This window comes from Uloborus diversus, chromosome 1, assembly GCF_026930045.1.
Source record: "Uloborus diversus isolate 005 chromosome 1, Udiv.v.3.1, whole genome shotgun sequence".
Lineage (NCBI taxonomy): Eukaryota > Metazoa > Arthropoda > Arachnida > Araneae > Uloboridae > Uloborus > Uloborus diversus.
Window position 1 is genome coordinate 125,729,699 of NC_072731.1, and position 123,577 is coordinate 125,853,275.

Below are 123,577 nucleotides of genomic sequence, written 5' to 3' on the forward strand. Positions count from 1 at the left end.
TCAGCCAAAAATAATCGTAAAAGTCGCCAGCAGCAACCCTACTTACGGTCAGATATAGTCGCAAAAGTCGCCAGTGACAACCTTAAACTTGAAATTCCTACAAAGCCCTAAATGTCTAAGCAAAATTCCAACGTCATTACAGATGGCGCTAAAATTTGTTTTTAGGAATTTCTGAGGGAAGCCTGCGAAGTCCTTTTTGCTAAATGACGAAGAGTCTAAAATGGACATCATTTTCGAGAAAGATTGCAGGCTAAAACCACACTTTGACCTTTTTCTCATAACATTAACGTATTAGATTGCATTTTTAGAATGTCATTTTCAAAAAGATTCCTGGGAAGACGGGGACAGCCATCTGACCTCCTAACGTTTCGAGGACATTTGAGCGCCCCCCTAACTTAATCAAAGATAGCCTAAACTTTTGAAACTTCGGTACAGAAAAAGTTTCTAAGACGGCCTCTAAAAGTTCCCTGTTCTCTAAATGGGGTCAAACTTAACCTAAAAATGATTTAAATTTTGAAAATATTTCTAGAGGAAAGTCCAGTCTTTGTTATTGTTAGGGGAAGCTCTTACAGCTCTGAAAACAACCTACAATTGTTTTTTCCCTGTTTAGTCGATTTCGTGAAGTTTCCTTGAGAAACCCTAACCTCCTACTGTCACCAAAGAAAGCTTAAAATTGACCTCATACCTCTTTTCTATGACAAGAATGTGGAAATATATTAGTTATTTTCTTCTTAAGTTCTTATTTTTACCTTAAACACTTTTGACTCCTTCCCAACCAAAGGGCGGCAAATTGAGGAACCGCCCTGGGCGCCAGAAAATGTAGTTATGCCACTGCAAGCAGCTATAAAATGTCTAGTTCGCAAAATCCAAAAAAAAGTAGACATGAGGATGAAAATTCAAATTTCATTCAATATGGTTGAAATTTTGCATACACACTGTTAAAAGTATACTATTTCATATTTTATTGAAAAAAAATTTCATTTATGTCGTTAACATTCTTATTTTAATTACTAAAGTGGAACTATATCAGAGCGAACTAGACTGCACCAAAACTGCTTATGTTGCATGGTCTATTACAGCTGAACAAATAATTCTAGAAATCTATAAAGTTTCACACATAATCTGACATTCATTAGCAACAGTTTTTTCCTGAAGAGAAATGTCTACTAATCTTCACTACAAAAGGTAAGCATATTTAATTATTCTTAATTATTGTGTCACACCCGCAACAAAAAAATGCATTTATATTTCTACAGAAAAATTTATTTGCCTAAAAGTTTTGAAACTTTGTATTCTAAAATAGTTTACTAAAGTACTTTGAATAACAAACAGAAAAAAAATTAATTAATGTTTTAATTGGAGTTATTAAGCGTTGCGGGTGTGACATGTTCCTGTTGCGGGTGTGACATTTAGTTAAAGTCACACCCGCAACATCTTTTTAAATTAAACACAAATGTAATTCTGGAATGCATGTAGATGACAGCACTAATGTTTTAACCTTTGGCCTTTGACTTATTTGTCTAGACACCAGTTAATTCAAAATTAGTATCTTTAGAGCATGTGCAGTTGATTTATTTAGCTTGGTATTCTATATTATTGGTTCTCCTAAGAAACATTTTTGTATTTCTTGATTTATAATTAAGGCAACTATTCAATACAGTAAGATTTGTTTTTTTTTTTAAATAAAACTTTAAAAAACCAAAACAATATTTTATCTTTTTTAATATGTATAAAAATGTATAATTTTGCTTTCAGCATTTGACTTTTTCCCCCTTTACTTTTTAAAACAAATAATGTAATATTAGGGACAGATTATTTTTTACTTCAAATTCATAATAAATATAAAGAAATAATAAAAATAGTAATGAAACTTTTATTAAAATATTTATTTAAAAAAACTTTGTATAATTCTGTCAGTTAAAAGTTTTAAATGAATCAAAGCTTAATGTTTTTAATTTCAATTGGGGTTAAAAAATTCAAAGAACTTCAAAAAAAAAAAAAAAAAAAAAACATGTTCAACAATATATTTTGGGACTTGTAGTGCTATATTTATTCACTTTACACATTTTTTTTTTGCAGAGGAATGAACAGCACTGAAAGATTCCGAAATCATCGTAAAAAGATGAAAGAAAACTCGGCTAAATACTCGGAATATTTTCTAAAAGAAAGGGAAAGAAACAAAGCAAGAATAGAAATTAATAAACTACTTTAAAAAATTACATCTGTGGCCATGAAAGAAAAGAAAATGTAGAGGCAAAACCAGAATGAGAGGCAGAGAAAGTGTAGAGAGAGAAAGAAATCTTCGACAAAAGGGGTCACACCATCTCCAGCTGTAGAAGCAGAGTCGATGGCAATTTTTTGAAGAGCTCAAACCTTTGGTAATGCAATCCATAGACAGGTACAATCTTCTGTTAATGTCATACAACCATAAAGACTACAACATTAAAATTGCTTGGTCATACTTTGCAAGGACTCATAGATAAGGAGCTGTGGATGGTGTTGGTTCAGTAACAAATAAAAAATGGTGTCACTTGCCATTACAGCGTAGAGCAACAGTCAATTCTGCATCGGATTTTGCCATTTGAGCAAAAAAGGCTCTTAAAAAAATCAGAGTACTTTATTCTGCGGAGAGCGATATCACAAAAGATGTTGCAAAAATGCTTCACGCACGCTGCTGTCTTGTACAAAGCTATACCAAACTTACAATCGGTACACCATGTTGTACCGATCGATATGGGTACAATTCAAGTGGCAGGTACTAACTGCAGAAAGTGCACTGAAGATAGTTTCATTGCTGCCTCAGTCGGAAACGATCTCCCTTGGTAATATAAATGCTATTGGAGATTTTGTAGAATTAGTTTTGTTTTCTACCTCAAAAAAAAAAAAAAAAAAAAAATTGGTCAAATCAAGCAAATAGATGGAGAAGACATACAAGTAGAATACTTGGAAAAAAAACCTTCAGAACATGTATACATCTGGCCCAATCAGTCAGACATATCATGGAAGAATCAGAACATTGTAATAAGAAAACTAACACCCCTGAAATCATCAATTCTAGATTGGAAATGAGATTTATGTAAAAAAAATTTCCTTAGTTATTTGCAATTTCTCTTATTTATTACTGTGCTAATCATAAAATGTCTGATTGATAACTATTTGTGTATGTTGTTATTTTATTGGCCACACAAGTCACACCCGCAACGGGGTGTCACACCCGCAATGGCAACTTTGAATATTTTTTACAGTGAAACTAATTGAGTGAGTATCTAAATTTTTGTATGGAATAATTAGTTAAGTATTACTGTCTAACATTAAAAAAAACCAGTTTGATCAGTTGATATAATTCACAGAGTTTTGAATGTTTTGATCACAAGGTGAAAATGCATGTCCTTTTTATGTCACACCCGCAACGGGTAGAAATTAATTTTTTAAAAAATAAATAAAATATCAATTCAACTTGCAAATTGGCATCAATGTACCTGCAAGTGATCTTTATTGAAAAATATAAAAATTGAAACCTATACTCTAAAATATTTTTGCTGATGACTAATTTAGTTAGTGTAAATGTCACACCCGCAACTTTGGATTGGGCGAGTTAGATGTTTCAATTGAGAAGTTATTAGTTCTCCCCAGCTATTAATTGCAATTATGCTTGAAAAGTTGATGTGTTTGGCTTAAAAACCAGGAAAACAGGTATAACAGGCTGCTTTCCAACGATGCACACACCATATTTATATAGCATTAAATTCGAACTGCAAGAGCTATGAAAGCTACGGCAGTAGATACCAGTAATGCATATATAATAATTGCATATATTATAACAATTGAACATCAAGAAACGAACCTTTTTGAACCCAATGTCTCCAGCGTATTCCCTAAAACACCTTCTGCACATATTTAGGCCATACTTCCTGATGATACCATGGTGATTTGCACAAACTCGGCTGCAATAAATGTAAACAAAGATACATAAACACACCGTACAATTCAACACATGTTTGGTAGCATCAGAAATAGATTACAATATTAAATTCGATGTTTAGTAAACTTAACTCTTGAAACCTTTAATTTTCCAGCAGCAGTCGATAGAAGGAAAATGGCGAGAAGGGAGATAGATCGATGCGAATACATTGACATCGACGCATAAGAAAGTAGAACGTACAGAATAACATTCGCTCCAGCACAAAAGACAAGGAAATACAATAATAATAAACGAAAGAAAGATTATTTAAGAAAACTTAGTCGTGTAGACTTACCAATAACGTGAACCAGGACCAAATTTTCTAGGATGAGAAAACCAAATATTCTGGTGCCCCATAATGAATCTGCTAGCTTAAAACGGAAATGCAAAACCACAAATGTGAGTTCCAAGTAACAAAATATCAAATACTGTTGAAAACTACAACACGCGTTCGCAAGAGAGAGACACGCGGAAGGAAAATCCAAAATGGAGGAAAAAACTTTAAAGTTACAGTTAATTAACGTGTGTGCTGAATTTTTCACATAAAGTAACCGGTTGACTGCGATTAACCGATGGCTCACCGGTTGTGGTTAGAGTCCCTACTAGTTGTGATATAACGGATATAACACAATTACGGCGGTATACAGTATCAAATCAACCAACACGGGGAAACGGTAACTCTATGCAAAAATTTAGCTTCGTGTATTCCTTAAAATTTAATAGTCTTAACTTCACAGACAAACATAACAAAGATGTGAACCTAGATTCCAAAAATTTGTGAAGTAAAGGAGGAATAATCATAATCATGTTTTTGATATGCGGAAGGACTCCATACCAAAGAGTTCTATAATAGGGTAGAGACTGAATCTGGCAACAGTTCCGTGTTCCAACAGAATACAAAACCATAGAGACTATACGACTATACGCTACAAAACATTGTATTGAGTTCGAGTCGACTAAAAGATTTTAATTCTGCTTTTCGCCTTTGTTTATGTTTTTAAAATGGTGAAATCTTGTTCATCATATGGTTGCACAAACAGAGCAACCGCACTCAATCAAAGTTTAAAAAATTTTATATGAGTAATTAAAAAAAAAACTTTATTCATGCTTGTGTTAGTGTTTACAAAAATGAATAATTTTGCATTTGATAAAAATATATTTCAAACTATTATCGAACTCTATGATAACAGATGCGTTGTGAAATATGTGCAATTAACTTTTTATTGGTAATGTGATTTAGTAAATCTGTCCGATGTTTACTAAAAGCAACACAGTATTCTTGTTGGAGACAACATACAGCAGTAATAAATATTGCAAATAAATTTGTTTCATGTTATTAAAATTAGAGGATTATCTTACAGACTTTTTGTTTTGTTAAAAATAAATGTGACATTGTCAATAAAAAATGATGCAGAAAAGTTTTATTTATTTTTTCTTACGAAGCAGGGTTGAGTGATTTAAATCAGTTGATTAAAAAAAAAATCATTGATTCACAAAAATCATGATTTAAAAACATAAAATTTCCAAAAGTTCAAAAGACTGAGTGATAGACATGAAGTTCAGGATATGGTAGTACCTATTAAGAGTTACGCTTAAAATGGTTCAAAAAAACTCTTTTTAGCTAGACCCCAGGACACACCCTTTTTTCATTTTTTTTATTTAAGACTTACTAATACTATTATGCCGTAAAAGTTTTAGTTTCTTACTCAAATTTTAAGAGGGTGCTCAATTTAACATTAGTCGTAGCATGGAAAATGTCACAAATTTGGAAGGAAACATATAATTTCCCCAGCTGGGTTTTCGTAAATAATTTTTTTTTTGCAATGTATATGCATCTTACTTTTGTATATTATAATATGTAGCATTGTTTTTTCAGTTCAATGTAATTTTTAACGCCCCTCCCCATACTTACGATGTTTGGGGGAGGGAGTTGAGCACTCTCTTTCAGTTGAAACAAGAAGTCAAAATTCTTCCGGTACATTACTATCCACAAGTCTAAAAATACTGAAGGGTGTCCTGTTATTTAGGAGAAACTTTTGTATTTTTGAACCACCCTAGTTAAGCTATTTACTTATTCACTAAAAAACAAACATACAATCCTCCTCAACTTACAGTAAGTCAAAACAGTGGAAAAAAAAATATGTATGCGTTTTATAAAGATAAGAATTCTAAAAAAGTCTTCTTTTCAGTCCTTGATGAGTTTTCTTAAAATATTTAAAATACAAGAAGCATATCCTTTCCTTTTTTTCTTCGTGCATTTTATTTCAGGTGTTACTTTTCCAAAAAAAAGGGGGGGGGGATAATTCAATGTTCTACGCTATTTTTATTCTTTCTCAGTTTATGTAATTCCACATTATTTCCTTTTTTTTTCTTAGAAAAAAGAAAGGTGTTATTTATTTTGATTGTTAAAACATGTCTGGGAAATACACCCATATGGATGTGGGACTTTATATTATAGCAAGATTTTATCAAGCTCAGATGTGTAATTATTTTTTACTGATTTCTGAAATACTCAAACTTTGATTTTATGAATTTTTAGCCATATATAGAAAAAGAATTATCTAATTTAACATCTAACTTGGGCATTTTAACTTGTTAGTATCAAATAGTATATTTAAATAAATTTACATTTCAAGAATTCTATTTAAATAAAAAAAATCCGATTTAAATTAAAAAAATTCGAGCTTTTATATATATTTTTAAAAATCCTGATTTTTATCAACCCTGTTCCGAAGTAAGATCCAACAATTTAAACACTATTTTATAATCTGTTTAATAAAATATGTTGAATTTTTTGTCGTTCTTGAGTACTGATTAAAATTTTCCCGATTTATCTGTTGAAAATCACTGTATTCTGTCAGTGCATTATGTTTTTATACATCATTCATTAAAACTTTTTATATAGTTTAACCTCAAATTATTTGAAAAAAATTCCCAGAAGATTCCATCGTTATTTGCATTTGAAATTGCACTTGAGGAAAAATATCAGCAATTTGACGCAGTAAAAAACATTTATCGCTGCTTGAATTGCATTCGTTTCATAACGAAACTACCGTTCTTGCCACTCTAATCTCTCTCAAACCGGTCTCCGTGCTTGGTCATGGCGGCCAATGGAAGCAGTATACGAGTCGTTCCTCTACCCTATTATAGAACTCTTTAATCCATACCAGTGAGCTGTATTCACCAAATTCCAAGCCACGCTTACTCTTTTGAACACTAGGTGGCAGGGCTGCACGGGGTCACTCAAAACTTCCGGCGGAAGTCTTATTTGTATTGCTTCTTACGACGAATTGCTCTGTTTACGTATCTGTAATTTGATTGAATTTTTTAAATTAATCATGAATTTCAAAGGCGCAAAATTTTCGTAAAAAGAGGGGGTGTTGTTCTGCTTTCGGGTACAGCATGAGGACAGGAGCAAATAAGATGTCAGAAATAAAGATGTTCAAATTTCTAAAGGTCCTGATCGTCGAATCAAAGCCAATTTAAAGCGAAAGGATTGAATCTTAATGAATATTATGTAGTAAACACTTTGTGCGAGGTATTTACGAGCTGGAAACATTCACCTTAATTTCATCAGCTTTGTATTTTTACTGTAATGTGTGAAGATCTATATTGATCTATATTAAATTGATTATTAGAAAAACTCAACCTGAACAATTTTTTATTTGCTTCCTGCAAAGCTGAAAGTTTCCAGTGTTTTGACGGGTTTCAAACAGTTTGATTTGTGTGATTAAAATAAAGAACCACTATTCATTACCTCATGAGAAAAACTTCCCATAGCTCGAACTATCAATAACTCGAACCATTTAGCCCGTCTCTTGGGACTTCGAATTTTTGACGGTACTTTAATATTAGGCGCTCTAATTGTAAACAAATTTAGATATTCGACAATCGGTAAACAAACACATTAATTAAAGTTATAGTATAGTATCATAGTACAGCTATTGGTATATTACATTCAGAGCAATTTTAACGCAGGAGAAAGCACTCGGAGATTAAATTTAAATTTTGTTATCTATCAATTTTTTTTATGCCTATCAATCTTGCTACAGAAGCAAGTTGATTAAACAAAAAAAAAAAAAAGTGATGAATAAATATGTAATAAAATACATTAAATATCAAACCTGAAAATTAGGTAGCAACTGTAATAAGTGTGTGTGAACTGAAAAGCTACAACAGGAGAATTGATTGAATATGACACCAAAACTCCCTGTCATAGCCATTCTGTGTGAACACAGTGCAGAAAAGCTTCCATCTTTGAAAAAATAGCTTCAACTTAAGAATAGGAATTACAATTCGCAACGTACTTGCAATATAGTAGATTTGTGATTCTTGAAAGCAGACTTTGTATCAACTTTATTTCTGTTTAGGAGGTATTTATAAATGCTTATCATTGAAATCGCGGTAATGATCGACAAACGAAGACTCGGTTTTTTTTTCTTTTCTTATTTCTGTATTTAAAGGATCAGGAAAATCAGATCCGTTGATCGACAATTTTTGAGAATAGCAAAGCCTATTATACTCATTTCATGCATTAAAATACGCAAAAGACATGATTCTACCTAGAACTGAAAGAAAACAAAATTGCCTGAACACTGTAAACATCAATCGTTAGCAATAGATTCGCCATCCATCTGCTAAAAGATCGGTAAGGTCACAGCCCTTGAAAGATAATTTTTAACAATAACTAAGTTTGTCTTTCTTATTTAATGCATTGAAATACGGAGAAGACATTATTCTTCTTTTTAAAGAAGCACAACAAAATCGCTTTCACTCTGAACACCTATCTCTAGCAATGGAGATTGGCGCTTAACCGGAAATAAGACTCGCTACTTCCGGTCTACGTCAGTGGTTTGTTTGTTTATTTAGGATATTTGGTGAATAGTAACCCTGCAGAGGACGGATACTAGGGAGGAGCAACAGGAAACATTTCGGTCACAGTTTCAAAAAAGCAATTTTAGACAATCTTCGGTGATTTTAAGAGGAATTTCTCCAAATTTAAATCTTAAAAGCGCAACTGTAGACATCTCAGGTAGTGCTATAGGAAGGAATGGGTTTAATGATTTTCCTCCGGAAATTTTCTGCAACAGAGGTTCCAAAAAGAGTAATTAGACGGGTCTACGATGATGATAGTGGAAAAAGGTTCCAGAAACATTCCTCCGGAATTATTACGAAATTGAATTTCTAAACACAATTTTAGAATACCTCCATCAACGGGAAAAAGAAGGGAATATATTTTCGCGAGGATCGTCTTTGCTAAATTTCTATATTTGAGTTGTTTTATACAAAAATTACATGGCAGCCTCCCGCCTCTTTAAAGCAGGTGTAAATCGGATATGTAGTAAAAGTTAAGGTGAAAAAACAATCGCCCCCTCTTTAAAAAATTTTGGATCTGCCCTTGAAGCTATATTTGGAAAGAAAGGGTTTGGAGCCTCTCTCCTGAAAATTCCATTAACCTGAAAATAAGCCATCTGTTGTTGGCTTTAGGAAAGAAGAATGTTTGAGGGCTCGTTCTGGATATTTTTCAACATTAAAGTCTGAAAAACGCAACCTTTTTGCTGTTATAGTTTTTGCTGAAAGCACTTTGACTTCATTAAAAGTAAAGTCAAGCTCCTCTCCAAAAAATGTTCGAATTTGACCTTTAAAAACTCCATTTTTGACTTCGTTAGATAAAGATAAGAGAAATAAGGAGTTAGGGTTTCGGGCTTTTCACTTGAAATCTTTCTTGAATCTTAAAGGCAATTTGAAATCGTAGGGAAAGAAGAGTTTAGAGGTTCTTCCATAGATTTCTAAAGCTAAATTTTACGCTACCTACCAGTTCTCGCAAGTAACCTGAAATCTTCAGTCAACTCTAGGGATAGATTGGCTATGAAGAAAATAGTTTGATAGTATGAGAGGCCACTTTTGAAGAAAATCCAGTTTGAACCTGTTTTGGATCCAATTGCCACCATAATGGGAAGTGCACAACTAGACTCTAACCTAACAGGGAAATTCCAAGCTTTTACAATCAGGGGCAGGTACAGGGGGAGAGTCTTGGGTGTCAAGACCCCTCCCCCCTAAACTGGCAACAGTATTATCCACCCATCATTATTGTGTGTGATCATAATTTAGTAATTGCATACAAGATGGATGGATATAGAATGTTATGCAAACATATTAATTACATTTCATACATAAAGTATTTAAACACAATGTGTAAATGTTTTCTGTAATCATTTTGATTTATTATTTTTTTGTGTGAGTAAATTATAAAAATAAAGCTTTCTTTCCTTGCTTCTGATATATATATCAAAAACATTTGGGCTATACTAGATGCCTTATTTCTATCCCATTTGGTACTTTTTATCGACACTCAAAAATAGTTTCAGAATTTTTACGTACCAAAAACTCCATATTTTTCAATAAATTTCCCCTAAAATGCCAGTTTGTATCCGCCCCTGTCTACAGTTAACCATTTTTGAGAAATGCAAAATACATACATATACATATGGATGTTTTTCTCACCCGTTGATGGCAAAAAATATTGATTTATATTTTTATGTCAATGATTGTTCTTACTTAACTTATTTCTAATTTATTCAAACTTTCGCTCAGAAAAATATTTGTGAAGGATGATCAACATTATCAGGGGAAATTATTTGAATAAGCAGGCAGCTTTAACATTGAATCTATAGGGAAATATTCGATTCCGAGAGAATTTATTCGTAGTAGCGGAAGGTATAGATTTATCTGGTTACTTGATTAAGCGGAGCTGACAACTACCTCAAAAGCAATAGAAATTGGATCGATAAAATCAAAGTAATATTAATAGAAAAACTGTATGTACAAGTCACCACTTTCATGAAATATTAAATCAAGAACAGATAATGGGTTAACCAGTTTCATCCTCCTTATGTGTTATAAAATGGAAATCATTGGTGTAATGACATAGCAAGAAATAAAACAAGCAACTTTATTAACACAACATAAATTTATTTTGACAAACGCACATTTAGCTATGAATAAAACATACTATTGTGCAAAATAGTATCTAGTTGAGTGAGTGATTAGAAAAGTAAACCTTCCAAAATTGAAATAACAATTTATTTTCTTGAAAACAAGACTTTTAGCAAAAGGAAACGTCTGATTTTCAGGTTTAACTATAAGAATAGGTGGTTTCACTTTGTAATAAATTCAAAATAACTTTGTAAATTGTTTTAAAATTCAACATGCGATTTCATCAATAAATGTTTTCATTTGGAATTTTTTATGCTCCAGGAATCAAGAAGCATTTTAAAATTTCATTTTGGATTCAAGATTATTCTAAATCATTATGCAATTTTTTTCATTTTTTAAAATAACCTTCAACCATGTTCACGAAAACAGTTTGAAAAATGGTGGCAATAGCAGTAAGACACATTGGACAATAAAAAGTCCTTTCCGTAAGTGTTCAAAAGAAGAAGAAAAAAAAAAACCCTCAACTGCAAAAATTTTAATCATTTATAGTCATTCAAGCAGTTACTTCATTTTTAGCTAATTAAGAAGACAGCAGTGCCTGATGTAAGGGAAACCTTTATGATTTGATTATCATCCTCTTCCTTTCAATAAAAAGGGACCACCAATTCATTCTACCCAAAAAGAATTTTCAGACCACCAATTCTTTTTTTCAAAAGTTGGCATTACTCATGGGGCATTTTCACACACGTAACAATTTGCTGTGTGTGTGTTTTTTAACATAACTTTGTATTTAAGAAGTCTCAAATTAGAAAATATTTCCTTTTTCAATCTTTAAGAAATCTTCAACACATTAATCTGTATTTATACATGGAAATTTGGGAATTTTACAAAAGAAAAAAATATATATATATATTTTCACAATGACTACTAAACGTTGCAAACAAATCAATAACAAATATTACTGAGACTCATGTGCAACTTTGATTTTTGTGCAAAAGTAATGAATTAACTTATGAATAATGCTCATAATACACAGGGAAAACTATGAACAAATTGGGGAGTTGAAATGTACTTCATGTTCTTGACTGATGAGCTAGATTTTGTAACATACTTTCTTCAGTATAACAAACTCTAAGAAAAGAGCACTACAGTACAAAATAAAATTAAAAATAAAAAGATTTGTTTTTTCAAACAGATATACATTAACAAGTTTTGATAACAAAGAAAATTAAGTAAAATACTTGAAAAGTATTTAAAATAATTTCAAAGGAAATGAAGAAAAATAAAATATCACATAAGAATCCAAATAAATAGATGAAAACTAGATATATATTATATTATTTACATATATTCATACATAACAATCACAGATAAATATTTATCTATCTTTTAATAATCTAAGTTCAACCATGTAGTTTATAATGAATAAATAAACTAGTTTAAATTTTAAACATTTTTTAAACTATGTATTCACTTATAATGCATACATAAATTATTCTTCAATATTATTTAGACTTAGTAAAAATATACCAAAAATGTTTGCATAACACACAATAACAGTATTAATTTAATGAGCAAAGATAAAGTTTTAAAAAAAAGTTAAAAATGCCTTTATGAAAACAGTGAAAGATTATGTTATTGAACATCAAATATGAGAATGTAAAAAAAAGAACCTTTTAAGCATAAAATGATAAATAAATGAAACTATGGATAAGTAGGAAAGATTGTCCTTCCACTCATGATAAAAAATAATAATAAAAATAAATGATGCTGCATTTATGTCATCAAACAATTCTATATTTCATATTTATAAACGTCAATGTAATAACATTGATAACAATGGAGATGAAATGTTTGTTCACACAAGCTGGTTTGCATCCCCCCCCCTGCCCCGATAAAATAAGTCTACCCAGAAGGAAGTCATGTAGGCATTGATTAAGCAATATAACTCTCTCACATAAGTACACAAGTGTAAGTCTTTTCTTCCCTTTTTTTAATGACTAAAAGGAATAAATTAGAAGTTCTGAAGTGAAACAATAATTTCATATGAATAGTTAAAATAAATAGTTGAAAACAATTTCAATTAATCAAATTACATGGGATAGGGGGGAGGGTAATGATTTTCTGGTTTTGCAATGCAAAACATCCTACCCTTGACCCCTGCATTAATTACTGGGCCCCCTTGCCAATGATCTTGTACTGGCAAGTTGTTGTACATCCTGCTACAACAATTAAATTGTTGTACATCTTGCCACACACCTCCAACCAACCATTTCTATCAAGTTTAGAAAAAAGAGCATAAAAATAAGTTTTAATCCTATTTTTTTCATTCATCACCCATTCTGTTTTCTCTTTCTCTCCCCCCCCCCCCCCGCCTCTTCTCAGACATGGCCCTGTTACTGTGGTACCTCGCAGCTCTTCTCACGTTTGACCATGAGTCTTAATCTAGTTACAGACCTGGGTGCAAATGATTGAAGAAAATGCTGTAAGCAAAGTCTTTAACATTAAAATACAATATGTCACAAAACAAGTGTAAAATTTGAATGAATATATGACATTAATTTTTAAAAACTCCAAGTCTACTAATACATTTCTGTTTGGAAAACATTCTAATTATCACTTAAAGTTAGTAGTTATAAAACAGATTGGAAAATGATAATTATACAGCAGTCTTTAAAAAAAATCACATTTCAACAATAAGATTAAAATGTAATATTCCATTAAAATATAAAAAAATAACAAATTTTATAGTGCCAATGAATCCCTAATCAAACTTAACACAACCAAAAAAAAGAAAGAAAGAACTGAGCAGACAAAACATTTAGCAAACGTGATATTTCAAGGAACAATTTATTTTACATAACAATCAAGCAATATTTATTCAAGAAATGCAATCTGTAGTTTGTTTAATTTTAAGCAAAAAAATGGATACAATAAGCTATTTAAAAATTCAATTTCAATGTGATACAATGAAAATCATTGCATACAATAAGTGAGCACAATTTTTTTTTTTTTTTTCAAGATGGATTCATAAAGATAGTAATGAGTTCATACTTGTTCCCCTTGCACAGAAATTAAGGAAAAATAGAATTTTGAAGGCATGCTAATTACATAGAAGGTATCATTCCCTGAAATGTTTGAGCACTTATTGACAGTTGAAGAAAGGCTCAATTTTTAAATAAAAACTTTGAGCAGAAATAAAGTTCATAATCACTCATTTGAAAATTATATGTGCAACATAATGAACACATGAGTGCATATCTATTAGTATGTTTGCTTAAGCTTAACATGAAATAAAAGAACATCGTATGAGCACATACAGCATTAAAAACAAGTTTGGAACACAGCCATGCTTGATGAGGACCATACAATACACATAAGTGTATTATGCACGTTAACTCATATGCCCTGTACCTGCCTCCAGAAATTGCACCTGGATTTCATGAATTGCAATAGATTGTGTATACAACCCCTCCTCATATGAATTCTGTTCCTTTGATAGAACATTCATAAGCATATCACATTTTTTGAAATTAGAAGACAGTTCAAAAATTGACTAATCCCTTTAGTAGATAAAGTGATTAGGGAATTTAATGTTGTACAGGGGTGGAGCTAAGGGTGCTTGCCTGTGTTCATCACGACTATTGGGGTGTGGAGAATTTGGACGTGAAGAAATATCCACGGCAGCAGGAACTTTTCCGAAGATTTCATTCAGTTTATTCTGCAAGTCAACAGTCTGTAAAATAGACCAAGAAAAAGTTGTGGAATATCGCTAAGTGCAAAATACAAGCTTGAATTCAAGAGTCGCAGTTGACCTTTTCAAAATTTCAGGGGAATTTTAGGAACATTTTGGCAAAATTTTAAGGGAAATTTAAGATTTTGTTGGACTACAAACAGGTAGCCTGTCCCCATAGTTTATTACATAACAATTGCCAAAACAAACTGAAAATACATTTTATGCCTTATAGGATCAATCCAAGTACTTCTACACACAAACACAAAATAAAAAAAGTAAAAGCAAAAAGAAAACTTTTTGACTAATTTATAATAAGTAACCAGAAAGCACTTTAATTTGTAGTTGTCTTTTCAAAATTTGTTCTTTCCACTTTCAAGGATGGGCAATTCTGAATTTTTACAATTGACCAGCTCCTACAGATACTAAATTCTGTGCAACAGTCGTTTTCATAAAGTCTTGCTTACACGCTTGCTTTTTTTGTACCCTCTTTTATTTGACCTAGAGATTTAGTGTTTTTGCTCAAAATTGTGAAACCCTACTTCTCACAGAAAACATAGTTTAGTTTGAAAAAAAAAACATATGTAATGTCCATGGGGATTGGCTAGTTTTGGCAGGCATTACATTTCTCCTCTCCGGGAAAAAAGTGCAAAATGAAGCATCCTAGTGTACACCGACCTGCCTTGATGGCAAGTTAAAAGTATAAAACTCTCTTTTGTTTGTCAATTTGCATTAGACTCCAAACGTTAAACTGCTATAAAATTTCAGTCAATTATTTTCAAAACATTTAGAATCAAAATATTTTTTTGAAAATATATTTGAAGTTTGCTAATTTTCTAAAATTTAAAGAAAAACAAACATCATTTTTGGGGGAAAAAACATTAATGTGGTTTTCATTAAAAAAAAAATAAAAAAATAAAAAAAAAACTGGACATTGTACACAATGTTCTGGAGAAATTTGCAAATTTATCTTTCACACAACTTGGATATATTCACATGATCTTGAAATACACAAAAGTTTAATTTCTATAAAGTTTCCTTCGCCATTTTGATTAGTGAAATCAATATTTTTACTTAACTATTCTGACATAAAACATGTTAGTAACAAAAAGTAATAACTTAAAGTCAATGAAATAATAAGAGTTAATTATAGCAAAAAATCTTTGATAATTTTTTAAGGCTAAATCAATAGAAACCATCATCATTTTTCAATAGATTGGAATCTGGCAATTAGGCTGATATACAAAGGGGAATTAAATTCTCTAACTAAGATTGAACAAAGATATCCATTTTCATTATGTCTCCTATTGAGATCTGAAAAATAGCTTGAAAAATAAATTGCAACTCTTTCATAAAATGTATTAAGGCCAGTAAAAAAGTAAATCATTGCCATATTCACGGCTACATTTATCAACCAGGAATTTGACTTACAAACAAAAGAGCAATATCTCTTAATTTAATAAATTAAAAACCAAAACTGTAAAATGACAGCTATTATAAAAATCTTCATGAGGACTTAAAAATAGTTCAGAATAAAATTTTGTCAAATAAATAAAAAGTTTGTTATTAGAAAGAGCCCATAGAAACAAAACTACTATAAAGAAAACTATTTCTTTTATTGACAAAGCATGCAGGTTTTTAGTTAATGGTTTAATAAAAAAATTGCTGAAGAGGTGACAATTATTTTTTAGTATTTTTGTAATTGTAGGCAATGCTTTTTTTTGCATTGAAAACCTTTTTTATTAATCAACTTCATGCAAAGAATTTATTTAGAGACAAAAACCTAATAGAGATCGGGGAGGGGGAGGGGGAGGACACAGTCACCCCATTCTTATCCAAACACCTGACCTAGGGCAAATATTTATCAGTAGTTAAACACCCTTTCAATATCCTCCTATCTGACAGTCCACTGGTAGGTGAAGTGTTATTTTTACTTTTCTTTTCTTTCTGCGCATAAAGCAATTATTTCTTAGAATTCAAGCGGGTATAGGATGACTCACTCTCCCATGTGACTGTTTCTGCTTCGCTAAGCAGCGTAGTTGTTTTGCATTCTCTAGCTTTCTCTTTGCATTTATATTGCTTTGTGCGCTAAGTAATAGCGTGCAAACATAAACTTACGGATTACAAAAAGATATAAAATGGTGATTTATAGAAAATTTCAGATAAAACTGATTGGGGTGACTCAGTCACTTGGCGCAAACTTTCGCCATTGTTAGGTGCAGGATCTCTCTCTTGGGTTAAACAATAAAATGTTTTTATAATAATTTTAATTGAGTTTTATTTGCAATTGTTGCAACTTGCTAAAATAGCAAAACAACTTTTACTGCTAATAAATATAGGGCAATTTTAAATATTTCTTGCTTATTCATCAAAAAAAAAAAAAAAAAAATACCCTAGATAAGTTTAAAGTGTGCTATTTTATTCAAAAATCATTTCCCCCCTCAGAAACTTATCAACTGTAAGTTGGGCTCAAGTTGATTCATACTATTTAAAGGACAGTACTTACTTGTTTTTCAGCTTTAGCGACAAGGTCTTCAAAAGCTGCAGTTCTAAATTCTTCAATAATACGCAGGCGGCGCACATCTTCCGCTTGGCGCTTAGCTGTAGGTGACTCAGTGAGTATTCTTTTCAGAGATTCAACAGTTATTTCCTCTTCAGGGTGTTTCTAGAAAAGGTATTAAAATTGGTATAAAGATAAACATTTTTTTTTCTGCAGTAGTGTAACAGTTGAATTTAACATGCAAAATTCAAAAAGAAAAGATACTTTTTGAATACTGATAGCTCAATAAAAGCAATGATATTTTAACAACAGTTATTTAAAAAATACTTAAATCAATCTATTATCAAAATCTCTCATACTTCTTTCAAATATTTCATTCAGTGATTTTAACCGGTTTGAGACGAAGGATGCAAGTTTGCGTCAACGGCAGCTGCTCGCACCGTCTGAATCACACTTATTTGCTTGACGGCGTAGCTACTCAAAAATCCAAAAGACGTTTGTGCGCGGCTTGGTCTCGGAATGAAATGTTTACTATCAGATGCCGTTACTTATCTATGTTCTGAAGTCAGAGTGAGGTCCCTCAAGTATCTGTGATTTATTGGATTTTGTCAAGAAAATATAAACATGTGCTAGCAAGTGAAAAGGGAAATGCATGCTCATTTTAAAGCGGCTATTTCTAGTTTCGATTCCATTTATATTTTGATTTCATGGGAGATATTCTAGCAAGGGATTTTACTTTTAGACTCATTTATGTAGCCGTGGTGAACAGGTTATCTTTCCGAGAAGGAAATATCTAAATTGTGATCCACTATGGATCCTTTGGGCAACATTGAAACAACTATAAGTTATTTTTATTGGAGTTCTTCATACAGTAGATACTTCCTAAAATCATGCACTGAAAAAGAAGGCAAGGAACTTAGAGATGTGTAGTTTGCTCAAAACACAATAAAAGACATAATACTACCTATAAGTGTAAATGCGCAATGCGCATTGATCCTTAATTTGAAATTTTTCATGCAGCTTTAAAAAATCAATTGTTACAATATTCTTTAAGCATTTCATAATATTAAGCGCAAATATTTTTCCTGTTTTGTACAAAATATATTGTTTAATTTTGGTACTTTTAGTAAGAAACTATATTTTGTATTTTTATTGTCAAATATCGAATATTTTCATAAATTTTTTTTGTTATGATTGAAATTATGATATATTTTACCACACATTAAAAAATGGCTTCATTTCTACTTTAAGTGTACATTTTGTTCATTATTATGTAATGCGTACTTTTCGTAATTGCGTATTAGGCTTAGCGGGAGAAATTGCTTCGGCCTGTACACAGTAGGGTGGATCGAAAAAAATGAAATTTCGAATCTTAATTTGGAATACCAACCAAAAGCTGTCATGTGTAAGAACAATACACATGTAAAATATTATCAAGTTTGAAGAACTCCTTGAGGGTCCTACCAAGGCTTGAACTTCTCCAAAAGTAGGAAAAAATGTCAATTTACCAAAATTTTTATGAAAATAATAAGGTTTAAAATTTTTGTTATAATACGGTTAAAATGCTTCCTTTGAACACTCTTTTCATGTATCTTCTCAATTATTTAGTCTTTGCACCATTAAGTTCGCACATAAGCCGTCAAGTTTCGCGAAATCACCAAAAAACTGACTTTTTTTTAAGCTTTTTTGCCCATTGCAATAGTTCTTCTTTTAAAGTCCAGTTTTCTTTTTTACAACGCCTGTACAGAATACAGTTTTAAACGGAAGTGAAGTTAAACTTTATTACATTAACTGCCCAGCATCCACTAAAAACAGGTGGCTGCATTTTGAGTTCCATTCTACCTTTTCCATCTGCCGAGCCACATGCATTAAGCATAAATTTATTACTCATTTTACATTAGAAATAAATTATCAAAATCATTTAGTTGTATTAACTAAAAAAAAAAACATGGAAGTGCATTGGTTACAAAGAATGTATATTTACTCACACACAGTCGCTCTGACATATACCCAGTAAGCAAAATATCTTGCCTCAGTATTGCATAAAGGTTGACATGCAAGAAAAATCATCTTGCATTAATACTGCCTCAATGTTGTTATGTTACTCCCTTTATGCTGTCAGCAGGCTGCCACAATATTGACTGACAAGGTGTATGCAGCATAATATCAGGAAAATATCAAGGTAGGCTGCTTTTGTAACATTGCATACGTATTGATATGACAGGATAATATCAAGATGTTGTCATGACAGCATGAAATCAAGGTCTAGGCAAGATGATCTTACTTTTGTAATATTGCATACGTATTGATATGACAGTATAATATCAAGATGTTGTCATGACAGCATGAAATCAAGGTCTAGGCAAGATGATCTTGCTTTTGTAATATTGCATACGTATTGATATGACAGGAAAATGTCAGGATACATTGACATGACAGTATGAAATCAGCACGTTTGCAAGGTGTTTTATCCATTTATTTATTTGTATTATTTTCACTTCAAACTCGAGAATTAAATATCATTCTTTAATTATTTCTCTTATTCTTCAAGATAGTTTTCTAGCCTGAGAATATTTTCTTAAAGCTGACATCTGATCGGAAATTCATATAAAGATATTAATAGTACTCGCAATTTAATTTTATAAATGAAAGTTTCTTCGTTTTGCGTAATACTTGACTTATTTTTTAAATTCATGCTTCTAATTGTATTATAAAGACATAAAATGCCTAGTTAGGAATAATTGCGGAAGTTTTTATGGCACATTTAAGAGTAAAGGTAGCAAAATAATAAATAAATAAATAAATACAATAAAGTACATTTTCAAATGGATGTCAGCATTGAAAATATCCCATGGACAAAACATATGAATTTATCTTAAAGAATAGCATAAATACCATTGAATAAAATTAATCTTACGTGAGATTGAAGTGATAATACGAAATTCTTGGCTTCATGCCCTTTGTTTCAAAGTCTAGGGACGAAAAAAGTTATTTTCGGCCATTTCTAACATTGATCGCACATCGTCTGCGATATGACTTGTTTAGTACTCTATTAATAAACAAATGCAGTTATCAGTCATTCATAAGTTTTTCCTAAAACAATACTATTCCACACTAATAACTAAGCAACCAACTTAACGAAGCCTAAAAGAATACAACGCCACGTGCAGCACCTCTGAACCGATTGAGGTCAAAGCAGGAAGAATGTGCCAGCAATGCGAGGGACGGTGGGTAGAAAGAACTGTGCGCATGCGCAAGTATCAACGAAGGTCCACCTGTTCTATTGTGTACTAATTACCTTGACGGCGACAGCATGAAATCAATATCACCTTGACGGCGACAACATGTATGCAATGTTGTTATTGTAAGGTAATATCAATATTGATTTTTTAAGATGAATGCAATGTTGCATACGTGTTGTTATTGTAATATTGCTTTTTAATCTTTATGCAAGCTTTATGCAGTATGAAACACGTCAATATTGACGCCGTCAGTATAATATCAAGATCTGTCAAGGTTGATGCAAGAAATTTTGCTAGTAGGGTAAGCATCAATATTTAACAAAATGAGGGACTTGAAAAGTATCAGTTAGTTAAAGCCAGAGAAAACAGTAGTTCGTCACATGAATTCATGAAACCTATTTGAAATCATTTTTTGATTCAAACGATGACATGATACTTCGAGATTTGATTTTTGCTCTTATGAAGCCATCTCTTGCCGATTGACTAATCACAAACAAAGAAGCTTCTGTAACCATATTAGCACAGCGTTCCACCACCTGAGTGTGACAGGAGAACTAAACGAACGCAAAATTGGCGTTGGTGTTTTCAATCTATTGTTGAAGACTTTCATTAAATATCCCAGCTAAAATAGGAGAGGGGTGGCAGTTATTGCACATTCCGGTTGATAACATCAGAGTAGTCTGATGCATTAAAGTTAATCCTTGAATTATAGAATACTCTTATTTCTTCATGAACAGATGCCACTTGTCTGGCCTTCAAAATCTTCACAAAGTCAGTTCTCTGATGTACTTCGTTCATCAGTGATCACTGTCAGGAGAATATTTTCCGGGTGGCAAAAATAGGGATTTCGTTGAATGACAGGATCAATATTTTTTTCCGATTTTCACTCACGTAGCGAGATGCTATAATGACACTGATGAGGAACAGCAAAATTTTGTTTCGATTCCAGAAGAAGAAAAATTTGCAACGGCTATACTCCCGCCAACAGAGCCATCAACATTTTTTGGTGTTGATGTCACTTCAAAAGTGGAACAAATGAGGCCTTCTCTGCCAACGCTATCAAGAGTGTGCTACCAATACGGCATTTATGACAGATGTGCGATGTGCTGCAGCATTTGCTTCAGAAACATTACAGGATTTTGGTACTGTGTCAAATAATTATCGCTCTAAAGTCGTTGATAGGAATAAAATTCGAAGACAGCGACAGAAGTGTCACAGGTAACACAGACGAAGTACATGCTTCTCTTCAAAACCTGCTAACTAGAAGTGAAAGAGTTTGAAAAGTACATTTTTCGATAGCCGAAAAGTCAAAACTATGACAAAAAGAAATGGTTGGAGACAGATACCATAGAAGAACCATAAGCGAGGAATCCATGGTTGAAAAATCCAATGCTCTTTATTTGGGTCATGTGACGCCAACTTCTGGAACGGGAAAACATGTTGCGACAGCAATGTGATTTTTGAACTGAAAATTTGTTGAGGCCATAAGGATCTTTCAGCTTTTGGCTGTGATGGCATGGCCACGAATGCCAGAAAAAAGAACGGTGCAATTACGGCCATAGAAAATAAAATTGGACATCCTGTTCCATGGTTAATGTGCGAACTGCATACGAGCAGCCTTTGCGTCACCTGTTCACATTACTTGATGGTGAAACTGCTGGTCCATGTGAATTTTCGCAGGAACAATAAGTAAATTGCTAGAAAGGTGCAGCAATTTACCACTGGTCCAGTTTGAAGCAATTACGCTCTTTGTCGTAGGTGCTGGGCTGTTAATATAATAAAGTATAATTTCTTTTCCACTTAAAACTGCTTTTTGCACAGTCATTTCAAAAAAAAAAAGGACTTTAAAGGAAAAAAATACCGCAATGTGCAAAAAGGCTTAAAAAAGTCAGTTTTTAGAAATTTCACAAAATTTTACAAACTTGTTGCGAACCTAATACTGCAAAGAATAAAAATAATTTTGAAGATACATGAAAAGCGTCTTAAAAGGAAACACTTCAATGGTATTAGAACAAAAATTTTGAACCTTATTATTTTCATAAAAATTTTGGAAAATTGACATTTTTTCCTATTTTTGGAGAAATTCAAGCCTTGGTAGGACCCTAAAGGAGTTCTTCAAACTTGATAATATTTTACATGTGTATTGTTCTTACACATGCACAACTTTTGGTGGGTATTCCAAATTAAGATTCAAAATTTCATTTTTTTCGATCCACCCTAGTACACAGTCTGCATGTAACAGCTACCATCCTGAGGGAACGCTGTATTCTACGGACTGCTGTCCCGAACGGGTTAAAGCACTGAATGTAACCGAAAAAAATTTCAAATAAAATTTGTTTTGCAGCATCATATACCAGAATTAACAATTGTATAACAAAAAATAAATAAATAAATAAATAAATAAATAAAATAAAGCCTTCAAAAAATGAACTTACTTCATTTTTCCCATATTTTTTGAAACAAAATGAATATTCTTGCATGAACAATTAATTATGGTATAAAAAGTCATCATACATTTGTTTCTCACAAAATTAGTTTTGTGTCTTTATTTTAACTGTACAAATTTAAGAGCAAAGTGATCTATTTTAATATTAATCACCTTATTGTTTATAAGTACACAAATATCTTATTTCACATTATTAATTTTAAGAAAAGAGAGATAATAGAGCAATTTTGAAAAAAAAAATTCGATACATTATTCATATTGAAAAAAATATATTTCAAAAGGAAATACTTGCTGCAGAAAACTATACTATTGCAGACAGAATGTAACTCACCCTAGGTATACCAGGAGAAGAATTAACACTGTCCACTTCAACACTAATAGAATTTAAATCGCTAATACTTCTTGTAATAGTAACTTGACCTACAAGAGAAAAAAATGGATCATAAGAATAAAATATCAATTTTTTTCTCTTTTTCTTTCTTGTAAAGAATTTAACAACAAAAGACAATTTAAAACATATTTGTCTCCTGCCTGCTAACCAAACTAACTTATCAACTTTGGCAAATTAAAAAATTAGTTCTTTATGAGCTATGAATGTCCTACTAGATTTTAAAAAAATCACTAAAAATAAATGGTAATAATATTCCTTTTTTAAAAAAACATAAAAGTCAAACAATAGTGTGAAAGCAAAACTCCTTTTCTACAGCTCTTTTTAAAATAAATACGTGTTTTAAAACATGTAATCAGTGTAGAGAAAACAAGCAAGGCTGATAGAGTTAATTATATCAAACCTTACAGTGAGTGACAAATCAGTTTTTAAATCTATTATTTACGTTTAGTAATTTTATTTTTAACGCATTTATAATCAAAGTTTCTTTCACAACGATTAGTGTATATTTTTCTTACACTATATAAAAAAAAAATATATGTCTCTATTTTTCTTTGGAAATAATATTTTTAACATGAATACATATCCTTGATGCAATTCTTTACAACAATTAAATACAATTATTTCAAAATATTATGCATGTTCAAAAGAAATCTTATGCGTTCTGTTAGAATGTATATTTCTTGAGGAAGAATGTTGCACATTCTAGAACATATATATACTGCTGAGATATTTCAATAAAAACATTTGAACTTGACATAGCTCATAGATCTTAGTATGAATTAAGTTAAATTTACATTTAAACAACTAGGCAGTGGGTTTTCCCTTTAAATTGCTAAAATTTAGCTATCACTTATGCATTCCTAACTGGGCAATTCCATGAGTAACTGAAAGACTTTCCCAAAAAAAACTATAAATATTTTGTAATATTCAACCCAAAATATGCATTATTAAAAGGATATTTTAACCAGCCTTACTATATTTTAAAGCTGAATTTCAGTAACTGAGTGACACTAATGAAAGTAGATTGTTATTCAGCTACTTTCTATTTAACATTTAAGAAGAAAAAGAAAAAAGGAAGAAAATTCCAGCCAAAATGCATTTTGGAACTTCAATTGTACCATTAAACTCAGCTTTAAAAATACAATAAGCAAGGGGGGGGGGAATCTTTTGCATTATGTATATTTTGCTTTGAATGTTAAAAAATCCTTAACAGTTTTGCTTTGAGAATGTTCAGTTGCCTGAGGAATTGCTCTACCTGAACACAGTCAATTAGTATTCAATTTTAAAATTTTGTAAATCATGACAGATCCTTACAATTAATGTAAAATAAAATGATATAATTAAATTTCAAAACTAAGTTGAAATGGAAAACATGAGTTGAGATTACAAAGTACACCAACTGTTGTCAATTTCATCACGTTAAAAATTTAACCATTAAAATATAAACATGATTTCAAGAAAGTTGTTAATTCAAAAATAAAGAATAATGGTGAAGAACTTACCAACTCTACGTGGTATGTATGGAGCCAATAAACGAGTAGTGTCATGTCCACTACTCCTTAATGCTTCAGATATGATGGCATTATCAAACAGCAAATCTGCATCTACATTTTCAGGAATGGAATTAAACAAGCCAAAAGTCAAACTATCATCAGGAAGCAGCTGAAGGGCTCGCTCTGAGCGGTTTTTTATGACCTACAGCAAAAAATGGATAGAGGTTAAGAAGTTGAAAATGAACTGTACAAACAAAAACAGATGGGGAAAATTAAAGCACTACAAAAAATATTTTCTTCACACAATGAACTTTCTCAATGGTTCACTGAAAGTGTGGTATTTGGGGAGGTTACTGTTTCACAAAACACAGGCTTTCTTCCTATAAAAATAATGCTAACTTAGAGAAAATCAGTTTCAAACCACCTTTCCTCACATACTAGTGTTATGAGGCATGCATTACAAGCATGAAAAAGAGTGCAAATGCGATTGCAGAGCTCAAAGTGTACAAATCATAAATAACATAATTGGCAATAGCAATAACTTATACCCAAGGAACATAGAGGCAACAAGTAAAAAAAATCAGCTTGATTAGAAAACTTTTGATTTAAATCAAAAACTTGTCTTTACTAATAATAAAGCTGAACGTCTCTCTGTCCGGATCTCCCTCTGTCTGTCAGGATCTCTGTGACGCGCATAGCTCTGGGATTTTAGACCGTTCAGCCAATTTTCATGAAATTTGGCACAAAGTTAGTTTGTAGCATGGGGGTGCGCACCTCGAAGTGATCTTTTGAAAATCCAAAGTGGTTCTTTTTTTATTCTAATTTTAAGAACAAAATTATCATGGACGAGTAAATTACGAAATTATCATAACGTGGAACCATAACATGGGCACAAGTCAATTGGCGATATACGAAATTATCATAACGTGGAACCTTAACATGGGTAAAAGCCAATTGGCGAGAAAATTCACCACACATTATTTGTAAATATACAGGCGAACCAAAAGACCTTTTAATTTTTCTATTATGGGCAAATCCCTGCGGGTACCACTAGTAAATAAATAGTTCAGTGTTTCAACTGATCAACATTATTACGACATTACCTGATCTACATGAGTACAAAAAGTAGGTATAGCAGTGAGTTGTCCTAAGAAGTACAGAAAGCCAGCAACCAATATATGCATAGCACAGTGATGTCCAGACGAAAGTAAAGCTGATTTAGCAGGTAAATCCTGGGGGGAAAAAAGTGAAGTATTAAGTAAAAAAGAAACCTTCATACAATCCTGGATTAATAACTTTCTTTAAAAAAAATTCTTGATGTTAAAACTTATAGTAAAAAAACCTAAAACAAAACAAAAGAATAAAGTCTCAGGAATTATCTTCTAAAAGTCACAATTCTTACAAATATGTAGTTTTAAATAATTTCAAAAAGCTTTGTGCCATAAAGTTACGGTAAAAAACTCTTCTTTTTTGGCATCCTGTAGGAATTGGAGGGAAAATTACCCGCTCAGACTCCTGCAATTTTAGTTCCCAGTACTTTAATCCTACAACAGCCTGACTCTGACCTTGTAGAGCAGTAAACTGGGAGAGAAAATTAACTACTCCGACTCCTGGAGTTCAAGGGCACCATTCACTCTTTTAACCCAAAATCAGTCTGACTCTGACTCTGGAGCACTGGTAGGAACCGCAGGAAATTTTACTTTTCATATACAACTGAAGAAATGTGTCTGTATTTGTTTTGCATAACTGAATAATCTTAATTGCTTGTAACAAACCACAATTCAAGGAATCAACAAAAATTTGTGCACTAAGCATAATATTTCTGAGTCATTTTAAAACTTAGGAAATACCTTTTTAGAATGGTTTTATTTCAAGTTGTATTATGCATGTATACTAGCAACTTTGGGGATGACTGAGAGCATGATTCTATAAAAAGTTTTCTGACAAACATATTTTATCAACAAGTTTGAACCATTTTTTTATTTGTTTATAAATTATTATTAAATATTTTAAATTTTATTTTTCATTTTCTTCTTAAAGTATTAAAATTTCTTAGCCCTCTAAATTTCAATCCTTGGATGTATTCCCTAAGTTGGATTTCCATGTCCTAACAATTAAACGTGACAATTAATCATACAGTTCTACAAAATTGAGAAAAAAAAAAAGATAAAATATTTAACATCTTTTTAAAATTTATTTATTATGGCGGCAGGATTCAGGTGGAAGCGGAAGCTGCAGACAAGCATTTTTTTTTTCAATAATTTCAGTTTAAAAACTTCTTTTTTAATCATATTTTTAATGATGTTTTTTATTTACCTGAATAGCAAAAACCAATCTCAGTAGTTCAATAAGAACATCACTATCTGAGCCAAATTCAACACAAATCAAAGCCAGTGTTGTGTAGATAGCCTCAAAATTTTCAGCAGTGTTGTTAGCAATCTGCACATTTTCATAGATATGAATCAAAATATCAGAACCATTTTTCTTGAAGAACATAGTGTCTTGTCTGGAACATTTCTCAACTTTCAATTCAGGCAGAGGCTCCATAATGCTGTAATAAAAACATATACATGTTGTAAAAATAAGAACTGGAATAAAATTGCTAAAAGTATTTCATTACATTAATATCAAATACTGAAATTGAGTCAGAAAATACTGTTGGCCTCGCTTAATCGAATATTGTTGGTTCCAAGAAATATTATTCGAAGAAGCGGGGAAATTTTATTTACCTTTCTAAATTGACAACATTTGTCTTAAAACGAATTAATAATAAATCAATAGCTATATAATGTAAATAATTAATGTTATAGCTAAAAAGTTTTTGAAATAAGCTAAATAAACAACAAAATAGTTTAATAATTAGTGTTTATCTTACAAGTAGGTATGAAAATTATAAAAATTAAATTACAACTTGAGTTATGAAATCTTTGTTTTAGCACCTTTTTTCAGTACATTATTTTTTGAAAAATTCCATAATAGGGAATTGCTTGATGAAGGTATTTTGGGAACACTTTCCTGACTCGCTTTTTCCCTTCCTCGTCTACTGTATCTTACATTTAACATTTGTCAATTTATCATCATCTAAAATATGTATATTTATTAGTGAATTGCAATTTAATTATTGACTGCACAATTTTTTTTTCTTTGCAATGACAAAGATAAAAGAAATTTCATAGAATAGTGGAAATGTTTTGATGGATCCGTTACCCGATTAAGCGGGGCTGACAGTACGAAACAATGCAAATTGACAGATGCAAAATATTTTATACAATTATAATTTATAAAAACCTTAAAGAACAATTATATTTAGGACAAAGACAGGCCCGGATTACCCAATACGTCATCCTAGGCCTTGGCCTAGGGGCACAAACCGAAAAGAGAGCACGTTGCGGGGAAAAATAATAAGCTTGTTGTTAAAAAGAAAAAAAAATGTGGCGTGCTAGTATGGAGAAGCAAAATTTAACTAGAATAGATTGCAACCAGCCTTTTAGGCAGAAAAAAAGCAATTGGAGGGGAGGGGGCATAGTATTGGAGGGGAGGTTGAGTCGAGGTCCTTTTCCGATCAAAGCAGATAATTTTCAATACCTTTGATTTGAACAACAATTTCTTCAAAACATAGCTTTGCTCAGGGGCAGACTGGGTCCTCCCGGAGAGCTCACAGGTTTGAGGGCGCAAAGAAAAAGAAACGTTACCAAAGGTAGCCTAAAATTGCGTTTCTATAACTTTAATTTCAGAGAACTTCAGAGGAAAGAACCCACTTCCATTATCATCTTCAAAGATTATTTAATACTTGTTTTTAATGAAACATGAACTTCAAAAAGTTTCCGAGTGAAACATAACGAACCAGGAACCACATCCCTTCCCACAACGATTCAATCACATTTAGGACTTAAATATCAGAAAAGTTCTGAGGAGAGTCCCAGACACTATTTCTCTCCCTAACATCATCAAAGATGGTATACAATTTTGTTATAGAACCTCAACTTCTAAACATTTGTGCAGGAGCCCCCCCCCCCCCCCGCTCAACATTTTTTAAGATCTAAAATTAAAAAAAATTCTCCAAAGTCTCCAAATCCCATCCCGTCAGTCAGCAATACCAGATGCATTGGAGGTAGTACAAATGCATATTTAGAGTTTTCATATCAAATTTTTTTCAGGGGAAAGATCTCTAAAGTCTCATTTTCACATCATAACCGATCGTTTAAAATTTTGTTTGGACCTAAAGTTTGAAAATTTTCCTGGGGAGTTACGCTAATTTCAGCTCTCCTCCCAACTCATTGAAAATTGTCTAAGATTTGGTTTTTAGCACCTCAATTTTGAAATTTTTCCCTGAGAGTGCCCCCGATTTCAGCTCTTCTACAACATTTTTAAAATCATCCAAAAAAATTTGTAACGACTTCAATTTCAAAACACCTACAGAAGAGAGTTGCCAAACCCTATCCCTTCTCGCAATGTCATCATAGATGGTTTCCAATAGCGTACAATTTAATTCTTCAATATCAAAACCATTCTGGGGAAGAAGGCTAAACCCCATCCGTTTTCCAGGTGTCATAAAAGATGTCCTACTATTTTTTGGTCTTCAATTTCGAAAAGTATCCTCTCTAGAGTTGCCAATCACCCCGACATCAAAAAAGGAAAAAAGGTTGTTTATAATAGCGCTTTCGAACCTTAATTTCAAAAAAATTCCAGGAGAGCTGTTCCGACTCCCACCGTTGCCCAGCATCATAAGTAAAGATGGTCAAAAATTTAGTTTTTAATACTGTAATTTTGACTGGAGGGGGGAAGGGGGGAGTCCCCAAAGGCATCCCTTTCTCTAACAACATCAAAGAAAACAAACAATTATGTATGCAGCACTTCAGTTTCGTAAACTTTCCGAATGCCATTACTTCTCGTTAAATGACCTTAGATGGCCTAAAATTGCATTTCTAACGCTTCAATTTCAAAAAATTCCCGGGGGAGCACCCCCCTTTTAATGAACGTCATCGAAGGAAAAGAAAGAAAGAAAGCCAAAACTTTCAATTTGTCAACCGGAGGGGGCCGCGAAATCTTTACTTGTTACTGGACATTGCTATGCCTCTGGGAATGGCTGGGGGGGGGGGGGGGGGGGGGGGATCCGATTTCGATAGAGTTTGGCTAGGTGAGGTGGGTTCCAATTTTGGCCTAGGGCATAAATAGATGTTAATCCGGCGCTAGACAAAGATGAATTTGTTTTTTATTTGGGGTGTCTTTAAGAACTCCAAATATTTTCCTGGGAATTAATGTTATTTCTTTCTTGTATAAAGTACAAAAGTATGTAAAAAAACTGAAAATTGCAAAGAAAAACTTATGCCAACTTACACACAGTAGATACACACACAATTATGATATCGGATACACCTGATTTATTTGAAAGTTGTCATGTTGTCCAATTTGCTCATATCGATCTTTTATGCTAGTTCTCTTTTTCCCAATATCTTTAATATAACAACCCTCAGATATAACAAGTCATGCACTATCATCATGATTTTCATAACATTATTAGAGTTCATTTTTTTCCTGTATATAACAATTCATGTATTATCATCATGTTTTTCCTAGCATTATTATAGTTAATTTTTTCTCTATATTATCAAACACCAAAGATTTTTTAAAAATGCTACAGCAATAACATATTACATGAGAAAGAATAAATACGAAACAAAAGAATACAATTTAAACTAGAATGTTCCCCCCCCCCCCCCATCAAAAACTATAATATATTTAAAAACAACATATTTATAAACAGTGCAAGTGTTTATAACTCATGGTTTATATAATACTTCTAAACGATAGGCTTGATAATACAATCCATATAACAACAAATTAACATAAATATAAAGCACTGAAATAAATATTAAACTTACCAAACTTTTGCGAGACATGGTAAGTAATTGTGGCGATCTAACAGAGTGTGGAGAATTTGTTGCACAACCAATCGTACAGCAGGATCAGAAGCTAAAGACATTTGTAACAAAGGTTGTAGGAAAGCTGAAGGAAAAGCTTGTGACATTTGCAAAGTGCGATATTTTGTGCCAACCTATAAAAAACAAACACATTTAAGCATTAACATGAAAATTTTAAACAGTAAAATAGTAACTATTAAGAGCATTTAAATGATTCAAAAAACTATAAACCATAGACAACAAACGTAGCATTTAGAGATGTATACCGATCAAGTATTTACTGCAATAAATCTTCAACAAACCAACCTCAAGCAGCTAATTTTCAGGCATATCAATTGAGGATAAAAAAGTTAAGTATGCAATAATGTCATTAAAAAATAATTCTAGGTTCAAAGCTAATAAGTTCTTAAATACAGTAAAAGAATACACAACAAACAAATTTAATGTATTTACAATTTACCATCCACTGGTAGGCATTTAAAGTCTACAGATGTGTTCAGGGTTGGTAAAAAAACCGTTTTTTTTTTTCAAAAAAACCAAAAAAAAAAAGTTTTTTGATTTAAACCAGGTTTTTTTTTTGGTTTTTTTTTAAACCGGGTTTTTTTTTGGTTTAAATACTATTTGCGAGAAAAACAATTAATTTTCGGAAGGTAATTAAAGTTCCATGTAATTAACAGTTATTCTATAGTCACATTATACCTAATTTCTTGGTTAATTAAAGAGATAAGAACAAAATCTTGTAACTAAATTAAATAATTAAAATAGCTTTCTGCAGGGAAATATTGATTGAAATGTTTGACTTGATTAACATATTAGTATGCATGTATATATAGACCCTTTATGATACGAAATACTTCAAGAAGTGGTTGTGATGCGGGTTAAGATAAAATATAATGAAGATCCAAGAAAAAAAATTTATAAAACCAACATAATATGAATAATTATCGAATAAAGGTAAAAGTTATATTTTTAAGCATAATTTTTTCAAAAGAACAATTTTCATATTTTTTGTTTCTGATCTTACATAATGCTAATTTTTATATACACAATGTCGCAAATATTGAAGTAAAGCAAAATGTACAACAATACATGATTGAACAGTCAAAAAATTGATTGCTGTTGTACTGACAGTTTTTAAAAAAAAGTGCTGCTCTATATTCGACTCCGTTCTTATTTTGGAAATACTTCGAAAAGATATCGCCTATCACTAAAACAAAGAACCAAATCAAAAATACAAAAATTGGTATAACATGGCTTAAATTACAGCTTATTTACTGGCATACATGTTGCATCCAGCATTGAAGTTTAAAAAATATTGAATTCAAACTCTTTAAAACAAATAAATGCGTAGCAAATTCTATTTCAAGAAAGATTTTTTGCCAAAAACATTATATACGTGAAGTATAAACTTTTTTTAAAAGTTTGATTCAAAAAATATTATTTGTGTTCACCTGCAGAACAAATCTTAATTTTTAGGTGCAAACAATTAAGTTAGACTGTTGATTACCTTACAAGTCAAAGTTAAAATTCCAGGAAAGTGCAAATAAATGGGCAAAAATGTTACACCCCTGCAACAGGAGTGAGCAATATAATGAATTGCATCTACAATAAAAGATTCAATCCTTAGTAAATCTTAACTAATCATGCAAATTAGGCATAATGATGGAAGTTGACTGAAATCTGCTTTATGGCACATATATGAAATAAAAAATATATTAATATTTTTTTTTCGATTAAAGCTTGTAATACATTTTGAAGAAGCAACTTTGCAATTTTAGTATTTATCTCTGCAACTTAGCTGTAGGAACTTAGCATAAATGGAATTTTACATTTTTCAATATGTGTGGAGAAATCAATGTAAACCTGTAAAATGGATTTTTTTTGGCTTTTTTTTTAAAAAAAAAACAATTGGTTTAAACCATGGTTTAAACCAACGTGGTTTAAACCAAACAACCCTGGTGACTGAGTGGTGGAAAAGCCAGAAAAAAGAATTTGAAAAATGCAATGCAACCATCTTTAAAAGTCTTCAACATTACTAAAACCAGCTTCAGAAAAGTGCAGTGCATATATTTTCGTCATTTAGATATCATTCATAACTCAAAAATTGATTAGGCTCTGGAAAAGCTTCAAAACTTGCTTTTTGTTCAAAGTACTAAATAACATAAAAATAATATTAATTTATAACGTAAAAGTTGCTATGTATTCATGCATATGTTATTGTGGTGTAAAGTTGATTTTATGTAATTGTAAAAAGATTTATACACATATTTCTGAAATGAGTTGAATACATTATGCATACAGGGTGTCCGAAAAGTCCTCGACACATAACAACAGTATTTTAGGTTAAATGTGTCAAGGACTTTTCGGACACCCTGTATATTTATTTATAAATGTAATTTTACAGTTTTTGTTTGTAACAGATTAAAAATATTTTGCTTTAAACCAAAAGAACCGTTGTTTTCTCCAACAGTCTTTAGAAAAAATTCATTTAGTTGAAAGCCTTAAACAAAAAGATTAGCTTTGAAGCTTTTTCCAATCTTAATTTGTTTCTTATTCAATATGTGTGGGAAAATCAATGTAAACCTGTAAAATGTATTTTTTTTTGGCTTCTTTTTTAAAAAACCATTTTTTAAAAAAACCTCATGGTTTTTTTAAAAAAACCAATTGGTTTAAACCGTGGTTTAAACCATGGCTTAAACCAGCGTAGTTTAACGCTCGTATTAACCAGCGCGAGTTGAGGAAGAGTAACTGCCGAGTAGGTGAACCCAGGGCTAACTCAAACCGCGAGGTTACTCACAGTTGTTATTATCCAACAGCGAGTCACCCAGACCGCTGATTTTTTTCTCCCTAGATGTAAAAGCCCCTCTCATTGGTGGATTTTGGTCATGTGATATTGTTTACAGGAAAGGCAAAGCCGACGGTCGGGGGGCACGGCTAGCACGGCCTCGTTGTTGATTTTGAAGCACGTTGTTAAGCTGATTTTCGAACGAAAGTGTCTTTTTTCCTTCTATTTATCACTAAAAGATGAATTTTGCTTCCACAAAAACAAATTATACTCCTTTCGAAGCTAAAATACTGGCTTCGCTGGATGACAATTACAAAGAATTCAGTGCAAGAACTATTTTTCATTAAATATCTTGGGAAATTCCATGAAAATTATAACTTAAACGATTTTTTTTAAACTAATTTTATTGATATGATTTATGATTTTACAAATTTTTCCCCATTATACATATTCACTAAATTTATATGAGCCAAGTGTGAATTTTTTTTTTTTTTTTGATTGTTTTTTTTTATTTAAAATATTGTTACTTTTATCGTTATTAATAGAATTTAAACATTCTTGTCATGTCGTCACAGCACCTAAACCTCAACTATTTTAATCCGAAGCATAAATCATTATTCAGATTAACAGTTTCTTATTGTTACTTCGGTATCTTAAAAGTACTCTTCACTTAAAAGAATTAATTTATACCGAATTCACATAAATTTTGTTTGGTAATAAGAAGTTCGAAAACTTTGTTGACAAAAATGTCACTATATATACTCATGAAACAAACAATAGCGTAAAAATTGAAAAATAAAACCTATAAAAATACTACATCTTTCTGTTTTTGTTTTAGTACTTTAGTTATGAAAAAAGAAATGGAAAAAGAAAAAATATCAGTTTTAATGAAAATTATTTTACTATATAATACCTCAGACTATTGTTTTTAATCAAAAATGTCATTCAGTCACACATAAGTTTGCACAGCTATTAATGAATAGACTTTGTTATAGATTGTGCTGCATATTCATGGCTGTTTATTATCAATTTTAACCAGTTATGCGCCAATTGCAGGAGAGTCGGGGAGGGTGGGAGGAATGGGACAGCTGTATATACACCGAAAGAAACTGTTTCAGGCTCTTTCCTGATTCTGACTTGTTACGTTTACTTGACAAGAAATAGTTTTTCTTTTATTTCGGTATGATTACAGTTCTCTCATTCTTCCATTTCTTCTCATTTTTTAAATGACAATTAACCTCACGGTTTATGTTTGAGTTATAAGATTTAAATAGTTTTAATTAGGAGAGAGAAATAATGGAGAGTTTTTACCAATCATAGTGTAACAATTCACTTAAGCTAACGCAGAAAAATATTTTAAACAATAAAAAATTGAGACGTCCCTTATACTTAAAAAAAATCTCCAGTTATTTCCTCATCAAACTTTGATTTTTCTGTATGTTTATATCAGAACAAGATCATTTAAGCACTTTTGACCAACACTGCTTTTTAAATAGATCTGACCCTCTTAAAATTTTTTAATACATCAAAAATTTCCTTTACCACTCTTTCATCTTCTACACGATCCATTCTCCTGATAAAGTCAAAACACTGGAACTCGCTAAATTATTTGAGTAAATTTCAACGATTGTTCTCAGTTCGGAGAATTCCGATTTGATAACTGCCATAGAATAAGTCTTCAAACAGGACGTTAAAAATCAAACACTATAATAATAATACAAGCAATGTTTTTAAAAAAATGATACGTATATTGTAATATTTTGTTGTCAGAAAATATTTTTGGTAATATTAAAGGATAAAGTTCTTGTTATTAACGTTTGAAATATTAAATGACACCTACTAATATTCAGTGCAGCATTATTTGCTTAATATTAAGCATATTTGTATAGTAAATGCTTTGTACAATGAAGCATTTCCTGTCCAATCGGAGCAAAGTGGATGGGGCTATGTGAAATAGTTCATATCATTTACTAATTCAGTCTTTTATCAAATCACGTACGTGTTCATTTATTAATTAGTTCAGAGGTTCCCAAATTTCAGACTCCCGTGGACCCCCTCCGGAAAAATTACGAACTTCGCGGAGCCCTCCCCCCCCTTGCCCCCTCGCGCAAAAAAAAATGATACAGTTAAATCTATTCTTTTTTCTAATATATTTTCACGCTTTTTTAACATAAAATTTATTTATTCATTGTTCTGTATATTTTTCAGAGCACTTATCTGGTTTTCATTTCTTTTTCTAAAATTATTTTTCTGAGTTATGGAAGTAAATTCTATTTGAAATTCAATTAGGAATAAAAATGTTATCAACAAATTTCTACAACAAGTTTACAATTAAAAATGAACTTTTGAAGTTGTGAGCAAAACAGTGATGAATTTTGGCGCGTACTCCACTGACTCGCTGAATGCTTACGCTTGCTGTCTACCGCACTTTAAGGTTATGATATTTAAGAAGCGAATTAAATACTGCGGTCTGTGCTAATGGCGTCAGTGAATGCTAGTCAGTTGTGAAGCCTTGTGCAGAAGCGTAAAAAATGAAATCAAATCTGCGCACTGATTAAAATAATTGTTGAAAAATATTAAACTTTGTCAAATTATTTCAAAAATTCTCAAATCCTATGTTTTTAAGCATGCTCTTTGAGAGAAAAAAAAAATACTTTAAAATTTCGGAAACGATCTCATTATTAAAATCGACTGCAAATTATAGCATTTGATCTATTTCAGCCATTGCTTGAAATTTTGAATGTTGGCTATTAAATTCAGTTTTAAAATTTTTGGAGCAAAAGTTTTATTTAAAGTGTAATATCACAGTTGTAAAAATGTTTGCACTTTCCTCAATAGTTTTGTAACAATATGAACTTCGTCACGTACACAAAATTATATAATGTGTAGTGTGTTTACTTCTAATAGTTCCGGTGTGGGGGGGGGGGGGGGGGGGGGGGGATTGCTGCGTCCTGCATGTACCTAAGCAAGAACTTTTTATTCCTCATAAATGGGCTTTCTTTTCGAATTAAAATATCGTTACTCGTCCTTCAATCTCAATTATATTTAACGTTTTAGCTGGTAGCACCGAGAAACCCCTGGCATGGACTCGCGGACCCCGGAGGTCTGCGGACTGATGTTTGGGAAACTCTGAATTAGTTCATTTACATTCCTTTATTTAATAATTCCCTTATTTACTCTTTCCATCATTTATTTTCTTATTAATTTGCTATTTTATTCACTCATTTAAATTATTTTCGTTTATTCTTTCATTTTCTTCTCATTTATTAATTCACTTTTTTATTTACCCATTTATTTGATAAAAAATTCCTTCAATCATGAAATTAAAAACAGTTCATTAGAAAAATATTTCATTTTTCACTTTGCCCCATGAAAAAAAAAAGATGAAAAATTTCCACCTTTTTTGTGAGGCACAAATTTACTGCTAAAAATAAAAAATAATATTCCATTGCGAGTTTTATCGTAAAATATATTGGTCTTCCTTCATGTACCGTAATTTTCAGAAAAAAATTCCAATTTGTTCATTTTGAAAAAAAGTAAGTTACCTTAAATGTTTCACTTTGCCTCCATATACAAAAAAAGACGTGCAAAATATTTAATTAATTCACATATCACCATTATCAAGATAATTTAGTTTGTAATTACTAAAAATCAAGTATATTCGATTGTCATCGCTGATTAGTGTTTAATGTTAAATAATTGCAAATTTCATCACCAGAGTCAGTGGCAGATTAATCATGTCGCAATTGCGAGGAGTCCCCATGACATTAGGGCCCTTTTCTTTTATTTAAGCCGAATTTTTCGAGGCTTACGTTCAATTAATTCCAGCAGTTCCAAATCCTCCAGCATAAACAAGTCGTAGTTGCGTTGTTGTCCGATGTCCGCCATCTTTAGTAGCTCGCTGTCGGAAGTTAACTCGCCGAAACCAAGGGGTTAGATTTGGAGCTGAAAAACCTGTTCACAACACGGCGTTAACTCCAATCCGCATTGGTTAATAACGTCAACCCTTCGATTGGCAGGTAACCCTTGGATCCCAGAGTTACTCCCGTTGGTTGATAAGAGCGTAAACCAAACAACCCTGGATGTGTTGTGACAGTTTGTCGCACCATGTTACAGATTTAAATCATTTCTATTTTAGCGTATCTATATGTAGTTCATCTTAAGTTAAATATGCCTTAAATAATGCATTAAAATTTGATAAAGTCAGAAAACAAATTATAGATTATTCGCGTTTTATAGACAAATTATAACTGTATTATTTCAGCAAAGCTGTAATGTGTTGGTTAAAAAAACTATGAATTAAAAAAAAAAAATTAGAAAGCTTGCTCCAAAATGTAACAAGTATTTACAGTAAACTCCCGATTATCCGCGGAATTGGGTGGCACAAGTGCTGCGGATAATAAAAATCGCGGATAACCGCAAAAAGACTAAAATGGGGGACAAATCAGGTAAAAATTGTCCTATCTCAAATTCTTAACTGTATTGATGCATAACACTTTCTGCAAACAGTGAAAATATATATAGAGTACAGTACAAATGTTTTGTATTTTTGCACAACCGAACTTAACATCAATAACAAACAAGTGTATGTACGATGAAGAACGCACAAAAAAAAAAATAATAATAATAATTATAAAATTAAATCAAATCAATCAATCAAGCAAAAACAACTGAGTGTAAATTTACAATTTTTCAAAAAAAAATCAGCTACTGGTATTCGCTTTTTACTGCGAAAATACATGTTCGTGATTGTTGATTGATTCGCGGATAATCCGCCCCGCGGATAAACCGCTCGTGGATAATCGGGAGTCTACTGTATTCAGTTGGGAGTAGTTTAATACAAAATAACAAAAAAAAAGTACCAATTTGTGCGTATTACTCATTATTCATATTAGCCGAGGAAATAAACAAAATAAAGATATGCTTTAGCTACATTTGAAAAATAACTACGTACTTTGAAAAAATGCAATTTTTTATTTTGCAGAATGATTATTCTTCCAATAAATTATGTTAAATTGCAAAGAAAAACAAGCATGAATAGCTTCTAATGACATTTCAGGAGATTTATTTGGCTAACTTAGAACAACATAAAAATTTTTTTTTGTTATTTTAAGTTCTACTTGTAACAACAAAATCTTATTTGTAATACAGTAAAACCTGTAAAGTTGACCACCTGTCTAAGTTGACTGCTTTTGTCAGGAACGGAATTAGTCCTATCTAATATAATGAATTAAAACCTCTGTAACTTGACCACATCTCTATCTTGACCACTAATATACACGAGCTTTGGCTTGGAGTATTGTAAAAAACCCTTTGTAAGTTGACAACTTGGCAAAGGCATTAAATTGTACTAAATGTTTAATCAGTTATGCATCAAATAAGCAACCAGACATTTTTAAAAACACCAATGAATGTTTCTATCCAAAAACATTGGGCTTATGTTAAGTCCCAGAAAATGCGCCAAACTTCATTAAGGAGTTATTTTGTTGAAAAGTAGTTTACCATTGTTACAAATGTACCATTCACATAGGACTGGAGAAAATTATGTGCGAAAACAACTTCGGTGATCTTTGGATACTTTCTGACAGTAAAAGTTCAATTCAACACCTCAGAAACTGGTCCCTCATAGAAGACAAAACTAGCCTATCAATCCTACGTAAAGTAAAGCTCATAGCCCTTCAGCATAAAGTCCACTTTCAATGGATCCCGTCCCATGTCGATATCTACGGTAACGAGCTGGCCGATACTCTTGCCAAAGAGAGTCTTGCCCATCCAACACCTTTCACCTCGGAGCTCACCTATCTAGAACTGTTCTCCAAGCAAAAAGCCAATAATAAAGAAAAATGGTTAATACGTCCATCTCACAATTGGTACAAAGGCAAAAGGCCAGGACAATGTCTTGCCCTTCCCTGTGACAGGCAGACTAACACCCTTCTGTCTCGCCTCACCAGTGGACATCTGAAAAGTCTCACTTTCTCTGGAGGCGCCAAGAGGTTCCCCATCTGCCCTAAATGCCAAAAAAGACCAGGCATCACAACAGCATATCTTGAGCTGCCTGGGATTGGACTGGAACGACATATTCGACAGTCCACTGCTAGTGTCAGATTTCATAAGAGTCAACGGCTTCATCGATTTGGTCTGACTCCATCAGACCAAAGGGAGATTAAAAACAACAACACAAATGTACAAGGAAAAAAAATCAAAGAATTTAAGTCACTTTTGACTTATTATGAATTTTTAGGAATTGTTAATGTCAAGTAAGTAGTTTTTCATAAGCAATGAGAAATTTTTTTTCCTTCAATCGATTTACAGACATTTTAAATTTGTATGATAATTTACGCGTCATTCTGGTAAATAATCTCTAAAAATATTTTAAACCTTTATACTTATTGTTTTAAAGTAATGTTAAACAATGAAATTGAGTTTAAAGTATTCCAGCTAGTTAAAAAATGAATGCATGGGGCAAGAAATGACAAAAAAAAATTTTCGTTACTACTCTCTATAAGTTGACCACCTGTCTAAGTTGACAACCAAAGTACTGCACCATAAGTGGTCAACTAACACAGGTTTCACTGTACAGGTTTGGTGACCCATGAATGCAAGCAATTTTCATTTGTGGTGCATTATGGGTAGGTTATAGAAGAATTATATTACTCGATAGCTATTGGCAGTGGGTAAACAAAGAGAACTGTGCAGTAAGTTTCCGCCTATAAGCAAGGGCTGAGGCATTGCTCATACCATGCAATATACCGACAGCCTGGTTATTTTTTGGCATTTCATTGAGATGACATCTGCCTCCAGCTTGGTTATTCTCCAGACTGATAAGTTCATAACAAAGACAAAACTGCCGTCTCTGGATGGGGTAACCGGGCTGTTGGTGTTCTGCAAAGTGAACTACACCATTTCTCAATAAAATTATTACTAATCTTATGGCTGTTTTATTATCAAGTTATCTTTAAAAAATTACCTTTAATAAACTTTTCAAAAGAATTTTTTGAAGCAATACATCAGCCTCCTGAGATTCATCCATAGGAAGAGGCACTTTACCCATTATAAACATCATTATTTCTATTTTTTGGAAGTCAGGTAAATTGTTGGCAAATTCACCTATTAACAAACACAAAATATTAATAGAAAATAATTTCTATCATAAAATTCTGTAACACAAACTAGAATAATCTAAAGTACCAAATGATTGCCTAAAAACTGACAGTGAACATTTTTAATTGTGCAAGACTGTTAATTACATAAAAAGAATTCTCTTAAATTTAAAGCCTAGATATTTGCAAATGTCTGATACCTATACACCATTTGTATAATTACTGAATTCAGAATTAAGCCTTAAAAAGAAATCATCAATACAGAGCAGACAGAGAAATTAAGCAGAGCAAACATTACCAATACAACTTTGGAAACACTAAACTACCTTCCACGTAAAAGTATTTACAGCTATTAAGAGCCATTGTCTGTAAGAATCAGGCAGTTTAAAGCATTTGTGATTGTTGACATTTTTAATTTTTTTTTATTTTCACATATGTTGTTCCTTATCGTAAATGTAATGTAAACCCGAAATTTGAGCTTTGTCTGACTCACCATTTTTGAGAAAACAATTTTTTTTTTTAGGGAGCGTGGCACATTTTTGCCGGTTTTTCAAATTTGCAGATTTTAAAGTGTTTGTTGCTTGAAGCGCCCTTATAATGACATGGATTTTTTGATTTCATATTACTATATGGTCTTGTTAGATACTGTTACAACTGTCAAATCGGTGACACTACGAGGGCAACGCCCACAAACTCCGTTTAAAAATGACCGAAAATGAATTTTTTTCTATATTCAAGGACAATTTTCTCAAAGCGCCTTCATGATGACACCAACATTTTTAGATCATTTTCTAGCCACACTTACATACATCAAAACTATGTATCAAAATCGGTGTCACTATAAGGGCGCCAGCAGATATTTGAACTTTTATTCAATAAATTTCACAAAAACACAAATATTTAGAATCTAATTACAACTGTCGCCCTCATAGCAGATATCTGATACTACATTAGGTTGATAACCAACATGTTTGTCTAACATTTGCACACAAAAAATCGGTGTCACTCCTATTATTTTTGGAAATATAATCGCTCCAAGTTAGTAGGTTATGGCGTTTTTTTAATATTTATTTATTTAATATTTTCACACCCAGATTTTTTTTTGTACATATTTATTTTTAATTCAATACAAAGAAGTGTACCTTATAACATAAACAGCTTTGGGCAGCAAGAGAGTCTTTTTCTTGAATAGAAAATGCCCGTTTTGATATAGGTACCAGGTGGATCTATTGTGCATAACGTGTCTAGACTATTATACCAATACTCGTCTTGTTTTTTCCGGCAAAACAAATTTATTTATTCCAATTGTTCTTGACATGCATTTGACATAAACTTGCAAATGGTCAACTTCTACTCTTTTTCTGTGATACAATGTTTCCCCATGCTTTAGTGCTACAAAATTAGCAGTTTTCAATAAGAGATGACCGTCTTTCTGAAATTGGTTTGACTTGATTCTTAATGTTTTCTTCGTTTTGGTCTACGTTATCCTCAAATTCAGTTTCAGATTCTAAATGTTCGCTTTCTTCAATATTCTCATTTGATGTATTGAGAATGCATTCGTTTTTTTGTTTCTTCCATCGAAAAAAAAATGATAGGATTTGTTTCATAGTACAATACTCTGAAGCAACGAACAGTTTTTTCCCAGTTACGAACTGCATTTCTCATCTAGTGTGCAACTTGACAGGGATGTTGTTTTTTCCCAGTATTTTCACCAATCGTAAATTGTTCTTATAAATACTCCTTCTGCTTTGAAGTGAACTTGAACTGAGCTCGTAAAGATAGGGACCATCCAATTTCATTAAATTGAACTTTTGGCAATGCAGGGGTATTTATTAGTTGAAAATTTGAAGCATTTATATAAGATGTTTGTAAGAGCTTCTTTCTCCCCAGATCCGCTTTTGCTCTCGGCGACCCTCTTTTTAACAATTGGAATAAAAGTGACAAAATATTTTTTTCCGTAAAATTATTTAAAAATATGCAATTTTAAAATACCATTGAGGAGCATCCAGTTTTGAAAATTTGCTGGAAGAAAGTACTCGAACCTCTCCCATTTTTTTTAATATTCTTAAAGATGGTCTAAAACTGTGTTTTTAAATTAACAGTATCAAAAATTTTCTGGGAAAGTGCCTCGTCTCCTCCTCTCTCTCGGCATCATTAATGAAGAACGTTTTAAATCTCGTTTTTAGTGCTTCAATTTCGAAAATTTTCCGGGGTGAGCCTCCTGAAAACCCCTTTTCCTAACATCATTGAAGGTCAGCAAAAATTTCGTTTTTGGAACTTAATTTTCAAGTAACTGCCGGTGTCCTAGTCTTTACCAAAAAAGGCTTTTAAGACTTCAATTAGAAAATTTTTTGGTGGATGGCCTTGGAATCTATCTCGACTTAAAATCACCAAGGATCGTCTAAAACTGCGTTTTCAGTGCTAATATATTTTTAAAAAATTCAGAGAGCCCTCGGAACCGCTCGTCGTACCATATACTCGAAGATAATTTAAAATTCTGTTTTTAAATTTCCACACTTCTGAAAAACTGCAGCAGGAGAAACTCTGAACCTACACTCCCCTAACATCACCAAATATTGTCTAAAATTGAGTTTTTAAGACTACAATTTCGAAATAGGGGGGGCCCCCGGACCCCCCTATTTCAGGCTCAATGTTAATCTTTCCATTAAGTTTATATTGCTAATACTTTAATGACTACCAGAAGCCAGAAAACTAAGTACACTCTCTCTCTTTATGTCGGTACATGCATTTGAAAAAATATTAAGGGGTGGCCAAACTCGTACCCGACCCCTTCCACCAGGTTTTTGACCTCGCATCGAGTCTGGGTGTCGTCAGGATATGGCAGTATAAAACAGGGAATGTTTATGACAGGCCCAGTAATTAACAGGGCAATCAAGTTACTTCTGTTATGACTGCAGAAAAGGACATACTATCCAAGCAGCGTTATCATTACGGAAATATTCAATCAAGTTCCGGGCACTATAAAACTACTTAAATGGACAATTACAATCACAATTTTCCCCCAAAAAAAGGTTTAGCTAATACTGTATCAATTTGTTCACCATTAAAGCGCAGAAGTGTTCCTATCTGTTAAATTTTGTTTAAATAAAACATATTTAGTTGTTAAGAATAATTTCCTCATATTTAAGTAATATCCCAATCGTTAGGTAAAATTTATTATCCATAAGAGCTATGAGGCCGCTACACCTCCTAATGCCAGGGCTGATTTTTTCAACCAATCCGCCACTGTATATAAGACTTAAAAATTTAGGTCTGTGTCATTAATGCACTAAAATATTATTTACCACAAAGTTTAATGCCAATCTAAATATGGATTTCAACTTGCTGGTGTGCTTTTTACAGTATTTCACCCCCCTTTTCTGTGCACATTTATGTGTACTTAAAATAACATAAATTAAATATTTTCATTAAAAAAACAATATGAATGCAAATAGTTTCTCAAAGTGAGTCCGATAGGAAACCTTTAAGATTTTTATGAACAACACCTCATTTGCAAGAAAATCTCTTCTATGATTTTTCTTGTACTAGTGAAGCTAACTTCACATTTTGATAAAAGCTATAGTTTTGTAGCATAATATTAGTTTTTTCAAAAGTGGAAATAATCCCATGAAATTGAGGAGACATTTTTTGGGAATGGTAACAGATTGAAAAAGTGGAATAACCATAAGGAGCTAGATAAGGTGCATGATGTAATGAAAATACAGTCAAACCCCTGGTTAAACCCCCCCCCCCCCCTCCGAAAAATCAATACCCTCTTAGTTCACCAAGAAATGTGGTGGCAACAACGTTTAGTATAGGAATGCAATACAAATCCCCTCTTTAAACCACCAACTTGCCGTCTGCCAAACGCCACTGATTTTTGAGGGAAACTGAATACTCGGTGTGATAATATTGTTGTTTAAACCGCTATCTTGAAAGACCATATCAAGCAATTCAAGCTTGGCGATGAGCCATTTAGGAGAGCGAATGTCCATGAGGGGCTGCAGAGGGAAATAATGAACGTTGCACATACTTGCTCACTAATGCCCCATATAAATGCACCTACATTAGCCACAACAAAATTGTCCAGCATTCTTATCTCTTTTTCTGTTTAATCCGCCCCCCTGCCACACTCAGTCGCCAAGGAGCATTGTTCCCACTCAACATCTCCACAAATTTTAACGGGATTTAATATATATATATATATCTTAATATATAAAAATCTTCTGTGCGGACGTTGGTCACAATAAGGTTTTTAAACGGCTGGACCAATTTTGATCAAATTTTTTGTGTGTAATTAAATTGTGGCAAGCATGGTTTCGAAGCGCGATGGAAAGAATCAGAAGCGTTTTTGTTAATTGATTAATTAATTTAAACATTGGACGGTTATATCTCTCAAATGATTAATATTTATTTTAACCTATTGTTGAGCGAGAACTGAAATAAATATTTAACCCATTGCCAAAGGACAATAACAAAGCCAGCTCTGTTTTCTATAATGAAATTTCCTACTGTGATATATCAATTGAGGATAGATAAAACGTAGAGAGAGAGAGAGTGTGTAGCCCTCACTTCTTGAAAGCAACGATTTTAAGTCCCGAGATATATTTTAAAGTAAAGAACTGGAAGGTTCACGCAAAACGTGGCTTCTGTCATTATAGTTGAACCATATGACCGGATCAGTGCTTTAGGTTTGCCTAAGCAAATGATCAGAAAGTACCGTACCTAGCAATATTCGTTTCTCGGCTCAAATCCACCTGAGTTTTCACGCCAATGTCAAGAAGACTTTAAGGATTATCAAACTAATTAGTACATTATTAAAGGAAAAGATGGTGGAATTTAAAGAAGAAGCAAATTTTATTTTCATCCAGATAAATTAACAGAGGGTACACAAAAGAACGGTGCAGAGGAAGATTTTTATCTTTGGTGGAAAGAACAAATTAGGCAAAATATGACGTTTTAAGAGTTTTCGTTCAAAAGATCGGACCGCTAAACCGTCAGAGTTAGCTTCGCTCACTGATCGGCTGGATTACAGTAACGTAGTGGCTTGGTGACACTGGCTATAAACAATAGAGTTGTTTGATCATTTGTTTACATTTTAAAGCTACTGTCAATGAAATTTATTGTATTTTTTGTTTATTTGGCGAAATATTTCAAATTGCAAAGAATTGCTTTTCGTTTTTAAAGAGTATTTAGTCATTTTAGTTGTTGAATGTGTTCATTTTACATCGGGAGGGGGAGGGGGATGAGAACTCTGTTTTTACCGTAATTATTTTTTTAAACAATAAGCTTTCAGATGGGGGATGTTGCAGCGGGATTTCCCGTTTGTTCTAGATGATTTTTCTACTTATTTTTTTCAACAAAACGATTCAAACACTTGATAGTTTATTGAATTTTTTTTATTTTTTCAATTTACAAAATTTGGACAGAACAACGTCTGTCGAGTCCTCTAGTACATACCTATGTCGAGTCCTATACATACATACATATATATATATATATATATTTATATATATGTATTAATATATATCTTTATATATATGTAAGAACCGCCGCTCGGTTCTTATTACGAATCTTGATTTTCGCAAGTTACAGTGTTGTGCCATGATAATCTACCACGTAGAAAGAGGACAAAGCTACATTCACAACATCTTTATTTTTACATAGAATATACCAGCAGGAACTTCTCTACTAACCTGCCCCTTGTTTAGTTGTGCTACAATTTTTATATAGGGAATATCATTAAAAGATTACAGAATTACCCTCGATCATGTGATCTCACGTGATCTATATAGGAGGAGCAGATTGCAATAACGAAATATTATTGAGCTTTGCACCGCAGACAGAGGCTGGCTTAAATCTGGAGTTAAAAAACGTGTCTGGTAGGTACTTTAAGGAAAAACACATCTGAGCCCAGAACACAACCATATATGGCATGAGAAGCATTTAAGTGTGTAATAAATAATGTCTGTGACTCATACGCGCTGACATATAAGTGAACAGAACTTAATATGGAAAAGGTCTAGCAAAGGATTTTTCATATTACATCCCCCCCTCCCCCAAAGAATACGACAGGATTGAATAGGGGGAAAAAATGAAGACAGGAAATTATCTGCAACCTCTTTCCTTTTTTTTTCTTCAATCTGAAATGTTATAACATTATACACATTACATATACAATAACACTACAGTTACTAATAAAAACACAGTACAATTAAAATGACATTGTAGTTTGAGCTAGCTAAAATTATGTAACACTCAATACTTTTTGTAAGTTCTCTACATAATTCAACATATGTACTCCACATTCTTTCTTCTTTAGCTCAAAGATGAACAATAATATTATTTCACTCATGAGATAGCTTGAAGTTGCTCGGTACATTATATTTTCTCAGTTTAGATACATAAACTGTTTGTTTTTTCTTTGGTATGCGCATTTGGTTTGTTAATTTCATAATTAACATCTGAAATTTTTTGAAGAATTCTATATGGTCCACTGAATGGTTGAGACAGTTTTCGAGAATTAGGGCATTTGAATTCTTCATATATGAGTGTCATTTGTATTAAAAGTTTTGTCCACAAATCTTACATCGTAGTATATCTTATTTCTTTCATGGTATTCTTTAGTTCTTTCAACTGCCAATTTCCTTGCTTGTTCGACCGGAGGATATATGTCTTCTTTAATTGGATTTTCAAAAAGGTACAATACCATACATTAAATATGAAGGAGGAAACTTTGCTACGGATTGTGGAGTCAAATTGTATTCTTGAGTCACCTGCTCCAGTAATTTAGGCCAAGGAACTTTTTTAGAAGTTTCATTCACTTTACACTTTAATCGAGTGACAATTGTTCGGTTTAGTCTTTCCACTTTGCCATTACATTCTGGTCTGTGTGCTGTAGTTAACAATTGTTTAATTTTATTGTGCTTTAGAAACTTCTCAAAATGGGAAGATGTAAATGCCGGATTCTTATCACTCAAAATACTTTTAGGCACTTGCACGCTGAAGACTTGCTTAAGAAAGTTAATGTATGTTTCAGAAGTAATTGACTTTGATGCAAAAGACCACATATATCTTGAATGATGGTCAATGATTAATGTCATATCCTTTTTAGCAGTGGTTGGAAGTAGCGCGCTACAAGTAGCGACGCTACTGTAGTAGCTACATTTTTCAGTAGTTTGTAGTGTAGCGCACTACTTTTAAAAAAGAGTAGTGTAGTGAGTAATTCGATACAAAAAAATAGTAGTTAGTAGCGATTTCGGAAAACTACTTTTTAATAAAGATTTTTTTTTTTTTTTTTTTTAAGAAACAATTCGGTTCAACGGATGCAATGAGAAATAAGACTTATAAAAATACGAGATGACCTCTGGCATATCATTTTGACGCCATACGTTCTATCTGTTTGACGCCATTAGTTCGTTTGCAATTGTAATTTTCATAGTTCGCCAAAATTTGTATTGAATATAGAGCTTGACTTAAAAAGAAAAGTATATATGAATTAGTGATAACCGTCAATTTAGTAACTCCTTTGTTTTTTCTGACTGTCGGGAATGTCCCGTGGATGAACGTTTTAAACTTCAAAGAGATCCAACACTGTAAAAACATTTATTTTCGCGAAAATGAAGATATCAATGATTTTGCGAATTGAAAATTTCTTTAATTTTATGTGAACAAACCTAAAGTTGAAAAGAAAAAAAATATATAATACATATATTTTGTGAAGCTTAAATTTTCAAGCTACTGTAAATGTTATAGATGAGGATGATATTGAATTGCCTTTGCCGGCTTACAATGAATACGAGAATTACAGTGTTATATAAGAGAAGAATAACGGACATTTTGGGGGAAAAATAAATAATAGATAATTCTTAGTAATATTCCATGTTCAAATGAGCTAATTTGTCAATCTAAACCTTTTTTCATTCAATCCTCTTACCGTGTGTGTTTGCATTAGGGTGTCCGCCAAAAAGCGAAAATTGATTTTTCAGGTCGCACACCCTTTTATAGTTCCCCGCTTACATCAAAACAATTGTAAAAAAGTTTCATATAATTTGAACAACTGCACCAGTGCCAAATTAAAAAAAAAAAAATAGAAACTCGAAATTTCTGTTGATAAAACGTTGCCCCCCTACACCCCGCATGCACCACAAAAACATTTATTCAAATTAGAAAACATTAAGGTATCCCCTACACTTGGCCTAAAATTATAACTTTCTTCAAAAAATTGTTTTTTTTTTCGATACATATTTTTAAAAATTTTTGGTAAATTTTACGAAATTACCAAGCTGAAAAATATCAACAGTAAAGTAGGTAATTAGCGTTAAACAGAAATTTTTGCTCTCCTGCAATATTGAAGTCTTCCACATAGTACTCAAAGATATGGATTTTTTCAGGGTTAAGTTGATTTTTTCATTTTAAATGTATTATTTTTTTGTTACTCATTTGAAAATGTTAATCTGAAAATGAGCTCGCTAATAATTTTTGAACTTGATTTTTTATTTAAATTCATGTTTAAATTTTTAAAAGATAAATAGGAAAAAAAAATCAATTATTTGAAGAAAATTATAATTTTTAGGCCAAGTGTGGGGTATCCAAATGGTTTTTAATTTAAATAAATATTTTTTGTGGTACATGTGGGGAGTAGGGTTTAGGGGCAACGTTTTATCAACAGGAATTTCGAATTCTTAAAAAGTTTTTTTTTTTGGAGGGGGGGGGGGGGCTAGCATACACTTTCAGACGAAAGTCGGCACGGTTTGCCGTTATTCAACAAATTATATGAAACATTTTTTCAAATTGTTTTGACATAACTGGAAAAATATAAGAGGGTATGACTTGAAAAATCGACTCATTTTTTGTGGGACACACTAAACCCACTTATTTTATTTTATTTCATTTTTTTTATTTTTGTTTATTTATTTATTTTTTGAAAAGTAGCGAAGTAGCGACTACATTTCAAAAGTAGTTTATAGTTGCTACTTTTTTAAAAAAGTAGTTGTAGTTGTAGTTAACTACATTTGTAAGAAAGTAGCTGTAGTTGTAGTTCGCTACCAAAAAAATGTAGTTTTTCCAACCACTGCTTTTTAGTGGAGTTGTAGTAATTGAAACCAGCCACACTATCTACTGCAACAAGATCAAATGCTTTTTCAACCGGAGGCATGGATTGTAGCTGGCCAAATCTTTTTTGCAGAGGTTTTTTTATTTACCTGACACGTATGACAATGCTTGTTAAAATTAGTTATGTTTATTGTTATATTTTGCCAATAGTAAACAGGCGTAAGTAAATTAATTGTTTTTTGAATTCCAGGATGTCCAAATTTTTCATGGACAGTTTTGAGTAGTTTATATCTTAAGGAGAATGGAACAACAATTCTCGTAAAACCTTTTCTACGCAGGCATAAAATATTATTAATTTCAATGAAATTACCCGTTAAATTGTCATTTTTTGAGCCTCTTTAATTTTCTCCAATTGCAGTAGATGTGAAGCTTGGGTTCCAGTAACTGTTACTGCATCTTCCTCTTTTAGATTACTTTTAGGTATGTCTCTTGAGAGCAAATCAGCCTCAAAATTCATGGTACTTTTCGTGTACCTAACATCATAGTCATACATGCTTAATAACAAGGACCATCGGAACAAAAGTCCTTTTAAATTTTTTACATTTTTGAGCCAAACTAACGAGGCGTGATCAGTATGTATGGTAATTTTTCGACCAAAAAGATAGTGATGAAATTTGTTTAAAGAATAGACTACAGCCAGACATTCCAGCTCCGTAATTCCATAATTTTTTTCATAATTCTTTAAAGAGCGGGAATGGAAAGCTATAGGATGTAAGGTACCAGAATCATCAGGCTGTTTCAGTATTGCTCCCACACCAGTTTGACTCGCATCAACACAAATATGACATTCTTTGCTAGGATCAAATATTTTAAAAATAAGTTTACAAATTAATGAATTTTTCAAAACTTCAAACGCTTCCTGGCATTCATCTGTCCATTGCCAAGTTGTGTCTTTTTTCAGCAAACGATTTAATGGATTTCTAATACTCGCATACTTGTTTATAAATTTGTGATACACATTTATTGACCCCAAAAATCTTTCAAGAGATTTGACATTGGTTAGTGGTTGTAATTTTTTAATAGCTTCAATATTACTATTATCTGGGTTAACAATTCCATTACAAATTTCACAACCTAAAAATTCAATTTTTGTCTGTAAAAAAGAGCATTTAGAAGCTTTTAGCTTAATGTTTTCTGTCCTGCACATTTCAAAGATTTGTTTACGGTGATTTAAATGTTCTGTAAGAGTTTCAGAAAAAATAATTATATTATCAAAATAGTTAGTTGCAAATTTAATTTTTTGTTTTGTCAGAATTCAGCGCAGAGTTCTCTGGAAAATACTTCCGGAATTTTTCCAACCAAACGGTAATTTATTCCACTCATACAGGCCACTGATAGTGACAAATGCAAGCTTTTCTGTATCTTGGGGGTGTACGGGTATATGCCAATATCTTGACGCCATGTCTAATTTTGAGAAATATCGACTTTTTCCTAATTTATCTATGAGTGTTTCTATTAAGGGCAATGGTTCTGCATCTGATTTTGTAATTTGGTTCAATTTCCTGTAGTCTATGCATAATTGACTATTTTTATTTTCGTCTTATTTAAAATCTAGGGTAACAGGTGCACTATAAGGACTTGAGCTCTCTTTTATTATTTTTGCTTTTATCAATTCTCGAATTTGATTGTCAATTTCTTTCTGCTGTTTAGGGGGATGTTTTATATGCCCTTAATGTCACCGGTAAGTCTGATGTTAACCTTACCCATTGTGGTTCAATTCTAATAGTTCGAACATCATAATTATTTATCGAAAATATATCGTTATAATTTTGGAGCATTTCCATCAGATCCGCATTTTCTCCATTTTCCGAATTCCCGTAATTGACTGACGTGAGCGTAAGCCTCCACCCCCGCAATCCAACACAGAAACCTTAGAAAAATGAAGAGTATCATTTTTTTCGCTTCTCTAAATTTTCTTTTTTTCTTCTTCTTGATTACTGGTGCTATTAATTGCCTTTTTTATGCTATTTTCAGTTCAATTTTCCTTAAAACATTTTTTCTTTTTAGTTTTGTTAACTTTTTTTCTACACTTACTTTTCTTCAATTTAGTATTTTCATTTCCATCATCATTATTTTCACTGTTCTTAACCTTGATTTCAGGCAAAATGTGCAAAGACAAATCATTTAGCGCGGACTCAGAAAAAGTGATCAGTTTTTTCCGATCCTGCATAACGACCCGTCTCATACAGTCAATGACTAAATGAAATCGAATGCAACTCTTTAAACCTAATATGGCATATGGTAAATCGGTGTCTAGAATAAAAAATTCCACCGGTCTAACGATATTACCAACTTTAAGGTGGAGCGTACATGTTCGGTTAAGTGTCAGAATTACGTGGGTTTGCTTAACATTCACGATTGTTTTTCTTCAATCGAGACATTTAATGTTTTTGCAATCGCACTAGGAATAACGTTTAAGGTTGATCCTGTATCTAAATTTAAACAAATCTTTTGTAATAAACTTGAGTTTCTTTTATTTTTAGTGTACACTTCATTATATAATTTATTTTCATTATATAATTTCTTTTCACTTTTGTAGATTATTTCACCTTCTATATACCCGGGCACTAATAATTGTCATGCTTCATTTGAATTTTCCTCTCCTTCCCTAAATTGTTTATCCTTATTCGGGACTCTAGTAATGGTTCAACCGTCGAGGTATTTGGTTTATTTATGCAGGTTTGTCCTCAATGATATGCGTTAATAATTCCTTGTTGTGCGCAGAATTTACAAGGATTAGGAGGTAGCTGCAGTGTATAATGTGTTGTTTGTTTTTTACGGGCGTTCTTTTCCTCGTTTTGGTTTACAACACGACGTTTGTCCTGTGGTTGACAAAAATTATTTCGTGGAAAATTATTTTTACTTTGGTCAGTGTAATTAGGGTTTTGTCGAAAATTGTTTTGCATTTGGTTTCGCGGTACCCAGTTTTGATAAAATTGAGTAGGTCCCCTATAAGCACTTGGTCGTTGTGTCTTGGTCTTAAATTCATTTTTTGACCTTTCATGTGGTACCTCGTTAATTATCTTAGTGACCACTTGAAGCCACTCTGTGGGAGTTTGTGGGTCTTTAATTAGCAGAAAAGATTTAATTTGTTGCGGCAACCCAACTGAGAGCCCTTCTAGAATATGTTTGTTACTGAGATTTATTCTCCTCCCCAGTTCTACTTTTTCAGTGAAATAAGAGAATAATTCTTTGGCGTTTCCCAAGAATCTTAAGTTCTGGAAATCTGTGAAATAATGTTCCTCAAAAATGTCTATTATCTCGCGAAAAGAAATGCAACACAAACATTGATTAACATAGATTTTTAAGGCGGATCTGCGAATAAATTTCTGAAAATTTTTTAACTTCCAGCTATCGTTTAATTTATTTAAGTTTGTTTGTTGGTTAAAATGAGCTAACCAAGCTGAAAAATTTAGTCCCAACTCTGGCTCAAACAATAAGATTTCTGGATTGCTACCCGTATTTGTTTGTTTTGCTTCATTTTCAGAAGCAGAAATCCCGGCTAAATTTAGTTCTTGTATTCTCTCAGTAACAGTTTGGCATTCCGCATCTGTGTTATTTACATTTAATTCAGGCGGTACCTCAGCTTGAGTTTCAGCATCTTTTCGATTTGACTCTTTGTTTTCCATTTTTGAATTATTTTTATTAGAAGGGCCTATTTCTGGGTCATTTTCTATTTCAAGGTTTTGACTAGTTTAGCCACTACGCAATATCATTATCTCTAATTTCACCAAACTTTAAAGCATTTCTTCTACTTTCCACATTCATATTCAAATTATTTAGTAAAATTTTAACAAGTGCTACAAATTAAAGACATATAAAAATAGTACCACAAAAGAGACTATCTTACTTTAAATCAGAACAGAAAACACATTTACATTACATGAAACATTTTTGGCAACCAAACAAAATACTACCATAACGGCATGAGCCTTTTAAAGAGCCTGGCTGATAAATATTATACATATTAGCCATAATTAATGCAAAGAGATCATGAAAACCTTTCCCTAGAAATCACAATATAAACGAAAATACTTATTTCAAGAAAGTAAAAGCAACATATTCCGAAATCTAAAAAAAATGTAACTCAATCACCAGCCTGATCTCAAGATTTTAGTTGAACAAAAGAAAAAAAACACATAAGAGATCCTGGTAAATCTAACTTTCAATGAGCGAGGCCCCTTTCATCTGATCAGCACAGTAAACCATATGGTGGCACAATTTATCACCAGCAAGTGGATCCTAATGATGCTTTCGCACACTGGATGTGTCACGCACACTCAACAGCTGCAAATTACCAGCACTCGGAAAATTCTTTGCTGGAGTTCCACTGAAATGGTCTCTGGTCTCCATCTTGCACTTAAAACTTTCTTTTTCTTTCTTCGGATATTCTGAAATGTTTTCACTGTTGTTAGCGGTTAACCTCGAAAGACACTGTTTCGATGTCTTGAAGCAAAAAATTCTCTTGCAGATAAAGCATGGTATTATCTTACGCAAACCCCTCAATGATGTAAAAATTTTAAAATGCTACAGCTCTGCCCTCATTTATCATCCTACCGGCTTGTATGAACCGCCGCTCAGTTCTTATTACGAATCTTGATTTTCGCAAGTTGCAGTGTTGTGCCGTGATAATCTACCACGTTGAAAGAGGACAAAGCTACATTCACAACATCTTTATTTTTACATAGAATATACCAGCAGGAACGTCTCTTAACTAACCCCCTTGTTTAGTTGTGCTACGATTTTTATGTAGGGAATATCATTAAAAGATTACAGATAATTATTCCTCGATCATGTGATCTCGCGTGATCTATATAGGAGGAGCAGATTGCAATAACGAAATATTATTGGGCTTTGCACCGCAGGCAGAGGCTGGCTTAAGTCTGGAGGGAAAAAACGTGTCTGGTAGGTACTTTAAGGGGTATCTCATCTGAGCCCAGAACACAACCATATATGGCATGAGAAGCATTTAAGTGTGTAATAAATAATGTCTGTGACTCATACGCGCTGACATAAGTGAACAGAACTTAATATGAAAAAGGTCTAGCAAAGGATTTTTCATATTACACATACATATACAGTTCAGAACCTTTTATCCGGGAACCAAAAAACCGGGAAACCAGAGAACCGGCAATTTTTGCCGATTTTCCGCCATTTTTTAAAAATACGTATTTTTGGCAATTTTTGAAAAACTAAGATTTTTTTTTTTTTAATACCTAAAAGAATATGAACGGTTACTTAATAAATACCATATTACTCACGTATAACTCGGGAAAATGTTTACGAAAACAAACTTCAAAGGGTTATTATCCTTTACAAGGAGCAAAATTTCCGAAATATTTTCTTGAATTAAAAAGTACACTCGTAAGTCTGAAATTTTCGTGTTTAATTCCAACTGAAAACTAAAGAAATGAATATTGTCGTATTCTAATGCAATATTTTATTTAATGGCCTTTAATTAAAACCGTTTAGAGCGTAAGTGACGTCGCAAAAGTGCGGGAAACGCCGGAAACCAGATTCGCGAGTTTTCCGCATAGTGATCGTGGAACTTAGAAATCGTTGAACGCAAGACTGTAATAAGGCTGCAAGAACTCACAAAGCAAATTTCTATTGATATGAACTTAATGCAAAAGCAGTAAGAATCAAAAACTACCATAATTGCAAACAGAAAATCTTTACAAATAATTTAAAAGAAAAAAAAACGCGTTCATAAAAACAAATTCATTTATACACTACAGTAAAAAAAATCACACATTTACGTTCAGACTTTTTTCTTGCCCTTCTCTTCATTTTCTTTCGTTTTGAAACATCGAAAAGTGGTGGGTTTTTTTTTTCTTTTTCAAACTGAATGTGAGGGTCTAAAACTATTGATTACAGTAATTTAAGTTTTATAAACAATCCGCCAATAGCGATTTTTAGCGATCCAGAAAACCGGGAAATTCAGATATCCGGGATAGCGATGGTCCCAAACTTCCCGGATAATTGGTTCTCTACTGTATATAATATATCTGCTCCCCCACTTTTTTCAAACTTTTCACTTTGACATTTCCCTACTCAGCAGACTTCAGCAAACAAGTTTGTATCAACATTTTATAACATGGTGTTCTTTTGCTTCCTTCTGCTAAGATGCCTAAAACAATCCTTAGCACGCACAAAAAAAATTCTAATTTGTGAGTTTAAGAATAAATACCGATTCAAAAGCCATCAATTTATTAATAGATCAATACTTTTTAAGTTCTGGAAAAAGAATAAAATTAAAAATCAAGGTAGCCAAAGAACCATCCGTGAGCTGTGACACACTGCTGGAAATCTAATGGCTGCTTTTTTTTCAAGCTTCATTTGGAAAGGAAAATACATGCCTTTAAAAAAAATTTCATGAAAACATGCATTTATGCTGGCTTGGGTAAAACTCGTTAAACTGCCACCTTCGACTTTCAGCAACTTTCTGCTCATCACTAAGAATGGCGGTTTAATGAGGTTCGACAGTAGTTGGCATTTAAAATGGCTTTGATCTGCTCATTTAGTTTGAAGAAGCACCAGACGCAAATCTATAGTATTGGACTGGTTTTCTTGTGGCTTTCCAGTGTTTCTGTTAGCATATACAGGGTGGCGACAGGAACTGAAAAAAAAAACCCTGACTTTTCCCTGATTTCCCTGATTAAGTTCAACAAATTTCCCTGATTTACGTTATCAATGATAATGGTTTCCTTTCTTTGCCCTACCTGAAAAGCATTGCATATTAAATAAAATGCAGTGTTTTGAACAGTTTTAGTTGTTAATTCAAAATATATTTTGAAAAGATGCTTCTTTTTTTTTTGGTAAAAATAGTGTATTAAATTATCGACAGAGAAATAGTGTAGGAAATCTAAAACAAATACTTTACTTCCAGGAATCACTTAACATAAGAATTCTAAGAAATTATTAAAACCACTCTCAAAGAAATATCTAATCATGATAAAATTAAAACATTTAAATGGAAATAATCTTGAACTGAATTTTTAAGCAGTATAATTGTTGCTGCAAGAATAACAAGCAATAGTTAAAGTATACAAGTAATGTAGTTTTACTTACGTAAATAATACTGCCGCGTGCAGGTAAACGGCAGTATCTGCAGAAATTAGTTTTTGAGATATTTAAAGAAATGTGTGGTGGATTCAATACTAACAATAGGAAAATGTTGGAATTAGAAGTTTTTTCGCGCTCTTTTCAGCAGAAACCAAATAAGCGAGCATGTACAGTAAAGATAACGTACAATAGATGACAAAAATGCAAAAAAAAAAAAAAAAAAGAAAAAAAGAAAAATACGCAGTTACTGCCCTTTACTTTCACACGGCAGAATAGATATATTTATGTAAAAGAAATTGAAATCTTTCAACAACCAGTCATATTGAGCTATTCTTTAATCAAGAACTTAGGTTTTAATGAATGAATACAGCATTTTAACTATTAAAAAATGATAAAAATATTTATTTATGTACACAACTCAATTTCAAATGATTTCATCAGTTGTCGAAAAAACCTTAGATTACTTTTTATTTTAGTAACAAACAACATTGAAATTCAAAAACGATTATTAATTTCAAAATGTATATGGTTTTAAAATAAAAGAGTTTTAAAGTGTGAAAAAAACCCTTTGTGTAATCTGAAGTGACAGCAAATGATATCATGGCTAAAAAAAAAAAAAAAAAAAAAAAAATTGATTTTCAGTCAAAATTTAATTTTAGCCATTGAATTTAAAAACACCAAGTGATAACTTTTAAGCTTTTTTCAGCATTAATTTAAAAAACAAAGATTTTTTTTTGAAGTCGTGATAACAGTATGCTAATTACTTCAAGACAATGAGTAAAGCCAAGGGAGCAAAGTCATTAATGACGGCTTCTCCTTTGCCTGTAGTGTTGTTTATTTTAAATAGCTTGGAATGCTTGGAAGGAAAATTCAAACAAGGTAAAATAAACAACGTTACAGACACAGAAGCAATCTTAGGAAGCTCATCCTAAGATTGAATACTTTGACCTTGAGGAAAAAAGATGCACAAATATGTGGCATTGTATAATCGCACCTCATTAATTTTACTTTTTTTAAACATATAATTGGCGGAAAATTGGTAGGGAATCAAAGTACTTCATTTTCCAAGGAAAATAAAAAAAAATTTTCTTCATTTGATCAATTTTCCCTGAATTTTTGATATTTTTTTAAAATTCCCTGATATTTCCCTGATTTTTCCCTGAGTGATAAAGTTCCCTGACTTTTCCCTGATCTCCCTGATCTGTTGCCACCCTGATATAGTCAAGCTGCTCCCAAAACTGAATTGTGTGGGAGTTCATTGTGGTAAAGTAGAGGATCTTAGCAAAGGAAAAAAGCAAGATAAGACTTTTAGCCAGTACTGGATTGATGGCAATTGCAAACGATGATAATAGAATATTTATGTTTCTTAGGGAAATAATTAAGCCTATACATTTTCGTACAAATTGACTGAAATAGGAAAAAAAAATAATTTGAATTTTGACATTTGGAATTCAAATTATGGTTTTTGCAATCACGAGTGTATGTGTGTGTATGTAGGCGTGTGTTTTTGTGTCTGTGTGCAGGCATGAGTGTGTAGGATATGGACGCAACCTGGAGACAGTTTGCGCTAGAGGAGCAGCATCGTGAGGCTGATCAACAGTGTTGCTGCAGATGGAAGCGGGGAGGAAAATAAAATTATAGGAATTCAAAACAGTCAAAGAGAACAAAAAGCAGCGTGATTGATCAATAAAATACTCATTGAAGGTACTTACCTAAAGTATTAATAACACAATCTTGGAAATGCTTTTCATTCATTACATCACGTTCATTTGTTGTTCGAATTTCAATTGAATGCCGCAAGTGATTCAACAACGAATTAAAAATTTCCAGAACTGAGGGGCCTGAAACAAAAGTATTACTTTTAAAGTATGATTGAAACAATGTTTAAGCATTTCAAAATGGTGAAAATATGGGACAATGTTCTAAGGGAGACTGAAACCTTAATCCTACATGGATTTTACTTATGTTCTTCTGGGAGGTTTGGAATAAAAGTCTCTTATCTAATCATGTAATGAAAATTAGAACTTTATACCAAAATTGCTTTAAGTACAAAATAATTAGGAACCCACTAGGTATGAAAATTAGGGATTCTTAACGGCTTTTCCAATGAAGTACATTTAATTTTTATTGGAAAAAATTCGGCAATACACTAACAATAAGACAAATGCAAAAGAGTTTTACTTGGTTCACTAACTGATGTATTTATAATCTATTTTAAGAAAACAATATAGGACACTAGGAAATTTATTTTACATTTGACAACACGGCATTGTGGCAAAGATAAGTTGTAACTTAACCATATGTACACATTGAGTAAGTAACTATAAAAATTAGATTTTTAAAAATGTGAATTGATATTGGTGCTCTTGTACTTCAATACTTTTAAAGATTAACATAACTGTTCTGAAAGCTGGTTGAACTATTCAAAGTTCTCTGCTTTAAAGTTTGCAGCAAAAAAATGATAACCTAAAAAAACATACAACGTATACTTGTCAACTTTCTTTTCCTCATGATTTAAGTTATTGTTACATTTGTAATTTATTAGGCATACCATTGTCAATAACACCGATAAGATATACAGTAGGCACCGCTTAATGTGACAAACCAAGTTTGATAACAATAACCAAAAAGAATCCAGGGCAGAGAAAATGATGATTTTTTTTCAATTAAGAAGCATTTATTCTTACAACTGCAAATTAAAATTACAATAACTGAACTAAACAAGTTTCTAAATTATAAATTGCTAGGTTAGCAGAATGGAACAGATCTTTTTTCCTTCAATTTAACCATCCGGCTGATGCTACAAAGTCTTTTTTGCCCTTTTAAAAGCAAGATCTGTTTTTTTATCGCATTAACGAACGCTTCCTTTTCACTGACACCTGTAATCCACAATTTCAAAGCAGATTCAACTTCACCATCTTCTCCAGCACTCATTTGTTGTTCAAATTTTCATTTAGCTTCATTTTGTTTTCAACCTCGTCACGATTTTTTAGTAACTTACAAAGTAATGGCTGGGAAATGTTTAGTTGTTCTTCAGCATTTATTTGACTCATCACGGTTAAATTGTCAAAGCGTTTTAAAATGTCAATTTTTTTCACGACAGTTAAATTATTGCACTTTTTCTCCATGGCCAAAATGTTTGACCGTTTAGAGTGAAGTTTTTAGTGTAATTGAGCAGGTAGAAAAATTCTGCTTTACTGATAAAAAGGGAACTTGTTTTTCTGGAAACTACTTGTCAGGGTTTGCTTTTGTATTTCTTTTAATTGAGGAACAAAAAAGGGGAAAAAATTTAAAGTTTATAAAAAAGTGATAACAATAAACGAAGACACTGATTACAATATCCAACTTCTTTAACACGTGTTAATATACGAATGTTCTGGGACTTCGTGATTCTGATAACATTAACCATGATCACATTAAGCGGCACCTACTGTAATTGATGAACTGAAATAATAAAATTGGAAAATAAGTTAATTCACTTATTTTGCATTCATTATTTTCTTTATGTGTCTTCAATCTTAAATTATCAGCTCCAGTAAAAAATCACCATCAAATTTAACTATGTCGAAATTACAAATAAGGAGGGATAGAAATAATAAATAAACGAGCTGATGTGTGCATCCCACGACTTCAAGATACGCCAATTTAATGATAATAGTAGTGAAATGGAGTAAGCAAAGAAACACTTTAAACATTTTTGCCCCAAGTTTGTTGCGAACTGATGCAAAAAAATGTTTTATACAGGTTAATTTTCCCAATATTAGACATTTTAATGAGATTCAATGGTTAACTCTCTAAATATTGCCAATAGTGGCCAGAATGAAACCAATTTAAAAAAAAACGCAAAAGTTTTGTCGCCAAGCGTTTGCCAAATTATAACACCAATTGAGTTTGCATTGATATTAACAATGATTTCCCCCCAAAAAGGTGTAAAAGACCCCTTTAGGCATCTGAATGCAACCAAAAGGGGAAAGTGCTCAACTAGACCCCACTAGGAGTCTACGTACCAAATTTCAACTTTCTAGGACATACCATTTTTGTGTTATGCGAGATACATAAGCACATACAAACATATGTACATACGCACATATAGACATACATACAGACGTCATGAGAAAACTTGTTGTAATCAATTTGTGGATCGTCAAAATAGATATTTCGGGTGTCTATCTATACATTCTTAGACATATATCCACGTGTGGTTGGGGTGAAAAAAATTCAACATTCATTCAGGGGCGAACAAAATGGAAATTTTGGTCTATTTTTGGGTCAAAAATTTTTCGTGAATACAATACTTCTTTTACTTCATAAAAGGAAGAAAAAAGCATAATATTATGTTGAGAAAAACTGAAATAGAAAAGTATTATAGTTTATTTGAAGCTTTGTGACAATCAAATTATAGAGGAAAAAGTTTTTATCAGGAAAAAAAACTGATAAAAACTGAAATCAGCAAAATTTAGAAGCATAGAAAAAATGGTTTGAAGTCATGCTTTGTTGCTGAATTGACAAATGCTTTTCAAGCAATTTTTCGTGCAATTAAAAGTCAGGCAACACTTCCAAGAAAAAAATGAAAAACAAGTGAAAATAAGGGAAAGATTGGAAGGTTTAGCTTTCAATCCGAAGAGCTTCTTGCAAGAATTTACAGATTTGGACTGGAATGACAAAGCTTTATGATTACAGTAGAACCTAGATCCACCTTTCCTTTCCATGCATCTGCCATTTTGTCTGCAAGTATCATTCTTAGTTAATGCTCTTTTTATATCTGCATGTGTTAATTTCCTTATTTATCATTTAAAACAAATGGCACCATTTATGATGACGGTTATTTTTGATCATGGATGCAAGTATATAAACATGGCAAATGCTCATGATCAAAGTTTCAGTTTGTGCAGGATATTCATTCTGCAGGCAAACATATGAAAATATCTAAATTGATTGCTTTTTTTCGATTCATTTAGGAGGACCTTTAGGTGTTTTGGTACTATTTTCCTCAGACATTGAATAATATGATCTCTGTTTTGATTAATTCAGTGTAAACAAAATAGCCTTACCTCATCTTCAAGAGGTTTCACTACTTTGTAAAACAACTTTCTTAACCATTTAAAATCATTTTAACCCACTCCATACTTCTCTTATTTTCTTGAAATCAAAAAACAGACCTGGAACTAAGAATAGTTACTCGCCAATCTATTCCTCCAGCAGTGAACACCATTGCTAACACAGTGCTAACACCAGAAAGATAACTATAAGAACGATGAGAAGACCAAAAACAAATTACTTGTCAACAGGTCTGGATTTAAGTACAAGCTAAGCAAGCTATAGCTTAGGGCCCCCGCTTTTGTTAGGGGCCCCCAACTCCTGGAAATTAACATGATTCATTCCAAAAAAAAGAAAAGTACTTGAAAATATAAATTTCATTTTCTAGTGCTTGAAAACCTTGAAAATTTGGAAAAGTGTGGCTACAAACCACAAACGGGAGGGAGTAGGGAGAAAGAATGCCAATATATGTCAAATTGAGCTCCTTGCTACATCCTGCACCAAAAATGTAAAAACCATGGTTCTCACCTTTCTGAAACATATTACAAATTTTTTTCCTCACATGCTTCATATCTTGCCATTTATATAGTTCCGAATGCAGTATTTGGAAATTCTTTTGTTATTGCTTGCTTTTATCTTACTTCGACAGCATATTGTCCATCTGTTTAGCATGGAAAAAAACAGACCAACTCTATTCCTTTTCGTTTCCTGATCCACTTGCAACTGAAGAAAAGTTGTTGAAGAAATCTATAGTTTTTTTTTCTTTTAAATTTAAAATAGCTGTTTCTTAGAAAGTTAGGACAGGAGAGTAAAAATTTACAAACAAGTACTGAAATATAAGAGACTGAAAAGTGCGAATGAAGTGTGTTAAATAATTTTAATTGTTCCAGAGCCCTTGAAATGAATTAGATAAGCCTTTGCAAATCCTAAGCAAAGTGGGATTTTCAAATTTTATTTCTTATCAAGTGCATACATGATGAAAAGTTCAAATGGGCAGTATATTACTATCTTGTTACTTATTTTCTAAATCTGTACACCATCTCTTTTAAAGCATTTTTTACTATTGACCATTTTATATTTAAATCATTGTTGTCTTTGTTGGTGGGTTGGAGAGGTTATTAAAAACTAATTGTACTCAAAGCCAATGTGAGCCAAAGCAAATGTGTGCTCAAAGCCACCAAGTAACAATGCATTGTCTTTTCTCTTCCCTCGTTCTTTCTCTCTGTCAACTGCTGTCAATGGTTTGTCAAATAAAAAATTTTTTTTATTGTGCATTATCTTAATTTGCGAAAGAGTATACAACTTTTGAAAAAATTTTGTTTGCTTATTTCTCTCCTGATATTTTTGTAGTTCGAACTACATCTAATAACGCTTCAAAATGCAGATTTTTACATCTATTTTTCAAAATTTCCTCCGGAGGAGAAACGACCGGAGCCCCAACAATTGAGGATATTCTATACTCCACTTAAAGGGGAGTCCTTGGTCCCCAAGGGCGCCCATACAGGGGGGCAAGGGGGTGCTCGAGCCCCACCTTGGAAATTAAAACTTCCTTGCTTTTAGTACTTTTTTCTTTGCAAAAATATAAAAATATTTCTTCTCCAGCCATTAATGAATAAATAACTAAAAATGTCAAATTTTAGTGACTCTAATCTGTCCTGAAATCTGCTTCCATGGGGAAAATATCCTGCTAAACCATGGTTAAAACTTCTGAGCCCCCCCCCCCTCCCCTTACAATTTTGCATACAGGCGCCCATGTTGGTCACTCTCTTGATATCATTCCCCCTCTTTAGGTCAATCCAAAAAGGACACAAGGGAAAACACATCAAAAAATTATCAAAGAAAAAAAGTATTCTGTATGTATCAGGGAAAAGATATAAACATAGTAAAGGGGAGAAAAAAATAAAAAATTGTATCTTACACCACAGAGAGAAACGTTGTTCAAACTACAAAAGGGGCCCCATACCTGAAATTGCTTAGAAATGCTCCGTTTAGTCTAAATCCAGCCCTGTTTTCCAATATTAAAGCAAATAAAAACGGAATCACCATAATGTAGGCTAAAACGTGAGAAGCAGTAACATTCTGCAAAGTCGCATTCTGATCTTTGCTTTTCCACAGGAAAAGTTACAAATGATGGCTGCAAAGATAAGAACAAGTGGGAAAACAGAACTAAATATCCCTCCTCCCCCCTCCTGAATGGTCACAAGCTTAAAATATAAAAAGTCAGTCAGCATTAGACAATTAAAAGCATTAACAGAAATTCCATTTTATTATTTAAGAAATTAAAAAAAAAAAAGTAAAACTAACCAATGCTTTCTCCTGCAGCTATGGAAACTATGTTAGCAAGCACATTGACTATTCCAGTACGAACTTTGGCATCTGCTCTCGGTTTCTTTCTCTTCTTCTCAGACTCATCCATCCTTGATTTTTCATCTAAATGAGTCATCAGTATTTGAATGACAGCATAAGAGTATTGCGCCTACAAGAGAAGGTTAAAAAAAACTTTTAGGCACCAATAAAGAAGCAAGAATAACAAATAATTAAATCTCCATTCACAAAGAAAAACGTATTTTTACCTGAATAGAGTACATAATAATTTTAAAAGTGTGGACAGCAAAGTCGTTAGGTTCCCACAACTCATGATTATCTAAATGCCTAGAATTGATGACAAACTGAGAATGAATAAGTGTATAACTGAAATAATTCAAGAAGCAGAAATAATAATAAGCATTGAATTGTTATGATTTCTATTCTATTTTAAAATAATTAAAGTAGGCAAAAATTTGATTTTATGCAGAAATGTCAAATTGTGCTCAAAAACTTAATCAGTAACTTCACTTTAAGGCAGCACATTTAATAAAAAGATGAAATTCGAATGTAAATCTGTTTATAAACTTTTTAGACATCATTCTCAAGTAATATAAACAATCCTATCCTCATATAAATAATAGCCGGTGAGGAAGCAACCCACGTGTTTCAACAATGAAACTCGCGCCACGGTATGATAATTTGATAATATGTTTTGGTAATATTTAACATGCAGGGAAATGCTTTATCGTGACAAGGCTGAACTCGATGCGGAAACTTAACTGTTTCACTGATAAGATTGTCATCCCCATAGGTAAGATTGTCATCCTCATATAAATAATAGCCGATGATCAAGTGTTTCAACAATGAAACTGGCGCCACGGCATGATAATTTGATAATGGGTAACGCTTAACGTGCAGGGAAAGGTTTTTATTGTGATAAGGCTTAACTCGATCCGGTAACTTAACTGTTTTACTCGTAAGACTGTGTCATCCTCATATAAATAATAGCCAATGATAAAGTAACCCGCGTGTTTCAACAATGAAACTTGCACCACGGCATGATAATTTGATAAAATGATTTGGTAGAGTTTAACATGCAGGGCAAGGTTTTATTGTGACAAGGCTGAACTATATCCAGTGACTTAACTGTTTTACTGTTAAGACTCATTTCAGGAGAATGAAGAAACATAAAAATGGTCAACAATGATCGCTATCTACTGGAGTTAAGGGTTAACCCACTGAAGTTAGGGTTAAAACTTAAAATTACCAAAATATCACCAAACAGGCAATGGCTGCATTTGAATGTAGAAGCAAATTTTCATCCGTCATATCATGATGGGCGACTTTCTCGTATTAGTATAAACATGAGAAAATAATGTACTATAATAAGGTATATAATAATACAGATACATGATAATATAATAATTAAATATGCTTGTCATATTACACTACAGAAGAAATTTTATTACCGTATATACTCGCGTATAGGTCGATCTCGCGTATAAGTCGACCCCCCCTTTTTCAGAGAAAAAATCCAGAAAAAATCTAAAACCCGCGTATAAGTCGACCCCCCATACTTTCCAAAAACATCGTGAATTATTTTCAAAGAAATTTCAAAATAATGAACACATTTATTTACAAATAAAATAGGAATTAAATAGGAAAACATTTCTAAAAGCCTTCAAACTTGGATTCCGAGTCGGACGCAAAAAAAAGTTCAGTAAAGTCCGCTTTAGTCATCACCGCGTCATCGTATACATCGGGGGCTGCAGAATCGTCAATGATATCAGAGGTTGCATTCGACGAACCTCACCGGTCAACCGGTAAGTAACCAGTTACTAACCGCGGCGTTCTATGATCAACCGGTTACCATTCTAAGCAGTTGATTGGTTGATTTGAGCATGTGATCATTAGCTGTCACGTGATTAACCAACCAGTCGCTCCCGGTCGTGCTCGTCAAACGCACTCTCAGTCTGAATGGTGTGACTGTTGATGATAAATATTTTCATACGTTTCACGATATTTGTTAATTGCTGATTTGATCCTTATCTTTATTTATGTGTATTATTTAGGTTTTTTTAGTTATTATTTTTGAATAAGTTTACTTTTTCACACGATCAACTTATCAGCAACTACCTGTAACTGCACATCGGCATTTCTCGTAGCTTCCTAGCTCTCGTTGATCAGAAAAAAATTTTCGGAAAATTTGACCCGCGTATAAGTCGACCCCTCTTCCTTTGATCTCATTTTTTGGACAAAATTTCTCGACTTATACGCGAGTATATACGATAATTTCTAAATATGCTCATTTAAAGTTCTGCTGATTTGATACTGTATGAGTTATATGCACTGTTTGAAATGATTCATATTTTACAATTTTAAGCAAATTTGCTGCTTATTACAAGTTTAGTTCAAGTTTCTCAGCTGCACTCAATTAACATAACCATAGTTAATTTCTCGAAAAACCAAAGTATTAAATTACTTATACAAAAATTAAAAACAAAAAAAGAGTTAAGAAAATCAAAGAGAAAGCTTGAAATTCTAATGCACTGTAAATAAATGCGTAAACATATCAATGAAGACTAAAATGAACAAGAAAACATTCATGCTAAATACGGAAGTAAAATAGTAACTTACTTTAAAACAGGTCGAATAACAGATCGAACATTTCCAAAGGTTGCTCTCCCCATGAGTTCCCGGAGACAATTTTCTGCCAAAGACCATGGGTTAGCTTCCTCTTGTGGAGAATCAGGAGTTTCACTTAAACTTCCACTATAAAAATGAAAATCAACATAACTTCCATATTTAAACAGTTTTGTCTTATTGTTTCCAAAAAAAAAATCTACACATTTATATACAAGATTGAGGGAAAAGTTTTAAGGATTGAAAAATAAAAACCTCAGCTTTAACATAAAAATTCCGGGGAAACAAGGTTTATTTTCCTTGTTGATAAAGTGGTGATTTTCATATTTCAGAAGGTATTGAAAAAGAATACATGATTTTTGAGTTTTTTTTTACAGTACATCAACAGTAGTGACACACATTTTGTTAAAATTTGTTATCATATATTAATAAAAGCGGGTACTATATGCTAGTAAAATTATGTACTACTTAAGGGTCAAGTCGAACATGGATTTTCTGTTTTTATTCCCAAAAAGAAGGACTTCCTAGGCATACCCTAAAGTAAAGGCTATAAAAAATATAAATAAATAAATAATAAAAAAAAATTAAACAGTAGAGGTGCAAAATAATTTAATTTTTGCAAAATCTGTTTGATGTCATTAATTCCGTTCTTTATACATTCAACAAATTGATGCTTTTAATAGAAATGCTTACAAAAGATGACTTTCCAAAAAATTGGAAAAAGAAGACATTTTTCAGCGACAATTCACATGATTCACTTTTGACTTTTTTGAATTTTCACAATATTTGAGGACACAAAATTTTCTCTTAAAATGCAAAATTTTACACAGACAGGCTCTGGGCATTTTTAACAAGGAGAAGCTATACAAGAAGATATCATTGGCACCATGCTAAACTAACAAATGTGGAAATTGGCACTTTTCTGGAGATCTAAAAAATAATTTTTTTTCCATCTGACGTGTTGAGTTATTTTAAATGTTTTAATTTTTATGGAAAACATTAAGTGTAAAACTATCATTTGAAATAGCCTTAACCATAACCAGTCGATAGCCCTTTTTGGGTCCTACAGCAAACCATCGAATTTGAAAAACATGTTTTGTGATTTTTCCCATTCCTCAGTTTAGAATGGTGCTGGCAATATATATATAAAACATCATAAGTTTTGTTTTATTTATTTATTTTATTCTTTTCAAAACATTTTTTACTTTCTTTTACTATATACAGTCATGCTCGCTTATAGAAAACTCCGAAATAGTAAACAATTTATGGCTATAATCCGTTGTGGATACGAGGGGAGGGTCATGGCGGTCATGACCCCCCCCCCCAAATCGTCGACAGTAGTATCTGTCCACATTGTGTTCAAACACTTTAAGAGAACTGTAAACGATTTCAACTGCCTTTTCAATTCAGTAATTATTTCTGAAAGTAAACACTCAAAAAATACCTCTTTTCATCGCCTATGAAATTAATTTAAGGTTTATAACCTCTAGGTGCCTTATTCCTGGGCGATTTGCTGCTTTTTATTGACTCCCAAGCAGTTTCAGAAATTTTTCGCACTTAAAACCGTAGGTTTATTTACAAACGGGGGGGGGGAGATGGAGGGGAAGGGGTCATTCTTCAGCTTGATTCCCCCCCCCCAAATGGAAGTCTGTATCCGCCCCTGGCTATAAGGTAATAGATTAAATTCTCCTTTATGTCTTACAGTGAATTATTTAACTTCTTACAACAAAATTTTTGTTCGGTTCCTTTGACTTAGTTATGAATAAGGGGAGACTGGATAAATGAATGAACAAATGGTTAGACACTTCTCCATAATAACTTTATAACAAGAAAATATTGTGCAGGTGTAACCAACCAGTGCCCATGCATGTTGAACAGGAGCGAGGGTATGATCTTCTCCATGTGTGTTTCATCCCATATGTTGACCTGCAGATCATCACTAACCGTTTTTCTGACAACGCCTTGGATCCCCTTCAACCCAGCAACTCTCAGCCTGCAAAAAGGAAAGTAAAAAATTAAATAGTAAACAATATACATAAATAAATATATATTTACACACACATACGGTAAAATGACCAATCCTAAAGAATATTATAAATGAAAAAAAAAGTTTATTAAAAATAAAACAAATGAAGAAAGCAATGGAAACTTCTTTTATGTCAGTAAAATATTTTTATTTGTTTATAAAAATAGAGCAAATGTATTTGAAATCATTTAAAAAAAAATCTTAAGCACATTTCCTAGTTCTAGTCCTCAATTTGAAAGAATATACCTCCTAATCTCATAATGGGTAAAGGGGGTCCCCACAAATGATGTCACACTTTGAGGATGGGAGGGGAGTTCGTGATATTGTGATAGTTTTTGACAAGAAGAGGGAAAGGGTTACAAGAAGTGTAACATCACACATTCTTTGTATATTGCTGTTTATGCTTATGAAAAACAGTGACAAGGAAAGAGGTAAAGTGAAGTGTGACACTTAGTGACAAACTGGGAGGTAAGGAAACGTGTGTCATCATTTGTAGACAGCTCATTAAAATATTTAATCAATAATTTTCGTATTAAACATCAGTCATTAATTTCTTGCAAGTTAATAAACATACCTTTGTTGAAACAGTTCCATTAATTTTTTTAAGAAATAGTTTTCTTTTCATTTAAATATTCAAAAACATAATTTTACATTACATTTTAACTTAGTGATTTAGTTAGTTTAAAGCAGAATACTTAGCTATAGCTCATGGAAAAATGTTTTTAAAGAATATTTTCCAATACTAGCTTTAATAAACAATGGAAGTATTTGTAATTATCCAGTTGGTTCTCAACTTAACAATGTTCTACTAAATGATGATTTTTATCAGTCCTGGACTTTGCAGATAAAAAGTTTGTATATGAGGAGGATAGAGTTTCTGTTTAAGGACAATTTTCTAAATAATTAAGGGTGAGAACTGCTTTGGAATAAGCATATTAAGGACTAATTGACTGCATCAACATTTATGGATTAGAGAAATTTTCATCCATAATTTTAGGAAAAATGGGAGAAACTAAAATATGTTAACAAAATCACCAAGATTCTTTTGAACTTGACTGAGCTAAAAAATACAATTGAAAAATGTGAGAAGAAAAATTCTGTTTTTCTTACAGACCGTTGGCAGCCATTAAATCTGGGAATCAATCACAATGAAAGCTTATTTCAGTAAACAATTATTTTGGAAACTCAACAAAACATGTTGATAAGAAGGAAATTAGAAAATTTACAAATGTAGAAGCCCTAGCACATGACATCAACATGTTAAAATGTCTACCTTCACTGTGTAATTTTCGTCAGAAAAGATTTAAATACATTTGAAGAAGGGCAATGTCTGGTTGATGAAGAGGATATAATTGTGTAAAAACCACAACCCTATACTTAAAGAACATATTGATAGCACTAACAACATATTTTTAAATTATTGAAGTATGAATAGTGAGAAGAAAAATGGTTTTCTTTTGACTATTTCAAAATTTCTATTAAAGGATGATTTTTAGTGGTTCCTGGAAAGACGTCAAACAGAGAACTAACTGCATAAACATCTATTTTTAAACTTTGAAGAAGAATATTTTCCATACCTGTTTTGAGTCTCCAAATCATCATGATTATTATGACACAATGAAGAAAACTTGGAAACAAAGAAATCATAACGACGATGATAGGATGGTGTATCCTCTTCAATATTAGTAAACTTAACAAACTGGAAAGAAAATAAAGTACATGAGATAAAAAATGTATTCTGAAGGCGTGAAATATTATTATATGAGGATAAAAAGAAGCTAAATTATTTTTTGCATGCATAATGTAAAAAGCTTTCCATATTTGTGCAAAATTTCAAAACATTTTTTTTAAATTCAAAAAAAAAAACCTCTCAATTCAGCACAGTAGAAATAAAATAGCTACTTCCAAATTAAAATGCCCGTATTTTAAAATGTGTACCAAAAATAAATTAACAAATAAATAAAATAAAGCTCTTTTTACAGGAATTATGTCAATTTCTTGATTGCAGTAATATAATACTGTATTTAAAAGTTTGCAGAGCTATGGCTTTTAATGTGAAGGACCGTAGTTATACAGTGCAATAACTCCTATTCATAAAAATGAAAAAAAAAGGAGGCTTATAGGCTTTTTATTATGAAATATGCTGCACAAACAGTCAATTTCAAAACATTCCCCCCCCCCCCCCCCCGTAGACAAAAAAAAACATAGAAGTGCTATTTCTTATATTTTTTAATTTTTAGTTAAAATTGAATTTTTGACCACCATCGTCACACTTTATTTTTATTTAAATATTGTAAATATTGTAAAACACAGAAGAGGAGGAAACTAAGTTGAACTCTTTACCCCAAAGTTTAATTGTTTGATCTACAGTTGCTTATTGATATGAAAGTGGCACCAATTTTTTGCAAATTTTTCTTTACCAACTATCAATAGCTTTAAACTAAAATCCTAAATAGCAAGACATTTTGGTTGTTGGTATTTGGTGGCTGGTTTAGGCAATGGAAATAGTACCCAAAGTGTTGTTTTTATTGGACTGAAGTTATCAGTTTCAGAGACGCCAAAGGTAAAAACAGTAATTAATTTGATATGGAATGAATTTAAAAAAATGATTTATATTAGTCTAACTTGAAAATCTCCAGTTATTATTATTTTTTTTTTTTTACAGATTCTACCACACTTAAGGCGAATTTTAAAGATATAAATTATTTAAGAATTACTTACGGATTGTGCAGCAAGAAGCTGCATGTCAGATTCATGACACTCAAGCAGTTTTTGGACCATTTTTAAGAAACTTTCAACAAATAAATTTAAGCTTTGGGCATGGCAAGCAACCAGTAACTGATCCATAGCTTCCATGGCAATGATCACATATCTAGAAAAGAAAACAATTTAAGTAAATCAAAATGGAAAATAAATAAAAGACTATAAAAAATTATTATTAAGATAATATTAAGATGAATTATTTGAAAGTATAAGGTAATGTGTGCTTTTGATTAATTAATTTTGATCAACATAGGGATGAGAAAATACAGAATTTTAACAAAACTGGTTTGTGAATTTTATTTCATTAAATCTTTGTGATTTGCATGAATGGTTAAGATCACCTAAAATTAATCCATGGAAATAAAAGTTTCTTTTTATATTCAGGAAAAAAGATTTCTCCAGTGCAAACTTCACATATAATCCTAAGAAAGACCTTACCTTCAAAGGTATAGTGGTGGAGAAAATTGCAAACTAAATTTTTACCGTATTATAATTATCTGATATTTTTTTCCGAAATAAGTAATGAATAGACACGTTTTGGAAGAAAAACTTAGAGCAGTAAAATCTCATTAAATTGGGCCTCTTTTTCAGGACAAAACCAGCCTCTGAAAACATTCTCTTTAATTTGAGAAGTGATCAACAAATGTCAACAACAATATTCACTTGTTTTACTATAACATTTTGAAAAATTAGTTCCGTTACAGGAATCTTATAAATAAGTGAAAGGAATATCGTTAAAAGTATGTATGGGAAAGAACTAAATATTTTATTGCGAAAAGGCAACAAAAACTTTGTGCACCTCGTATCATAAGACACAAATCGCATATCGTGCAACAACATCTAAATGCAAAAGTCAAGAAGACATTTGTTACCTATTCTTCTTTTCTAATTCACAAGTTCACTTGGGTTTTTCATTATACTCAGATTGCTTATGAATTAAATAAAATTTTATAAGGTTTTGCTATAATCAGTAATAGATCCAATGTAATTAAAAACATATCAGGTTAAAATCACAACAATAAATAATAGTCCAGTATACTTTGGGTAAAAGACCCTCCGTGGGAAATTTCATGAGGAAATTGTGAGACCAATTCTAATGCATTCCTTATGGCCTATATAACTATGCCTCACCGGGTGTTTTGCTTGAATTTGTGTCAGAGGGCCTCTGTGACGTCATTAATCCAAGATGGCGGCTGCACTAGATATTGATGAAAATTTTCGGTTTTGAATCATTTTTAAGGCATATTATGAAATGTTTTCAACGTTTATTATATATTTAACATTTTAATACTATTATATTTCAAATTTAAAAACTAATTATCTGTACAAAATAAATTATTTATTTTGTTATTTTTGATTTTCGATGCAGATTTTATGAACTTTTTTAGTAAACAATAGCAATTAAAAATATTTTGGAAAGCTTGTAGAATGAAAATCAAATTTATTATTCCAAAAAACCTGTAAAATTATTTGCATACACGTGTTTTTGGGGTTATAAGAAGCATTTTTTTTTAATGTAGAAAAAATTTACAACTTCCGTTACTTAATATCGGAAGCAATGACAATTTTATTATTTTCATTTTTTGTGCTCTAAGTAATGAACAAATTATTTAAACTCTGATTTTAATTCAAAAACATAGATTTAAAAGTAAACAAACAGGTCTCTTACTTAAGTGTCACCAATATCGCTTTGTTGGCTTTTCCCATAAGTCCTCATCACCTCAACACATACAAAGTTCAGTGCATGCAATGTTTTAAGATTTGCATTTGCATGAAACAATGCATTTGCCCTTTACGCAGCTGCATCAAACTAATTTTAAGATGGATTCAGGTGCACAAGGAAGTACACATAACTGAAGCATAGAAGGTGTCTTCCGTTTCCCATCCGAAATCTAACGGTGATGGTGAATTCGGGTGTTGCTGGTCAGCAAGACGCCACTCAAGTACCTGATAATGCGCTCTTAAAATATATGGGGACAAAAGATGCTATTGTAGGAGGCAAAATTTTATTTTGAACCTATTGCTTGGAAAAGATGAACCAACGAAGTTCTCCAATATCTGAAATCTTGGTCAGCGGCATATACAAGGAGCAAATAAATGCTTCAATAGCAACTTTATCATTTGCATTAAATTCTTCGGTTGACCCCAGATGACTCAGAGCATCAAGAGTATTCTTGTCTGCCGTTTTATAAGTTTTTCAAAAAGATGGTTTCCCTTCTTATCAAGTGAACCTTTTGTATCACATCCTGATAGAGCATGGAGTCCTAATATTCCTTGAGTTTTTTCTGGTCCTAATGCTGTCATTATGCCTTTAATATCTGTCTTTGTGTTTTCTCATCTTTTAATGCTTCCCCATATGCTGAACATTTGGGCTTACTTGTCTTTGCAATTTTATAAGACGCTATTTCAGTCAGGGACTGAGGTAATGTCGAAAGGGAACGGGATGCTGAAGGTATGGTAAGAGAAAGTGGAATTTGTCTATCGGAGCCTTTTTTCTGTTGATAAAGAACCATTACAATGCCATACAAAGTATCCTTCCCATAAGATGTGTCTTCAAGGAAATCAATGTTATCTGCAGCACAAAATAAAAATCTTGCCTTTTTCAAATCAGGAGGAATATACATCCCGTCACTATCATCCATGCGCCTTATTAACCCATTTGCTACCTATGTTTCCAAACGTAGAACTTCAGCATGATCAATCGAAACACCTAGTTTATGTAAAAAATCAATTATATATTTGCTTCGGGTAACAGAGTACATAATAAGGCCAACACCAACTTACAAAGGAATATCTCGGGTATGTCGATGAACAGTTTCTTTCGAAGCTTGGTACGGAGACAGTATTTTATACATGAATATATGTGACAGTCTTTTAGCTTTATTCAGCACGATATTGTCCTGCACCTCAGAAATAGAATTAATTTCGAGTTTTCCGTTGCAGCACCATTTAAAAAACTGATCAACTTCGATTGGAACGGCATCATGATCTGATTCTGTTGAAAAGATCCTGTAAATGTTCATTTCTGAACAGATAAAACTGCTTTGCGTAAAATGTTTGCAGCTTCAAAGATAGTTCTCATCTTTTTTCAATGCCTATAAAATAATCTTTTGCATTAGATAGGGTAATATCTGCAGTTTCCTTTAAAGATACACGTTGCCACTCATTTAAACTTTTTGAATTACTAAATATAGCGTCATCAATTTCTTTTTGAATGAGATTTTTAATTTCTTTTTGCGTTTTATTTTTTCTTAAATTTTTATTTGTAATTGACTGATAATTCATTTCAAGGTCTGCTATTGCAGTAACATTTCCCTGAACAAGAAAATCATTTAATTCACACAGGAATTCTACGTCTGTTGCTTTATTAGAAATAATGTCTTGTGACTTGGTTACTACATCAAGATCACAATTTTTTCGTAAAACATTAAATACATGTTTTGCCCAGCAATAGTTATGGTGTAAAATGTTCTTTGCCTGAGGGTCTCCTGGATCTGTACAGTCACTGAGTTTAATTTTAAAAGTTTCATTTTTGGAAATTTCAATGGCTTTTTTTAATTGCCGACCTGCAGAATCTGTTTTTATCGCCACCAATGGTTTTCTTACACCGCCTTTTCCGACGCAGAAAAACCACTTATTTTTGTCACCAACGACAATTTTGGATCTCGTTGTGTGTAGCCTACAACATGGTCTTCATGAATGGAAGTAGAACAATATAGTTTATTCTTATCCATTTCGTGAAATCTCTTACTTCTGTCCATGCTTGCTTTATGAGTGCACTTCTCTTAGCATCCTGCATGCTGTGATGCGGTTTTCATTTTTCAGTTCTTCTACGGTCACATTCGTTAATCGTTCAATAAGTAATGTATATACCCTTTGTCATTCCATTCTACTGTCTTCTTGATATATTCTAACACTTTATCATAACCAATGGGTTTAACTAATGGGCACTTCTTCTTAATCTGACAAAAAATACATAGTTTATAATTAATTTGTAGCCTTGCTTTTTTCGAAGATGGAGGCAAAAAACTTGTAAACGAGTCTCTGGGAGAGAAGACATCGTGAATAAAATAGCAGTGATAAGTTAAGGAAAAAATAAGCGTACTTGAAGATTTGCAGACTATTCACCAACGAACCGAGAAACAATACCGTTACGGATCCGGTGCGACTTCCACTTTCTTGAAAGGACGACACAGTTCTTGAGAAAAACACAGAAACTTTATTCACACAATGTACAGGAAAGACCGTTAACAATTGCTAAATTAATCATCAGCAATTAAGCAAATATCAATCAACACCGTAAACTCAACGGTTACACACATATTTTCATCCAAATACGAAAAACAACACAGCGAAATGCCTCGCAATGAACAGAGCTAATACGCTCTCAGTACAAATTCTCAATTGAGACTGACTTTTTATCATGCAGCGGCTATTTATAAACAAAGAAAAGTTTCCACAATATTCCAAATCCTTCTCGAAAATCGTAGACCGTTATTTCATTTCTTTCCATTCACATATTTTATCATTCAGAAATGAGGAGACCGTATACTTCTGCCGAATGTATGGGGGCTCTATCAGTGGCGGATCCAGCCGATTGTTTTGGGAGGGGCCATCCGACATTATTGAACAAACTGCCCAAGGCCGAATTTAGCTCCATGCCGCCCTAAGGTAAATTTGAAATCTACCGCTCCCTCCCCCCCCCCTAAAAGAAGCAAAATATCTTTGACTCAAAAAAACGTAAAAAAGTGTTGCCCAGATTCAAACTGTCCAACTTATGAAGAAATGATGGCGTTTCACATTATGAGGCGTCCCGATGAAATGATCACAGTGATCTCCAAATATTTTTTATTCGGCAAATACCGTGATTGAAAAACATTTGATTTTCATAAAATGTGTGAAAGTAATCATTATTAAATTACAAGAAAAAATTGTCTCTGTGGAAAATGAAAGAATGCTAATATTTTACTTTCAAGAATAACAATTGAATTCAAAAAATGTGTATTGTAATAGCAAATTTGCCCTCCTGAAGAGCTTGCCGCCCTAGGCCGCCTACTCTACCTATTGGGAAATTGGGCCCTGATAACTCCCCAGAAATTTTATTAAAATGAAGTTTTAAAAACTCAATTTTCGGGGTATTGAGACATTAGGTGAGGGGGTGGATTTAGAAATCTCCCTCAAAAATGTTTCAAAATTGAAATTTCCGGGTAATTTTTGAAAATTAGGAAACTAAAAACGCATTTTGTCTATTTTTGATGATGTACGGAGAAAGGTCAGGTTTCGGGCGCTGGCCCCAAAATACTTTTTGAAAATAATGCTTAGAAAACAAAAAACCTCCTTTTAAAGCTATCATCACGATATAAACTAGGGAGGGAGGGGTTCCTATCAAAACTCGTTTGTAATTGAAAAAATTCATTTAAGTTGCTTTTGAGCAAGTTAAGTGATAAGGGCTGGATAAGCTAGTTTCCGTTGACATTTTTTCCAAATAAAAGACTTAAAATGCAATTTTTTGCTACATTTCAATGCATTTGTGAAAGAGCATGCGAAAAAGGAGTTCTCTCACCTAATTTCGAAATTAAAGTCATAAAAACGAAAATTTAGATTCTCTTTGGTCTTGTGAACAATAGGTACACTCTGAGAAGCGCAGCATTTAGAGATCATCCAAATGTCTGTAGTTTGAATCAAGAAATTATGTAAAAGATGGAGAAACATTTTGGAAATAAAAGTTTTGTTTTGAGGATAGGGATATAATTTATCTCCCAATCAAGGCCTATACTTCTTTTTCAGTAAAACACATGTGTTAAATTTTGTTATCTTCTCATAATTTTTCTTTTTTTTTCCTTAAAAAAATTCCTACAATCACAAGGCTTTGGGAGGGGCCATGGCCCCCATGGCCCCCCTATAGATCCGCCCCTGGGCTCTATATTCATTACAAGAAACTATTTACAGGTTACGTTACTACAATAATTTTAGATGAAAGTCAATTTAATAAACGCCAAATTTAACTAGATTACGGCAAATTAATCACAAAAACAATTTACTATTTACAGAATTTGTAACAATACTTTCTCTACGCAGAAGCTTTCTCATCTACTCTCCCTACAAATTCCTTAAGAGCACTCCCAATGTACGATATTCATATCCGGTCAAAGAGTTTAGGGGGTCAGGGGGTATACAGGTTATTAGAATTCTGTCAAACGATTATACAGTCAAACCTCGTTGAAATGAACTCAAAGGTACCTTCAAAGTGAATTTGTCTCAACAGTAGCTCGTTTTAGCCAAAAAACAATAGTGTTAGGTGTGTTAAGTGATTTTCAACAGAAGGACGGGGATCGCAAGTGTAGTTCGCTTTGGCAGTAGTTCGTTATAATCGTGTTTGAATTAACGAGGCTCGACTGTACTAATGTTTAGTGATCTTAGCCTGAAAATTAAAAGTATTTTTAACTGCGAAAGTTCACCCGAGGTACTTTTAAAACAGCTAATTCCGAGAGCCAAAGTGAAAAAAAAAAATTTATCAGATTTTTTTTTTAAATGAGTTAATAAACAAAAAAAAATAAATATTTTGTTTTTAATTTATAATAAGAAGATGAATAGAATATTAATCAAGTAAATTCACCTGAAAATTATCACAAAATACCCAAAAATTGACTCATAATTGCAAAAACTCATTAAAGCCGCCATCTTGGATTGATGGCGTCATACAGGCCGTCTGACACAAATTCATGCAAAACACCCGGTGAGGCATAGTTACATAGACCATAAGGAGTATATTAAAGTTGGTCTCACAATTTCCTCACGAAATTTCCCATGGAATGTAGTATGCCCCCCTACTATAATGTCAGCACAAATAACTTGTGTCAAATGAAACAAATCAAACTGGCCTAGATAACACCCTTAACAAACTTCACTCTCATTTCATCAACCATAGAGATTTGAATGGCTGAATTACAATCGATTGTATACTACTTAACTGTGTCTGCTTGTTTCTTATGCATTAAAATATAGCTTTAGATAGAAAGTTTTTAAAAAATTAGAACATTTTAAGGCGCATAAAAGAAAGCAACAACTGTTTTCTCTAATAAGCATTATCTTTGCTATAATTTTCAAAAAGAGCATACACCGAGAAAGCTAGAAGTGCTATTTAAAGTGGTATTTCCCAACTAGGGATACCTGGAATCCTCTGGCTCACCTATGAAATAATGTTTAGCAATCTTCAAAGAACGTAAAATCTAAAATTCAAATAATGTGTCTTATAACTCATCCAATAAGTAGCATTTAGTTTTTGATAAGTCAGCAAAAAAGCTTAATATTACATACCCAAGTCGATGTCTAGCAATATCACGTGACACTTTCCATGCTAAGTATTCTCCAATTCGGTCCAATTTCTCAGGAGAAGAAAGAGCATAGAAGGTAAGCTTTTCCATATTATTTCGAACAAGGCCATCCTGAAATATATCAATTATTTTAATTACAAATTAGTTATCAGAGGATAGAGCAAGGCATTAAAAGAATTCATGCACAAGAACTAATGATATTGCTTTTTTCCCTTTTCATACTACAAAAAGCACATATTGATGTAAAGATTTCATTAAAAATGTCAGTTCTAGATATAGGAATTTAGATATAGGTGTTACGAGAAGCATGGGAAAAGCTTTCTATGTATTAACTAGAAAAGTCTACGCAGAGTTTTTAATTAATCAAATGCATATGATAATATGGGAAAAAAATCTATTAAGTAAGAGTAATATACAGCAAGGTTTGTCATTTTTTATTACAAAAAATCAAAAGGCAACATGTTTGAAACTGGTAAATTATTGAGTTTTTCTATAATATTTAATAACTAATTTCATTTTGTAATTGAATAAAAATCATCGAAAAAGCCAAATTTCAAGGTATGTTTTTCATTATTATTTATTTATTTTTTGTCTTGGTAACAAATTAGAGAAGAAAAATTTTCAGAATAATATTTGTACCTCAGAATCAAACTGGCGCAAGTCCAAAAATTGAGATTTTCCATTTATTAGTGCATTGTCTGTAGAAGCTGCATCAAACCATGTCAGCGTAATTCTTTAAAAAAGATACTTATCAATTTTTTACCAGGGTTAAAAGAGCACCAGTGCAATACTTTGCATGCACTAGAAAAAAGTTTTTCCTCTCTCTTGTAAAATTACTATAATGTGACCTTTGACCTTCTGATTCTGAGGTACAGATATGTAACGAACGTAAATATTTCGCACATATTTAAAAAAATACTTATATTTCGATTGTAGGGGATTCAAAAGTTTGGCTGTCTGTCTTTGTTGAGTAATTGAATGATTAGTTCTTCTTTTTTTTTCTTTCTTTTTGAAAGGTAATTCTAATTTTAGAGACAGTTTCTCTTTTAAGTTATTTACAATACTGTACTGAGGAAAAAATGATGTGTTACTATATTATTTTGAAATTACAATGGAAATAGGTTATTTTCTAATAATTAAGACATGGCAGTACTAAGGAAAAAAAGAATAAAGAAAAAAATGGGAGATAAAATATTAATGTACAATTCTAATTGAAACGTTATAAAAGTAAAAACCAACTTCATACTTACTTGAGGATCAGAAGGATAAATATTATCAACAAGTCTTCTATAACGAGGTCTTAATGCAGAACAGCAACCACAACAACCTAATCGAGATAGAAACTTATAATGAGCAATTTCAGAGCATATTGGAACAATTAGTTCAGTGAAACAATAGTAGAACTATTTTCAGTTTCTAATTTTTAATAAGTAAATAAATAAACAAAAACATCTAAATTAGCAAAAAAAAAAAGGAGTGAACTCCTTTTTGGGTGCCTATGAATAAAGTAATATTAGTAGATCTGCATGGATTAAAACCTTATGGAAATTCATCACAGCAACACATGAATCATATTAATTCAAATCAATTTTACAATTTAACTTTGCTCGATACTAAATTAGTAAAATTACAAACGAAAGAAATTCAGTGACTGATTTTAATTCACAATGATATTCTGTACTATACAATGAAAAAAAAAAGTTTTTTTTTTTTTCTTTTTCTTTCTTTTTTTTTTTTTTTTTTTTTTTTTTTTGTACCTTAACTACTCAACGTGTTGTCAAAAGAAGTGGACGGAGGCTTTGCAGAAAAGCAAAAAGACAGAAGCACAGATGCAAAGCAAAAAATGAATTGATGGTTACAGTCTGTACTACTTAACTTTAACTTTTGTAGTCCCTTTTTTATTAAAATTCTTAAATAAAATTCAAAACGAAAATACTCACATGGCCTAAAACTTATTTATCACTTATGAAAAGATGCACTTACTCTAAACGCTAGCAAAGCAAAAAAAAAATCACTGTCAATAATCAGTTCAATTGCTCTTCTTGGAGTGAATGTTTCGGGTACGCCATAGGTTCAAAGTGTCCATATGATCCAACATGAAAAAAAGCATATCTTATAAGGGGTTACTGTTATGAGAAACCTTTATTGCCTTTGCAACAAAATAATTTTAATTTATGTACAGTGAAAAAAGATACTAGATACAGAGAGTATGTAAACTTTGTTATGCATGTAGTTCAAACTACATGAATATCATCATAGTTATGTTACATTAGGGATGCCCCCCAAAAAGTGAACAATATCCATCAAAACACCCCCCCCCCTAAAAATTTCAATGGCACAGTCTGCACCATGACCCCTCCTAGGTGGGCGCCCCTGGTTACAATATGCATATATATATATTGCCTCTCAACGGTACTTAACTATTGCTAGTACCCTTTTTGTTATTATGGTACAGTAGATTATAAGAAAAAAACTATTTCAAAGAAGCCAAAACAAGATTGAATTTTTAAAAAAAGACACTTTTGATAAACAAATTGTTTGCCGATTAAAACTTTATTGCAACACTTAGCAAATAGTACATTAGGGTGGTCCAAAATTTCGAAGGTGAAAATTTTTTGAGTCCTACCTCCCATTTTGTTTCAATGCATTAAAAAATAAATCAGACAAAATTTGAAAACATTTCGGTAATATTTAGAGGTAGCTCAAAGCAGATAAAGTTTTCATCATTGCTGAATAGATGCGTATGACACACGACCATTGACCTCACTAAGGTAGAATATAATTGCTATTTTTATTAACAAAAAACAATTGCTTTATAAAATTGCTATTTTATATAGAGACTTAACAATAGCCATTATGAAAATACTTTTGTAAATACAAGTAAATACATAAAATCTATTCCTTTAACAGTCGTGATCGAATAACTTTTCATATTATTGCTTATGTATGTATTCTTAATTGTTTTGGTTTTGATTTCACCACTGTTGGAATGGCAGTTTGCACTTATTTTTGAAATGCATATGTCTCTTTACTTAAAAATAACTGGGCATGGCAAATACATCAATTAGATCAAAGGTTTATCTTCTTAGTTCAACCATAAGACAGGTAATAAAATACCTTCAATTCGCATGGCACTGGATATGTTTCTTCATAACCATATTGAATTAAAGAAAACCATAAGAGAATCTTTAAGAAATACAACAGAAGAAATAACAAAATTTTGGCAGAAAGCCAGAATATCCGTACAAAGACCCCAAAACTATCAGCCCAAGTTAGAAAAACTTTATTAACAATGGAAGTTATTGAAAAAAAAAAAAAAACAGAACTACAATGACACAAAAAAATAAAGAAGGTGAGCTTTGCAGGACTGGGGCCTAACTGACAAAGTTTCTGCAATGTGCTTTGACACAACGAGTGTCAATACTGGGGAAAGCAAGGGTACCCCTGTTTTACTAGAGCAAAAACTAAAGGAAAGGTTACTATATTTTCCATTATGGCATCACATTATGGAATTAATTATTGGTGCGGTGTTTAATAAATGTTTGGGTTTTTCTTCTGCACCAGACGTACCTCTTTTTAAACGATTTCAGGCCTACTAGGAATTCATAGACAAAGACAAATACATCATAGGCATCAACAATAAGGACATTTTAGCACAAATGACAGATGTAAAGGATGATAAAATAGTATTTGCTGAAAGATTACTACATAACACTCAAGCGAGAGATGATTATCGAGAATGTCTTGAACTATGCTTAATATTTCTCGGTAAAGCTCCTCCACATGGTATCAACTTTGTAGCACCTGGGCTTTGCATCATGCTAGATGGATATCCAAAATTTCGTATTGTTTAAAAATATGGGTGTTTAGCTGTCAATTTACCATCACGTCAATAGAAGTAAAGGGATGGCAAGGCGATGAATGGAGTAAATGGGAAAAATAATGTGGTGAATCGCCCTAAGATTTTGCCAAAACATTTTATGGATATGAAATTCGAAGAACTTGTGACAAAGGGGTCAATTTCATTTTTTCAAAGTATGGGTTTACCTGATACCTTCATTCACGTAGATCCAGAAATCTGGGAGCTTCAGGTGGATTTTAAGAAAGCAAAAAGGATTATTCAAGGAATTTCAGTGGTTAATGATAATGCTGAAAGGGGTATAGTCCTTATAAAAGAGTTTAATGGAAAAATAACACGCAATGAAGAACAATTCCAATTCTTGTTGCAAGTTGTCGCAGAACATTGACGAGCTTATCCCGGATGTAAAAAGCAGAGTTTGTAATGTGTACTAAGGAAAGCAATATACATAACTGTTGAAATATTATTATTATGTAACTATTTTTAACTTAGAAAATGCTGGCAATTTTAATTAAATAAATTATATACTTTTCCTAGCGTCAATTTTATTTCTATCTGTGTTTATGGCATAAAATGGTAAAACGCGGAACTTTGAGGTTGTTGAGCTACCTCTAAATGTTAAAATTATGAGCTCAAACTTCACAAAAATTATTTTTTACTCAGATGGAACCAAATGAGGGGGTAGGACCAATAAAAATCAGGATTTTTTAAAAAAGGACCTTTTTTGGACCACCCTATAGTACATTTGTGAAAATCTTTCAAATATATGGTGCAGTTACAGGGATTTCAACAAGGTATAAATGACACTGACTATCAGTAACTCAAATCTGAATATTAAAAATACTTAGAAAGAAAAACATAGCTCAAACTTACATTCAGGTAGGTCACATTGTTTAAACACAGATCTGAACCATTTGGGTTGAACACAACAGTTGAGACTTTGAGCTACGCTATCCATTTTAAAGAACAGGGATTTATAAAAACACACTAAAGTATATAAATAAAATCTGAAATCTCAAGCCTCAGGATTTTTTCTTACATTGCTTTCAAAAGGAACGAAAAGGATCATGTATTGAAAAACAAATACATGAGAAATAGAATATAAGAAAATCAATGCAATAAATTAGCAAAGTTCCAAACAGCTCTCATGGAATCAATTATCCACAAAACTTCTCTATCTTCAATAGATGGAACTCCTTCAACTTTTTGCCTAGGTGATACAAACCTCATACTGTATAAATATCAACAAACACCTCCACACAAGTCAAAAGGAAAAAAACAAAACAAATCAAGCTATCAGATTAAAAACTTGAAGTAAACATTTCAAATAGAAAAACTATGTTTTTCCTACACAGTACAAAACACCAACCAAATAATTTTTGTACAGTTTTGACCTTGTACGACAGCAAGGGCAATAAACTAGAGGAGTTCAAACTCTGTCACACAGTCCTGAGGTTGAGTTGACACTGAAAGGCTTCTGTGTTTGGAGCTGCAGTAGCTGCCATCCATTTATTGATTGGTAGGATGGGTCTATTCCTGCAAAGGGTATACTGGCATTCTGATTTAAGTGCATGTATTATCCAAGCAATAGCTAAACAAAGCTTAAAATGTGTTATAAATTGAAATGCGTATAAAACATAAAGTCAACTATAGATTGTTCAAGTCACATATTTACTTATTTAATTCATTTAACATTACTGATTTCATTCAAGGAAAAATATATTAGTGACAAACTCTATAAATACTTGAACTATGAAAACAATAATAATAATAGTTCTTATTATCAAAATTTCAAGCTGAAAATATTGAACCAAGTAAAAAAAAATTCACATAACCCCCTTTGCCATATCATCATAAAATACTCGGTAAAGAACTGTATTTTTCACAGTAGTCTCACTTAACGGTTCGGTAACAGGAAATTATTAAACGGTACAAAATTAAATAATCTCTAATGAATTACATAACTGATGACTCATTTAAAAGGAATATAAGGAAAATATATCTTTATAAAGAAAAATTCAGAAAGTTCAGTCATTCCATTCAGTAAATTATTTTCAAGCAGAGCATGTAATTAATATTACTTTCAAGCATGATGTTTTTTCAAAAAACGAAAAACATAAATTTTAAAAACAGCTTTTTATATTTGATCAGTTGCTTTCTTTTGAGCCATTTGTAGAAAGTAATAAGACAAAAAAAAAAAAAAAAAAAACACACACACACACACACACACACAGATGCTATGTAATCTGAGATAAAAATATGTTTGACATTGAGAGAGTTCATTTTTAAACCCCCGACACACAAGGAAGGGGGTTATAAGTTTGACGTATCTGTGGCACACTGGCGCCTAAACGGATGGACCGATTTTGAAAACAAAACTTTTGTTTGAAAGAAGAGTTGATCGAGAGTGTCCTTAGCTAGGTTGAGTCTTCAGATAATATTAATTAACAAAGATATTAATAAAAGGTTTTTCGAAATTTTTTCAGTGAAAACATGTTTAAAAATTTAAAAGAAAAATGAAGAGTAATTTTTTCTATGTCTGATAGAATGTGCTTGGAACTTACATGTAAGCCTTTATTCACACAATTGGTAACCAAATTCACTGTTTGCCGACAAGGAAAGAAAACACAATTATTTGAAATTTTTATCTGTTGCCAGTTTCTATGAAATAAAATCCTTGTAATTGCTTGTAATAGTATAAGGTTTTTAAGAGGATTTTCAATTTTCCCTCGATTCTACAGTTGCAACTAAGTCGGGGTTTTTTAAAAATTTTAATTTTAGTTACTTGTGCTTAAGGAGAATGAGAAGGAAACATAATATTGGGACATAAACAATGTGGATAAGGCATTCCTCATCCACAAGAAACAAATGGAATCTCTTTAATCCTTTGTTCACCAGACTTCAAGTTACCAAAACCAATCTATAACAGATTGTTCCATATTTACAGCAATATGCTTAAACTAATTCATGTCTATTTCAATGTACTTACAGACACAAAATCACAAAATAATAGCTGAAAAAACAACATCTTATAACTTGAAAACCAAATGTATACCATGTTAAACATGTACATCAGGGTATCCTTAAAAAAAAGATAAAATGTTGCCCCTATAGCCCCACGTGTACCACAAAAATATTTATACAAATTGAAAAATATTAAGATGTCGAGCAGGAGACCTAATTTTTTTTTTAAATTAATTTATTTGATTTATTTTTTTAAATTACATCTACATTTCAATAAAGTATCAAGTTCAAAAATCATGAGAACGTATTTTCATATCAACATAATTTGCAAATGAATAATAAAATTGTACATTTAAAATCAAAATTTTAACTTTAAGTTGAAAAAAAAAATATTTTGAGAGCTATGTGTGGGAAACTAAAAATTTCTATTTCACGCTAATTACCAAATTTACTGTTTATATTTTTCAGCTTAATAACTTCTTAAAATTTAACTTACATTTTAAAACAAAAATTAATTTTTTGAAGAAAATAACAAATTTTAGGCATCTTGCTGGACACCTAAATATTTTTTGGAACAGCCTAATGTACATTCACTGTTGTAGATCTATTTTTGTTTTTGTTTTCTTACCAGAATCCAAGAAAGGAGAATTTTTTAATATTAAATCATCGTTTTTGTCTTGCTTTGTTCATCTATTAATGCAAGGGGGGGAGGGGGGCATTCTCAAGAAACATTATTGAATTTTACACAATAAATTCTGTAATTTTTCTTACACTTACATACTTTCAACACCGATCTATTAAAAAAATCATACGTTATTCATTGGTTACTATAAACCAGCATTTCTGAACTTGTTTTACCCACGGACGATCAAAAGCTTTTCAAAAAATTTCATGGACCATCGAGATTTTCATCTTCTTTTTTTGCCACAGACAAGAAAAAAAAAGGATGATTAGGGAACCGCTCAAAAATGTTTACAAACCAGCGAGTTTTTTTTTTCCATTTTACGAATAAATACCTAAATCTCTTCTTTATATTAAAAGAAAAGTAAGGTCAATGAAAATTTTGAAAGAATTCTGTGGCAGGCCTGCGTCCAGAAGACCCCATAGCACCTACAGCCTTGAAATTTTGTACAAAATTACTTCAAGTCCCGGTGGTTTGCACTTGGGGTTTTGTTTTTTTAGATTCAAATTAGTTTTTTTGTAATAAATTTTTTAAGCCCAAATTTTGCATAAATTGCCTATTAAAAAAGGAAAAAATTACTTGCGCGTATCTTAATATTATACATCGTTGGAAAGGGTAGAATTTTCAGCTTTGTTTCACTGCTCTAACTTAAATACGGCAGGAGTTATTTACTTGTGTTTTTAGCTTGAACTTTTTTAGGCTTAGCTAAAATTTAGGCACTACTTTCTTCATTAAATCTTATTAGTAAAAAGCGAAGGAATTGTCTCACAATTTTCTTTCTGACACCACAGGCAAGAGCGGCTTTTTTCACTCCAGATTTAACTCGGCCTATGATCGAAAAACTAAGCTTCTATCTCCAAAGGGAAAAAAGTTACAAACCGTTAAAAATCAAGTTCGAATAATGTCATCTCCATTAAAATTATTGATGTTTTATTTGACATTGCCATAGTTACGTCTTTTAGATTAGCTTGTTTTTTCGTTCCTTATTCAAACTTTAAGGGTTTTGATTTTAACGGAAAATCTTAAGCTCAACTCAATTCAAGCCCTAAGCTCAAGAGCAAAATATATTACTAGAGACCACGATTATGACAGCGACTTTTCAAACATAAAAAACTGCAGTTTTGCAATACTCAGGAGCCCATTAGCCCTTACGACTTTGCAGGTTGGTACAAGTTATTTTGAAACCCAGGGAAGAGGTGTTTTTTGTTTCATAGGGAACTCATAATGCGTTTTTGATCTGTTTCTTTCTAATTCAGATTGAAATCTTTGCGAATCAAACAAGATTGCAAAGCAATCTTCGGGGGTTGGTGAGCGTCAGCGAGCAGGGGGCAGAGTCCCCAAGTAAATTTAAAAAGAAATAACACTTTACTCAGTGTTAAAGAAGTATCATAAAAATATTTACGTTTTAAGACAAGTAATTATTGTAATAATTATATATAAGTAAATAAACAATTGGAGATCAGAGGAAATTGCGAGAATTAATCACAAAATTCACGTAAAAATTAAAATGTTGTAGGTATTATGTTTTTTTTTTCGTTCTTTTTTTTTTAAAGCTTTTATTTTATTTTACAGAGTAAGAGAAATTTTTGACATGAATGGGCAAAAATTTTTCAGAGGACCAGTCAAATTATTTCTGCAGACTGCTGCCAGTCTGCTGGACCAACGGTTGAGAATCGCTGTCATAAACAATATTGATATAAGAATTAATGCTAAAAACCATGCAAATGTGATAAGTAGCTAAATGCAGCATCCCTTTTTTCTATGCACACTAATATTTGCTTATGTATTTTAAAACCAAGTTACTTTACTTCAGAGTTTCAAATATAATAAAAATGTGAAAAAAATAAAATACTGCAATGTCTGGTGCATTTTGTCCCAACTATATATTAGAAAATATTTCTTTAAACAAGATGGTAAAAAGTAATTATAATCAATGAAAATCATGAAAAATCAGAACTACATGCTTTAGCCCTGACTTTGGAACAGTAACTTACTGCTAAACACCCAAGCTTTGTCTTCAATTCACGAGTCAAACCGCACCATGCTGTACACACTCCTGGGTGAGATAAATTTACTTTACCCACCAGTTTCTTGGCAGGCTCTCAGCTTCAATGACAAGACATCTGCCTCGAGCTTGGTTATTCACTAATCCAGACTGCATAGTTCTAATAAGAGTGAACTGCAGTCTCTGGATATGATAAGCAGTGCCATGAGGTCTAGGAAACCTGTGTAAGTTGACCACTTATGGTGCAATAGTTTAGTGGCCAACTTATAGAGGGTAGTGATAAAAAAAATGTTGTGTCTTTTTTACACCATGCACACTGATTTAGCGCTCCTCTGGTGAGGCGTGAAAGAAATTCAAGGAAAAAATAAAATGAAACAAGAAAATTAACTGTGTCGGCTTTGTCACAGGATCAACCAAATAATGAAACACCTGTCAGAAATAAACAATTGAAGCCCTCCCATTAATGCTGTGAAAGTGATTACCATTACATGCCAACCTCACCTAGATCACCTCACATTAATTTGTAATAAGTTCTTCAACTCTGGTATGTTGAAATAATAATCTGCTCAGAATAAAGTTATGTGTAATAGAGTTAAATGTGGTATCCGGTTTATATATTAATATAACACACAGGTAAGCTATTCTTGACAGCTTCAGTTTTAAATCCTGATTGTACCACATATGGTGGTTGAAAAGAGACAGGGGCGTGAGCTCACATCAGTGTTCAAAGTGGGGTGAAGAGCATGGCCACTGATTCAGCTTGCATAGGCCAAAAGAGAAATGATCAAAACTTTTAGCATGTGACGTATTCTCCTATGATTATATTTTTCGAATGAGTTAAATTCTTGTTGCACATAAAAGGACACTATGTTTTAAAAATGATGTACAGTAAACACTGTAATTAAGTAAAAGTAATTATTGATTTTTCTTACCGGCCATTATGAGCAGAGGAAAAGTTCAAGGAATGAGGAAATTGATTGGAGGAATGAGGAGAGGAAAAGCGACAACAATAATTTGCTCAAGGCATCTTCAAGGATATTGTGGACAATACATGTTGTAATAATTTAACATGTGTTTTTGCAGAAAAAATGAGTGAACAAAGAACGCATGTATCAAATATTGATCGTTCTGTTGTACTCCAGCCCACCTTTCAGGTGAGATAAAAAGTAAATAATAACAACAGCTGCCACTCCCTTTAAATGTCTTACCTTTGCCAAAGTTCTGCTATAAAAAGTTGGGAAGTGTCTGCTACTCCTCGATTTTTCTAGCAACCTTTGTAGTAACTTGGCGTGGTTTCAGACGTCCTCGATATTTGGCGATCACGTTCGCGTTGTTTATTCCAGCGCGCAACAACTACGCCTCGTGCTTTTCTCAGCATACTTTCCTACATGGATAGTATTTTAATGATCTAATTATTGTATTTATAGAGGAATGACTGTTGAAGTAGGGGCGAAGTTTTCTTCATTTGAACGCTTACAAATAAATTACGGAAGAAGTTAATTTTGTGCATTTTTATGTGCAAGATTCTGCTAAATTGACGAGTGATGTTCATATTCGACACGTTACAAACATGGAAATGCTGAATTGGTGTATTACAAATTAAAATACACCAATGTTTTTAGCCAAAAAAAAAAGGAAGGAAAACAAAAATGAAAGGAAATCTAAGTGAGTATAAGATTTGTGTGTTTACCAGTACACGGAACTGACATGTAAGAAATTTAATCTAACTTTCTTGCAAGTTGCTTCCTCTTTAAAAAGTAATACTGCGTTGCATATATTAGCTGTTTTATAAGGTTATAAATAAATACATTGCTCAAAATGTGTCGCAATTCATTTATGATCCTAAGTTTGCCGATGATTGGTTTTATGAACCGTATTTAGCCACCAAAGAAGCTTTCTGGTGTTTTTTGGGACCTCTATTTGGTGTATTTTTAATCAACATAAATGCTGCTTTCTGTTTGATGATACATTTATTGCATTAACAGCCATTTTTTATACTAATAGCCATAGGCGGCTCGTACGAGGGGGCAAGGGGGGCAATCGCCCTCTCACTTTCAACAGTAAAGGGACTTTGCCCCTCCACTTTTCTAAGTTCAAAACTAAGGGTCAAATGGAAAATGATTGATGATCTATACACGTGTTTAAAGAAAGAATTGACTTAATAAGTGCCTTTTTTAAGCTTTTTTCATGTTATCATTCCGTCAAAATTAAAATGGAACTTTGATTTTGGTAGGAGAAAATCTTCTGTGGCCACCCGCTTTTTGAGTCCGTTTCTCGAATTTTTGGAACAGGGTCAATTCATCAATAATGACGTAAAAATTCAATTGGCCTCTTTTTGAAGAAAAAATTTAGCTTTCAGGGTGTGTCGCCCACCAAACCTGCTCCCCCCCCACACACCTCCTTTGACCCCCCACTTTTTTGGGGCACCAGCCGCCCTTGCTAATAGCTCCTACAGCTCAACACGCAATTAAAATAGCTATGGGTTATTATTTTATACTTATTGCCAAATTGCTTCATGTAATATCTTTTCAAAAATGTTTTTGTAGCTCTTTTACGATGTATTATTCTTGTTGCACTGTAATGTTGGTATTATATTCCTGACTTCTTTTTTCTTTTCATGGCAATGCATACCGGTCTACTTTTTGTGAGGCTACTTTTATCTAAAGATGGACTGCATCTTGTCGAGTGAATGTAAATAACAGCAAAATCATTGGTGATTTTGACCTGGAGTTTATGGCAATTATGACGTTTTTCAAGTATTAACCTTGAAGTGGCCACTACTGAAGCACTGGCCACAACTGATGTGTTTATCTTATATGTCTGCGAGCACTCCAGGTTAAAATGCATTGTGTGCAAAGTATTTCCCCACTTGATATTTGGTATTCTTGATTTTTTTTCTATGCACAGAAGGCAGAAAAATGTCTAATTCATATTAGTTTATTATAATTGTTCTCCTTTTGGATGCTATTCTATATTGTTCATCTGAGTAAGTAGAAACCTGGTGTAATGGAAAACAGAAATAGTATAATAATGTGTTTATGAAAACAGTGAAAACTCATTCATTGCGTACTACTCCATTATGATGCATTTGTAATATTGATGCAATTAAGATTTAAATTAAGTCATTTTTTCCCCCACAGTTAAAGAAGTATTTTGGGCGTGCAGCTTCGGAAACTGAATTCCTGACTGAATGGTACATGGTAGAGAGATTTGGCTTTATTTGCTGTCAGTCATTTCCTCTGCTTGTGCTTTTCAGTTTAGCCTGAGCCTGACGAGTAACAACTGAATCAACAGAAGTATGGATCTGTGTGATGTTTCAAGGGTTTTCATCTGTAACAGGTGATCAAGTAGAAAATCATACAACTTTAAATTTTAAAAGTCGACAAATGAAACAAGCCTGCATAAACTTTTTCCCATGTGTTCTAACTTTTGATTGTTTACTGATTTGTGTTCAAAAAAAGTAAAACAGAGTAAGCCATTAAAAACAGCTTTTTAACCTATTAAAACTATTAAATAAATAATTTAATTAGAAATAGATGGGAAATATAATACAGTTGACTCTACTTAACGACTTTGAGGGGACCACAAAAAATCGTAGTTAAATAGAATATTTCTAAAACTGCAGTGGAATGTCTGGGACTGTGAAAGTCGTTCAATAGAGCGTTGTTAAACAGAGAACCAATCATGGTTGACACACTTCCGTCCAAGGGACAGAATTCCGTCTTTTCAAAAATTTCGGCAATCGAATTTTTTTTTCCATGTTCAAAATGATTTTTATAGATGAAACAAATCTTTACTTTTGAATCTCTCACTCTCAAAAAGGTCTTATTCTTCTGAGGACAAAAAACTGGCCCATCTGCTGTTTTTCTTTTTGTTTTTTTCCAAAAAATAATTAAATAAGTCACTTAATCTGTTGATTTCAACCATTCTTATCTTAATCTGGAAAATTTCATTAAGTTTTTATCACAATGCATCTTATAGCCAAGAATCTCATACCTGAATTTTTTTTAATTACTATTTTTTGTATGAAATATGACCTATTTATGTAACATGAACTATAAAATCTGAAGCTTTTTTTTCTGCAGTAGCAAATAGTAAGTTTTTTTTATTGTATTTTATTATTAAGTTCTTTTTCTGCTTTTACCTCCTAAAAATCTTGGACAATGATATGTTAGTTTTTTTATTTAGGTTTTAATTTTTACTTAATCTTACAATTTGTTTTTAATAGTTACAGCATCAAAAATTAGCATTATATATGTCTAAAACATCAAACAAACTAAGCACTAACATTTTGGTGTCGCGAAATGGAGCCACGTGCTTTTCAGTCCTGGCCAATTTTTAGAGTGGCACCCATGGAACCAATTGCAATTTCATATTTGAGAAAGTAGAAAAAACAATGCATTGTGTATTATTCCAGTATGATTATGATGCATAGTAATATTGGTGCATTTAAGTTTTAAATTAAGTTGTTTTTTCCCCCGCAGTCCAAGAAGTATTTTGCATGTGCAGCTACAGGAACTGAAAATTCCTGACTGAATGGCACATAGTAGAGATTTGCTGTCATTTCCTCTGCTTATGCTTTTCAATTTAGTCTGAGCCTGAAGAGTAATAACTGATTCAACAAAAGTATGAATGTGATATTTCAAGAGTTTTAATCTGTAATAAGTAATCAAGAAGGAAATTATTCAAATGTAAAATCATCAAATAACAAGTGTACATGATTTTTTCCTTATATTCTAACTTTTTATTATTCATTGATTTGTATTATGCAGTTGACTCTAACTCTGATATTTCCTTTTCTCATAGATTTCATTGGGTCTCTACTCTTAAGAAGGCTGTGGTTGCTTCCCGTAACTCAAAATTTACAGCCGGTTTTTCAGGACTTTTGAGTACAGTAATTGAGAGTTAACTGTACTATGTAGTATTTTGTCTACACATCTGAGAAGTGTTAGCTTTTGCTAACTGAACTGTTAGTGAAAGATAACAGCTCACGCTCATTGATCCCTTGAATTTACAGGGATTGGCATAGCTAACCTAAATTAATTTTTACTGTGTATTTTTTAGTTAAGCAATTTTTATACCTTCTGAAACCTCTTTACACATCCCTGATGAAAAAGTTAAGCAATTTTACTCCATATAGAGATGTTTAGAGCTTCTTTAGATCACCTGTTTCTTTCTTTTAGTCTTGATATCTCTTACCCCAACTTTGTTAATAGTACCCATATTTTTTGTAAAATAGTTTAAATGAAAATTTAGAAAGTAAATTTTTAAGTTCCATGGAAGACTAAGTAGGAGCATATTCTTGAAGATTTAAAGCTTGGATCCTCCTTTTCCTAGATCTTTGCCTAGAAGCTTGTTAAGACATCTTTAAAGGCATCTTACGTAGAACATTGAAGGAACAGTGTGAAGCAGGATAATGGTAGAACTTACGAGACATTGGGGCAAGATATTGAAAGTATTTTGTGTAATTTGTCTGCTTGTCATTAAAGAAGGGTGGAAGAATCTGAAACATAACATGCCTCATAACAATTCATTTAAGAGGAATTGGTTAATTTTTTGAAGGTTTTTACCATATTGTTTGGAGACTTACTCCATTTCCCTTCAATTAGGATCTTTTGATCAAATCCAATCTGTTAAACAGTTATATTTCTGTTTCATTCATGAAGAAATAAAGATTTGATAATTAGAATCAGTACCCACTATGCTTATATTTTTGGAAGCTATAAATAAAGTTCTTGTATCAAATCTATGTGTCTGTATATTTAATTTTTTCTACCAGATTGTTATAAATTTTCTTCTGCAACCTCTCAAATTAGCTTCTATGTATTTTTTAACAGCTACATCTAGCCATTTCATATAAATCTTACAAGTGAGGTTAAAAAAAAAAAACATTTTAATATTTGAAGTTTGATTTGCTAATATTGCAAATAAGTGTTGGTTCAGTTATGTTAGGACAAATGATGAGTAAAAGAAATTGTCCCAGACATGCACTGCTCCTGGATCCTTCAAGTGTGCATATTAGAGAGGATATGCCTTTCTTTTTCAAATTAATACATGATTTATAATTATTTGTCTGTTTTTAGCTGATAGTCCTCACACATTTTCATTTGTTTTAGTTTTAGCCATAATTTCTTAGGTTTCAAAATGTTGTTTCTTTCCTTTTTTTTCCCCAAGATTCTGTCACTTTTTCAAGCATTTGCAGCGTAGCACATTCTGGCCAAGAGACCCCGCGGTAATACAAAAGGCCACACATAAACTTTGATTTCACAATTTTACTTGCAAACGTATAAATTGTTATAACTTGGAAAGGAAAAAAAAAAAGCTCCTGGCATTCATTTGAATTTTGACGTTTTGAATTCAAATTATGTTTTTCGAAATCACGAATTGCGATAGGACCCTACTCGTTGAGTTTCTTGTTTCTATAAATAGAATGGAAGTAGAGGACAAATTCACACTCATATCATTACCAGTGATTTTCTAGGTAAGGTAAAACGAGGCATACTCTTTAAAAAAAACTAGTAATTAGGATGAGGTAATAAAGATAAGATATGGACAATTTGCACTTGTGCACTTATCATAAAGATTATACTTACAGCGTATAACATTATCAGTAGTATTAAGTTTTTTTAGATGTGCTTCCTGAAAATACGTGATTTTACACAAAAAAAAAACTTGATGCAAGAGCTATTTGAGGTAAGCCTTGAATGAATGCAGACGATTTGTAACCATGACGACGAAAATTAGTCTCGCTAAATAAGTATTTAAAACAAAATGTTATTTGTTTATAAATATTTTATTTGGGGTTTGAGTAACAAATTTAATACTTGTTTTCTCCCATTATGGGAAGAAAAAAGTAAAATTAATTTTTTGATTTTGTATTTAATGACTCAAGAATCTCAACGGAATATCAATCTCCCTAATGTGGAGTTGAGATACGCCCATTAATTAAAATATCGATCGCTTAAATTTATTTTACCGATTAATCCGTGTAAAGATTATTGACGCTTTTTTTTCCTACCCTAACCTGAACTCCAAATTCGACTTACAAAACTGCCTTTCCCACTTCTGTAATGCGCTATGGCAGTTGCTTCTAACTATGACATGAATAGAGAAATCGATTTTTTTTTCTTTCTAGGAATAAATGTTTTGGATTTATTATTATTATTTTTTTATTTTATTATTTTTTTTTTTTTTTGACCAACGTTTCAGGGTTTTTTTTTTTTGTCACCAACCCTAATGTACGCTACATTGGTTGGGAGTTGCCCCCCCCCCTCCCCAAAGGATGAATTAATTTCACTATTTTATTTATTACTTTTTAATTGACCTTTCTTTTGCATTTTTTTACGTAGTTCGTCGTTACCTGGTCGTCGTATTCGTGTTAGTTAATCAGCACAAAGTATTTTTTTTTTATCAGGGACAATTTCAAACTGCATTGTTCACGATTATCACAATAAGGCTATATAGTCGTGGGGGGTGGAGTCAGGCACGTTATTTGGACAGTTTGGTCTTAAAGGAGGGTATCTCCGATTGAAAAAACTATAAGATCTTGAAGGAAAACTCAAGCTCTCTGGCGGCCCTGTATTGGTGATCCCAATTTTTTTCTTGACCAGGGACTCTGTTTTTTATTTTACTTGAACTGAGCAGGCCCGGATCTATAAATTATGTGCCCAAAAATCTGTAGGGCCCTTCCCCTAGTAGTATGTTTGTGTAGTTTTTTACTTTTTTTTGAGCAATCACGATTGCTTATTGCTTTCATTTGACTGTTTTTGATGTCCTATCATTTTATTTTCCCACCGCCACCCATAGGCGGATTTACGGGGGTGGAAGGGGGTGCGCCGCACTCCCAAAATTTTTGGTTGCGTTTTGAAAAAAATTAATTTAGTATATTTCACCCAGAAACGCAGCTGGCAAAAAAAAAAAAGTTTCATAGCTGCTATACTAGTAAATTTACTTGAAACAAATTCAGTGTATCCTACACGTCGCTAGTGCGAGAAAAATATAGCTGTGCTCATATTAAGAATTGAAGTAATTTTATCCATTTGAAAAGAAAAAACGTAAAAAAAAAATTCATCCAAGTAAAGAAATTTCTCAAACAATTTATTGTTCAGTGCTGTGTTATTGTATAGAATAATTGTATGTTCTGTAATCCTGTATTTATTCGTATATCAATACAATTTCTTCTATTTTGAATCAACTATTGCTAATCAAGTTCACACACACACAAAAAAAAAAAAAAAAAAAAAAAACATGACTCTTGCAACAAACTTGATCAATAAAATCTACTCCGAAATCAACTAAAAACCAACATTTTTATGGTAAATTTTCTAAAGTTCTTGAGGGAGGACTCCTGGACTGCTTGCTGCAGTGGTGCATTCACGGGGGACGGGGACACAATACTGGTGACCCTCCCTACAAAATGCCGAGTTGACGTTTTTTTTTTAAAAATGTTCTTTATTATTGAAGGGAAGAAAAGATCTCATTTTGGGAAAACGCAATTATTTTTAGAAGAAAAAAATGATGGGGAAAAACCTTTTTTTTTTCAAAAAGAAATATTGACAATTAAATTTTTCAACAGCTTCAGATTATCGGGGGCGAATTGTGTGCCTCCTCCCCTCCTCCTTGCACAATACTCTTTCTTTCATACCCGCCCTCCACTTTTTTTTTCATTTTTTCTATTTCCTTTTCATTTTTTCTTTTAGTCCTCAAAATTTGTCTTCTCCGAAGTTCTCTCTCCAGTCAAAGTGATTACAGAGTATCTCAAATTTCGTTTCTTGGGCTTCACTTTCGCCAAATTTCCAAGATCCTCTAATCGCCTAAAAATATCGAAAATCGTTTAAAATTGCGTTTTTGGAGATTCAGTTTTGAAAAACTGCAATGTCTCTAGCGTTACTAAATATGGTCTTACACTCACGTGTTTAAGACTTTAATTTTGGAAAATATTCGAACAAGGGTCTCCGACCCCCTTTCTCTAATATCATCAAAGATTGTTGATATTTTGGTTTTGAAAACTATTATTTCGTAGTATTTAAGTGTAGGGAATCTTTTGGGATAGCAGCCTTTGAAATTCTCTTTATAATACCATGGAGTATTGCATAAGAACTTCATTTTTAGGACTTCAATTTCGAAAATTTTCCAGGAGAGAGCTTCAGAACACCCCGTTCGTTAACAGTATCAAAAATTGTCCACCATAGCGTTTTTCGAACTTCAATTATGAAAAATTAGAGGTAGTGTGGGAGGGAGGGGGGTACATATTTCTATCTGTTTTTCAAAAAATCGATCGGGGATAGTCCATGAGTCTCATTCCTAACCCAAATTACAAATATGAACTATAATCACATTTATAAGACTTACATTTCTAAAAATAGCCTTGGAGCCCCACGTACCTTTCTTTCCCCTAAAATATCACCAAGAACTGTAAAATTGCGTTTTCAAAACTACTATTGCAATTTTTTCTGGGGTCAATCCCCTTCCAAAACCAGAAGCTTTATTCACCCTTAGCTTCTAACAACATCAACTTACGTTTAAGACTTTTGCTGCAGTTTGAAATATTAAGAATTGCCGATCCCCTAATGTTACTAAGTATGGTTTACATTGCGTTTTTTAGACACAAAAGTGTGCCCCGCACTAAAATATTTTCTGATTTCGCCACTGTTTTGTTGTTCCGGTAATACCCCCCCCCAGATCCTTGTTATTGTTGCACCCCCAAAATTTTCGGCCTAAATCCGCCTATGCCGCCACCCTCCGCACCATCACCGTGGACCGGCTGGCTCCTCACGATGCTGCTCCTATAGCGAAAGCCGTCTCCAGGTTGCGTTGCGTCCATGTCCTACACACACGCGCATAGATACACAACTACACACACACACGCGCGCACATACACACACACACAAACACATACACCTATACACACAAACACATACACACAATTACCTACACATTCCTGCCTACACACAGACACAAACACATATGCCTACACACATACACATCCCCCCATACACATTCATACACACAACTACTCACACACTTATGCCAACACACAGACACAAACACACCTGCCTACACACAAACACACATACCCCCACACACAAACACGCACGCCTACATACACACACTCGTGATTGCGAAAAACATAATTTGAATTCAAGATGTCAAAATTCGAATTATTTTTTTTTTCAGTTTTTTCCCCAATTTCTTGGGACGTTGGGCCCCCTCTGCACCGCGGGGTCTGCAGGTACGCAGATCCAGGCCTGGAACCGACGACACTCTCATGATCCCCTGCTCCCATACAGTAGGGTATTCATAACTATATCGTCCAAAAAGCTGTCTGTTTGTAGATCAGAAATATGGTTACAAAGCAAGATTCATGCTTAGGAACATATGACGTTAACATAATGCTGACGCGCGATATGCATACAAAGTCAGAAACAGAAACAGGCAGTGTCGGCTTTCTCTCCTGAAGAAATACTAGAAATGATGCTAAAGAAGAAAAAGTCAACAGTTTCGGAATAGCGTCAACCATGCCAATCTTCATTAAGATAAAGTATAGCAGTCGACATTGGTAAAAAAATTTCTTATGGGGGGGGGGGGCAGTCGACACCTCCTGATCCCTAAAAGTGACGATCTTGGAATGAAGACAACAGTTTAGTAGTATTATGGTGCCTAAATCTTTCTCATGAGCGATGTCCTGACTTCATTTAACCCCAGAGAATATTGATATATCATATTGATCCCGGAAAATGGGCGCCCATAAACAAAATTTTAAGAGGAGAGGGCCTAGATATTTTCCGCATGGTGTAGCAGGATATATTTTCCCCGTGGAAACAGATTTCTGTACAGGTTAGAGTTATTAAAATTTGACATTTTTAATAACTTACTCATTTATTAGCAAAAGAAATGTTACATAACATTTCTCTAGCTACATGAATACATTTTTGCAAAGAAAAAGTACTAAAATCAAGGAAGTTCTGATTTCCGAGGGTGCCCAACTGGGGGGGGGGGGAGAGGGTCATGGCGCCGACTGCGCCATTAAAATTTTTAGGGGGTGAATTGAGGGGTATTTTTCTCATTGGGGGGACGACGCAATATTGAGAGGGGTGCGCCCTTGCCCTTAGGAGGACACCTCTTTGGAGGGCTTGAGCCCTCAGTTTCCGCACATATAAGCGTCTATGACCGGAGTACCCCCTCCATAAAGAGAGTCCCTCTAAATAGAGGATAAACATATCACTTAAAACTACCCCCTTAAAATCCTAATTAAAGCAGGCTGTGCACCATGAACTCTCTTTCCGCTTATATTCCTTCCTAAATAACGTCAACGGTCCTGTTCAAGCGACGCATCAAATTAAGGACAGTAGTCCCTGAAAAGTTTCATTTGAATGACAGGGGTGCTCATCACCGATGGGCAAGGGCACATCTCCTCAATATCGCAAAAAAACACCCCTCTCCGAGCAAGATTCCCCCCGAATGAGAAAAATACCCCTAGAAGCACCCCCCTAAAAATGCCATGATCCCCCCTAGGCGGGTACCCCTGTGAATGAGGACATTTAATACTCAAGAACTCAAGCTATATTATATAAAAAAAAACATTCCCTAAAAGTCTCCATTAGAGTATATAGACAGCAGTTATCTCTAAGAATACATAGCTCTCCCATACATAGCTCTTAACGCCTTCCGTCCTCTAAAAATCTCCGTAGGGACTCTATGGAATTCTAGTTCAAAAACCCATGAGAACTAGTACTAGTACATTCTCCCCCCTCCCAAAAAAAGGAAAAAAATAAGTCCAAGGGGAGTCCTCATAGCAATAACGATCCCACAAAATTCTCATACACATCAGCATTTCCTAAGAATAATAAAAAAGGAAACATTTAAAATGCTTTTGCTTATGACAAAGCCTCAAAGCTTTTGCAACATTGATTCCGAACATATTTCTCTGCACGCAAGAAAAAAATGGCAACCGACAATATTACTCAAGTGTATAATTCGTCATGTAATGTATTTCCTGTGGAATTAGAAGTTTCTCGCCAAAATAAGCGATTACTTTGTCAATAAGTAGCCCCTACTGCAGTAGACTTCGTTAGCCAATCATAGCTGCTTATTTTCGAGGAGTAGTAGCAACGTCCATAGTTGAAATTCAATGGTTGCGGTAATGACATCACTGGAATTTTTCTAGAGTCCCTATATAGGGACTCTAGGTAGAAACAGTTGCAACCTGATCGACCGCTAGAGAGCAACCGCAAACATTTCCGAACGCTGGTCGGTGGCACCAAAAATCAGCTGATTGCGTTTCCCAACGCTTGCGATGGCACCGGTGCGACTGCGGTGACTTTCCGAACTTATCCATACTATACAAAAGAAAAAAGTAATAAATAAATAAATAAATAAACTATGAGCTTTGGTAATTTCAGTAAACTTGTAAACAAGAAATTCTTTTGCGTGTAGGACAGAACTCCACTTACTGTTCCCTTTCCCATTTTAAGAAAGCAAGAGATCAAACATCAGGAAATATTTCTGTAGTTGTAAATAAATTTCTTCAATCAATATTATATTTTGAAGCATTAATCTATATAGAACTCCTTGAAACATTTCTGGAACCCTTGTTTCCAGAAGTGAAAATAAAATTGATCTCGTAAAATCGTAAGAACGCTAATCAACGCCGTTCTCAATTCGGACCGAAGTATAATAAATTTTCGTGAGGAGAAAAAACGCTTAAAAAATGATTAAATTGCTGATTTTTTTAATACACTTCTTACAGAATTTGCACGAAACTGCAGTCCTCGGATGGAATAACTGAGCTGGTGGTGTATTTTAAGTATTTCTGCCTTAGCCCTGGCTTAGGGCTGGTAACTTACTACAAAATAAGAAATATCTGTATTCTTAGACTTCAATTTCACAAAATCTGGATAATTATAGTATATGAGCGCGTAGAAATATTTAATGTATGGAAAGTGCCAAATCGGCCAGGAATAAGGAGCCTAGTTACTAAGCAAATTTCATTAATTAATTTCAAAAGCAATGAAAGAATGTATAATTTCAAATATTTACCTAAACAAATTGTTAATAAACTAAAAAGATTAAGGCAAACTTACATTTTATTCATATAGTATTTGAACAAAATGTGAAATATATATGCTTGATATTCTACATTCATTCATCTATGCAAGAGTTAAATTATGCTCACATCCAATGATGATGGATGATGGATAATATTGTCCTCGGTTTAAGGGGGGTTGGGAGTCATGACTCTCATGACCCTAACCTTCCCAGGTATCCACCTCTGTTTAGTAGCATCAAGCCTTCACGCGTATAAACCTAGCAATGTATTCCCAAACAAGAGTTTTAGTCAAAGAACATATGATCTTAAATACGATTTAAAAATAAGTAATTAAAATTTCAAATGATGTGGAATGTGGAGTCTTTGTAAAATGTTGAAAGACATAAAACGTTGAATCATGAAACGGGAGGACGGTACATTACAGGTAAAGAAAAACATTTAAAAAAGAAAAAAAAATCACCAATATTTTCTTTCTTTCTTTCTTTCTTTCTGTTTACCCACACACACGCAAATCAGTCCCACCCTTTCTGACTAATCTTACAAAACTGGCTGAAGCCTTAAATTAAGATTTAAATAAGGTCTCTAATTAAAAAAAGTTCGCTGTGCTGGCTATTGTATACACTGGCCTAAAAAAGTTAAGGTACAACATGCTTTTCGAAGCTCACCATTAAAAAAAACTCAGTAACAATAAAATGCATAGTTTGCATGAATGATAATAACGAACTTTAAAACCAATTATAAAGAAACGATAGCTGCCACTTTTATTTTATAGAAAAGAACGTATCTTTATGAGTGAGAAAAAAATATGCAAATATCAAGCTTTCGTACTTTTGCGTGTAAGTTGCGTTGATTTTAAACTGCTGTTGGCAGTTTCGGTAACAATAGTCAATAGAGTTTAGAAAATGTCTCAGAGACGTCGTTTGTCCGATTCGTTAAGGTGACGGGCAGTTGGATGCATGGAAATGAGATTGTCTCAGGCTGATGCTGCTAGATGTCTCAATGTGTCTAGTTGTGTTGTTCAGCGACTTTTGGATCAATACTAATCAGAAGATTCTGTGCCCAGAAGACTTGTTCCAGGCGGACTACGAGCTACAACAACTGTGGAAGACCGTTTTCTAGTTCTTGTAGCATTTTTGGACATCTTAACCGATGGCTAGCGGTTTAACAGTTAATGAAGAAGCAACCTGCAATACTTTTCAGAGAAGACTTGAGACAGATCTTTTAAGTACTTAATTAGAATAACTCATTAGAAGAAGTGGATCTACGAATCGTTCCACACATAGACTGGGCTCATAGAAATGATTCAAAAAGAGCGGTTGCGGCATCAAAAGATACAGACGTCGTAGTGCAATAAAATGCAATGCAGAAACAGATCGTAACCTCTTTTAAATGTAACTAATCTTGTATTTGTAGTTTATTTTGTTGTTAAAGAAACATGTATGTGATAAACACAAGTTTAAAATGAGCATTCTGGATTATTTATTAATTTTTTACTTTTTAGTAATCAGAATATTCAACAACAAGTGTCAGAGATATCTCCACGTAAAATTGTGGAAACAGCCAGAGCGATTTTTATGACATAAATAATACATTGATTGACTTCCTAGACTCCAAAAACTGCAATTCAAAACTAAAAATAAATTTGTAGGTACGCCCGTTGCAAATAACGTAATGAGCAAGTGAACCAAAATGGCCGCTTTCTTTGATGGCCTGTAAAAGTATTTCGTGCAGGATTCAACATGTCTACCCAAGATATTCTCACATTAGAACATCTACAAATCAAGATTCTAAAGAGAAATTCTCTGTACCTAAAAATTTTTACGGGACTACATTGTGGGGCCAAGACTAATTGAAAAACTCTGATTGGTCTGAGAAATCGGGATGAAACCTTGATCCATATGTCCGCCCATATGCTGGTGCTATTAGCAATGACTTCATTCCAATGGATGGTAATGCACGACCTCACCCAGCTCGGATTATTGAGGAGCATTTTGAGGACCACGGTTTGGAACGAATGGAATGGCCAGCTCGATCTCCAGACCTGAATCCAACAGAATATCTTTGGGACTATGTCGGCAGACAGGTTGCAGCTTTAAACCCTCCTCCAAGATCGTTACACGAGCTGGAACAAGGCTTACTCTGTGTCTGGTCTTCGCTCCTATTCCGGTGCCCGACAACTTTAATAAACAGCAAGGAAAATCGATGCCACCAATGCGTTCTAGTTGGGGGGGGGGGACACATTCCTTATTAGAACCGATTTTTTCATTGTTTCTATGACATTTTTCCTTCAAGAATGGACTTTTCCGAAAAGATTGCTTTTTTTGCTATAAATCATTTTTGCAGTACACTTATATAAACTTCTATGACGTATTCAATAACAAACTATTTAATGCACATATCCTCCAAGTTTTTGTTTCTACATTCATTCATTTACAAATTAGACGCAAAAAAGCGGTTCTACCTTAACTTTTGAGTCCAATGTATCTCTCTTCCCATCAGTAGTAGTTTTTCCCCAGAGAGGGGGGGGGGGGAGTTTCAATTTTTCCCAAAAAATATGTAAACCCGTTTCACCTCCAAAAGTAAACAAGATCTAAAATTGTGGCTAATGCAATACCAGCGATGGGCGACTTTTTTGGAGGGGAAAATACAATTTTTACCGCCATTTACTTTTGATATCAAGTTCAAAATTATCAATATTCAAATAGCCTTTTGTGAAGGAAAAAAAAAATTAAAATATTACTAATATATCTTTTACTACAAAGACAACAAGTTCAATTACTCCTTTACATTAGTAATATGATCCAAGTTGTAATTGCAGGTTTGAGCAGAAATAAGGGGTCAGGAATACTTCCCTCGGACATTTTCAGAGTTATAGTTGCAAAAAAAAAAAAAAAAAAAAAAAAGTAGTTTTAGATAAATTTTGTCAGTTAAAAAAAAATTAAAAAACGAAATTGTAAGCCATCTTTGCTAATATTTATGGAGAGAATAGGTTCAAGAAAGCAGCGATGGCAATTTTGCAATGTTGTAACTTTAAAAACTACTTTTTAGATGATCTTTGATGATGATAAGAACAAGAGAGGTTCAAGTTAGGGGGGTCCAACCGGAATTTTTTTTCCAAATTGAAGTCTCATATGGAAAAACTCCAGGCAATTTTCAAAATTGTCGATTTAAAACGCACTTTAACGATCTTTGGTGATGTTAGAAACAGGAGAAGTTCGATGGCCTTTTTGAAATTGAAATCTTAAAAACGCAATTTAATTGGCCATCGTTCATCTTCGTAACGAAAGGAAAGGTATTCAGGGAAATACCCTAGACTATTTCTCCAAATCGTAGCTTAAGAATCGCAATTTTAAACGTTCTTTGGTGATGTTAAGCGGAGGTGAGGTTTAAGACTCTATATAAGCATTTTGAAATTGTAGTTTGAAAACCATTAGTCTAGACCAACGGTTCCCAACCTTTTTTGCCTTACGAACCCCTTTAAATTCTGTATGAGTTTGGCGAACCCGTGCACTAAGTAATAAGTGAAAAGCACCAACCCCCCCACCCCCACACAATAAAACTTGGGAGGTTCTTAGTTTCAGAAACAAAAATAATAATGGCAAAACATAGAAGTGCAAACATTGCTACAAGCTAAAATGACTGTTAAAAAAGGTTCAAAACAAATTCAACAGAACAAACTCAGCGAAGATTTTAAAAGTTTGGCTCCAAAGTTTTGCTTCACTGTTTTGGTCTTTCATTAGGTTCAGCACTTAATTTCCTTCTGCATTTATCTCTACAAGCTGAAATTCATTATTCCCTCGGAAACTTTGTCCAATAGGAGCAATAAAATTTAAAATGTATTTTTCTGACACATCAGTACATTTATTTGTAACACTAAATCACTCAACTAAAAGTGATCTTTTAAGAGAAAATGCCTCGGATTTACTAAATGATGTTTTTTCTTCCAGTAAAATTAGAAAGTTCTCTAAATTTTCATCTTCTTGAAAAGGACTATGAATCTAGTTGTTTGATAATGATCTATTGCGCACATTAATCGTTTGGGTGCAGAAGAATTTTCTTATCCTTATGCTAAATGTACGAAATAATTTATTTTATTTCATCTTAAAAAATAATAGGAAAGCCTGCAATAAACTTTAACTATTACAGAAACGGTACATTTTGCCAACAAAAATATTTTTATGCTCAGCACTTATTATTAGAGAGTTTTCTGCTGAAATTTCATGAGTTCCTTTTTTACATACAGAGCAAATTAAGTTTATTTTTTTTAGTTCCGTATTTTTTTTTTTTTTTTTTTTTTTTTTTTTTTTTTTTTGACGACGTACGCAAGCTTCACCCACGAACTTTTCCTAACGTATTTTTTATTTTTTTAAAAAAAATTTTGGGATAGCTAACCATTTCTTCTCTTTTTTCACCAATAAAACTCAAGTATGTTTTAGTCTTGATAATGTGAAAATTATAGCAAATAAACAGCAGCGCAATTGCACTTGTGTCATTCGCATTTTCGGCGAAGCACAAGAGAAGTGCGATAGCTTTTCGTCGCGCTCAAATGGAAAAGAAACTAAACATCGAAAATTAAAGATGTTTCATAATGTTTCCATCAAGTTTAATTGAATTTTTCGATTTAACTGAGAAAACTGGAGCATTCATATGCTTTTATCAAAAGTTGAACTTTTTCGGTAAGGGTTCAATTCTAACATACTTTACGAAAACGGTAAAAACCCGTGTCTCGTAATGACAGACTTTTTTCTTTAAATATACAAAATAGAATATCAACACGCGTGCTAATATTTGTATCCAAAGAGTATCGAGACAACTGAAAAATGATGAACACAAAACGCTTGTACATGAGACTAAATCTCAAACGGACATGTTAAAATTTCGCCATTATGATATTATTTTCGCGAACCCCCTTTGTACCTCTCGCGAACCCCAACCCCCCGGGGTTCGTGAACCACCGGTTGGGAACCTATGGTTTAGACAGTATTAGGTGATGTTAGTAGAAGGATGATAGGTTTGGGAGCCGGATCACGTAATTTTTTTGAAAATGAGACTTTAAAGCTTCATTTTCCGGCAATCTTTCGAGAATGACGTGTTTGAAACGTTAATTTAACATCTATCATGGCCCCACTGAATGCGCTGGCGCTTAAGTATTCAGTGGGGCCATGCATCAATATAACTGAAAATAAATGAAAATCTTGCCGCCCCCTGACAGTGCTGTCGCCCGCGGCAAACGTCTCCTGGAGACTTGCGTACGCCACTATTTCCCACTTTGTACAGGAAAGAAAAAAAGGAGTCCACTCATCTATACGTATACCATTTATAAATACTCCTCACAATTCTAAATGTTCCAAAAGGAAGTAAAATAATAATAAACAAATAAAGTAGTTATAAATAAATTGGCTTCAAGTATTCTGGTACCATCGGAGGGCACCCGTTTTCTCTGAACGGATAGTAAATTCAAGGGGGGGGGGGAGAAATAAATGATTTTACATGATGTGTGAAGAACTTCATTTGATGGGGCAAGTTTAAATTAAAATATATTGGTATTTCAGTAATTATATTTTTCAGAAACTCTTAAATACATTTTGGGTGTCACTCTCCAGAGAGTGTCATCACGTGGTGCAGACGTGTCCCCCCTCTCGTAGTGATGATATTGTGTTTGATAGATTAAATATAATTTAAACTATATCAAAATTTCAGTATTTATATTTGTTAGACTTTTAATTGTATTTTAGGGGTCACATCCCAGAATTGTATCAGCTGCAGTGTCGCAGCCACGGGAGAGGTTTTGGGGTTAAAACCCCTTCCAGAACACAAGTACATTCATTTCCTCCGTTAAAATCAAGGGAAAAAAACAGAGTATTTAAGTTTTTCCTAGCAGAATAGGTTTCAACAAAATATCTTACTGCTTTTAATGATCGGGAAGTAGTCAGAAATTACTTTTCAATTCTTAAATATAAAAGTTGTATTTCATGATGAGCAACCCACGTCCACCCTGGTATAAGATAGCTAAAATGGTGTCAGTAAAGCTCTACAGGGTATTATGGTCCCTCAGCTCTTCCATCACTGCACAAATCCTTTTTAGGGATATCTAGAGAGAGGAAACCTTCCGCACCGGATTTTCTGAGGCTCTTAACCAATTCTCTTCGAAAGATCGAAACCGTTATTAGCTAGCATTTGACATTCATAAAGACATGAATGTATTTGAGAAGGAGGTTTTAAATGATCTCGCAAAAACACACACACACACACAAAAGGGATATAAGATTAAAGTAAAACTAATAGTAAATATTATGTGCTTTTTCCCACTTTCTTCGTTTCATAGTGATATCAATACGAATTATAAATTGTTTTTAGGCAGTTACTTTGAATGAATAATTACTAATCTGTAGAAATTCTTCGATATTGAATAATTATGCATTGTAAATGAATGGGAAGGAAAGCAACAATTTTCGATTTTGAAAACCCCTCCCAGAAAAATTTTCTGCCTGCGCCACTAATCAGCTGGCGCAATTGTCCCGCAGTGATGCTACTGTGTTTGATTGATTAAACATAGTTTAAGACTAGCAGTAAGTTACCGCCTCTAAAGGTCAGGGCTCGGCAGAAAAGAACCATATGCAATTTACCAGTCAGTCCAATTATCACATCCAGAGACTGCAAAAACGGAACTGCAGTCTCTGGATGTGATAAGCGGGCTGTCTGGTATATTGCATAATGGGGTCGTTTCCAATATTTTAAAACTATGTTTTTCTGAAAGAACATGCTTAAAAACATAGGATCTAACCATTTTTTAAATAATTTGTTTAAGTTTAATATTTTTAAAAACTTACTTAAATCGGTGATTTTTCATTGTTTACATTTCTTGCCGATGACATCACAAATGATGAAATGCCATTCTGAGTTGCCATTCACAGAGCAAAATATTTAATTCGTATCTTTACTCACGTGTATTGGCAACAATATGATTGATAGCAAGCGCAGAGCGCAATTTTAATTAGCTTCTTGATTATCATAACGTGGAAACGCGGTACAAAGATGCGCCAAAAAGCATCATTGTGACGTCATCTAGACCACGCCTTGTTTGAAAAATCGGACATTTTAAAAAATTAATTAAAAAATAACTGTTGGGAAAATGAAAGAAATTTCTGGGTCCATGTTATTTTTTTTTTCTTTTTCTTTTTTTTTTTTGCTTATTCTATTGATTTCAGTGACTAAAAGTACTACTTTTGACTGAAGGGAAACAACCCCATTTAAGACGTTGCGGAAAAAAAATCTGAATGGAAGAACCTATATTTCTCTTTTATTCTTAAATCTTTAAATCATCCCCCCCCCCAGGAGACTGTCAACTGGTGCACTCCTACCCCCCAGTGGTGATGCTACTGCGTTGATATTATGTACTAAGTACAAAATAAAATGTTGGGAAACATTTTTAAGAGTCAAGTATTTATACTTTTCCTAAGCTCGCAAATCCATTTTGGGTTTCACCCCCAGGCGGGTAGCACTCCGGGTGGACCGCCCCCGTAGTGACGCTACTGCATATATGTAACAGGCTGGAATGGAGAAGCCGTTATGTACATGGCGCAATTCCTAATCCTAATGCTTTTGTTTAAAGCAAAAACTTCCATAACAATTTCAGAGAGGGAGGGGGAATGAAACACGAATATATTATAACTAATTAAAAAAAAAAACCTTTTAATGCAATTTATTTATACTATGTATACATTAACGCATGTTTTTATTTCGTATTACGTTCTACAGCAGCGGCAGGAATTTGAATCTCTTCCCACCCCCTCTAGCTTCAATAATGTCCTCTGGAAGCAAACGAAAATTTTTTAAGACCGTGGATTTAAAACGTGAGTAAAGGAAAATATTAATGTTAAAAAATTTTGAAAAATCAATCGAAATCATTCCCCCCCCCTTTTTAATATCTGCTGTGTGGAAGAAGAATTGGACACTTAGTTTATGAGTAAAAAATGACAAAAACGTGTATTAAGTACAAATAATGTAGTATAAAAGAGTTAAAAACTTAGTTTATATTTAAAAACAGGAAGATATTAAAAAATATCGCTATAACCAGACTTGACTTCTTTCGTTTAATCAGGATTCGCGGAATATTCAATGTATTCAACTTAAAAACTTACTTCCACAAGATGTCTTCTTAAGTTTAGTATGGTTTGTTTTTTGTTCAATATCCAACACAATTGCATCTTCTGTTTTGTCTTCCTTTTCAGGTTCAGGTTGGTTCGGTGTTTCTTCAGTATCCAAAACAATCTCATCTTCTTCTATTTTATCTTCCATTTATGTATTTATTTTTTAAAAACTCAGCAGCTTTCTAAAAATACTATGATGATTTTAGTTTCGACTTACTCGACAAGCAAATTCCAAGCTGTGTGACTGAGCAGACTTACATTTCGAATAAAAATTAAAGAGGATATCCTCAGTGGGTGTAATTGGCCCTTAAATTAAGGTCAAATGAGGAGTTGATGAGATCGGATTGTAACAGCAGTTTGCTTCATGCGAGTTTCCATTGATGCATTCAGAATTATTAAACATGCTTTGTTAAATTTAGATTGTTTTACATGTGAATATGTGCAAGAAAGGGAAAATTAACTGTTGCGTACTTGTTTTACATAAGAAACAGAAAAATTTCATTTTGTGTTTGCATGTCTATGCATTAGCGTCAAACAAGGAAATTGGTTATTTGATATTATTTTTCTCATTAAAAATAAACTCTTTAAAAATTAAATTAAAGAAATATATACATAACATAACAAATAAAGTGAAAAATGGAGGGGAGACTATTGTTCCAACCAGTTATGCATCGCTTAATTGAGTTATCGGCAGTCGGCTATAATAGACCACTTTGCCGATTATCTATGATCCGCCAATTTCCACTTATTAATCAGCGGATAAAAATTTTTTAATTAAAATGACTAAAAGTGCTTAGTACAAGAAACAATACTGAATGAGTTCTTAAACGATAAACACATGTAATTGTCTTCAACAAAAGGTAACATGAAATGATAAATTAATAGGAATAATAATTAAAGCATATACTTAAAAAAGTTTAAATCAATCATTTAAAAAAAGTTTATTAAACTAATGTGTTTTTTTAAATAGGAGGTTATGAGATGGTTACTCGTACATATGTCTATCAGTTCCCCCTCATCCTCCAAACTTTTGAGAGAATATAGTAGAGTCCCGACTTACGCGAGGGATGCGTTCCAAGACCCCTCGCGTAAGTTGAAATTTCGCGTTGTGGAAAAGGGTATGCATAAAAACTTTTATAAGTTTATAGTTATTGTTAACTTTTATGATGTTACTTTTATAGGTTATTGTTAGATTACTAAGTATGTTAATCATAGGATGGCTCGCTTTGGAAATTTTTGATAATTGTAACTCCAAAACACAGTTTTAGTCTATTTTTGACAATGTTAATGAGAGCAAAGATCCGTTGCCAGCCCCCTCGGGAAGTTTTTAATTTGTTTTCTTAAAAATGCTTTCGAGATGTCCTTCGGTACTGTTAGGAAGTGAAGAGGTTCAGGGGTGCTCCCCAGAAAATTTTTCGGAATTGAAATCTAAAAAATAGGAATGTAGGTCTTCTTTGATAACGTTAAGAAGACCGACAACTTTCTGTAACTGAAGCTTAAAACACTTTATTTTAGTCGACTTTCAATGACGTGACGGAGAGGAATTTTCGGGAGATCTCCTCTGAAAATTTTTCGAAATTAAAGCCCATTAAACAAAATTTGAAACTACTTTTAATGATGCTGGCGAGCGCGTTGGGGAGGCTCCAACGAAAAATTTTCGGATTTAGCTTTTAAAACGCAGTTTTCAACCGATCGTTGGTAAGATTAAATAGTTCTTTGTAATGTTAAATAGTGAAATTTTTAAATTGCAGCCTAATGTTTGTACTTGTTTGAAGTTAAGGCGTTGGGAATTCATTAAAATAATCTTTTAGCATTTTGAACTGATGTGAAACTTTTCTGCGACATCGTAGGTTTTTTTTTCCTAACTTTGTTTTACTTAAAATATCATTCCTCCAGAATCTCTGGATAAAGTTTTGGTTTACTTTCGTTTTGTACATTGAAACTCTTAAAACTGCTGGTGTAACTACATGCAATATAGCAGACAGCCCGGTGATCACGTCCAGAGACTGCAGTTTCGTTCTTGTTAGAAATCATCAGTCTGGAATAGTGAATAACTGGCAGACGTCATTTCTTTGAAGCAGAGAGCGCAGACAAACTGGCAAGTAAATTTATCTCACCAGCTGCTGTCCACAGCATGGTGTGGTTCAACTCGCAAATTGAAGGCAAGGCTTGTAAATGAAGGCTATCTCGGTTATTCACTATTCCAGGCTGATGTTCCTAACGAGAACAAATTGCAGTCTCTGGATGTGATAACTGAGCTGTCTTGTATAATGCATGTTGTTCTGCCGTAGACCTGGTTTAGGTTCGGTAATTTACTGCTAAACTGGTGTGACTATTCGTTACAATATTTTAAATCTCCCTTAGTGCAGTTAAACTTTTTTTCCATTTTCAACATGCTTCGGCGGTCCCTACGAAACATATGATTCAAACCCATGATTTATTCCTATCTTTTTGTATTCTGCTGAAGCTTGTCATGTGTTTTTACTACATACTGAATACTTTCTTTCCTTAAAAAAATGTGTTCGAAATGAAAATTTCAGCGGCCTTCAGTTAGGGAAACCATAATAAAGTATCGTAGATGTTCCTAACTAATACTCAAAGATTTAATTGCTTAATATTCAAACGACGCATTTTCTTCTAAAATAAAAAATACTTTTTGTCACTGGAACTCCGCGAGTTTTTTTTTTTTTTTAATACTTCAATTTTTACTTTCTTCTATATCTAATATATAGACGAACGGTCTTCTTCTATATCTAATATATAGAAGAAAGTATTGGATTCGTGCAAATTTTCGAATTTCGAATTTTGACGGATTCGAACGTTTTGAGGTGTGCTGAGTCCATTTCGACCATTTTTGGAAAATGTCTGTCTGTCTGTGTGTGTGTGTGTGTATGTGTGTGTGTATGTATGTATGTGTGTGTGTATGTATGTGTGTCACGTCTGTGTGTGACCAGTTTTTTGTAGCCGCTCTACAACAAAAACTACCGCATGAAATCGAACGAAATTTAGTACACATATGTGCCCCTATGTGAACTTGTGCCCATTAGTTTTTGGCGCGAATTCCTCCAAGGGGGGTGGAGCAATGGGACGTTTTTCGAGTTACGCGTGCTTGCTATTCCTCAGGAAGTAACTGGCGGAATCAAACAAAATTTGGTCCATATGTTGGTATTAACAGGAACAGGTGCTGATTCAATTTTGGTGTCAATAACTCAAACGGGGATTGAGCTATAGAACGTTTTTTGTCGTCAATTGTGACTGCTGTATCTCAAGAAATAATGAACGGAATGAAAGAAAAATTTATCGGCAAGTAACCCTTAGTGGGTATAAGAACTGATTTTATTTTTGTGTCAACAGCTAAAAAGGGGGTAGCGCAATCACCCGTTCTTTTTTTCCATTTTGAGTACCCTATCTCAAGAAGTAATGCTACGTTCTGGTTGAAATTTGGAATATATGTGAATCCATATGTAAACAGGCTTTGGTTCGATTTTGACGCCGATCGCTCCAAGAGGTGTTGATTTTTTTTTTTTTTTTTTGCGAATAAAAATAGTTTTATTAATGCAACAATAAGAAAGATAAATCGTAATAGATTGTCGTCTGCGTATTTCTCGTGATTTTAATTGTATGGAAATGATAGGAAATATTATCTCAATGATTTAAAATTTTTAACTGTTGCCATCTTATGTTTGTTAATAAATAAAATATTTGTAATTAATTCAAGTTAAGTAACTTTCAATTTTCGCTCTTTGTTTTGTTTTTACAATAATTCAGACATTGGGATGGTCGTCAAGTTTTTGCATGTGTAATTTTGTTTTTGTTGGGAATATTGCTTCCTCGTCAAGCATGGGGAGGGATCAGAAAAAGGAAAAATATAGAAGAAAGTTTCGTGATGGCCACAACATACTAGTTTACTACCGAAAACGTTTCGTTTCTTTTTACTTCCTTTGACAAAAAAGGAAATATTGTATTCGCGAAAAAAATTCACTCAAAAATCGGCCTTAATTTCCATTTTGCTCACCCACGAATGAATGTTGAGTATTTTTTCGACCCAACCACACGTGGATACATGCCTAAGAACGTACAGACACCAGGAATATTAATTTTGACGATCCCTGAGGTAATCACAACGAGTTTTCCTGTGACGTCCGTATGTACGTATGCATGTGCGTATGTGTAAATGTGTGTATGTACGTATGTACGTATGTATCTCGCATAACTCAAAAACGGTATGTCCTAAAAAGTTGAAATTTGGCACGTAGACTCCTAGTGGGGTCTAGTTGTTCACCTTCCCTTTTGGTTGCATTTGGATGTTCCTAAAGGTGTCTTTTACACCTTTTTGAGGGGAAATCATTGTTAATTTCAATGCTAACTCAAGTGCTGTTGTAATTTGTCAAACACTTGGCGATATATCGCCAAGCTTTTGGCCGCGAACTTGGCGAAAGATTAAATGATTTTTTTTTTTTAAATCTGGTTTTGATTTGGACAACGTTGGTGATATTTAAAAAGTTAACCACTAAATCACATTAAAATTGCCAATAATGGGGAAATAAATTTGAGTAAACCTTTTTTTTTTTTTGCTTCGGTTCGCAAGAAATTAGGGGTGAAAATATTTAGTGTTTTCATGCTTACTTCAAAGCGCTATTATCATTAAATTGGCGTAAAAGAAAATCATGTGATGCCAACATCAGCTCGTTTTTTTTTTTTTTTTTTTTTTTTTTTTTTTTGTTCATCACTATTAAAATTGGCAGCCTTTCCCGGCGACGACCCTACCGAAACGAGTTCATTGTCCCCTACGAACGAGAGGCAGCCCAGAACCCTTAGAAAGCCCTGGGCAGTTATGAAACAAAATTATCCGATGAATTTACCGTTTTCAGAAAAATATCGTATTGTCCACAATATGAGTTTGTAGAGTTTTTTTTTTTTTCATTTGTAGCCATTACTTTTCTTGTCGCTATTTTCTTGTAAATCGTTGAGAAATGAACCGGAATATTATAATATTGCCATAGAAATTTAAATGTATTTTTTAAAATAAAAAAAAGAAAAGAAAATAAAGAAAGTTTTTTTTTGGGGGGGGGGGCTGTTCAGTTGTAAAATTCAATGCGGCCCACCGGGCAAATGCCCGTATGCCCGCCGGCCCCATCCGCCCCTGATCTGGACTATGTGAGCTGAAAATGAGTTAAGTTTCCGTGAGCGATGTGTCAGTCGGAGAGGATGAGCTAGGAATTCCCGCTATGCGTTAGTCGCTATGAATGTGGGTCAAACCAGTCAAACCCAGGAGCAACAAGTGACCCTTGACAAAATTTCCGCTTAAATAGTGCAAGAGAGAAACCTGCGAAAAGCTAAAAGTAACTCTCAGAAGTAATTTAAGTGAAAATTAAGAGTTTATATAAAAAAATATTGTAAAAAAATGAGATTTTTGAGATTTAGGGGGTTTTTTTTCTAAGAAGTTTTGAATGAACAGTTAGTTTTTCTTCAGCCTGCTTTTTAAGTTTAATAGGGGGTCTGGGGTGAATTTTTCGAAATATTATTCATAAGTTCGTAATTGTAGGCACTCTTAGGTCATTTAAAAGAGAGGTCATTATCAGGGCCGCAGGTAGCCAATGCGGGTCTCTTTTGTCAGTTTGGCCACTGTCCCCCCCCCCCCCCCGCCTACGATTCTGAGTCGGGCCTCCTCAAGAGTCGGGCACATAGTTTCCGACTAGGCTGGCATGGCCTTTGGTCGGGTTATGATCCCCCCCCCCCCACGCTCCGGATCCTCACCTGTCCCTTCTAGTGGGCATCACTGGTTTATTCCACAAAAATATCCAGTGAATAACCTCAGCAACTGAAATTCATGGTTGCTAATGTTTCATTTTGTCTTTAGTTGGACAGCTTGTTTTGAAAATTCTGCACATAACGAATGGTTTTTGCTTCTTATTCCACGATTTGTATGGGTCTCAATTTAAAACTTTTTCATTGTCCCGTCAGACGTACATTGCAGATAGAGATAGCCCTGACCTTCAAACAAAGGAGAAAAAAAATGTGTACATTTTCTTTTACTTTGACTATCTCAAAATATAGCATGTCCGATAAGAGTTGAATCTTGTTTTCTCTTAAATCTACTTTACTATAATTTGTTTACATTAAGTTCTCCTCCTGAAAACTGAGTTCATCAGAGTTTATCAAGACCAGAGATAGAGTTTCAGTTAAAACATGCACTGATATTATTTCTGTTGTCCAAAGTTCAATAACGTGAGCCAAACCATTTTGCACGACATCCGTTCTATTCATAATTCAATGAATTAAGATAAAATGATAATTATAATCGCTATCGTGTTAGTAGATTCTGTTTGAGACATGAACAACCTTGGGTGTTATTTTTGATAGCTGCACTTTGGATGGTTCGCAGTCCAACACGTGCTGTGTTTTATTTTTAAATTTTAGTGCTCGTGAATTAAATGACATGTGGATTGGCACAGAAAAAGGAGCAGGTTTGTTGTGAAATGATTATCTATTTCCAGCGTTTGAGATAATTTGCTTAAAGTGTTGTGTGCGCAGCAGTTGGTACCGGTTTTGGCTCAGAAATAAATATTGATTCGATTAATTCATATCAATAAATAAAGCTTCCTGTACAAAGGCTATTCATATCATGCAAAGGAGCTAGGAATTAACTTATATAGAATAGTCGGCTGTGCCACCTTGGGGAAAAGGGACTATGTTATAGTCTGCGTCGTTGAAAATTTTTTTTTGGGAGGGCTGTTTTAAGAGATATTTTCTCTTTCTTCGGGGGGGGGGGGCGAGATTCAAAGCCCTTGCCAATTTGGTTGTAGGGTCCCCCTCGTTCATAAAACGTATCAAATTTCACTTTTCCGATCCCGAGCCGGACCCCCTCACCTGAATTGCCGGGCCACGGTTCCTAGCTTCCGAAAAGACTGACATGGGCTCTCGTCGGCCCTGGAGGAGGGGACAACTCTGGAGTAGTGGCGTCAAACTGAGAGTAAAAAATGTTAAAATGTTCTATTCGATTTTATGTAATTTGATTAGATAATGGCTGAGACGGTTAAATTGACGGTGGCGGTGTACGGTAAATTTATTCAGTCGATTAAATGAAATTAAACAATAAACTGCACCATAAATAACATTGTAAATCTAAAAAATATTTTGCTCTATTTAAATTTTTATGTACAACATAAGTTCAATGCAAATAGAATATTTTTTATCTGGAAATATAAAAAAATTTCATACATTTCTCTGTGAATGAACGGAAAAACATAAATGATTACAAAAATATACCAAAGGTGAGCAAGGCAGAAATAAAAACACATATCTACTAAAGATTTGCAGTTCAACCTAACATTTTATTTAATTTCCACAGAGCCGGCCTTAACGAATGCGGGGCCCGAATGGAGACTTGGTAAGGTCCTTTATGAATAATTGCAATAAATTTGAGACACTAAAACAGAATGAGAGCGGTTTAACAACACTGAGAAATTCTTGATGTGCAATTTAGTGCTTTGACGGAAAAGTTATGTACCAAATGCTGAAACATAAAAATGAAATTCTAGGCTGTCTATGGTGACGTCAGCAATAAGACAGAAGATGGGGGCCGGGCGACATCTTGTGGAAAATTTTATAAATTGAAGTCTTAAAAACTCAGTTTTAGTCAGAAGAAGTTCGAGAAGGGAGAGGAGTTCAAATTCCATTCCCAGAAGAATTTTGAAAACAGACCCGAAAATAGCAAATTTAGGCAAAGAGCAAATTAAGGGAAAGAGTAAAAATTCTCGACTGAATTATCATTCTAAAACTGAAGTCAAATTTAAGCTAACTTTGACAACGTTATGGGATCGAATGATCCTCCACAATTTTTTCAATATTGAAGTGTAAAACGCAATTTTAGGCTATTTTGATAACGACAGTGGGAAAAGGAGATGACAGCCTCAACAATGTTTTTTGAAACTGACATCAATTTAAGTCAATTTTAAGGAAAGTTGAGGAGAGCTGTTCCGTGGAATTGTCTTAAAGCTAAATTTCAAGCATTCAGTGATGATTAGGGAATGCAATACCGGACCAAAAATTCAATACCGGTATTCGGTATTTTTAAAACGTGATACCGGAATACCGGTATTAATACCGGTATTTGAAATTTTTCAAAAATTGCTTGAAAACAATTTGTTTCTTTGCCACACTTAGTAATTTTGTACACAAATTTTATTATTTATGAAAACGTATTGTGAACAAATATAAAATGAATGAACAAATGTCGTAATAAAAAATCAATAATAGTAAAAAATGATAAATCTATTGAGTTGTCTCTAAGCCTCAAACTTATTTTAATGCTTAACTTTCCTACAGTTAAAAATACTTTCTAAATTCACGCAGGTCGGTGGTACTGTTAACAATGCGCGATAGACCTCCTTTAACTGTCTAGAAGTCCTTCATCTTCAAACAATTCAGTCTGATGACTGATGAATGTTATTTTTGGATAAGTCTTTTTCTGTGTGTATGTGTGCTTCTTTTGTATTTTGTGTATTATTATAATTTTTTAGAATTTTTATCTAGTTGTAATTTTGTTCCGAGAGACGATAATTTTCCAATATTAACATCGTTTTTTCTTGAGCAGGAGAGCTTTGTGTTTGCTTTTTATTAGCCCTTAGGTTTGAAAAAACGACAAACTTGACTAAATTAAATCTTGTTAGTTTCTCTTATTCGTTTTCGTTTTCTTTTCAAAATGCTACACAATTATAATAATGTAAATATCTGAAAATAAGTTTTAATTGATTTTGCTTTATTTCTATGCAAATTTTCAAGGCACTATATAATTTCTGAATATTGTCTTGCCAAGTATAAAGTCAAATAGCGAGACAGGACAACAAACCAATACTGGTGACAACAAATTACCATTTGTTATGCCCTACAAGAAAAAGTTTTGTCGAAATTAAGTACAATTGAGGCAAATAATTAAAAATGAAATCATAAAGTATTACTGCAATTGATGGTTGGAATAAGTTGTTCATAGGACAAATGCATTCAAGATTACATTCGAAATTACCTTTCACTAAAAGGAAAGTGAGTGATCAGGGAAAGGAAAAAAAAAAAAAAAAAAAAACATGGTGCACAAAAGCACACGAAAATGCGATTCATCTCACAATCTAGTAACGGCAATATCATTTTGCAATCCTTCCTCTACTTTTGTTTAATGACATTCTATTAGTTAGTGCTTTTGAAGCCAAATATTTACATCAATAAATTGATTTTGGTTCTGTAACATGGCAAAAGGAATGTACATTTAAAATATACGAAGAGATTTAGTAAGTTAAATTGAAAATTCCTTAAACTATTCCTTATTTTCAGCTAATACTGAAAATACCGGTATTTTACCCCAGCAAATACCGGTATTACGAAATTGCAAAATTGCTCGAAATACCGGTATTCGAAATACCGGTATACCGGTATTGCAATCACTAGTGGTGATCGTAGGGAAAGGGATAAAAGGTTCGGGACCGCTTCCCTAGAAATTTATCGAAGTTGGAATTTTAAATTCGCCACTTGAGGCTACCTTTGGATAGAGAAATCTCTCCCGTTAGGAATTTCCCTTGGAAATGCTTTGAAATTGAAAACTTTAAGGCATAGTTTGATGCAATCTTTGGAGAATTGCTAACGATCACGTTAGATAAAGAGTAGAGTTAGGAGACGTCTCTATTTTTTGTCATTAAGGTTTTAAAAACCAAAATTCAAGCTAAATGTTGACTTTAAATCTTGGCTTTTCTTTCACAATTGTACAACAATAAGAGTTCTGGTGATATTTGGAGCAATTCGTATTCAAGATTACACAGCACGTTGTTGTAAATTGTATATAACAGAAAAATTTATCGTTGTTGAATCTTTCCACTTTTTCCGCTAAAAATAAATAAAATAAATAGATACACTAAATTAAAAAACAGCTTTAGGACCCCTAAAATTTGGGTGCTTTGGGTCATTTTTCGATTTGCTCATGCAATAATTAGGACCTGAGATGAGACCTTCATTTTATTACACCCGTACTAATAGATAATAATCATTGAACATTTGTTCTTTGAGGCCCTCAGCCCCATTACCCATTAAAAAGTTCCCTTTCTCCTGACCGGTTAGTATAGGGATAAGGTATAGTCGTTATGATTGATTTCAGATGTCCAATTGAACTGATAGCTTAACTTTTTCCGGGAAATTCATTTGACACAAGTAGTTTTGGAAATAAATTTTGCCTCCTGGTGCATTCAGTAAATTTGAAATTAGCTAAAAGCTTCAGGAACCTCCTTTACCCCATTGGTTGAACTAAACGTAGCTCCACACTGCCAGATTAAGCGTCAGTTAAATATTAAATCTGAACGGGGTTTTTTTTTTCATACATTTTTTCACTTGTTTATAAAAAAGAAAAAAAAAAAAATATTTTAACGCGGTGCCCCTGCTAACGCGGATCCCGATTTGACTCTTTTGCTCTAATAGGCATAAGGCCGGCTCTGAATTTTCAGAATTTACATTGAAAGTTCACCACAATTTTGAAATCTTCTTTGCATATACAATTTGCTATAATTATGTGTATTGCTTTAAACAATATTAGGCAAATTTTAATAAAAGCATAGTTTAACAATGGCATTTTGATCAACAATGAATTTTCAATTGAAGGCTCACCTACATTTTGTCATGAAATTAGTTGAAAACAATTAAAACTCACGTTCTAATTACCTTGGAATGTTGTAAAATATTTATCTGATGCAGAAAAGCAGGGATACCTGTAGATATTTAATTTTAATTTGGTTGAGCATTAAAATTAAATATCTACAGGTATCTACAGGTACTTAAAAATGTAGGTTAAAGTTGGAATAGACTAATAATTAATGGTTAATTGTTACACACAAATTTCAAAAGAATCCGATCACAGCAGGAAGTGGGCGAAAATTGAGGTGCAAGGTTCCACCCAAACAGACAAGAACCTAACGAAATTTGAATAAGCTGATGATTAATGGTTAATTAATTAATATTACTACACAATATTGCATTGTCATCGAGTTAGAGGTTACATACAAAATTTCAAAATAATGCTATTACAGGAAGTGGGTGAAAATTAGATTGCAAGATTCACCCGGTCAGACGAGAACCAAACCAAGTTAATAAAACATATTAATTAAATAGCAAATCAAATTAAATGAGAATGCTGAATTTGACGTTGAGCTGCCAAGAAAAGGTATACATGCATCCCTTGTATAACACAGTTAATTTGTTACGGGTAGTATCAAAAATGTGTTATATAAGACTTAAAAAAAAATAACTTTTTAACTTCTTTTACACTAATAAATAATGTACATAGTAAAAATCATGTCAATATGTATCTTGTTTTATCGAAACCAAGTTTCATAAAAGCAAAGTAAAAACTTATTAGACTTATTATCAAATATTGTAACATATTGTATTAAACAAAAATCAAATTACATCTTTTTAAAAAATGACATTTGTGTTCTATCAAAACCATGAAGTATTAAGTTCAAGTTTCGTACTGTATAATATCGAAACTGTGTTATAATAATCGCAAATTTGGTGCCGTGTAATATCGAAACCGTGTTGTATAAGTACCGTGTTATATGAGGGCAGGGCCACGCTGTCCCTATGTGCAAGGTCGTGCGGCGCACGGCGGCGCCAGAGTCAAAAAGGCGCCGAGCTCTACCGATCAAAAATGTTCCATAGGGGAAAAAAAAATCTCAAACCGAAATAAAAAAGTGAACTTTTCATTATGTAAATGGTGGCGGTGAGATTTTGCTGCGCATTGAAACAAGCAATCTGTTTCGCTGCCTCTCTTAAAGGGAAAATTATTGCCTTGTTGTGTCAAAACATGCTATTCCAAAGCGCAAGCTTTTACACTGAAAACACTTGAATCTCATCTAACTAATGCGTAAATTAGCATTATTCTTCCTAATGTGCAGCCGTGAATGCTTTTTCGGTAGTGATGTCTCTGGGTGAGCATACGAAGCGGCACGGCGCAACAAATTTGCTACTCCCCATTTTGGCTACTGAACTCGAAATAACTTTGAGATATGAAGTAAAAATGTACACTGTATTCCATAATAAAATATTTGCAATGTTCCTATTTTTGGGACGTACAGAAAACCAGAGAAAATTTTTTTCATTCGTTTATTATAATGTATTCTTCAAATTAGATTTATTTATTTTTTTTTTTGAAATAAAAAATGTGGAGAGGACCACCACCATCTTGAGTTACATCTGGTATGTATTATTAGTTCACATTTTTTACTGTAAAGGTTTAAGATGTATAATAAGTACGTAGTGTCAATAAAGAGTAGGGATGCGCCTCGCACTGAAACCAAACGGGATACTTGAAAGTGATTTTAATGCATATGAAACACTTTCGTGAGTAGTATTAGTCAATTAGTTAAGATTTTAACTTCCTGTATTTTCCTCATGAAATGTTTTATTATATTCTTAATCATTTAAATAGGAAGATGTTGAAACATACCATTTTTAATGTTGAGATCTTCACACTTCGGCTTATAAAATGTTGGGGGAAAATCGTAGTTCTCTTTAAAATAGATCTTTTAATTAAAAATTTCCATGTTGTAGATCATTTGTCAGCTAATTACGCTCCAACCACATTTCTTTTTTTTAATATTATTTCCTCCTTTTTTTAACCTTTTTATTCCGTATCGATGATTCCGTACCGAATATTTTCAATTGCCAAGCCCTGGAAGGTCCTACCCCCCCCCCAATCAAAATAAAATCATTACAGATCGTCCTCAATTTGAGGAGAGCCACGTAACAACATTGAAGATAGTCTTAGATTGCCATTTTAGAGCTTTTATTTCGAAAAATTGCCGAGACCTTAACGTTACTAGAAAATAGTCAACAATTGCGTTTATGTCTTTAATTTCAAAAAATGTTCGGGGAGGGGTGTCCCAAAGAACGACGAAACTTGAGCTTTGAAAATTGTAATTTCAGAAAAAGTAAGCGGGAGACCACTCAAAAGACATTTGCACAGCGGCGCCGATCAGGCTTGGCGCGGCCCTGTACGAGGGACGCCTGTATTCATTTGAAGTTACTTAATATTCTTTACCTTGTCCCATAGCATTTAATCTATTTCTAGATTTCTAGAAGTAATTCTTCAAATGACGAAGCATACTTCACTAAGTTAGAGCGCGAGAGAATGGGGAAACTAAAACCTCAAAAACGTTTTTTGGTTTTACCTTTCCTATTCCCTCATTTTAGATCTCTTTGATAGGAGACTACTAAAACTGTGAGAGAACCTTGACAGAGCCATTTAAAAACAACTCAATAGTGACCACGAAGTTCATTTTTTTTTCTACTGGGCGCAGTTACATTTGGATTATGGTCCTGATTTCTTAATTAAATGCACAGTTCATTTAAGCTAAATTTGATTTGTATTTTCACTGATACACAATTAGCGTCCCCTATCGTCCTCTAAATATTCATCGATATCCTATTGACCCCCAAAGGCTTCGTCGACCCCTTGCAATCATTTTCAAAATAATCTCTCAAACGAAAAAAAAAAAAAAAATAAATAATAATAATAAAAATAAAACATTTGGCGACTAAAATTGAAGATGTTCGAGTACACAATTAGTCGTGATCAGGCAGAAGATGAGACTGGAATTTTTAGTCTTTTCAGAAAAATGTCATGTTTTCGCAGTAAATAAGCAAAATTCTTTTCATTTATTGAAAAACAGAGAAAATCAAATAAAGGAGACGATGTCTGTTTGTTTGCACGTGGTGTCATCTCCACACATAGATAGAGTAAGGAAATGATGTAGAGTATTTAGTCTTGAAATTCGGCACAAAATTAAATTATTAAATCTTACTTGGCGAAACTCATTTTAATAATTTTAATAACTGAGCTGTTATTGATCTGCGTTAGAAACCACAGATTTAAAAATAATGTTTCAGAGAGAATATAAGGCCGTTTTGTTAAAGAATAGATTTTGTAGCAGCAGCTTACATAGATTTCGCTGCTCTCCTCCGTCCTCCCGCAAGATTTAAAATGTGTCCCCGGCACAATAAATTTTTATTTTAACATAGTGTTTTTTTTTTTTTTA

The 123,577-nt window shown here is 32.9% G+C and overlaps 1 protein-coding gene across 1 annotated transcript; it reads right to left on the reverse strand.

Annotated features, from left to right (window-relative positions):
- Positions 1-10,912: 10,912 nt before the first annotated feature.
- LOC129231875 (protein EFR3 homolog B-like) lies at positions 10,913-89,358 on the reverse strand. Its single transcript, XM_054866268.1, has 18 exons — positions 89,240-89,358; positions 80,048-80,124; positions 78,781-78,908; positions 71,422-71,572; positions 70,278-70,399; positions 68,530-68,667; positions 66,669-66,803; positions 64,298-64,376; positions 64,029-64,200; positions 58,400-58,528; positions 40,376-40,515; positions 30,585-30,757; positions 27,019-27,253; positions 25,806-25,934; positions 24,712-24,904; positions 23,150-23,238; positions 17,137-17,295; positions 10,913-14,633 (listed from the first exon to the last, which is right to left on the reverse strand). Exons 1-18 carry the CDS (start codon positions 89,244-89,246, stop codon positions 14,463-14,465), a joined length of 2,427 nt encoding a protein of 808 aa, XP_054722243.1. The 5' UTR covers positions 89,247-89,358; the 3' UTR covers positions 10,913-14,462.
- Positions 89,359-123,577: the final 34,219 nt, after the last annotated feature.

What these genes read in the sequence shown, in the direction of transcription:
- LOC129231875 (XM_054866268.1), bottom strand. An exon ending in TTTATCCTTCTGATCCTCAA is followed by an intron (nt 78,909 to 80,047) that starts GTAAGTATGAAG and finishes GATATATTTCAG; the next exon opens with GATGGCCTTGTTCGAAATAA. An exon ending in AGCTTCTTGCTGCACAATCC is followed by an intron (nt 70,400 to 71,421) that starts GTAAGTAATTCT and finishes TTTTCTTTCCAG; the next exon opens with TTTGTTAAGTTTACTAATAT.